The 144,179-nt window shown below is 42.0% G+C and overlaps 1 protein-coding gene, 1 non-coding gene and 1 pseudogene across 5 annotated transcripts; all 3 read right to left on the bottom strand.

Moving 5' to 3' along the window:
• Positions 1-21,815: 21,815 nt before the first annotated feature.
• On the bottom strand, positions 21,816-94,361 carry CNOT10 (CCR4-NOT transcription complex subunit 10). 4 transcript variants are annotated; one of them, XM_055321376.1, is made up of 19 exons: positions 94,060-94,361; positions 78,479-78,573; positions 77,215-77,376; positions 72,127-72,277; positions 69,872-70,014; positions 68,752-68,838; positions 67,125-67,208; positions 65,439-65,556; positions 60,577-60,726; positions 58,860-59,062; positions 50,926-51,047; positions 48,664-48,840; positions 47,407-47,484; positions 32,159-32,272; positions 29,200-29,330; positions 27,466-27,501; positions 27,131-27,258; positions 23,862-23,937; positions 21,816-22,333 (listed from the first exon to the last, which is right to left on the bottom strand). In XM_055321376.1, exons 1-19 carry the CDS (start codon positions 94,079-94,081, stop codon positions 22,182-22,184), a joined length of 2,229 nt encoding a protein of 742 aa, XP_055177351.1. In that variant the 5' UTR covers positions 94,082-94,361; the 3' UTR covers positions 21,816-22,181. The 4 variants fall into 4 exon arrangements, with proteins under 4 accessions (XP_055177351.1, XP_055177350.1, XP_055177353.1 ...); XM_055321375.1 differs by having other exon boundaries at positions 47,407-47,487; XM_055321378.1 differs by lacking the exon at positions 78,479-78,573 and having other exon boundaries at positions 47,407-47,487; positions 94,060-94,360.
• LOC129507435 (U6 spliceosomal RNA) lies at positions 85,355-85,463 on the bottom strand. The gene has a single exon (XR_008664004.1). It is a non-coding gene; the product is annotated as a U6 spliceosomal RNA (small nuclear RNA).
• A 16,820-nt stretch (positions 94,362-111,181) lies between the features above and the next one.
• On the bottom strand, positions 111,182-113,664 carry LOC129507161 (40S ribosomal protein S12-like; annotated as a pseudogene).
• Between the last annotated feature and the right edge of the window lie 30,515 nt (positions 113,665-144,179).

The raw sequence follows: 144,179 nt of genomic DNA on the forward strand, positions 1-144,179 counted from the left end.
GACAGAGACATAGGCAGAGGGAGAAGTAGGCTCCTTGCAGGAAGCCCAGTGTGCGACTTTATCCCAAGACTCTGGGATCAGGCCCTGAGAAGAAGGCAGAAGCCCAGCCGCTGAGCCACACAGGCGTCCCTCCTATTTTGTTTTCAAAGATGACACTGGATTGCTGCTCTCTCAGACCTGGGGTGGGTGGTAGGGAGTGGGGTGGCTAGACTACATTACCATCACCTGCTTTTTTTCTTTTCTTTTTTTTTTAAGATTTTATTTATTTATTCATGAGAGAGACAGAGAGAGGCAGAGACACAGGCAGAGGGAGAAGCAGGCTCCTCGGAGGGAGCCCAATATGGGACTTGATCCTGGGACTCCGGGATCATGCCCTGAGCCAAAGGCAGACTCTTAACCACTGAGCCACCCAAGCATCCCTATCATCTGCTTTTTTCATCTGGTCCTTTAATTAAATATTTGATGTATCCGCTTGTTATGTCAAAATCGCACCTTTCACCAGCATCCTGAGGGTGTATTTACATAATTTTAAGTACACAAATCAGAGTATTCTCTTTAAACATTAAACAAATATTACACAATTACTATTTTGAGCCATAAGGGTAGAGAGGTACCAGCTTAACAGACACTGTTGAATCATTGCCTGCATCCTGCCAGTTGCAGGGGTGCAGTGGAGTTCTACATACCTAGCCAACCTTGACTCTACCCTGACTCTGGCCTTGAAATCATTTGACAGAAGTGTGTCAGCTGCTTTCATCAACCCAGAGTTCAGAATAGCAGCACATCAGGACCATATAACATAAGCTCTAGTCACCTAGAAATTTATAGACTACAGTAGAGATATCTGAATTGTACATGTGAAAGGTAAAAAATCCATAAGCAGATGTGGCAGTTAAAAGTAGTGCAGAGCTCAGCTAGGCTTACATCCCAGCTCCACCACTCTTTACTGTGTGACCTTGAACTAGTTAGACTCCCTGCACCTCAGATTTCTCATGCTTTTAATGTAAATACTCAAGCACACATTTAAATATTAGCTTTTTATCATCATTATTCTGGAGTGTCCCTACCACTTAAATGTATCATGGCCTCATCACTGCCTTCCACTGGCCCTCTGCCTCTTACACAACCAATTGAGTTTTCCTTCCCTCCCTAACAGAGTTGCCATCTCCTGTCACTCTTCCTCAAGCCCCCAGTGTGGCTGCCTGTGGCCCACTATGTTGAAGCTAAGCTCCCAGCCTAGATTTTCTAAAATGAAATATCTACCTTTCATAAGGGGGCAAATAACAGTAAAGGTGGTTTTTAAGACAAACATAGCAGAAAATCAAAATATGTATAAATCATTATGTACTATATATCTGAGCAGTTTCTTATTCCAGATGCTCTCTGATTTTGTAGCTGAAAATCTCCATGCCATTTAAATTTCCCTGTTTCGGCCTAACCCAGGCCCTCACTCATTCCACCTGCTCCAGATTCCAAGGGCTCCCTCTTACCTAAATTTGACTCACACTTGGGACACCTGGGTGGCTCAGTGGTTAAGTATCCTTCCTTGGCCCAGGGCCTGATCCTGGAGCCCTGGGATTGAGTCCCACATCAGGCTCCCTGCATGAAGTCTGCTTCTCCCTCTGCCTCTTTCTCTGTGTCTCTCATGAATAAATAAATAAGATATTTATTTTTTTTCTCCCCCTCCCCTAAAATCTTTAAAAAAAAAAAATTAACTCAAACTGCTTAACCTGACGGCCAAGATCTCCATGCCTGATATCAAATCTCCCTTTCTGCCACTCTTCAACACAAGCCCTGCCCACCACCTGTCTACCTACACCCAAACTCAACTGCTTCAGACCCATTGTCTTTTGCCTGGCCCTGGCTATTCTGACTCCATGTCTCCCGGATTCCTTGCCTGTCCTATTTCGGTTGCTATCTCTGTCTCTCTCAAATAAATAAATAAAATCTTTAACATATAAAATAATTGCAAAATGCAAAGTAAACAAATATAAAAGTAAGTAAAACTAAGTAAGCTTAAGAGATAAAAGCTAAAAAGAGAGAGAAAGAAAAAGGGGTGGTATATAGGGAAATAAACAAATGCTTATGTCTGGGGGCAGCCTGGGTGGCTCAACGGTTTAAGCGCCTCCCTTTGGCCCAGGGCGTGATCCTGGAGACCCGGGATCAGGTCCCCCGTCGGGCTCCCTGCATGGAGCCTGCTTCTCCCTCTGCCTGTGTCTCTCTCTATGTGTCTATCATGAGTAAATAAATAAAATCTTAAAAAAAAATGCTTATGTCTGATGACAACATTTATTGGTTTCCTCCTACCTGATAACACCCTCAGGAGGTGCCAACAGTCTGCTCAGGAATTAGGAATCCCCTTAAGAGAGGCCTATGACCAGGCTGGGGAGACCTAAGGCACTGGCTTGTAGCCACTGAAAACCCATGGTCACCCATGCATCCAGCACCCATCATCCAATGAAGAGTCACTGAGGGCCATTGGTGTCCAGACCAGAGCTTGCAACTTAGCCCCCACCTCCAAGGAGCTGGCTGTTTTATATGGGAGACAAACACATGAAACTACTACAGTGTGGTTTGGCAGAAACCTACAGCAGCGGGAATGTGGGAGTTTGTGTCCAAATTTGGGGAGGGAACCTGCCAGAAACAAGAGAGAGGGAGAGGGAGAGGCAGAGACACAGGCAGAGGGAGAAGCAGGATCCATGCAGGGAGCCTGATGCAGGACTCGATCCCAGAACCCCGAGATCACAGCCTGAGCCGAAGGCAGATGGTCAACCACTGAGCTACCCAGGTGTCCCTCAAAATTTTTTTTTGTATTTTTTTAAGATTTTATTTATTTATTCATGAGAGACACACAGAGAGAGGCAGAGACACAGACAGAGAAGCAGGCTCCATGCAGGGAGCCTGATGTGGGACTCGATCCGGGGACTCCAGGATCATGCCCTGAACCAAAGGCAGATGCCCAACCACTGAGCCACCCGGGCGTCCCTCAAAGTTGGTTTTGAAGGCTGTGTAAAAGTTTTCCAGTAGAAGAGAGTAAGCAGTTATAGAGGGGACAGTCTAACAAGCACAGATGTCGGAGACAGTGCGCAACTCCCCAGCAATGTTTCAGCAAGTGCATGCAGAGCAAAGGCAACGGGCTGGGAGGCTGGACAGCTGAGTCACTGTCGAAAGGCCTAGAGGAGGTCAGGGTTTCTGAGTTGGGATTTTAAGAGGAGATTGCCACGGTTGTGTGAAAACTATTACACACAGACAGAGGGAGTGGCTGGTACAAAAGCACAGAGGTCAAGAACGAGCAAATCCCAAGGTGAGGGCTGGTAAACACCTGGAGCCCATGAGTCTGCACAGGTGGGGTTGTGCAAAGTGTTTGCTTCTCACCTGGGCCTGAGTGCTTTCACGTAAGTCCTTAGCCTGTCGCCCCACAGCTGAGGGCAACCAGGAAAACAACATGACTTCACAGATTTATAACAGAGGCAATTTAGGGGAAAGATTCTGTTGGACAGGTAATGGAACCCAGCGGTCAGTGAGAGCAGGAAGCTGCTGCCATTTTTTGCCAGAGGGTCAGAGCTCAGGGGTCACCTGCTGGAAGCTGAAACCACAACAGGCCTGAAGCTGGAGCCACGGAAGAGACGCAGCCACAGCTGGAGATAGGAGCTGCTACCCAGGACTGGGAGAGAGGAGGGCAGAGATACCCTGCTCTTTCCCTTCCTCCCGCTTTCCAATCCGCCAGCAGCCTCTTCTTAGCCAAACTGGGCCAGAGACCGACTGACTCAGGAACCTGGAGGGTGCAGATGCCAGGATCAGCATGTGCACGGTGGGACACAGAGCCAGGCAGGCAAGGGCAGGAGCAGGTCTGAGGGCACAGGGGTCCACAAGCAGCCTTGTCAGGATCTCTCCAGGAATTGTTTTGTTCTTCCTATAAATTGCACGATCTTTTTGGTACCAGTACCAGCGTAAATCTAATCAACCCCCAGGACCACCAGTATCCAGCTGCTCAGGCCAAACACTTTACAGTCACCCCCACCTCTACTTCTTCACTTTTGTCTTTCTCTCATCCAATCCCTTATGAAATCTACCCCCTTGATCCCTGGGTGGCTCAGTGGTTTAGTGCCCACCTTCAGCCCAGGGCGTGATCCTGGAAACCTGGGATGGAGTCCCACATCGGACTCCCTGCATGGAGCCTGCTTCTCCCTCTGCCTGTGTCTCTACCTCTCTCTCTCTCTCTCTCTCTCTCTCTCTCTCTCTCTCTCTTTCTCTTTCTCTCTGTCTCTCATGAATAAATTAATAAAATCTGAAAAAAAAAAGAAATCCACCCCCTTCACTCTCTGTTCCCTGAGCCAGTTTCAACTTAAACGGTGCTAATCATGAGAAGACAATACACTCCACATTCACTCATGTGCACACTCTCCTCTTTCAGGGTCCATTCCTTTTTTTTTTTTTTTAAAGATTTTATTTATTCATGAGAAATATATAGAGAGAGAAGCAGAGACACAGGCAGAGGGAGAAGCAGGCTCCATGCAGGGAGCCCGATGTGGGACTCGATCCCGGGACTCCAGGATCACACCCTGGGCCGAAGGCAGGCGCTAAACCACTGAGCCACCCAGGGATCCCCCAGGGTCCATTCCTAACGTCTGGCACATAGTAGGTGCTCGGTAAATAGCAGTAGTAGGAACTCATTAAGTGAGTTCACCTGTTGCTACATTCCCTCACTGTATTAACTTGGATAAGTCACTCCTCTGGTCAGTTGGGAGGTAGGCTGCAGGTTGACCATTCCTGCACAGCCTCCCCCACATGTCTGTTAGTAGGCTGGCCATCACAGGGCTAAAGGGGATATCTGGACATGTTTCTTGTCCCCCAACGACAGGTTGGCCTAGGTGGTCACAGGGGTTCAATAGCAGCAAGAGGGTTCAGTTTCCAAAGCTTAGATACTTACAGTTTTCCTCTTATGTCATATTTGCTACCCCTATTAATCAAAACAAATCAGATGACCAGTTTTTGTGAGAGGGCACTAGGAAAGACATGAATGCAGAGAGGCATGAACAACTTGAGGACCATGATTCCTACAATCCCCCCCAACAGGCAAACATGGTCAATTTCACAGCAGAGTTAACAGCTAAAGTGCAGTGAGTGGGAGGCGGCGGCGTATAGAAATTACTTCTGATCCAGGATTATGGAAAAGCAGTGTACTTTGAGTCAGCCTTTACAGGGTAGGTGGATGGAGGTGGAGGAGGTAGAGGGTAAGGACATTGCAGATGATACAGCATCAAAGTGCTTGCAGAGAAAAAGTATAATTAGTAATAATAATAATAGTATATATCACCATTTCTGGGCTTTTCTATGTACCAGGCCCTGAGCTAAAAAATTTTAAAGCGTTATCTTCTTTTTTTTTTTTTTTTTAAAAAGGCTTATCCAGGATCCCTGGGTGGCTCAGTGGTTTGGCATCTGCCTTCAGCCCAGGGCATGATCATGGAGTCCTGGGATGGAGTTCCACGCTGGGCTCCCTACATGGAGCCTGCTTCTCTCTCTGCCTGTGTCTCTACCTCTCTCTCTCTCTCTGTGTGTGTGTGTGTGTCTCTCTCATGAATAAATAATTAAAATCTTTAAAAAAAATTAAAAAGCATTTAATCCTTATAATCATCCAGAAAGCTAGGATCTATCTTTACCCCAATTTTATAGAAAAGGAAAACAAGGCCTAGAGAAAGATTTTTTAGATCACCAAAAGTACAATCCATGAAAGAATAAATTGATAAATTGAATAAATTGGACTTCAAAAAATTTCTTTATTTATTTTAAGATTTTATTTATTTATTCATGAGAGACAGAGAAACATAGGCAGAGGGAGAAAGAACCAGGCTCCCTTTGGGGAGCCTGATGTGGGACTCGATCCCAAGACCCCAGGATCACAATCCCAGCCAAAGGCAGACACTCCACCACTGAGCCACCGAGGCTCCCCTGGACTTCATAAAATTTAAAATCAACACAAAAGAGAATGAAAACAGAACAGATTGGAGAAAAATCTTTGCAAAGCATGTATCTGATAAAGGATTTATTTCCAAAATATATATAAAGCAGTTTCAAATAAAGGGAAAACAATTATAAAACAACTTTCCCCAAAAGAAGGCCAAAGTTTTAAACAGACACTTCATGATTTGCAAATGAACATATAAAAAGAAACATATGAAAAGAAACATCATTAGATGTTAGAGAAATGCAAATTAAAACTACAATGAGGGGCACCTGGGTGGCTTAGTTCATTAACAGACTCTTGATTTCCTCTCTGGTCATGATCCAGGGGTGGTGGGATCAAGTCCCTCATTGGGCTCCACACTCAGTATAAAGTCTGCTTGAGGGACACCTGGGTGGCTCAGTGGTTGCGCATCTGCCTTTGGCTCCGGACATAATCCAGGGACTGAGTCCCACATCTGGCTCCCCTGCATGGAGCCTGCTTCTCCTTCTTCTTCTTTTTTTTTTTTCCTGCTTCTCCTTCTGCCTATGTCTCTCTGTTTCTCTCTGTGTCTCTCATGAATAAATAAATAAAATCTTTAAAACAAAATGAATAAACAAAATCTTAAAAACACAATGAGGGCAGCCCAGGTGGCTCAGTGGTTTAGCGCCACCTTCGGCCCAGGGCGTAATCCTGGAGTCCCGGGATCAAGTCCCACGTCAGGCTCCCTGCATGGAGCCTGTTTCTCCCTCTGCCTGTGTCCCTGCCTCTCTCTCTGTGTGACTCTCATGAATAAATAAATAAATTAAATTAAAATTTAAAAACCCCACACACAAAAAAAATAAAAATAAAAAAATAAAAAAAATAAAAACCCCACACAATGAGAAATGACATGCGTCTATTACAACAGCTAAAATTAAATAAAGACACAAAACTGAGCATACAAAGCTTTGATGAGGACGTGGACAAAACGGAACTCTCATACCTCCCTGGTAGAAATGTAGAATGGTACATGTTTAAGCCATTTTGTAGTTCCTTGAAAAGTTAACAGCCATTCCACTCACAGGTATTTTTCCAAGAGGAAAGATACACTCATCCAAACAAAGACTTGTATATGAATGGTCATAGCACCCTATGTGTAATAGCCAAAACTTGAAAACAACCCATTGACCATTAGCAGATGAATAAATCAACAAATTATAGTATATCCACATGATAGAATATTACTCGCCAATAAAAAGAATGCATTACTGATTCATACAACTCGAATTAATCTCAAAGTCATGCTGAATGAAGGGAGTCAGACCCCCACCCCCGCCAAAGTACAAATTGTATAGAAGAATAGACATTTTGTGGTCCTACCTACGTAAAACTCCAGAAAATGCAAATTGACCTTTAATTTTTTTTTTAATTTTTATTTATTTATGATAGTCACACACAGAGAGAGAGAGAGTCAGAGACACAGGCAGAGGGAGAAGCAGGCTCTATGCACCGGGAGCCCGATGTGGGATTCGATCCCTGGTCTCCAGGATCGCGCCCTGGGCCAAAGGCAGGCGCCAAACCACTGCGCCACCCAGGGATCCCCCGCAAATTGACCTTTAGTGAAAGGCAGAACAGTGGTTGCCTCCTGGAGAGAGGTTCAATGGAGGGATTATTAAGGGGCTCAAGAAAACTTCTAGGGGTGAGATATACTCATCCTCATGGTGTGGTTATGGTTTTGCAGAAATACCCATATATCAACACTGGTCAAATTGTGTATTTAAGTGTGAACAGTTGATTCATTGTATATTAGTTATAACTCAACAAAGCTGTTTTAAAGATTTTATTCATTTATTCATGAAAGACTCAGAGAGAGAGAGGCAGAGACACAGGCAGAGGGAGCAGGAGTCTCTATGCAGGGAGCCCAATGTGGGACTCGATCCCGGGTCTCCAGGATCACACCTTGGGCTGAAGGTGGCGCTAAACGCTGAGCCACCCAGGCTGCTCTTTACCCTTTTATTTCTAATAACATCCTTGTGCATTTCCTAAAAATACAAACATTATCTTATAGAACCAAAGTACAGTTACCGAAACCAGGAAATTTTGCATTTATCGACTCCTATTACCTAATCCATCAGCTGTATTAACATTTTATCAGTTGTCCTAATAATGTCCTTTCTGGACATATATGTGTTCCCCTTCCCAGGCCATGTCGGGGCACATGCTGCCTTCTGTGCCCCTCCCTCTCCTGTCCCCGTTAAGCTGGGATGGACCCTCCACCCTCATTGTCTCTCAGGGCCCTGACACTGCAGAAGGTTCCAGGCCCATTGTTTTGTTTCCTCACAGGGTTCAAATGCCCCCCGAAGATCTCCCCTCTCACCATGCTGTTACCAAGCTCTTCTTGTCCAGACCAGGGGAGGGGCTCCTTTCAGAGCCTTGTAAAACCTTAAATAAACGACATGAACAAATTCCACTTTGACCACTATCTTGTTAAAATTCCTTAAAAAAGTTAACTCGTTGGGCCCAAAGCACCTTAACAAAAGCCAGGCTGTACTTCTCCTACTATTCACTGTTCCTCAAAAGGTTTTATGTGCTGTTTAATGATTTTTCACAAATAGTTTTCCTTGCCCTTAAAGTTGGATTAATTGAATTTTAATTCAGTAGGATCACCCTCTAAAAAAAGAAACACTGGTTATGCAGGTTGAGTTAAGGCCACTAGACTAATTGAGACCTTCTCCAAGCAGAGTAGGATTTTTTTTTTAAAGATTTTATTTATTTATTCATGAGAGACAGAGAGAGAGAGAGGCAGAGACACAGGCAGAGGGAGAAGCAGGGTCCTCAAGGGGACCCCAATGTGGGACTCGATCCCAGGACCCGGGATCATGTCCTGAGCCGAAGGCAGATGGTCAGCCGCTGAGCCACCTAGGAGTCCCGAAGCAGAGTAGGATTTTTTTTTTTTAAAGATTTTATTTATTTATTCATAGACACAGAGAGAGAGAGGCTGAGATACAGGGAGAAGGAGAAGCAGGCTCCATGCAGGGAGCCCGATGTGGGACTCGATCCAGGGTCTCCAGGATCACACCCCAGGCTGCAGGCAGCGCCAAACTGCTGCACCACCAGGGCTGCCCAAGAGTAGGATTTTGAAGGGTGGAAAATCCAGCCACACGGCACCCTGAACACACCTCTCCTTTGGACCATAAAGAAAACATCCCCTGTTCCTTCTCAGAAAGGAAACCTGCCATTGCAACCTTCTTGGGTTGCATCTACTCATCCTGTTAGTGGGTAGACCTAAACCACTCCTGTGATTGTCCACTTGTCCTGACCATTTCAGGAAGCCACTGTCATTTAAAACAAACAAACAAAGCATTTTTGTTTTGATTAAAATAAATCCTTGAACAGATAAAACATAGTTGGAATTCCCCAAACACAAAAGACTATACCTAGAAAAATCTAGACTTTCTCTCCTGAATCCCAGCCTCAAATTCACTATTCTCAGCTATTTCTGCTGGCTCAGGCAGCAGAATCTTTAAATGGAATCTTTAAAAAAAAGAAAAGAAAAGAAAAGAAAAAAGTAAAATCTTCACTTTTTATTTATACATTTATTTTTTTTAAGATTTATTTATTTAAAATATTTTATTTATTTATTCATGAGAGACACAGAGAGAGACAGAGACACAGGAGGAGGGAGAAGCAGGCTCCATGGAGGGAGCCCGATGCGGGACTCGATCCCGGGACTCCGGGATCACGCCCTGAGCCAAAGGCAGGTGCCAAACCACTGAGCCACCCAGGGATCCCCCTATTCATACATTTATTCACACAGAGAGGCAGAGACACAGGCACAGGGAGAAGCAAGGAGCCGGATGTGGGACTTGATCCTGGGACTCCCGGGATCATGCCCTGAACTGAAGGTAGGTGCACTCAACTGCTGAGCCACCCAGGTGTCCCATAGATGAAATCTTTAAAAATACATATAAGCTTTGTAACAGGCTTGTGAGTTTCATATTATTACAATCCCACTGTACAAATAAGGAAACTGTAGCACGAGAGGCGGAGTTGCCCAAGGTCACACAGGAAGGAGCGCTCCTGGGACCAGGACCCAGGTCACTGGGCTCTGGAGTCTGTTTCCTACCTTCTCCCAGCCAGCTCCAGGAAGAGAGTATACAAGGGGATGCTTCGCAAACAGATGAGAAAGAAAGCAAAGTGGGACGGGCCCCCAGAAGAAACCCGTCTCTTGCCCGGTTTGAGTGACTAGAGTCTCACTGGGAGTCATGCCTGGGCAGTGTCTTCACTGGGCCCTTTGCCAAGCCCGCTCTCCCCGGGGACCCCTTTCCCACGGGCACAGCAGGAATCCTGTCCCAGCAGGCTCCTTGGTCCTACTGCTGACTGTGGCAACAGGAGTCATGGGGTCCAAGGACTGGAAGGAGGCTCCTCTCTTTATGCCCCCTCCCATCCCTGCTCTCCCGCAGACTCATAAAGTCCTGATGTGGGGCCTGGGTGGCTCAGCAGGTTAGTCGTCTGCCTTCAGCTCAGCTCATGATCCCAGGGTCCTGGGATCCAGCCCCACCTGGGGCTTCCCACTCAGCAGGGGTGTCTGCCTCTCCCTCTCCCTCTGCTCCTCCCCTGGGCTTGTGAGCTCTCTCAACAATAAATAAAAACTTAAAAAAAAAAAAAAAAGCCCTAATGTGAGCTAGAGGTCCCCAAAGATTTGTCTCCACTCGTAGACGGGGTAATCCCAACTCAAGACTGCTGTCCACCAGCATTTGGCCAGATGAGGCTGAAGTATGGGCAGCCACGGCTGGTGGCTTCTTGTCGCATCGCCCTGGCACCCCCTGATCCCATCGGGGTTCCTCCCAACAGCCCTGTGGATTGCCCGGAGCCGCCTCTCCTGTCACCCACGCTGTTCCCTTGCCAGTGTTCAGGACTAATGAAAAACACCGTAATTAAATGGCAATTGAAGATGGAGTTTCTGGACCTGGAAAACGTGCTGTTTTAAGACAGGTAAATTTTTTTTTAAAGATTTTATTTATTTATTCATGAAAGACAGAGAGAGAGAGAGAGAGAGAGAGAGAGAAGCAGGCTCCATGCGGGGAGCCCGATGCGGGACTCGATCCTGGGACTCCAGGATCATGCCCTGGGCTGAAGGCAGGCGCTAAACCGCTGAGCCACCCAGGGATCCCCCTAGCAAGAGCAGAGAGCTTTGTAAGAAACCAGGGTCCTGGCTTCTGAACAGAGAGGTACTTTCGCCTGGGGGACGGGGCATCAGGAATTAAAACAGTAAGTACATCTTCAACTCATAAAAATGCATGCCTGACCATCAAGAAATAATCAGATAGATCAAGGTAGAAGAAACTTCTCCAAGAACGCTGGCCTGAAACCCTCAAACCTATAAATGTCCTGAGTGACCAAAAAGACTTGGGAGATGTTCTGAGTTCAAGAGGACCCGAGACAAGCAAACGCAGTGCATGATTGTGAAGTGGATTCAGGACCAAGGGGAAAATGATAGAGGGCATTGTGGGGGCAACTGAGACATTTTAAATATGGATTGTATGTGGGTTTTTTAAGATTTTACTTATTTATTGGACACAGAGGGAGACCCCAAGCAAAGGGAACAGCAGACAGAGGGAGAGGAAGAAGGCGGCTCCCCACCAAACAGGGAGACCATTGTGCGGCTTGATCCCAGGACCCCAAGATCATGACCAGAGTGGAAACCAAGAATCAGATGCTTAGCCCACTGAGCCACCCAGGCGCCCCAAATATGGATTGTGTGTTACTAAACAAAATTATTGTATCAATGTTAAACCTCCTGGGAGCTATAATTGTGTTTTGTTACATAGAGAATGGCCCTGTTCTTAGAGATAGAGGCTGAAGCATTCAGTGGTGAAGTATCATTGTGTCTCCAAAGTTCACTAGACAGTTCAGTAAATAACTGGAGGGGTGTGTGTGTGTGTGTGTGTGTGTGTGTGTGTGTGTGTGTGTGTGTTGAGAGTGGAAGCATGCTAGAGCAAATGCTAGCAAAGTGTTAATTGGTGGATCCAGGACATAAAGGTGTTCATTAAACCACTTATTTGGGGCACCTGGGTAGCTCAGTTGGTTGGGCATCTCTCTCTGACAAAGGTCATGATCCAGCCTCAGGTCAGGCTCCACAGGGAGTCTGCTTCTTCCTCTCCAGGATCATGCCCTGAGCCAAAGGCAGACACTTTCAACCACTGAGTCACCCAAGTGTCCCTAATCTTTCTGAAAATAAAAGAGGGGAAGGTGAAAATTTAGAAATGCAATTCATAGAGCCTTCTAGAGAACCAATAGCAAATAAATAGTGACTTAGTTTCCTCTTCTCCAAAAGAATACAGGTCTTTCAGGGGACTCAAGCACTAAGGCCCTCTATGGAACTTGGAGAATTACAGTGTCTGAGAACTGAGACTTCCCTGACAAAGGACCCCTCTACCTCATTGTATAAACCACCCTCCCTCTAGTACCTGACACTCTCTGCAGTGTGACAAGAGACCTTCTTTTTTTTTTTTTTTTAATTTTTATTTATTTATGATAGTCACACACAGAGAGAGAGAGAGGCAGAGACACAGGCAGAGGGAGAAGCAGGCTCCATGCACCGGGAGCCCGACATGGGATTCGATCCCGGGTCTCCAGGATCACGTCCTGGGCCAAAGGCAGGCGCCAAACCGCTGCGCCACCCAGGGATCCCGACAAGAGACCTTCTTAACTGGTTTTATTTATCTGGAATGTGCCCCTTATGGTTAAGTCACCTGCAGCAGTCTCCTGTCCCTCCCCATCTCCCCACCTGAAATGAGACTTTCTCCAAGAGGACTTTGTGTTTGAATTCTCTGGTCCTTGTCTACAATCTATTTGGCTTGGAGCCCTTGAGGCTAGGGCTATGTGCTCTGAACTTGACGTCTGCCCAGCGTACTTGCCAGTGTGCCTTGCCCAGAGCAGGTGCCTTGGAGTTTAGAAATCTGATTGAGAACCCACAATGAGGGCAGCCCGGTGCAGAGCGGTTTAGCGCCGCCTGCAGCCTGGGGCCTGATCCTGGAGACCCGGATCGAGTCCCACGTCGGGCTCCCTGCATGGAGCCTGCTTCTCCCTCTGCCTGTGTCTCTGCCTCTCTCTCTCTCTGTCTCTCATGAATGAATAAATAAAATCTTAAAAAAAAAAAAAGAGAGAACCCATAGTGAGTGTTTTACTCTGTGCCAAGGGAGAAATATTTATTAATGACTTTCAGCCAATGAACACATTTTCCAGGTCCAATTATGATATCAAACCTTGCCTCTGACTTTTAGATGTTTCAGATTTGGTTGTGAAGATGGGAAAAACACCCTGAGTAATAAGACAAGGTAGTATTTGTTTTTACTATTTTTCATTTATTTTTTATTTTTTTAATTTTTATTTATTTATGATAGAGAGAGAGGCAGAGACACAGGCAGAGGGAGAAGCAGGCTCCATGCCAGGAGCCCGACGTGGGATTCGATCCCGGGTCTCCAGGATCGCGCCCTGGGCCAAAGGCAGGCACCAAACTGCTGTGCCACCCAGAGATCCCTGTTTTTACTATTTTTCAAAACTCAGATGCAGTAGACTACATAAGTCTGAAAAAGAGGGTGAAAAAGGTATCCATCTTTTTCCTTCACCCACAAAGTAAAAGAAATGAAAAAAAAAAGATTAAATTAAATGCCATAAAATATATAAAATGAAGGAATGCCTGGGTGGCTCAGCAGTTGAGCATCTGCCTTAGGCTCAGGGCATGAAGCCCCAGTCCTGAGACTGAGTCCAGCATGGGGCTCCCGGTAGGGAGCCTGCTTCTCCCCCTGTCTCTGTCTCTGCCTCTGTGTCTCTCATGAATAAATAAATAAAATCTTTTAAAAAATGTATAAAATGAAATCAAAATTAAATTAAATGATGGACTAAAGAGAAAACAAATGAAATTAATTAATGAAATAAAATTAGTAAAATGAAATGAAGGTGAGTGGGATAAGAAAAAATAACGAAATGGATGGGCAGCCCGGGTGGCTCAGCGGTTTAGCGCCTCCTTCGGCCCAGGGCGTGATCCTGGGGACCCGGGATCGAGTCCCACGTCGGGCTCCCGGTGCATGGAGCCTGCTTCTCCCTCTGCCTGTGTCTCTGCCTCTCTCTCTCTGTGTGTGTGTCTCATGAATAAATTCTTTAAAAAAAAGTAACGAAATGGAATCAACGAAATAAAAGTGGCAAAATAAATAAGAGTAAAATAAAACTAAACGAAAAACCAAATAAATAGAAGTAAAAAGGAAATTAATCAGATCGACGCCGCAGTCCTCGCAGGAACCTGTTGGCAAGACCCCGCTCTGCCACCGCATCCCCCGGCTGCCGCGGCCACAGCTACCGCTCGGCTCCGGGGCGGGCGTCCTCGGGGCTCGCCGGCCGCGCTGACCTCGCCGCCAGCAGGGGGCGCCTTGCGGGACCGCGGGCCCCTCTGCGCCCCGTGGGCCCCGCCCCGCCCCCGCCCCCGCCCCCGCCCCCGCCGCGAGGGGGCTCCGGGCTGCGCCGCTCTGAGGAGGACGCGCGGCGGGAGGCCCTGCCCGGGGTCCCGCCGCCGCGACGCCGCGGACGTGGAAGGCTCATCCCGCGCCTTCATCCTTCTCGGCTGAATACGCTGTTTTACATGAAACACCTGACAGTGGCACATAAAATGGAAACTGGAGTAAAAAAGAGACATAAACCTGCCTGGTGCCGAGGGAAAGGATGTTGGTCCCGCAAGCCCCGCAGTAGGGACGCCCGGGGGGCCCGGCGGTGGAGCGTGCGCCTTCGGCTCGCTCGGGCGTGACCCCAGGGCCCTGGGATCGGGTCCCGCGTCGGCGCCCCGTGCCACCCCCTCCGCCTGCGTCTCTGCCTCCGTCTCCGTGTCCCTCATGAATAAATAAATGGAATCTCAAGAAAAAAACTACTGTCCAGGAAGGCGGCGGAGTCCTCTCACTTAATCCCAAAGCCCTGATTCTACGTGTCCCGCACCTTATTGCACAGCCAGGGCAGCCTGTTTCTTGATTCTTGAGAGACACGGGGAGAGGCAGAGACCCAGGCCGAGGGGGGAGCAGGCTCCCTGCGGGGACTCACCCCGGGTCACGCCCTGGGCCCAAGGCAGGCACCAAACCGCTGGGCCATCCCGGCGTCCCAGATAAATAAATTCCTTAAAAAAAAAAAAAAAAAAGAAAAAGAAAAAAGAAAAAAAGTTCTGGGACAGTTACCTGTGGGCCGACCCGGATCAGGGGCGAGCGAGCGCGGCCTTCCGCAGGCGGCGGTTCCCGCAGCTCCCAGGCCCGGGCCGCCCCGCGGGGGGCGGGGGCGGGACGGGGACGGGGGCGGGACGGGGACGGGGACGGGACGGGGACGGGGACGGGGGCGGGACGGGGACGGGGACGGGGACGGGGACGGGGACGGGCCGGGCCGCTCGCATGCAAATGCCGCGGGGACGATCCGGCCCGGCGCCTCCGCGCCTCGGCGCCTCCGGGAGGCCGGGAGGCCGGGGCGGGAACAAAGCCCGAGCCTTTTCTGTCAGTGAAAAGCCCGCATTCCTGGGCGGGAGGCCGCGGGGGCGCCGGCCCCCTCCCGTTCACACCCCGGACCACACAGAGAGCCTCTCGCGCCGAATGCTAGAAGGTTCGCTGCAGCTTTTCTTCTGACCCGGGCGATGCATACGAAATGTAGATATTTCCCTAAACGCCGGCTTTGACATTTAATGCGATCCTAAGTAGTCTGAAATGTGGACGGGATTAGGCGGGGGCGTGGGGCCTACGGGGACACTTGGCCAAATCCTCCTAAATCCTCCAGGACGATTGTTTGTCACCGCACGGATCCCCTTTGCCCCAAATGCGGGGGCTAATGAACTCCGCCGCCCCCCCCCCCGTGGCACCCCCACCCCTTCCCTAGAGCCGGTCTTCCTGCCCTGTTCTTCCCAGGGAGGAGGGAAGCTGAATGTGTCAGCTGCTTGCTGGTTCTGCTTACTTGAGGCCGGGCCCGCTGAGTCTGGCCGGTAACCCACCCATCCTGGGCCACTACTTAAACCTCACCTGGTGAGGCCTCACCTGTCAAGGATGCAGACACCCTGGGAACCTTGGGTTATGTGAATAGGCCGCCTCCACCTTGAAGGAAGTGGGTCCTGGGACACTGCCAGGCCCAGAAAGAAAAATCACCAAAAATTCTGTCCAGTGCCTTCTGTTCATCTGGAACAGTCCACACACTGTATCATGTACAGCCCTGCCTTCAAAGTACTCGCAGTCCTGGAGAGGGAAGAAAATACGTGACCAAGAACAACGGAGTGTGCCTGAAGGCTGGCTGGGCCACCATGGGGCTCAACACAAAGGCTCAGTAGCCCAGAACATATCCTTGGTAAGCATGGCTGGCATGAATGAAGACTTGAGGTTTAAGAGAAAAGAGTCTTTTTGGGGGTTCTGGCTGCAGACAGGCAGTGGGATGGCAAGGATGTGGACATGTCCAAACTGGAAAGGAGAAATTTCTGGGGAGTGGGAAGCAGTGATTCTTTTGGGGCAATGGCAGAGAATCCAGCTTGGCTGACAGCTGGGGTGGGAGGGAGAGGGGAGCAGGGAGCCTGAAGGGCCCTTGCAGGCCTTCCTGAAGGAATCTTGGGCAGGACCCAGCCCTGCCCTGTAGGCAGTCACAGGCTGGGCTGAGGAGGGCCCTGAGGCAGGGAGGCCCATGAGCTCTCACCACCTGAGGCCAAGGGCCTGGGCAACTTAGGTGAGGACAGATGAGAGCAAGGGAGGCCAGTATTTACCGAACAACTACTACTATGCCCCAATACTGGTAGTAAGACAAGACAACAGGCTCCGAATAGAGTCCCTTATGCTAAGCATCTCCCCACCAAACTGAGCCTCAACCAATTTACGCTTTTTGGGTCTCCCAAGAAATGGAATCTTAAACTAGTTAGTCAGGAATCACCTGACCAGCACTAGTTGAGTAATCTGCCTAATAGATCCCTTCTGTGCAATAACTTTTTTTCCCTATCATAACTTCCTTGCTCCCATTCCATTCTGCCATCTTTTTTTTTTTTTTTTTCCATCTTTCATTTCATAAAACATGTCAGGGCTCCTGTTAGACTGAATGATGCCCGATTCGAATCATTTTTGCTCAAATAAACTCTTCAAAAATTTTATTTATTTATTAAGGATTTAATTTATTTATTCATGAGAGACAGAGAGAGAGAGAGAGGCAGAGACACAGGCAGAGGGAGAAGCAAGCTCCATGCAGGGAGCCCGATGTGGGACTCAATCCTGGGTCTCCAGGATCACGCCCTGGACCCAAGGCAGGCGCTAAACCCCTGGGCCACCCGGGCTGCCCAGGAAACAGTTTCCGCTCTGATACCCTTCATGTCACAGAGTAAAAATCATGGAGCTCCCATTTGGAATTCATGGCACTTCCAGCAATAGCAAGGGCCAGGCCCTCACAGCTAGTTCCAACTCAATGAGAAGGTACTGTTACATCCTCATTTTACAGATGAAAGTGCTGAGGCACAAAGCCCCAAAACAACCTGTTCCCCATCAAACTTAGCCCTGTGAGAGAACCATGATGTGAAGCCCGTCAGAGTCTGGCTTTGGGTCCATGAAGTCATCATTCACTTTTCCCCAGAAGGTTTCCAAGAAGGGGCATAGAGCAGAGACTGAGAGTCGTAATACTCAGATGAAGGAAAGGTGCAGGATGCTGGGCTGAGCAGGTGGTAGACAACAGGAAGGGCAAAGGAACTCACTGACACTGTGAGTTCATCACCAGGAGCACTATGCAGTATCACCTCGTTTTAATCCTCACACTTGGGGCACCGTCATTTTATGAACTGATTAAAAACCTCAAGAGATGGGATACCTGCTGGCTCAGTGGTTGAGCATCTGGGTTTGGCTCAGGTCATGATCCCCGAGTCCTGAGACTGAGTCCTGCATCAGGCTTTCCACAGGGGGTCTGCTTCTCCCTTTGCCTATGTCTCTGCCTGTGTCTCTCATGAAAAAATAAAATCTTAAAAAAAAAAAACAAACTGAAGGAATTAACTCATTGGCTTGGTCATTTGGGTTGAGTAAAGGGCATAGCTCCAGCTAACAATCAGACAGTGGAGTGTGAGTGGAGGAGAGATCAGGGTAGGTTATGAAAGGGTGGCAGGATTACAAGCTGCTGGAGGGTGTGGAGTCCGTGCATAGGCAGGTGGAAGTGGGCCAGAGTGCCAGTCAAGGACTTGGTAGGGTGGAGCTCTGCAGGAGGCCAGGGGCATAATGCTCCAGCTCTTCTGAGAGTGAGTGCCTTAGTTTGGGGGCCATTTGCAATCACATTCTTTTTTTTTTTTTTTTAAGATTTTTATTTATTTATTTATTCATGAGAGACACAGAGAGAGAGGCAGAGACACAGGCAGAGGGAGAAGCAGGCTTCTTCCATGCAGGGAGCCTGACATGGGACTTGATCCCAGGCCTCCAGGATCACACCCCGACCCGAAGGCGGCGCTGAACTACTAAGCTACCTGGGCTGCCCTGCAATCACATTCTCATTGGGTCTGTGAATTTTGCCCCTTTTTGAAGCTGAATGCGTAGTGGGGATTAAACAGAAGCTAATGAGGCACTTCTCAAAATTTACCACCTTGGGGGGCCTGGCTGCCTCGCTGCATAGAACATGCAACTCTTTTCTTTAAACCTTTTTTTTTTTTTTTTTTTTACTTATGATAGTCAGAGAAAGAGAGGCAGAGACACAGGCAGAGGGAGAAGCAGGCTCCATGCACCGGGAGCCCGATGTGGGATTCGACCCCAGGCCTCCAGGATCGCGCCCTGGGCCAAAGGCAGGCGCCAAACCGCTGCGCCACCCAGGGATCCCAGAACATGCAACTCTTGATCTCAGGCTCGGGAGTTCAAACCCCATGATGGGTGTAGAGATTTCTTAAAAATATTAACAAACAAACAAACAAACACATACACCCCTAGCAAATAAGATTTAAGGTTGATGCCTACAACACCTACACCTGTTTACAGAAAACCATAGAATAAATTAAATCTTAAAGAAAAAAAAAAGAAATTGGAGACACCTAGGAAAAACTTCAGGCAAGTGGGATTTTATTTTTATTTATTTTTAAAAAGATTTTATTCATTCGTTCATGAGAGACACACAGAGAGAGAGAGGCAGAGATACAAGCAGAGGGAGAAGCAGGCTCCATGCAGGGAGCCCAACGTAGGACTGGATCCTGGGTCTCCAGGATCACGCCCTGGGCCGAAGGCGGCGCTAAACCGCTGAGTCGCCCGGGCTGAGTCACCCGGGCTGCCCACCAGCGGGATTTTAAATCTTTTAGTACATTAGGATTACCTCACTTTTATTTTTTTTTAAGAATTTATTTATTCATGAGACAGAGAGAGGCAGAGACACAGGCAGAGGAAGAAGCAGGCTCCATGCAGGGAGCCCAACGCGGGACTCGATCCCAAGTCTCCAGGATCACGCCCTGAGCTGAAGTTGGCTCTAAACCGCTGAGCCACAGGGGCTGCCCAAGGATTAATACATAACAAACGTGGCATTAACAAATTGGGGCAGGAGTAAGTGGGAAGGCAGCTTCCTGGCTGATGCCTGTCAGAACAGTCATGGGAATGAAGCGTATACATTGCATATGCTGGGGTCTGCGGAGGGCAGGCTGTGAGAGGCAGAGCTTAGCTGATGGAACTTTCATCTGACAACAAAGCATCAGAAAGAGTTCATAGGCTGGGAAAACACTTACCTGACCTCCCCTCTAGATGTGCAGGGCCACCCTAGCAACTTCAGCCAACACTGTTGGTGACTTCTTTTACAGCCTTCCCTGCAGCTAAGGATGGCTACCTGACAAAGGAGATGTGAAGCTGGGAATTTCTGGGAAAACTTTGTTCCTGATCATTTCCAAGGAGGATGGGCTGCTTTTACCCTCTTCTTGCCTTCAATGCACATGTAATGCTGGAACATCCTGTGATCAGGGACAAAAGCCCAAATGCTATCGACAGTGGCAAGGATAAAGGAAGCTGAGTCCCTGAGGGCATCACTGAACATTAGAACCAAGGCCAGCAACTGCCTATGTACCCACCTCTTAAGTGAGAGAAAAAATCATCTTCCTTGAAATCACGAACCCATTGTTTACTACTAGCAGACAAATGTAATTTTTTTTTAAAGATTTATTCATGAGAGACACAGAAAGAGAGAGAGAGAGGCAGAGACACAGGGTGAGGGAGAAGCAGGCTCCCTGTAGGGAGCCCGATGTGGGACTTGATTCAGGACTCCAGGATCACACCCTGAGCCTAAGGCAGATGCCCAACCGCTGAGCCACCCAGGCGTCCCACTATTCCCACTTTTCCATCAACCAACCAGCAAGCAAGGAAAGTTCTCATTTGCTGAGATTTCTCCAAAGATATATTGGCCTCAGGTACAATAAACAGGCCTTTATGACTTCACAATACCAAGACCTTGTGGGTCTGGTGACTCACTCTCCAGAAAACGCCCAGGACTGTAGCAATTCTGCTACCATCCTGCAGCACATGAGCGGGTCCCACAGTGCTGCTGCAAGTCTTGGACTTGGAAAAGCAGACTTGGACCACCACTAGGGAAGCTTAAGGATCATTCTCTCATCTGGAAACAGCTTTGAGAAGCCCACAGAAGCGAGGCCACTGCTTTTGATATCTACTTGGAAAGAATTTACTGTGTAAAAACAAATTGTGGCTCTTAAGAGCAATAGAACCCCTATGTGCCCACCCCTCCCATGTTTAACTGAAAAAAGAAACTTCCACCTACTCTGAGTCCTCTGTGGGCAATGTCTAGCTGCAACCAAATACCCTGTTATAGTAGATATCCCTATCTAAAGTGATTTCAGCAACAGAATAAGATCAAAGGTAAATTATGTGCTTTGTTATCCACTTTCCTCTCCAGGCAAGAAAGTGAGGAAGCACTGAGATTCAGCTGGTGTGTCATACTTCCCTATCTAAATGTGGTCTCTAAACTAGGGATATATATATATATAAACTAGGGAGACATAGACAACAAAGGATGCTCCTAAATAGCAAACTTTGATGGATCTACAAAACATGATCTCAACCAGGAGGTCACCCAATATTTCCTTCATTCTTTTCATTCATTCATTTTTTAAAAAGATTTATTTATTTATTTTTGAAAGAGAGAGGGATCCCTGGATGGCGCAGCGGTTTGGCGCCTGCCTTTGGCCCAGGGCGCGATCCTGGAGACCCGGGATCGAATCCCACATCGGGCTCGCGGTGCATAGAGCCTGCTTCTCCCTCTGCCTATGTCTCTGCCTCTCTCTCTCTCACTGTGTGCCTATCATAAATAATAAAAAAAAAAAAAAAGAGAGAGAGAGAGAGAGAGAGCTTCAATCAGATTGAGATCCCGGCATTCTGAGATCGAGTCCTGCATTGGGTCCCTGCTGCCTATGTCTTGCCACTCTCTGTCTCTCATGAATAAATAAATAAAATCTTAAAAAAAAAAAAAAAAGTCTCGCGGGGGTTAGCAATGAGCCCTGAACTCCTTGGTAGCAGACTCTAGAACCAGTGCCTCTGCCTAGGGGTACAGGAGGATGAACATGGCCAGTGCCCTGAACCTGGTTTGTCTTCATCTATAATCTGGAAGCAGTAATTCCTATCAGACCAGTCATCTCTTCTTAAGCCAATGTTACTGGCCCTATGGGTTCTACTATGCATTTTCTGGTCCTTTTAGTTATAAGTAGGCAGAAAACACATCCACCTCCCCTTCTCTCTGCCCCTAGACGAGGTTCTGGATTGGCTACTCAACTGCTGACAGGTCTCTCATATATATATATATTTTTTTAGGTCTCTCATATTTTAAGACTTTAACACTAAACCTCAGAGGTTAAAATAGTCCAACAGTTGCAAGAAAGACAAAAATGTACCATATGAGATTGTTCTGATAAGACCATGTTTTAATTGCCTATGACATGGATACAGCACATAATGGCTCAAAATGTAAGATTAAAGAAAAACATGAAAATGAGTTCATGAATCCTTAATTTTAAGTAAGCTTCCAGCAAAAAAAAAAAAAACCCAAAAACAGGACCTCCCCCCAAAAGAACCCCCCCCCAAAAAACAAAAAAGCAAAAACCAAACAAACAAAAAAAACCCACAGGGGTTAGAATAATTTTAAAATTGTGTCTTCAAAACTAGCACCTTTCATCATCTGTCTTTTATTCATTTTGCTGTGATACAACTAACAAGGCCCAAAAGTACTCCCCTCGGTCTCAAGTAACAGTTTTCTGAGAGCAAAAATGTCACTTTCTTTGTGCAGTGAAGGCTGGCATTTGGATGGGCTGGATCGGGTGGACAGGCTGGAACACTGGCTTCTTTCTCATTTCAGACAGTGTTTTCACTGCAGGGAGCAGCTGATTTCTTTTGATGATCTGTAAGGCCAGCTGGGTATTACCTATAAAAACAATTCCCATTAAAAAAAGGCATAAACAATACCACCACACACAAAGCAAGTCATCAGCATCATGAAACTAAGAGGCGGTAAGAGCAGTGGTCTGCAACCTTTGCTAGACACTGAAGCCACATCATGCCTCCATCCCATCCCCAGAAATTCTTACTTAAGAGACCTGGGGTGTGACCTGGGCATAGGCATTTTCCAAAGCCCTAAGGTTTTTCTTAGGTATAACCCAGCTTGTGAACTGGTCTCCAGGTAGACGGCATAGAAGAAGGGCGTGTGGGACCAATGCACTAACCCTAATCACACCTTTTAGGAGGACAAGGCCAGCTGGGTACCAGGCAGTTAACGCTATTAAAAAAACTATCAAAAGAGGGAACTATGTAAGGATCCCCATGATTCCAAAAGGAGGCATGATTTATTTTTTTTATTTTTTTAAAGATTTATTTATTTATCCATTCAGAGAGAGTGAGAGAGAGGCAGAGACACAGGCAGAGGGAGAAGCAGGCTCAATGCAGGAAGCCTGATGCGGGACTCGATCCCCAGTCTCCAGGATCACACCCCAGGCTGCAGGCGGCGCTAAACCGCTGCGCCACCAGGGCTGCCCAGGAAGCATGATTTAAAACTTTTTTTTTTTTTTAATTTAAAACTCTTAATATTTTAAAAGATTTCTTCCATTCGTGTCTCTTCTCTACTTCATGCTGTCTCTTACATAGGGCCCACAGTCTAATTTTCTCAGAAGCCACATCCTTTTTTTTTTTTTTTTAAATTTTTTAAATTTATTTATGATAGTCACACAGAATGAGAGAGAGGCAGAGACACAGGCAGAGGGAGAAGCAGGCTCCATGCACCAGGAGCCCGACGTGGGATTCGATCCTGGGTCTCCAGGATCGCGCCCTGGGCCAAAGGCAGGCACCAAACCATTGCGCCACCCAGGGATCCCAAGAAGCCACATCCTTAAAGGCTTTATGTGCCCCAAAGGTAGGACCTGGATGTAGGTCTGGATAACTGTCAGCAAGAACTGGTTTGCTGTAAAAGTCATTAATGACATTTCTTTTTCTTTTTTTTTTTAAAATATTTTATTTATTATTTATTCATGATAGACAGAGAGAGACAGAGACACACACACACACACACAGGCAGAAGGAGAAGCAGGCTCCATGCAGGGAGCCCGACGTGGGACTCGATCCCGGGACTCCAGGATTGTGCCCTGGGCCAAAGGCAGGTGCCAAACCGCTGAGCCACCCAGGGATCCCCCTGACATTTCTATTCAAAATAACTCTTAGCAACTCTTACAACTCTTAGTAACTGGCATTCGGACTCATGTTCTGTATTCAAGTCATCTGTCTGCCTAAGAGAAAGTTTAATTAGTAGGAATTAATTATAATTAGGTGTCAGAGTTAAGTAACCTCTACACCTAACATGGGGTTTGAACTCACAACCCTGAGATCAAGAGCTGCATGCTCCTCTAACTGAGCCAGCCATCTCTGAAGGAATACAGTCCTACCTAGAGAGAAGAATTACTTACCATTTTGCAGTTCAAGGTAGACTGCCAATAAGATGGCTTCAGGCGGCACCTCTTTAGGATGGATCATTGAAGCCGCCTTTGCTCAAAACAAAAAAAGACACCCATGAAAAACCATCAGCTTAAGACACAAACAGCAAGTAATGCTGGGAGGCTGGGGCGGGGGTGGGGTGGGGTGGGGAGTCTACCAATGACAAGTCAGCAGACTTATCTAAGTTCATTCCCACATGACCTCCTAGGACTATTACCATTCTGTTCTGATGTCCCTCAACTACCTTTGTCCTCATCCCTACTGATTAAACTAGACGTGTAATTTTTTGTTAAATGATTTCGTTATTTTTCTTTACCTAGTCCATGAGTTCTTAATAGGGGAAAGTTTTTCTTCCCTCTTGGTTTTCACCTACTTGGGACTCTGCTTCCATGTCTTGGCTCTATTTGGTTTTGAGAAGGGTGATCAGACACTCCTGATTCTAAACTCCAGTCATTGGTCCAGGTCTCTTCACCACATGGTTGCACTTATATTAAAACATGCATGTCCATTTGTTTCCCTAATAATGACTCAGTAGTGTGGGTCCCAAGTTCCCAATGTCAGCAATAAGAATTCAAACTTAAAAAAGAAAAAAAAAAAAAGCACCACTAGACATGTTCACTATCTCCATTCTTATGGACTGAAACAGTAAAAGTCTGTCAAATAAAATAATTTAATTGTTTAAGCAACATGCTGTTCTTTCCTGGATCTGAGAGTCACATCTCCAGCTAGCAGCTTCTGTCTGACCCAGTCCTGAGAAAAGCAGCCTGGCCTGCTCTGGTCAGCCATGCCAAGATCATAGGGTTATTTCCTCAGTCTGGGCTCTGGGCTGCAGCCTTTTCCTGCCACCTTACTATCCCCTTGTATTCCCCCACCCAGTTTCAGGAGCTCTGGCTTCCAGGCTGTTCTGCTTTTTCCCTTCATCTTATCAGAAAGTGTACTTGTAGAAACATTTATTAACCAGAGGTGGGTGTGTGGGTAAGACAGGGACTCATCCTGATCATAAACAGGAATGCAAACAACAATAATCCAAATTTACCCAAATGCTAGAGAGAGAAGAGAGTGAAAGTACTGTGAATATGAAGAGAGAAAAAGGTTTCTTTTGAATGGAGAGCTTCAGGGCAAAGGGCACCTGCCTTAGTCCTCTCAGGGAAGACACTGGGTAGGCAGAAAATGGGGGGAAAGGCCTTGTATGCCAAGCTGTGAAGATGGGAGATGTCTAGGGGACCAGACGCTTGCTGCAGGGTCAATTCCCTGCATCCTCAGAAGAGATTATGATGAGCGGGAACTCTTATCCAGGGCACACACTAAGTTCTTCATGCACGACGCAGGGAGGCTTTTTTCCTCTTACCACGTCACTGAGGTATAATGACTCAGTTTAGAAAATGAGAGTTTACACTTCTAGGCCAAGCTTTATACAGGCAAGGTCATCTGTACAGCACTTTGTGGGTATTAAAATCTCCGTTTTGCCTCCCAAGTGACTGGTTAACAGAGGTCATTTATTGTTCTTTGAGCTGACCAAAGTCTGCAGCTTTCCCTAAAATACAGGAATTCACAAGGGCAACTTTTTAAGACTTTTTTTTTTAATATTTTATTTATTTATTCATAGAGACAGAGAGAGAGAGGCAGAGACACAGGCAGAGACAGAAGCAGGCTCCATGCAGAGAGCCCGACGTGGGACTCGATCCAGGGTCTACAGGATCACACCCTGGGCTGCAGGCGGCGCTAAACCGCTGCGCCACCGGGGCTGCCCAACTTTTTAAGACTTAATGGTGCTCTGCTTACTGGCTGTTCAGAATGGCTACTGGCGGGCAGACAACCTTGGAAACATCTCCGCGGAGCCCTTTCAAACTCTTCACGTCACTGTCCTGCCCTCCCAGGCAGGGCGGCCTCCCAACTAACAAAGGTCCAGCCACTGGATTAACCTAAAAACCAAGGGACCAAACAAAACAAAACCTCCTTCAGACCCTGAGTCAGGTCTGACCTCGTTTGTCTCTCCCAGCGTGGCAGCTGCCAGGGCCACCTGCTGTATGAGAACCTTGAGCTAGACTGTGCATCCTGTAAATTTAGATCAAAAGTCCTGTCTGCTGCAGTCAACTCCTTCCCAATCAACTTGTATAACTCAACCATACAAGTGAGATAACAGCAAGTATGTTTCCCTGGATAGTCCATCACTTAACATTTCTGATTTTGGATCAGAATGCCGACCAGATGCCACTAAGTTAACTAAATATCACTTGTGGTTATTTCCCACATGGTAAGATTCTTCACGGCTATACACAAGGTGGTCTTCATAGGAAGAACATTTCCAGAAGCCACTATCTCTCTTGAGAATAGGTTTAATTTCAATTTCAACTACTGTAACAAGTGTACAGGGACACGGACTCTCTCCTGTGCTGCTGGTGAATCTATCATTTGGCACAAACTTTCCATATTAGAAGACTTAAACCTACAGATGCTCAGGAGACCTACTGATGATGTGCCATTTCAGTGGTAGAATTCAGAGGTGTATTTTATTTCTATGTTGCCAGTGGCTTTCTTTAGTGTATGTGGAGTTTCTTTGGCACCAACTTTCTTCTGAAGTCTCCCGTTTTAGTGCTCCAGCCACACAGTACTTATCCTGCTATCCCATAACCAATGTTGGTGGCTTCTAGCTTTTATACGCACATACACAATTTTAAAGGAAAGGTATTAAATCTTGGTCTTTTCGCTTAATATGTCTTGGATATCCTATTGTAATACAGAGATTACAGCTGCACTGTGTTAGGCTGTATGGATGCACCATTATTTAAGTGAGCTCTCATTTAGATGGTTTCCAATCTTCTGAAATTCTAATTATTTTTAAAAAAGATTTTATTTATTGACAGAGAGAAAGAGAGCACAAACAGGGGGAACAACAGAGGGAGAGGAGAAGCAGACTCTCTTCAAGCAGGGGCCCAATGTGGGGCTCGATCCCAGGACCTTGGGATCATGACCTAAGTCAAAGGCAGACACTTAACTGACTGAGCCACCCAGGCACCTCTAAAATTTTAATTATTAAAACCTTTGGGGAAAACCCTTCATTAAGTGTCTAGATTCATTTGTAATAGCTGATCAGTTGTCTACCTTACATGACTATTTTTAAGCTTGGAAAAGTAATACTCCAATTTTTAACAAACTGACCAGAGCCTCAAACAAAATAACAAAAGCTACCCTTTGCTGGCTGCTTAACAAGAGGGCCTGGCCCCGCCACCTCCAGCCTCACCTGGTGGAGACACTTTCGAGCTTTGTCATATTCACTCCTCAGGCAGTAGGCGCTGCCAAGATTAAACAGCATCACGGTTCTGGCAGAGGTGACCGAACTGGGGTAGCACTGAGGGGCCCGCTTCCCAGCTGGGGAAAAAGAGCATGGACCCTGGTGAAGAGGCCGGGTCAAGAGTAAGAGGGGAAACCCAATCCACCACCCCAGCAGCTGCTCAGAATAAAGCACAGTGCTACTTCTTAGGCTGCCAAACGAAGGACACATCACAGAAGGCTTGAGTCTACGTCTACGGGATGCAAGCCAGGCTACTTTAAGTATTTACAAAACTTCTTACTCACAGGATTCCATTGCTTCATTTTCACCTTTGTCTGATCCTATAAAAACATGAAAATAAACCTGAGGAAGAAGGACAACAGAGTATATTTTCTAGAAACCTAATTTTTTCTTTTTATTTTTTTTTTACAAAATGAAAATCTAGTATCAAAGCGATCTGTCACAGTGTTTACTATTCATGCAGTGGAAGTCCTATTAGAAGATATCAGAAGGTACCACCCACCACCTCCCCATGCCTTCATAATAATACTGAACAAGGTGAATGCCAGTCTCACTTCCTTAAAAACTGAACCATGATTTAAAACTGATTTCTGAATGCTTATTTCTACTTTCCTCTGACAGCAGATTCCCTTCAAGGAGAAATACACAGTACGAGAATCAAATTTTTCTAACATTATCACAACCTTTTAAAAGTGACAATCTATTATTTATTTAAAAGTCTTTCTTTGGGGATCCTTGGGTGGCTCAGCGGTTTAGCGCCTGCTTTTGCCCCAGGGTGTGATCCTGAAGTCCCGGGATGGAGTCCCACATTGGGCTCCCTGCATGGAGCCTGCTTCTCCCTCTGCCTGCGTCTCTGCCTCTCTCCCTCTCTCTCTGTCTCTCATGAATAAATAAATAAAATCTTTAAAAAAATAAAAAAAAAGAAGAAAAATAATTCTTTTTTCTTTCATTTTTTTAGGGAATCCCTGGGTGGCACAGCGGTTTAGCGCCTGCCTTTGGCCCAGGGCGCGATCCTGGAGACCCGGGATCGAATCCCACGTCGGGCTCCCGGTGCATGGAGCCTGCTTCTCCCTCTGCCTGTGTCTCTGCCCCACCCCTCTGTGTGACTGTCATAAATAAATAAAAATTAAAAAATATATATTTTAAAAAAAAAGATTTTATTTATTGAGGGCAGCCCGGGTGACTCAGCGGTTAGCACTGCCTTCAGCCCAGGGTGTGATCCTGGAGACCTGGGATCGAGTCCCACGTCGGGCTCCCTGCATGTAGCCTGCTTCTTCCTCTGCCTGTGTCTCTGCCTCTCTCTCTCTCTCTCTCTCTCTCTCTCTCTCTCTCATTGGGTGCCTGGGTGGCTCAGTGGTTGAGTGTCTGCCTTTGGCTCAGGTCATGATTCCAGGATCCTGGGATTGAGTTTCGCGTAGGGCTCCCCACAGGGAGCCTGCTTTTCCCTCTGCCTACCTCCCTGCCTCTCACTCTGTGTTTCTCATGAATAAATACATAAAATCTAAAAAAAAAAATTACGTATTTGAGAGAGAGAGAGAGAAAGCGAGAGACAGAGCACACCCGTGCCCACAGCAGGCAGAGGGAGACAAAGAAGCAGGGTCCCTGCTGAGCAAGGAGCAGGGCTCCATCCCAGGACCCCGGGATCATGACCTGAGCTGAAAGTAGACGTTTACCTGACTGAGCCAACCAGGTGTCCTTTTCTTTTTCTTTCTTTCTTTTTTCTTTTAGGTAAGTCATCTCTACACCAATGTGGGGCTTGAACTCATGACCCTGAGATCAGAGTTGCATGCTCTTCTGACTGAGCCAGCCAGGTGCCTCTCTAGAGTGAGCACTTAGACCATGTGATAATCAACTCTTACGTCTACTCAGAAAGCAAGTACTACAAATTATGTACAGCTAAAAATGTAGAAAGCCAACCTAAAACTTCTTTCTCTTGACAATTATGCCTTTAAATCTCTACACATCCAAGAAAGCAGTGGAAATGGTGACTTGTTCTGATCAAATGTATCCTCACTAACCTTGGTCCTGCTCATTTGAAGAGATCCCTAAGGAAACATCAGTGACATTCTCCGGGTTCAAGTGAGTAATGGCATCAGATATTCTGTCCAGAGAGATGAGGGCTTCTGCAGCATATAAATGGCCCAAAAACCTAAGATGATAAGAAAAGATTCCAAAACAGGTAGTAGGTTATCACAAAACACCCAATGTATAACAAGATTTGGTGTACACATGCTCACATATTTCATATATTTGAATTGAAATAAAAGTTTACAAATGGATCAATTAAAGGTCACTTAAAAAAATAAATAGGGCAGCCCCCATGGCGCAGCGGTTTAGCGCCGCCTGCAGCCTGGGGTGTGATCCTGGAGGCCTGGGATCGAGTCCCACGTCAGGCTCCCTGCATGGAGCCTGCTTCTCCCTCTGCCTCTGTCTCTGCCTCTCTCTCGCTCTCTCTCTCTCTGTGTGTCTCTATGAATAAATAAGTAAAATCATAAACAAACAAACAATAAATAAAAAAATAAAGGTCACTTGAATCTTATCTCTATAAAAATATCTTAAAATATAAAATAATTTTTATATAGCTAAGCTGGAACACGTATCAAGAAAAAAGTTCAAAATTGGCAAATTTATTGTTCTGTTTATGCAGACAATAACATTAACATAAGAAGGGAATGAAGTTCTAAAATAAGAGGCAGGTCCAAGGATGAATCCTCCAGTCTCTGCTGCTGGAAAAGTCAAAAGACACCAGAGTACCAGACTGGACTGGGAACAGATTTGGGTTAGATCAACTTTACTACTATCCCAAAGATTCCCTGCTTTTCAAATAATCTTTTTTATGCCCATTGATGTCTTAGGACAGATATGCATCCTCCTGGCTTATAATAGCCTGCTTCTTCAGGTCTTTTACTTACAGGCCATTTTTCTCTATGATCACTTGATAGATTTTTCAAAATTAAAACAGAATGAGATATATATACCTTTGCTGAAAATCTTAATGACTTTTCCTACCTGAGAACAAAACAAAACTTCTATTTACAGTTTTCCACATTTGGTCCCACTTTTCTATATCCAGTCAATATTCCTACCCCCTCAAAAATTGCTCTGATCCTACCAGACAGTGTCCCGGGCAGGGCACACCTGCTGCTCTCCTGGGGCCTGGCTTTCTGGAGCAAGCCTGGTTTCATCTCCACAAGTCAAAATCTACTCTCCTCCTTTTATTTTAGTTCTTTTAAGATTTTATTTTCAAGTAATCTCTATACTCCTTGGGGCATGGGAACCAGGGCAGCCTGGGTGGCTCAGCAGTTTAGTGCCTGCTTTTGGCACAGGGCGTGATCCTGGAGACCTGGGACTGAGTCCCACGTCAGGCTCCCTGCATGGAGCCTGCTTCTCTCTCTGCCTCTCTCTCTGCCTCTCTCTCTCTGCGCATCTCTAATGAATAAATAAAAAAAATAAAAAGAAAAAAGAAAATAACTGAGCCAGTTAGGCATCCTCTAGTCCTCCTTTTAAATGGCCCAGCTAGGTCTCACCTGCCCCAACTGAATCTGTCCCCATGAATCTCAAATCCTCAAATTTTAGGTTTTCTTTCTTCTTTCTTTCTTATTTATTTATTTATTTAAAAGATTTTATTTATTTATTCATGACAGACACAGAGAAAGAGAGAGGCAGAGACAGGCAGAGGGAGAAGCAGGCTCCACGCAGGAAGCCCGACATGGGACTCGATCCCAGGTCTCCAGGATCACACCCCAGGTTGAAGGTGGCACTACACTACTGGGGCCACCGGGCTCCCCTTTTGGCTCTTTTCAATATGACTTTTTAAGGGATTTACAAACACTCAAGGGCTCTTTAGTTCTTTTTTTTTTTTTTTTTTTAAGATTTTATTTATTTATTCATGAGAGACACACAGACTGAGAGAGGCAGAGACACAGGCAGAGGGAAAAGCAGGCTCCATGCAGGGAGCCCGACGTGGGACTCGATCCTGGGTCTCCAGGATCACACCCTGGGCTGAAGGGCAGGGCTAAACTGCTGAGCCACCTGGGGCTGCCCGGGCTCTTTAATTCTTAAGCAATTTCATTCATTCATTCATTCATTCATTTATTTATTTTTTAAGCAATTTCTTTTAACTACCAGGGGCTGCAATGATCTTTTATTTTGCTTGTCCACTAAATACCCTAACAGAAATGACAAGTTTTTAAAAAATCAGTAACTTTAATTATGAGAAAATATAATTTAAAAATTTAATTAAAGTAGTATCCACAAGCCAGTAACACATAAATTAAAAGCCAAACACATACATTCAAAGAACTACTTCAAAGACAGATCACTTAAAAGGCAAAAAAGTAATTTTACTTTGGAGATTATAGCTTATATACGCTTATATACTCACAGGATGAATGAAAAAACAACTGTCCTAACGTTATACAGAGTATTTGTAGTGTTGAATAAAATTTCTAGCATGGGCATCATACAAAGACTCAAAGAATGCTGCATCTCATTCAGTCTCCATAAAAGGAAAGACATGCTTTAGCAGATTGTAGAATGACAATGTCACTAATCTGAAGTTTGAATAAAATTCCTATAGTCAATTCTTATTTGTCTATTTAAATTGCATTCCTTGAAGCAGATCTATCATGCTGACTAAAGTCCTTTTTCTGTGGGTCTTCTTCCTGAGGACTGACCTTATTTTTGGGACTAATATGCGAAAACACACTCCAGTCTGGCCTAGTAGTGGACACTAGAGAGTGCAAAGTTGCTACCTCCTGATGCTCAGTAGAGTGAACACTATTTCCCTGAATCTCTGAGGTACAGCAAGGCTAAAGAGCCTAACAAAGACCTATTAAATTAATGTTTCAATCAGTTGTTGCTTTGTCTAGATAATATATTCCACTGGGGGAGTAAACAGCAGCAATATGCACCACAAACTAACTGAAAACCTCCAAACAAAACGAACCCGGGACACATAGGGCAAGTCACACTTACTTAAGCGATCCTGACAGCTTGGGCTGCTGAAGAAGTTTATCTGCATGATTCAAAGCCATAAGGTTATCACCCAAAGCCAGAGCCACGTAAGCACTACAGGCAAGTATGGAGCATCTGGAACACAAAAGGGAAGGGTTGAAAACTTGAATTATAAAATGGACAATGGTTGTATCTGCTACTAAATAGGAAAGAATGTCCTAATTATAGCTGTGACAATCTGGACACTGGAAAAGAAGAGAGGAAGCCACAATAGTAATGGTAAGAATTAGGATGACATAGAACTACCATTTGAGGCACAGTGTGGCTATTTGCCTAAACCATCTTTAGCTTCCATCCAACTCACCCCCATCTCCAACAAAACCAAAAGGAGTTACAATATATACTTAGCCCATAAAAAAAAAATAACAGAGTTAATGGCCTAGTGAGAATTTACTTCCCACAGAACATTTAACATCCTAGAAATAAAGCTACAGAGGCAGATATTTTTTCAAACTCATTTCACTAAGAAACACAATTTACTCATTAAAAAATCCATTTAGCTTACTGTAAAGTGTTCTTCTCTGAACCTGTTAAGTCTATACTTCTTAAGCAACAGTATCAAGAGTAACTAAAAGAATTTCATTCATATGGCTACTATCACCCTAAATGAATATTCAAGAAAGAAACAAGGCTGAATAAATACATGTGAAGGTAAAAAAAAAATTAAGTTATATTGACTTTGCTAAGGTGGGCTGGAAAGCTAAATTTCTGCTTGGTTTTCTACTTAACGGGTAGCTCATTTAAAACAGGCCCGTGGGATCCCTGGGTGGCGCAGCAGTTTGGCGCCTGCCTTTGGCCCAGGGCGCGATCCTGGAGACCCGGGATCGAGTCCCACGTCGGGCTCCCGGTGCATGGAGCCTGCTCCTTCCTCTGTCTGTGTCTCTGCCTCTCTCTCTGTCTGTGATAAATAAATAAACAAATCTTAAAAAAAAAAAAAAAAAAAAAAAAACAGGCCCGTGCCTACATCTTGGTGTCTTGGACTGTTTAGTGTAAGATGTTGAAAGACTTTTCTGTCGGATTGTCTCAGAGGTATAGCAGATCATTGGTTCAGAGGGAGGCAAGTCTGCTTCAAGGTTGTGAAGACTATTGACTGGCTTCTCTTGAATATTTTAAACTGAATTGGCATTTTCAGTAATAACTGCAATTTCTTTTCAAAGCATTTTATAGAGGGGCTCTTAATTTTCTACCATTAGTATATGTATCTTTTTATTAAAGGAAAAAGAATGTTCCAAGAATAATAAAGAATAAAGAAAAAAAAAAACAGGTCTTGCAAAAGACTTGACACTAATAGATCACCTGAATGTTAAACAACTGCTCCAAAAAGCAATCTTAAAATAAACCTCTGTCAAATAGAAATGAGGTCTGAATGGCCAACTGCAAATGACCCAACTTAGATACAGGGTTTTGAGTTATGTTTACAAATTACAGTACATATGTTTATCATTAAGTGCATTCGGGTTGTAATTTCAGTCTAAGGAAGAATGCAACTCCCATAGCACTGCAGTTTTCTAATAATCTGAAATTCTTATAGAAATGGCCCTTCTAAAAGCGCAGCTAGGCAAATCCAGAAGTTGCTTGCTGTATATTCTTCACTGGATGAGTTCTGGTTGTTGGGACCTTGGAAAATTGGATTGTTGGGATCTGGGTTGTTGTTGGGATCTACACAGAAAAGTAGACTGGCAAGGGAGGAGACACAAGGAAATTTAGATATATGGCCTCAGGCTATAATAGTAGGTGCTGAAAGGGTGCCTAATGTGGTCCCTTATTTTAGGAAGGTAGAGACTGAAACCCAAAGTTATTATATTCTGTAGCTTAGAGTATGTGATTAGAGTTAGGTCTAACATTTAACATCATGGACTCCGAATTCACTGCCCTTCCCATCCTATTACTTCACTATCAGTTCACAAGACTGCCTGAAAATAAAGTAGAAAGAAAAGATTGTTATAGTTTTTCTAATGCGTATGTAACTGTGTATACAACTGTAGGTCCTCAAGCTTGCCTCTTCATTTATTTATATTTTTTTATTAAGTTTTTTTTTATTTTTATTTATTTATGATAGTCACACACACAGAGAGAGAGAGAGGCAGAGACATAGGCAGAGGGAGAAGCAGGCTCCATGCACCGGGAGCCCGACGTGGGATTTGATCCCGGGTCTCCAGGATCGCACCCTGGGCCAAAGGCAGGCACTAAACTGCTGCGCCACCCAGGGATCCCTCTTCATTTATTTATTTATTATTATTTTTTTAAATTTATTTATGATAGTCACAGAGAGAGAGAGGGGCAGAGACACAGGCAGAGGGAGAAGCAGGCTCCCTGCACCGGGAGCCCGATGTGGGATTCGATCCCGGGTCTCCAAGATCGCGCCCTGGGCCAAAGGCAGGCGCCAAACCGCTGCGCCACCCAGGGATCCCTCTTCATTTATTTTTTAAAAAAGATTTTATTTATATATTCATGAGAGAGAGAGAGAGAGAGAGAGAGAGAGAGAGAGGGGCAGACACACAGGCAGAGGGAGAAGCAGGCTCCATGCAGGGAGCCTGATGTGGGACTCAATCCCGGGACTCCAGGACCACGCCCTGGGCCAAAGGCAGGCGCTAAACTGCTGAGCCACCCAGGGATCCCTTGTCTATTTTTATTTTTTTATTTTATTTTATTTTTTTAAATTTTTTGTTTATGATAGTTACAGAGAGAGAGAGAGAGAGAGAGAGAGAGAGGCAGAGACATAGGCAGAGGGAGAAGCAGGCTCCATGCACCGGGAGCCCGACGTGGGATTCGATCCCGGGTCTCCAGGATCGCGCCCCGGGCCAAAGGCAGGCGCCAAACCGCTGCGCCACCCAGGGATCCCTCCCTTGTCTATTTTTAAAAAAGATTTCACTTATTTGAGAGAGGGAGCATAAACAGAGAGAGCAGAGAGCAGGGAGAAGCAGACTCCTCTGAGTAGGGAGCCTGATGTGGGGCTCGATCCCAGGACCCTGAGATCATAGCCTGAGCTGAAGGCAGACGCTTAACTGACTGAGTCACCCAGGTGCCCCATGCTTGTTTCTTTAAAAGGGAAGAAAACAGAATGTAATCCAAAGTTTAAATTTTCTTACGAAGCGCAGAATTTAAAATCTGAACCCTGTTCACAGGAGTAAGCTGGCAAGCAATGTCCTTCTCAAAGGGATTTTTTGAGAAAAAAATCTGGGCTGCCCTGTGGCCACAACCTCTGGGGAGCATCTTCTCTCTCTGATGGAAGAAGCAAGGACCCAAAGATGGAAGGCACTGGCTAGTTAGCTCCTTTGTGCAGAAGCTCCTTTGTGCAGAAGCTCCTCAGGGCTTAGCTCTGTGTTGTGAGATTAGGATGACTTAATTTCCTCTTTTGGCTTATTTGTACTATGTTAAAATGGCCATGAACACCCATTCATCAGCCAGGTGTGTACTGCTTATGAAGAAAAGGACTTTTTTTTTTTTTTTTTTTAAAGAAAAGGACTTTTAGGCCTAGGTCTACAGAGGCCCAAGACCACTATCAGCTTGGGACCCATATGAATGAAACTCATAAAGTTTATTTATTTATTTATTTGGTAAAGATTTATTTATTCATGAGACACACACACACACAGAGAGAGAGAGAGAGAGAGAGAGAGAGAGAGAGGCAGAGACACAGGCAGAGAGAGAAGCAGGCTCCATGCAGGGAGCCCGATGTGGGACTCGATCCCAGGTCTCTGGGATCACACCCGTGGGCTGAAGGTGGCGCTAAACCGCTGGGCCACCGGCGCTGCTCGAAAATCATAAAGTTTAATATCTGTTTTCATCTGTGATGTGGCGAAAGGTCAGGGCAAAATATAAGCTCCTTAAAAGCAGAAGCTTTGTGTTTCCTACACAAAGACTAGAGCAATTCCTCAGCATTTGTGCAGTAGGTATTACACAGGTCATCACTGAAGACCACAGCTCTGGGTATCTTTTCACTTACTGCTCCAAGCACCCAGACCTCCACCTGTCTCAATGGTGAAGCTACCTCCTTCCCAGCTCCCACAGACAGGAGAGTCATCCTGCACGCTTTGGGGCCTATCATCTAGGACTGCCGCACAGTCAGGCAGGCTCGCTGGGAAAAGACTGCCCTGGCCTCTCCAGACAGTAGGGGGCTATTACTGCTCCAGCCCACTGTCAAGCCCACTTTGGGTCCAGAAATCAGTCATGTAAGATTGAAGCAGGTTCCTGTTATCCAGGAAGTCCAAACTACAGTTACATACCAGGTAAAAATTTGGTTTCTTCAGCTTTTACCTCTTTTCCCAGAAGATATCATATCAAATCACAACAGTATAGAAGATTCTAATAATAATCTTTCTTTGCAAAAATATTTAAGTATGTGAATGCAGAACTCTGTGGCTGGCATTCTTATCAAGACTGACAGGATTAACCAAGTTTCACTGCACAAAACTAAAACTAACATTTATGGCTCCTCTTCCCTTAGTGCCTCACAACCAACCCCAACCTCTCACCACACTCACCCATCTTTCCTCTAGGAAACAATACTCCATTTTGCATAATTCCTACTGAATGGTGACACCAGAAGCACATAGAGATCTCTCTAGTAAGCCCCTGGAGAAATTACTTTACTTTCAAGAGTTGCTACTTAAAATACTGAACAGTTCCCCCCCGCCCCCCATTTCTTCGAGTCACTGTCCAATCTGCTTTACCAACCACACAGTGGATCTGACAGTTCATTAGACTGGAAGAACCATACCTCAGGGAAGAGACACACTAGCTTCCTACCCCTCCCAGCCCCCCCACCATGGAGGATCTGACTCAACCCCACACTCCTCTCCAAGTGGGAGGAGCTTGCTCTAGATTCACAGAATGCCAACCCTTGGAAAAGAAAAAACAAAAAAGACAGGAAAAAAGAAAGGGAAGAAATGGGGGTGGGGACTTTCCTTAAAGCATCAAATTACAGCAACAAGGCATATAAAATTAGGCATTAAAATCTGTCAAGTCAGATATTCCGTGAGTTAAGTGAATCTAAACCAAATGTTTGAAATAGTTTAACTCTTAATAAAAGAGGCTAAAATGGGGGTAAATCTAGTCAATCACCATGTGTCAAAAGAAAATAAACACAATCTTATGGCAAACATGTTTGAAAAACTGGCCAAAAAATCCAATGAGGCATCTCTTCCAAGATGAATATCGTTACTATATTATATAATTAAAAAAAAAATCGGGCGCTTGGCTGCTTGGCTGGCTCAGTTGGTAGAGCACTCCACTTTTTTTTTTTTTTTTTTTTTTTAGCACTCCACTCTTGATCTCAGGGTCATGAGTTTGAGCTTTATAGTGCTATAAAGCAGAGTCTACTTTAAAATAAAGTCTGTCAACCTATTTCCATTTCTATAATAATCTCGAAAATGTTAAATTTGTCAACTTTCAAATCTTAAGAAAACTTAAATGTTTTTCACTTCATGTGTTTTGTAAACATTTTGCTTTCTAGTAACAGATCTGTGCAAAAACTCTAACACACCCCGAAATCCAAAACAAAGCCCAACACAAAGAAGCTGAAAAAAGGCTTTTTCAACTAAATTTAGGATCTCAAATGACCCAGTCCTAACCTAGGCAGCAAATAAAATTCATAAAGTCATAGACAGCATTTTATATACAAACAGGACCTGAAGATCACCCAACCCAATTCGCTTTCTTGACAGAAGAGAATTGCAGGCCTATAGGGGTTAAATGATTTGTCCAATGTCAGCACTGTCCAATAGAAATGTAACTGGAGCTGTAAAGTGTACTTTATATTTTCTAGTGGACACATTAAAGAAAGTAGAAGAAACAGGTGAATTAGTTTTAACATATTTATTTTTTATTTATTTATTTTTAAAAGATTTATTTATTTATTCAGAGAGAGAGAGAGAGGCAGAGACACAGGCAGAGGGAGAAGCAGGCTCCATGCAGGCAGCCTGATGTAGGACTTGATCTCGCGTCCCCAGGATCACACCCCAGGCTGCAGGCAGCGCTAAACCGCTGCGCCACCGGGGCTGCCCAGTTTTGACATATTTAAAATAATCTATCTAAAATATCATTTCAGGGCAGCCCGGGTGGCTCAGCGGTTTAGCGCTGCCTTCGGCCCAGGGTGTGATCCTGGAGACCTGGGATCAAGTCCCGTGTCGGGCTCCCTGCATGGAGCCTGCTTCTCTCTCCCTCTGCCTGTGTCTCTGCCTCTCTTTCTGTGTCTCTCATGAATAAATGAATAAAATCTTTAAAAAAAAATATCATTTCAACATATAATCAATATAAACATTACTGATACATTGTTTTTGGTAGTTTTGAAATCCCTTATTGTACCATACACTTAAACAGCGCACCTTTTTTTTTTAATATTTTATTTGTTTATTTATTCATGAGAGAGAGAGAGAGAGAGAGAGAGAGAGAGAGAGAGAGAGAGAGAGAGGGCAGAGACACAGGCAGGAGAAGTAGGCTCCGTGCAGGGAGCCCCAAGTGGGACTCGATCCCGGATCTCCAGGATCACACCCTGGGCTGAATGCGGCACCAAACCACTGAACCAACCAGGCTGCCCAATAGTGTAACTTTTATGTGCTAAGTAGTGATATGGTAAGTGGCTCTGGTACTGGACACTGCAATCTTAGGGTTTAAGGAATGCATGTTATTTTTTTTTAAGATTTTATTTATTCATGAGAGACACACAGAGAGAGAGAGAGAGAGGCAGAGACACAGGCAGAGGGAGAAGCAGGCTCTGTGCAGGGAGCCCGATGTGGGACTCGATCCCGGGTCTCCAGGATCACGCCCTGGGCCAAAGGCAGGTGCCAAACTGCTGAGCCACCCAGGGATCCCAGGAATACATGTTAAATACAAATAGGTTTTTTGCTGTTGTTAAGAAATTAAGTTTTTGGGACGCCCGGGTGGTTACTGGTTGAGTGTCTACTTTGGCTCAGGGCGTGACCCCAGGATGGAGTCCTACATCGGGCTCCCCACAGGAAGCCTGCTTCTCCCTCTGCCTTTGTCTCTGCCTCTCTGTGTGTTTCTCATGAATAAATAAAATACTAAAAAAACAAATCAGGTTTTCCTGTCCTGCCACCTTGTAAGTGATATGTAAGGGAAACTGACCATGTATCAGTCATTAGTGGTTAAATTATATTTCCCAAAAGAATATATTTAAAATTATATTAATTTTTGTAAAATTTAAAAATACTTCAAATTTTTTAGTAATCTCTACACCCAACATGGGACTCAAACTCACAACCTAAGATCCAAAGTCACATGCTCTACCAACTGAGCCACCCATGTACCCCAATATCTTAAACTTTTTTTTTTTTTTTTTAAATTTTTATTTATGATAGTCACATAGGGAGAGAGAGGCAGAGGGAGAAGCAGGCTCCATGCACCGGGAGCCCGACGTGGGACTCGATCCAGGGTCTCCAGGATCACGCCCTGGGCCAAGGACAGGCGCCAAACCGCTGCGCCACCCAGGGATCCCTTAAACTTTTTTTTTTAAAATACTTTCTTTTTATTTATTTATATGATAGTCACACACAGAGAGAGAAGCAGAGACACAGGCAGAGGGAGAAGCAGGCTCCATGCACCGGGAGCCTGATGTGGGATTTGATCCCGGGTCTCCAGGATCGCGCCCTGGGCCAAAGACAGGCGCCAAACCGCGGCGCCACCCAGGGATCCCTATCTTAAAATTTTAATGAGATAATTAATATATACTAAAGTGCATCACTTTAAGTGTACAGTTTGATGAGTTTGAATATATACATGTAACCACTAGCCCAATTAAGATACCGAACATTTCTATCACTGAAGAAAGATTCTCCCAGTCAATTCCTCCCAACCACTGCTGATTTTTTTTTAATTTTTATTTTTTATTTATGATAGTCACACACACACACACAGAGAGAGAGAGAGAGAGAGAGAGAGAGAGGCAGAGACACAGGCAGAGGGAGAAGTAGGCTCCATGCACCAGGAGCCCGACATGGGACTCGATCCTGGGTCTCCAGGATCGCGCCCTGGGCCAAAGGCAGGCGCTAAACTGCTGCGCCACCCAGGGAACCCTGATTTCTATCAACATAAATTAGTTTTGTATAGTTTAGCCTGTCCTATAAATGGCATAAATGGAATGATATAGTAGGTACCTTATGCTGCATAAAAGAAACACAAAATGTTTGTGTGCAACAATTTGTTGCTTTTTATGGCCAATAAGTACTCCAATGTATACAGTAGATTATTAGTTATCCATTCTCCTACTAATGGTTACTGGGGCTATTTCTAATTTTTCTATCATGAGTAAAGCTGCTGTGATTTCTTGTGTGGACAAGTTTTCTTTTCTTTTTTTTTTTTTTGACAAGTTTTCATTTATCTTGGTAAGCACCAAGGCTAGCCCAGGTGGTTCAGTGGTTTAGTGCCGCCTTCAGCCCAGGGTGTGATCCTGGAGACCTGGGATCGAGTCCCACATCAGGCTCCCTGCATGGAGTCTGCTTCTCCCTCTGCCTGTGTCTCTGCCTCTCTCTCTCTCTGTGTCTCTCATGAATAAATAAAATCTTAAAAAAAAAAAAAAGTTTTCATTTATCTTGGTAAGCACCCAGAAATAGAATCACCTTTTATTTTGAAAAATTTAAGTCATAGCACTTACTTAAGGCTGTAGAATGTGTATGTGTGTTTATCTGTGTTTGCTTTCCTAATTGAATGAAACCAATGGCTTTGCAGAGCTCTGAGTGATTCAGGAACTGAACAATATTCTAATAGTGTTCATCTGAGCCTCACAATTAAACTGCTTAGTTGATTTCTGAGATATTTTCTGATTTGGGGCAAATATGTTTTAATTTTGAGAATATTCTTCTGTAAAATGATTTGAATTCTAATACAGAATCTCACAATTGCTTTAGGTATCATCTGTCTTCAAAAATATACTTGAGGGATCCAATCCCACGTCGGGCTCCCGGTGCATGGAGCCTGCTTCTCCCTCTGCCTGTGTCTCTGCCTCTCTCTCTCTGTGACTATCATAAATAAATAAAAATTAAAAAAATATATACTTGAAACTTGGTTAGAATGAATATTTTTTGGAACCCATCTTCATTTATATACAAATGAAAAAAAAATCAAAGTATTCAAGAGGCTGTGAATCCATACCATAAGAAGTGGCCATTAGAACACACATGATAATTTACTGCATATTAGTTATGCTGGAAATAGAAAATGAGGTTTTACATTGATGTCTTGGATATTATAGGGCACAAAGGGTCAAATATAATAGTCCATAAAAGCTAAACTATACACTAGTCACAGACATTTCCAATCACATAAAAGAATTCAGGGCAGAAATGGATGGAATCTCTAAGAATTCCTGATCTTAACAGAAAACCAATCTACTCCGTCTTCTTCCTTCTACAGAAGACAGCTGGCTCCTGCCACAGAACTGCCCTTTAACACACCCAACTGCATTATGAGCTCTTATAGCTCTGAAAATTAGGACACAAATCTTTTACTACTCCTTTCCTGCACCATTTGTCTCCACATTACCATTACTACTGTCTTGCATAGCAGTTCTTTTTATAAATCTACCCTAAGGCTCCTTCCATCTTGTTCCATTTCCTTTCTCCCATCTGCTCCATAAGAAAAAAGGTTAATATATACCAGCAAACCCATCTTTACTTCACTTTATGATGATGGAATTCCCTAAGGAGACCCTTTGTCCCTGTCCACAAAAATAGGGAAGTAATTTTATTTTCTCTGAAAATCATCAATCCTCCTACTAGGGCATGTGGAAAGCAAAGAGTTGTGCCATGAAAGGTACAAAACTTAAAGAGGATGTATGCCACTCTGCACATACCCTTCTCTTTAATGCCATTTTCAGAAGGCAAAATTAATTTTCACAACTCTGCAGCTGTTCAACCATTACAGAATAATATACTTGTTAAATTGCATAAAGCCATCCTAAGATTAGTACTCAAATAAATTTGTAAAAATTAAACCAAATTTAAAATTGTTTAAAATACTTTATTCATTAAGGATTCTCCTTAAAAACTATGTACAATGATGTTCACTACAGCATTATTTGTAACATCAATGACCGAAAACATAAACAGCTAAATATAAAAGAATGATAAATTATGGCATATCTATATAATACAATTCTATGCACCTATCAGAAAGGATGAAAAGAGCTTTGTACCAATACAGAGCAATCTCTAAAGATACATTGTCAAATGGGAAATCTTTTTTAAAGATTTATTTCAGAGCGAGTGAGCAAGCAAGAGATTCTGTGTGTGTGCCAGTATGCACATGCCCATACAAATGAGATGGGGGCCAGAGGGAGAGGGAGATGGACAGAAGCAGACTCCACACTGAGCGCAGAGCCCAAAACAGGGCTCAATTCCACGACCCTGAGATCATGATGTGACCTGAAATCCAAAGATGGACACTTAACTGACTGAGCCACACAGGCACCTCTTCACTGGCAATGTGTTATACTATTTTTATTTCCTTGCTATCTTATGACTCATATGATAATTCAAGAAATTTTAATGAACTACAGATTACTGAATAAAACATTTAATTACCTTTGTCAGGCTTTAATAAAACAAAACTCTACTTTCAAAATCTTAAATGACCAATTCCTCATCTAACTAAACTTGAGATTTACGATTTTCCTCCATATAATCAGAGCATTAGTTCCTTCCCCTGATAAAACCCAGGACAGAGAAAGCATTAATGCAAGTGAAAATTTATGGTACACTCTGACAGAATTAAATAAATAAATAAAAAGTTGTTGTTTAGGTGAACATGGTGCATAAAGCCCTTTGCCCATGGACAGCAATGCCCTGTCATGAACACAATGATCTGACAGCATCAGAAAAAGGCCCATCTTTATTTAAATGAAAAGAAAGAGAGGGGGAAGAGAGAGAAGGGCATGACCAGCTGGCCAATCTTCCTCCAAAAACACTAGACATGCAAGAAGGGGCATCACTAACAAGAATGAAATATCTTCCTTTTTAAAGAGTTTTAAAAAACAGATATCCAAAAGAAAATAATCAGTTATTCCACCATGTAGGGATAATCATGAAGGTTTTGACAGATCCCTCTAACTTTTTTTTATGCAAATAAACATATACATGCTATTTTATAAAAATGTAATTTTAAATTGTTTAGACAAAATCTCAACATTTTAGTTTCATACTTTATTTTTTAAAAAATATTTTATTTGTTTGAGAGAGAGCATAAGCAAGAGGAGAGACAAAAAGAGAAAGAAGCAGGCAACCTACTGAGCAAAAGCCCTATAATCCCAGGATTCTGGGATCATGACCTGAGTGCAGGTCATGGCAGATGCCTAACTGATTGAGCCACTCAGGCACCCCTTTGTTTCTTTATTTGAAAATTAAATGAACAGATCTCTATCTTTTTTGCTTATATATAATAAATTCTATTTTTAAAAAGATTTTATTTATTTATTCATGAGAGAAACAGAGAGAGAGAGAGAGGCACAGACACAGGCAGAGGGAGAAGCAGGCTCCATGCAGGGAGCCTGATGTGGGACTTGATCCTGGGTCTCTAGGATCACACCCTGGGCCAATTGTGGCACTAAACCGCTGAGCCACCCGGGCTGCCCTATATGATAGATTCTAAATGAAAAATTTAGATTGGTGCTTGTGACAGTGTTAGAACACATGGGAGAATTATTTTCTAATCTTTGGAGGCAAGAAGGCCTTTCTACACATTAAATGAAATGAACAAAATGTAAAGAAGAGTGATAAATTTGATACTTAAAAAATGAAACTGTTTTACAACTAAATATCAAACAATCTCAGAAATGATAAAGGCCAATTTCTGTAATATATAAGAACTCTAATAAAAACAAAAAAGATGAAAAACCCAGTAAGAAAATGGTAAATTCTATCAAAAGGAGGTTCACAGAAAAACAGGTGCAAGTCATCAGTAAACCTTGTTATCAGATTGAGCACTCTGAGCAGATGGAAAGAAACAAAAAGGTCATATTTTCATTTCTCAGGGTACTAAAATATCACAAGAAAAAAAGAGACATCCCATATTTCACCACCTAATAACTAAGCTACTAAATAATATCATTTTAAAAGATCTTATTTATTTATGAGAGAGAGAGAGAACGAGAGAGAGAGAGAGAGAGAGAGAGAGAGAGAGAACATGAGTGGGGAGGAGGGGCAGAGGGAGAAGCAGGCTCCCCACAAGCAGGGAGCCCAATGTGGGGCTTGATCCCAGGACTCTAAGATCATGACCTGAGCTGAAGGCAGACGCTTAACAGACTGAGCCACCCAGGCATCCCTATATCATTTTCTCCTAAGTATTTCCCATTTGCTTTTTTTTTTTTTAAGACTTATTTATTAGAGAGAGAGTGAAAGCAAGCGAGCACGCCTATGAGCTCAGAGAGGGGAGGAGGAAGAGGAGAGGGAAGCAGACTCCCTACTGAGTGCTAAGCAAAGCTCAGGGTTTGATCCCATAGTCCTAAAATCATACCTGAGCTGAAATCAAGAGTCAGATACTCAACTGACTGAGATATCCAGGCACCCCTCACCATCTGCTTTTGAAGGCAGTGTTTTTTCCTTTACCTCTAATTCCCTTGTACCTTTCACAAGGCTAAGGCTAGCACTATTTGTTGGAGAAAATATGGTAATATATGAAATATTTTCCAAAAATAATCTATTAATTTACAATGCTACCAGCAATGAGTAACTAACTAAATATTTAAATGTACTTCTGTCACTCTTCTGCAGTAGGCAAGAATTTAAGAAATCATGGCTCTTAAAATAATGGTTCTTTGTTTCCATTTTAAGTTCTATTATTGAAATCACTCTTAAAAGTAATGCTATACCATTCAGCCTAGTTCCAAAAATAATATGAAGAAATTATGGTCAAGACATTTCAAAAGTATTTAAAGATAAATTTATAGAAAGTCAGCTAACTCCAAGGAAAGAGTAAAAATGAAGAAAATCATACTCATCATAGTCTAACTGCTGAAAAACAGAGACAATCTATAGATAGAAAAATACAATGACTATGAACTTCTCAGAAATAATAGAGGTTAGGGATGCCTGGGTGGCTCAGCGGTTGAAGTGTCTGTCTTTGGCTCAGGGTGTGATCCCGGGGTTCTGGGATCGAGTCCTACATCCAACTTCCTGCATGGAGCCTGCTTCTCCCTCAATGTCTCTGCCTCTCTCTCGGTCTCTCTCATGAATAAAGAAAAACTCTTTAAAAAAAATAACAGAGGTTGAAGATAATGCAGTGACCTTTAAAAAGAGCTGACTGAAAGGAAAAATACACTCTACCAACCGAGAGAGTTCTGTTCTCAGCGAAAATATCCTCCAAGAATAAAGATGAAATAAAGACAATTCTTGGGCAGCCCTGGTGGCCCAGCAATTTAGTGCCACCTTCAGCCTAGGGCGTGATCCTGGAGACCCAGAATCGAGTCCCACATCAGGCTCCCTGCATGTAGCCTGCTTCTCCCTCTGCCTGTGTCTCTGCCTCTCTCTCTGTGTGTGTGTCTCTCATGAATAAATAAATAACATCTTAAAAAAAGAAAAAAGACAATTCTAGATTTAAATAGTTTTTTTTTTTTTTAAAAAATACCCTAGGAAAATGAAGACCTGTATTATAAGAAATGTTGAAGGAAGATACTCAGAATGAAGGGAAATCGTATCTTATGGAAACTAGAATCAGCTGAAAGTGCTAAGTATGTGGCTAAATATAAAAGGCTACTTTTTTCTTTCAGGATTTTTAAGTAATCTCTACATCCAGCATGGGGCTCAAACTCACAACCCTGAGATCAAGAGTTGCATGCTCAGGATGCCTGAATGGCTCAGTCAGTTAAGCACCTGCCTTCAGCTCAGGTCATGATCTTGGGGTCCTGGGATATAGCCCTGCATTGGGCTTCCTGCCCAGTGCGGAGTCTGCTTCTACCTTTCCCTCTGCCCCTCCCCCTGCTCATGCTTGCTCTCTCTCAAATAAATAAAATCTTGAAAAAAAAAAAAAAAGAGTTGCATGTTCCACCAACTGAGCCCACCAGGCACCTCTAAAAGACTGCTTTAAATTAATTTATCTTTCTTTTCTTTTTTCTTTTCTTTCTTTCCCTCTCTTTTAAAGATTTTATTTATTTATTCATGAGAGACACAGAGAGAGGCAGAGACAAGGCAGGAGAGCAGGCTTCATGCAAGGAGCCCAATGCGGGACTCAATCCCCAGACCCAGCATCATGCCCTGAGCCAAAGGCAGATGCTCAACTGCTTGAGCCACCCAGGCATCCCTGATTTAAATTTCTTTTACATATGACTGTTTAAACCAATAAAGGGCTTATAGTGTACACAGACAAAAGTATATTTTACCCGAATTGACACAGATGAAATAGAAAATGTGAGGGGCATCCTGATGGCTCTCAGTTGTTAAGTATCCAGTTCACTGACTTCAGCCCAGGTCATGATCACAGAATCCTTGGATTGGAGTCCCACATTGGATTTCACAGTCAGCAGGGAGTCAGTTTGAGATTCTCTCTCCCCTTCCCTTTGCCTCCTTCCCTCTGCTAGCATTCCCATCTCCCCCCAATAAATATTTTTTTTAAAAAGGAAAGAAATCTGAATAGTTCTAATCTACTGAGGAATTTCAATTCAGTATCAAAAATTTCCCACAAAAAATTTTTAGGCCAGACTGCTTCCCTGGTGAATTCTATTAAACATTTGAGGAAGAAGTAATACCTATCTCACACAAACTCTTTCAGAAAATAGAAGAGGAAGAAGCCCTTCTGAACTCATTTATATGGTCAGCATAACCCTGAAACCAAAGCCTGACAAGAACATTACAAGGAAAGAAAAATATGGATCAACTTTTCTCATGAACCTAGAGCAAATTTTTAGTTTTTATTTATTTTTTTTTAGAAGCAAATTTTTAGGTAAACTCTACCTCCAACATGGGACTCACACTCACGACCCCAAGAGATTAAGAGTCCCATGCTCTACAGATTGAGCCAGCCAGAAGCAAATATTCTTAACAAAATATTAATAAATCAAACCCAACAATTTGTAAAAAAGATAATACATTCTAGTTAGTTAGATAATACATAGATAATAAACTAGTTAGTGGGGTTTATCTAAGATTGAAAGGTTGGTTTAACATTTGACCTTCCATAAATACAATTCATAATATTAACAAAATAAAGAAGATTAAAAATAACATATGCAATATATGCTATATTAATTTTGTTTAGATACTCACTTTAAGTTTTCTAATTCCTGTTTTCTCAATGGAGAAGAAGGTGGAGCTGGAATGAATTTGTCTCCATCATGGCTTTTACTGCTAAAATAAAGATAGCTTCTGAATTATGAAGAGCAAATAAACAATTAAATATAAAATTTTGTTTCCCTATTCCCACTCCCATGCAATTTTTTTAATGCCAAATGTATACATGAGCAAAAAACAATCAATGAAAAATGCTTAGTAACTTGGCATCACCAATGTGTTAAAGCTATACTGTATTTCAGTTTCTTTCCTTCAATACATAATACTGCTTTTAAAAATTTCTAATTGTAAACAATATCTCTACAAAGGAAACCACCCCTATATTTTCACACATTTCTCAGTCTTCTGATTGTTTATCACCTATAATAAAACTTAACCCCGGAGGATAAAACTAAACCCCCCACAATTTTGTTTCAAATTTTCCTTAATAAATATATTTCTTAAAATATATATATATATTTCTACCATAATTTAAAACAATGCTACGATGAAAGACTTGAATTTAAAGGTGCCATGTGTAAAAAGAACTTTATATATAATGGAGCTTTATTATTATTAGAAGCTCTCATAATTTCTAGAGACTGGGATAATACTGAACTTATACTACAAAACTAGAAATTTAAAGAAATATTCTGGAGGTTAATGGTTTACAGTATGTTAAGAGAAAAGGCAGAGATTAAGAAGAAATGATAAGTTTTAGGATTTAAGTATTCATTTTATAATTTTTAAATAATTTTTTAAAAAGATTTTATTTATTCATGAGAGACAGAGAGAGAGAGAGAGAGAGAGGCAGACACATAGGCAGAAAGAGAAGCAGGCTCCATGCAGGGAGTCTGATGTGGGACTCATCCCAGAACCCCAAGATCATGCCCTGAGCCAAAGGCAGACACTCAACCGCTGAGCCACCCAGCAGTCCCTAAGTATTCATTTTAATGCAAGTAAAAACAAAGTGCGTCACTGAGTGCAACAAGATTTCTTTACACCTATTCATCTTGTCAATGAGAAGCTGTTTCTTTCCACTTCTCTTCCAGTGTTCTCTCCTCACTTAGTCTTTGTGTTCTCTCTTCCAGAAATACTCAACATTCATATTTTCCTTTCTTATTATTCAAAACAGGGGATTTAGGGAATTCTGACTGGAGATTTTAGGAATTCATCTAAAGGACAAAGAGGCTTACAATGAAGTCCTTCATTCCAGAGGGGCTGCACCAAAGGGGGCCAAAGGGATTAGAATACCTGCAAGTTTCACTGCTTTCACTGCTCTCCGTGTTCCCACCTAACTGATTACTATTTTTAGATCCATTTTCCTGCTTTGGATCTTGCTGTTCTTCGGGTAACAGCAACAAGGCGTTTCTGAGACAAATGGCTGCAAACTCCATACTGGCTACAGGAATGGCTGAAGATTGTCCATCACTTAAAAGAACAAAACCAAATTAGCTAAATAATTTAAAAATAAATAAGACTTTTCAATTATCAGGAATAAAACTGATATAATTCTAAATGAAAATTTGCCGATAGGTAGAAATTTGAAAATAAGCAATTATGAGAATCCTAAAGAAAGAACCTAAATCCTAAATATTACATATAAAATGTAAAATGTATGAATAATAGATTGCAAGTATATACATCATACAAGTTGTATCTCTAGGAATGGGACTAAGGACAGCAACCAACTTGAAGGTTATCTGCAATGTCGATGTTAATGTAACTGAAGAGTAATAGACCAGGAAAATTGTACTGAGGGCTGGGGCAAGGGCAGAAAGAACCGGAAAGAAAGGAAGTAGATTTTCACATCTGAGCCTTATTTTGGTTGATCCTTGCTTTCGAAAATGCTTTTTTTTTTAAGTTTTGTCTTATAATTTTTTTTGAGATTTTATGTAACTTTCTATTGGTTTGACACACACTAAACTTTATTAGGAAAAAAAGTGAAAAGTAGTAATATATACATTTTTAAAGATTTTATTTATTTATTTATTTATTCATTCATGAGAGAGAGAGAGAGAGAGAGAGAGAGAGAGAGAGAGAGAGAGAGAGAGAAAGGCAGAGACACAGGAGGCAAAAGCAGGCTCCCCAGAAGGAGCCTGATGTGGGACTCAATCCCAGATCCCAGGATCACACCCTGAGCCAACTGCTGAGCCACCCAGGCGTCCCGGAAAGTAGTAATAATTTTGAAATTGTAGGAAATGATTCTTTACCTTAAAGTCTTGAAAAAAAAGTCTGCATTATAAATTAAGACCAAAATATTGTGTGCCAGATACTATTTTAAAACTTTGGGGAAACTTTTATTATAACAATTTTATTTTTTGGAAAAGAAAAAAAATTCAGCAAATTTTTTACAAAGCCTACTACTTTAGAAATAATAGCAACTCTAAATTATAATCTTTATACAAGATGAAGATGTTCGTACTTAAGTTATTCATTTTTTTAAAAAATATTTTATTTATTTATTCATGAGAGACATAGGGAGAGACAGAGAGGCAGAGACAGAGGCAGAGGGAGAAGCAGGCTTCATGCAGGGAGCCCGACGTGGAAATCTATCCCAGGTCTCCAGGATCACACCCTGGGCTGAAGGCGGCGCTAAACCACTGAGCCACCAGGGCTGCCCCTTAAAAATTATTCAACTGAAAGTTTACATGTGACAGCTTTTTAATGCTTTGGTTACTTTTACGGATTAGTACCGTTCTCTCCAAATACTACGAATTAGCTTTAGGGACTATAAGAAAATACATAAATGAAGGACACCTGGGTGGCTCAGGGGTTGAGGGTCAGCCTTAGGCTTAGGGCATGATCCCAGGATCCAGGATGGAGTCCCACACTGGGTTCCCTGCAGGGAGCCTACTTCTCCCTCTGCCTATGTCTCTGCCTCTCATGAATAAATAAATCTTAAAAAAAAAAAAAAAGAAAGAAAATACCTAAATGAAAAGCATCAGTGATAAACTGCATACAAAGGAAACATCAAGATGCCCTCTTCTGGACATTTTGAATAATGGTACTGAATAGAGCTGGGTCTCTTAGGGCATCAACAGTTTCAGCACAGATGTAATAAACTGAAATCCTATGTCAGGTAATATTCACTGCGAACATATATATGGGCATCTATTTTTTTTTTTTATGGGCATCTATTTTTAGAAGCAGCAATAAAAGTCAGTTACAAAGTGGTTTCTCCTATAAAATGGTAAGTCTTAAGTATGTTCTTAAATTTCTTTTCTTTTTTTTTTAATTTTTATTTATTTATGATAGTCACAGAGAGAGAGAGAGAGAGAGAGAGAGAGAGAGAGAGAGAGAGAGAGGCAGACATAGGCAGAGGGAGAAGCAGGCTCCATGCACCGGGAGCCTGATGTGGGATTCGATCCCAGGTCTCCAGGATTGTGCCCTGGGCCAAAGGCAGGCGCTAAACCGCTGCGCCACCCAGGGATCCCTTAAGTATGTTCTCATACAAAAATAACATTATGTGAGACAATATGAAGTATCTATATTTTCTCTTTGCAAAATACTTACTTATATACAGTATTCTGTATGGACTGTGATGCCAAAACTATTTTACGATGATAGCCTTGACCAACAATAGACTGTACAATTCCTTTCTTACTTGGAAGGCCTTTAGTTTCTTGTTCAGCAGTCTACAAAATACAAATGATTTCCAATTAATTTAATGCAATTACAAGACAGGATGTGAAAAATGATCTAATATTTCTCCAGTTAAACCAAGGAAGTTTCTAAGATCCATCAATGTGGGGTTTTGGTGATAAAGGAAAATAGGTTCTGTATTGAAGAGGAGTAGTTAATTAGTACACAGAGCTGGATGTCTGTGATGCATGCTATATTGTATTATGAAGTTTGAGGTTATTTTTTTTTTTAAGATTGTATTTCTTTATTCATGAGACACAGAGAGAGGGCAGAGATACAGGCAGAGGGAGCAGAAGTAGACTCCATGCAGGAGCTTGATGCGGGATTCAATCCTGGAACTCCGGGATCACATCCTGAAGTGAAGGCAGACGCTCAACCGCTGAGCCACCCAGGTGTCACGTTTAAGGTTATGCTAAGGAAAAAAGGCAAATCAAGATTGACTCAAGCATTTATTTAGAATGATTTATTTAGAGTATTATACATGGGGCAGCCCCGGTGGCGCAGCAGTTTAGCGCTGCCTGCAGCCCAGGATGTGATCCTGGAGACCCTGGATCGAGTCCCATGTCAGGCCCTCTGCATGGAGCCTGCTTCTCCCTCTGCCTGTGTCTCTGCCTCTCTCTCTCTGTGTCTCTATGAATAAATAAATAATCTTAAAAAAAATAAAATCTTAAAAAAAAATATTCTACATCCAGGGACCATGCTGCATATTAAGGGCACTTTGACATCAGAGTAAGGAAACATAAGAGAGCCACAAAAACTCAGCGAAAAAGGGAAGCAACTCTGCCTTCTGAAACACATACCTTGTTCTTCTCCTTTTTTTATTTATTTGAGAGAGAGTGAGCTAGTGAGCAAACATGAGGTAGGTAGGGGCAGAGAAAGAAGCAGACTCCCTGCTGAGCAGGGAGGCCAACATGGGGCCGTGATCTCAGGACCCTGAGATCACGATCCAAACCAAAGGTAGACACCGTACTGAGCCACCCAGGCGCCCCAATCTTGTCCTTCTTATTGAAAACATTAAATGGTCAACAACTTATAAATTCAGACAAGCTATATGTTAAAATTAACATGGGCACAATTCTTGCCTTCTAGGAAATTAAAATCCTTAAAGCCCTGAAAACATTAAACTGAAAATATACATTTTATGGAATGTAAAGTTCCTTACATATATATAGTATTTTGGGATATTTCACTAAGATGCATCATCTTACTATGGGAACTTGATAGTATCCAAACTGCCTTTATCTTCCCTTTCACTCAAAGTCTTGGAATTGTCTGCAAGTGGATTCCCAACTGTCATTTTATAGTCAGGCAGATTCTCATAATGCAGGAATAAACTGGAGCCAATCCATACGAACTTGCAGAGCTAAACTCTGCCCTGCAAAAAAGTCCTCTAAGCACAATGTTTCTGTACTGTTACTTATTGCTCCTACTGTAAGTTTATTATGGTTATACTTCTGTTTATGACTTCTAATAAAACAAGGGTTCACTTGCATATTCATTTTAAACAGAAAATATTACATAATGTCTAAAAAATACAATATGCTTAAAAAATACAAAACTGCTCTGTTTGGAAGAATTTTAAAAATATTTTATTTATTTGAGAGAGAGGGAGAAGGAAAGAGAATCTGAAGCAGACTCCACACTGAGCACAAAGCACAACTCGGGGCTTGATCCTACCACTGTGAGATCACGACCTGAGGAGAAACCAAGAGCTGGACACTTAATCCACTGAGCCACCCAGGTGCCCCTCTGATTGGAAATTTTGTGCTGAGGAGGCAGCCAAGCAATATTAATGAAAAATTATAGAAAATGGATATTCTGAACCATTACTGGGAGGGACTTCCATTCTGACTTCTTTTCCTAGTGGTGGTAATAAATTTATAAGGATTCATCCATATATTCTTTCCTGATCCTTAAGGTAACACAAGCTGATCAGATGGCTAGATTTAAAGATGCGACAGATGAAAACAAAGATGGGATGGAACTAAAAATCCACAATAATAAAGTATACTTCCAATAATACACCAATAGGCAAAAAGTGTGTCAGATTAGTCATGATATAGAATTGTAATTAAAATATTACTTTACAGTACCATAACAAATAGCACTCAACATATCTGAATTTCAGTAGCCTTCCCTTAAATTGCTTAAATATGCTCCCTACAATTGTCTGTTTAATGATTAGCAGATCTTCTCTCATATATTAACTTAGCCAAAGAAGCATAAGCCCTACTTTTGCCAAAAGCAGTCTGAAGCAATGTGCCAGATAAACAGGACATAAATCATCTCCTTAGCATCACAAACTTAAAACTTAAGTTGGTTCTTTTTATTCAAAAATGTTATTTCTGAAGGTGCAAACTGCTTTGTTCAGTATTTCTTCTTTATTGACGATATACATTTTATGGAATTTTATTTGGAGTTTATAATATAATCTACAATATAATATCTGCAATTGGGATTTTGCTTTCTGGTTTTATTCAAGAGTGTTTTGGGGGTTGTTTTTTACTGTCTTTTAGGGCACTTCAGATCCTTTTTAGAAGGAGAAGCATAGACAAAAGCTGACAAAATTCCTTATTTGTGGCACAAATTGAATATTCTGAGATTCATCAAATTATGGCAATCAAGTCATCTTTACCATTTTTTTTAAAGATTTTATTCATGAGAGACAGAGAGAGAGAGGGAGGGAGGGAGGGAGGGAGGGAGAGAGAGAGAGAGAGAGAGAGAGAGAGAGAGAGAGAGAGGCACAGACACAGGCAGAGGGAGAAGCAGGCTCCATGCAGGGAGCCTGATGTAGGACTCGATCCTGGGTCTCCAGGATCATGCCCTGGACTGAAGGTGGCAGTAAACCGCTGAACCACCTGGGCTGCCCTACCATTTAAAAAAAAAATTTTTTTTTTATTTATTTGAGAGAGAGGGAGATTGCATGTGAGCAGGAGGACGGAGAATCCCAAGCAGACTCCCGGCTGAGTGCAGACCCCTTAGGCTGGGCTTGATCCCATGACCCTGATATGATGTAGGCAGAAACCAAGAGTTGGATATTCAACCAACTGAGCCATCCAGGGCACCCCTACCATTTTTAAAAAATTAGAAATTTAGAATTCTGGAGAAGAAAATGGGGCGGGGGGGGGGGGGTTCATAATAAAATCCACAGAATGAAGACAATCCTAAAAGTACTATTTCTAAAAATAAGTATTTTAAAAAGAAATATTAAAAACCTTACTGTATTTCTCTACTCTTTGGAAGATATAATAATCCCCTGGTTTCCAGTAACTATTCAAATGAGATGCCTCCAACACTTAAATTCATGAATGGATTAAAGAGAATAAGCGATTTCTAGAGTTCTTATTTTTATTCTTTTATTTTTTAAAGATTTTATTTATTTATTCATAGAGATGCAGAGAGAGAGGCAGAGACACAGGCAGAGGGAGAAGCAGGCTCCATGCAGGGAGCCTGACGTGGGACTCCATCCCGGGTCTCCAGATCACGCCCTGGGCTGCAGGTGGCGCTAAACCGCTGTGCCACCGGGGCTGCCCTAGAGTTCTTATTTTTAAAAAAAGTATAAATACTCCCTAGAACTGTCAGTTAATTTAAGAATTATCCAATAAGAAAGTTTTCTTTTACTTTTTAAAAAAGATTTTATTTATTATTCATGAGAGAGTCAGAGAGTGAGGCAGAGACATAGGCAGAAGAAGCAGGCCTCCTGGGGAGTCCGTCCGATGCAGAACTCGATCCAAGGACCTTGGGAACATGACCTGAGCGGAAGGCAGATGGTCAACCACTGAGCCACACAGGCACCCCAAGAAAGTTGTCTTTTAAAAGGCAAATTACAACTAAATAAATCATTAAAGCCCTTCAAAGATACCACTTATCTCTTTCCCTAGTGGTATACCCAAATCATAAACTACTTTTAAGTATCGTCTGAAAACTACCAGGCAAACATACTTCTCAATGGTAGTTTTTGCAGCTGTTTCTCAGGAAGTGCTGTTCAGCAGTAGGAGTGCATAAACATCTATATCATCTATGGCAGGCAAATCTTAGGTGCCATACCTCCCAATCTCTACATGGCCAAAGGTGCAGCAAGGGTGGGGGGTGGGCAGGAAACGGGGTAATACAGGCATCTGGTAATTCTGATACAACCTGTCTCCTACCCTTCACTGACCACTCCTCACTTGAGATTCCCAAGGCTTCCACCAACCATCACATGCAGATATCATATGCAAGGACACCCATGTAAACTGGCCTATTTCTCACAGTCATTGTGGACAAAGGTGTGAGAGAGACAGCCGGATAATCCTGAACCATTCACTGAATCAAAAGTAAAGTGCCTAGGCACTGAAGGAAATGCAGTGTCATACAGTTCTTTCCACATTCATGGTGTTAGTATCAGTCCTTCTCTAACTATCTGTGGCATGTACCACTCACACCAGCAGATAGATGATATGGCCCCTGCCCCAGGAGCCAATAGCAGCTAGCAGACCTCTATTCCAGCAGGCACAACCCTCTCATTGGCTTCACCTCTTTAATCTGACTGCTGATACAGGCTGCTATACTTTGAACCAGAACGTTAACAAATGACTTTAAGAAACTAAACCTTTGAGGAGGGAGGGGCAAGATGGCGGAAGAGCAGGGTCCCCAAATCGCCTGTCCCCACCAAATTACCTAGATAACCTTCAAACAATCCTGAAAATTTACGAATTCGGCCTGAGATGTAAAGAGAGACCAGCTGGAACGCTACAGTGAGAAGAGTTCGCGCTTCTATCAAGGTAGGAAGACGGGGAAAAAGAAATAAAGAAACAAAAGGCCTCCGAGGGGGAGGGGCCCCGCGAGGAGCCGGGCTAGGGCCGGGGCGAGTGTCCCCAGGACAGGAGAGCCCCGTCCCGGAGGAGCAGGAGCTGCACCAACCTTCCCGGGCGGGCGGAAAGGGGCCCGCAGGGAGGTGGAGCAGGACCCAGGAGGGCGGGGATGCCCTCGGGCTCCCGGGGACACTAACAGACACCTGCGCCCCGGGAGAGTGCGCCGAGCTCCCTAAGGGCTGCAGCGCGCACGGCGGGGCCGGAGCAGCTCGGAGGGGCTCGGGCGGCGGCTCGCGGAGGGGGCTGCGGGGCGGGAGCGCGAATCCCACAGCGCAGGCCCCGGAGCACAGGGCGCCGGGACACAGCCCAGGATCCGGCCTCCCCCGGGACAGGCAGAGGCCGGGAGGGCCCAGGACAGCAAGGACGCTCCTGCCCCGAGCTGAGCAGATCAGCGGCCCCGCCCCGGAGCCTCCAGGCCCTGCGGACGGAGAACCGAGAGCCCCGAGCCCCGTAGTTCCTGCGGAGGCTGAATCCAGGCTTCCAGAGTTGCCATAGCAACTGCGGCTGTTCCTCCTGGGGCCCCACGGGGGTAAACAACCCCCGCTGAGCCCGGCAGCAGGCAGGGGCAGAGCAGCTCCCCCAAGTGCTAACACCTGAAAATCAGCACAGCAGGCCCCTCCCCCAGAAGACCAGCTGGACGGACCAGTGATACTCCCCCGTGTTCCAATACAACTTGTTTTTGGCCACTCTGCACTGAGCAAAATGACTAGAAGGAAAACCTCACCTCAAAAGAAAGAATCAGAAACAGCCCTCTCTCCCACAGAGTTACAAAATCTGGATTACACTTCAATGTCAGAAAGCCAATTCAGAAGCACTATTCTACAGCTACTGGTGGCTCTAGAAAAAAGCATTAAAGACTCACGAGACTTCATGACTGCAGAATTTAGATCCAATCAGGCAGAAATTAAAAATCAATTGAATGAGATGCAATCCAAACTAGAAGTCCTAACGACGAGGGTTAACGAGGTGGAAGAACGAGTGAGTGACATAGAAGACAAGTTAATGGCAAAGAGGGAAACTGAGGAAAAAAGAGACAATCAATTAAGGGACCATGAAGACAGATTAAGGGAAATAAATGACACTCTAAGGAAGAAAAACCTACGTTTAATTGGGGTTCCCGAGGGCGCCGAAAGGGACAGAGGGCCAGAATATGTATTTGAACAAATCCTAGCTGAAAACTTTCCCAATCTGGGAAGGGAAACAGGCATTCAGATCCAGGAAATAGAGAGATCCCCCCCTAAAATCAATAAAAACCGTTCAACACCTCGACATTTAATAGTGAAGCTTGCAAATTCCAAAGATAAAGAGAAGATCCTTAAAGCAGCAAGAGACAAGAAATCCCTGACTTTTATGGGGAGGAGTATTAGGGTAACAGCAGACCTCTCCAAAGAGACCTGGCAGGCCAGAAAGGGCTGGCAGGATATATTCAGGGTCCTAAATGAGAAGAACATGCAACCAAGAATACTTTATCCAGCAAGGCTCTCATTCAAAATGGAAGGAGAGATAAAGAGCTTCCAAGACAGGCAGGAACTGAAAGAATATGTGACCTCCAAACCAGCTCTGCAAGAAATTTTAAGGGGGACTCTTAAAACTCCCCTTTAAGAAGAAGTTCAGTGGAACAATCCACAAAAACAAGGACTAAATAGATATCATGATGACACTAAACTCATATCTGTCAATAGTAACTCTGAACGTGAACGGGCTTAATGACCCCATCAAAAGGCGCAGGGTTTCAGACTGGATAAAAAAGCAGGACCCATCTATTTGCTGTCTACAAGAGACTCATTTTAGACAGAAGGACACCTACAACCTGAAAATAAAAGGTTGGAGAACCATTTACCATTCAAATGGGTCTCAAAATATACCCTAAAAACTATAGAACACTTCTGAAAGAAATTGAGGAAGACACAAAGAGATGGAAAAATATTCCATGCTCATGGATTGGCTGAATTAATATTGTGAAAATGTCAATGTTACCCAGGGCAATTTACACGTATAATGCAATCCCTATCAAAATACCATGGACTTTCTTCAGAGACTTAGAACAAATTATTTTAAGATTTGTGTGGAATCAGAAAAGACCCCAAACAGCCAGGGGAATTTTAAAAAAGAAAACCGTATCTGGGGGCATCACAATGCCAGATTTCAGGTTGTACTACAAAGCTGTGTTCATCAAGACAGTGTGGTACTGGCACAAAAACAGACACATAGATCAATGGAACAGAACAGAGAACCCAGAAGTGGACCCTGAACTTTATGGTCAACTAATATACGATAAAGGAGGAAAGACGATCCACTGGAAGAAAGACACTCTCTTCAATAAATGGTGCTGGGAAAATTGGACATCCACATGCAGAAGAATGAAACTGGACCACTCTCTTGCACCATACACAAAGATAAACTCAAAATAGATGAAAGATCTAAATGTGAGACAAGATTCCATCAAAATCCCAGAGGAGAACTCAGGCAACACCCTTTTTGAACTTGGCCATAGTAACCGGAGAAGGACAAACAGTGTATGTTCTCATTCATTTGGGGAATATGAATAATAGTGAAAGGGAATATAAGGGAAGGGAGAGGAAATGTGTGAGAAATATCAGAAAGGGAGACAGAACATAAAGACTTCTAACTCTGGGAAATGAACTAGGGGTGGTGGAGGGGGAGGAGGGCGGGGGGTGGGGGTGAATGGGTGACGGGCACTGAGGGGTACACTTGACGGGATGAGCACTGGGTGTTATTCTGTATGTTGGTAAATTGAACACCAATAAAAATTAATTTATAAAAAAAAAAAAAAAAAAAAGAAACTAAACCTTTGTCCAACCTTTAAAGAACGGTTTATAAATTCCCTGAATTAAAAAGGGAATGAAGTCTTGTATGTTTCCAAATATTTTTTGCTATGTAACAAGTTGGGGGCACAGTATAGGTTCAAAAAGATACCCAAGGAACACTCACCCCTTTATTTGCAGCAATGCAGCATTCAGCCAGCCTTAGCCAAAGGCGTGGATTTGCATGATAAACCTGAACAGCTTCAATCAGACACTCAAAGGCAGCAAGAGGTCTTCCAATGTGAAGAAGCTGAATGCCACAGTTATACAGCAACTCATACCTCTTGTTGGTTAGTAATGTACACATAGGTCGTCCTGAAAATTTTTTGCCTAATGATACAAATTAGGTAAGAAAGAAAATCATTAAAGTAACAGTTACACTGAAAACATTTATTCCACTAAATACTTAAATACTATCTTACTTAATACCAATGACCCCAGTGTGAAGTTGTAATAGCTCTTGACCAGTGAAGACCTTCATCCCCAACCTCACAAATATTCTCCAGAGTCATCTCAGTTGTCTGTGCTAGTGTGGCCAGAGATGTCTCTTCTCATTTGCTAGCTCCTCAGGCAGGCAACAATGGTCCAGAAAGGCAAAGAGAGAGAGGACCCACTGACTCCTATGAATCTTAAACCATCTTTCCACCTTTTTAGAAGACTGCACTTTTTTTAAACTTTATTTTCAGTTAACCATTTTATGTCATGTGCTTTTCTTAGCCAGAAGTATTTTTTTTAAAGATTTTTATTTATTTATTCATGAGAGAGAGAGAGAGAGAGAGAGGCAGAGACACAGGCAGAGGGAGAAGCAGGCTCCATGCAGGGAGCCCGACGTGGGACTCGATCCCAGGTCTCCAGGATCACACCTTGGGCTGAAGGCGGCACTAAACCGCTGGGCCATCTGGGCTGCCTTAGCCAGAAGTATTTAGCTAATGTTAGTGAGGGTTCAGGGAACTTTACTATGAAAATAAAAATTAATATACCAATACCCACAATGACTATGGTTCACTTGCTTATTCAAAGTTTCACAGTCTATAATAAAATAAGACTACTTATGATTCTGGATGCATTTTTCATCAGTTTGTTTTTTTTTTAATTTAAAAAAGCTAAATAATTGCTTTTAAGCATTCCAGGTCAAGAATCCATACCATATGAATAATAAATAAAGTTATAGACTTTAGGTATTTGCTCAAAGATTGTCAGGTGCAAAAAAAAGAAAAAAAAGATTGACAGGTGCTGCCTATAGTGAAACCTTGGAAAGAAGCTATAATAAAACTAGGGGTGCCCAGCTGGTTCAGTCTGTAGAGCATGCGAATTTCAGGGTCATGGTTCAAGCCCTAGGGTGGGCTTATAGTTTACTCAGAAAAAAGAAAACCAAAACAAAACAAAAAAAGTTTAGCACAGTCGAGAAATCTTAGCAACATATTTTGCTGTATAACATTACCATATGTGATTACTGATTTTCAAGTCCATGAAAAAGTGAATGTAATTTAAATTTCCTTAATATTTGAAGTAGCAATTATTTACTAAAAATCTCGAATAAACCTGTTTTTGTTTTTTTTTTCCCGAATAAATCTGTTGATCAGGGTCAATGTTAACTGTAGGTAGGCACATACGGATGCATTTTGACCGCACACTTGATCACTATCTACCTATTTATTCTTTTAGAAAAAATTACTTTTTAAATTCTAGTATAATTTATGTACCATATTATATTAGTTTTAGGTATACAATACAATACAGTGATTCAACAATTTTATATATCACTCAGTGCTCGGTTGCTTGCTCTTTAATATCGTGCTCTCCTCTAGTAGAAAAATATGACTATCCCCCAGCAATGGGCTCACCTGGATCAGTGCTGCCTGCACTGAGCTGTGCACAAACATTGTCATTCTCCTGTAAAGCCTTTTTAAAGTAGAAAATTCCCAGATTGTGCTTGCTCATGGCAAAATGAATGCAACCAAGATTATTCCAGAACATGCATCTCAAGCATTCACCTGAAAAAAAAAAAAAACACAAACAAATCTATCCTAAAATCTTACTGTTGATACATGCCACACAAGAACTGGCAATGAAACAGCAATTCCACCTAATCCTTATAGAAAAGTTTACAAGGCACCTGAAATTTGGGACATGCGAAAATTCTGTAAGCTCCTTTACTTTTAAAATCCTTTGTTTTAGGTGATAAACCAAGCCTACCCATTGATTTGGTTACCCTGCTTAATCCTTTTTCTGATTTAATTTTTTTTAAATATTTTTTTAATTTTTATTTATTTATGATAGTCACAGAGAGAGAGAGAGAGAGGCAGAGACATAGGCAGAGGGAGAAGCAGGCTCCATGCGCTGGGAGCCCGACATGGGATTTGATCCCGAGTCTCCAGGATAGCGCCCTGGGCCAAAGGCAGGCGCCAAACCGCTGCGCCACCCAGGGATCCCTGATTTAATTTTTAATAATAGGCAAATGATACAATAGTGCAAAGGACAAAAAATACTTCTTAGTAACATTATATGTATTTTGTCCACAAAAAGTATTATGTAGAAACTGGACAGAATAAGTATATATGGACACATTTACTATGGCAACATATTAATGAGTAGCAGGAATGCATAAAACAGAATACATAAATTCCTGCTTTTGCTTGTTAAAGTCTCCACTGCTCTTTCAGTTCACACTTCTTTCTTTATTTTTTAACCCTTTTTTTTTTAAGATTTTATTTATTTATTCATAGAGACACACAGAGAGAGGCAGAGACACAGGAAGAGGGAGAAGCAGGCATCATACAGAGAGCCTGATGTGGGACTCGATCCAGGGTCTCCAGGATCATGCCCTGGGCTGCAGGCGGCGTTAAACTGCTGCGCCACCGGGGCTGCCCAGTTCACACTTCTTTATTTTATTTATTTATTATTTTTTTTCACACTTTTTAAAATACTACTATGGGGCAGCCCAGGTGGCTCAGCGGTTTAGCGCCACCTTCAGCCTGGGGTGTGATCCTGGAGACCCGGGATCGAGTCCCATGTCAGGTTCCCTGCATGGAGCCTGCTTCTCCCTCGGCCTGTGTCTCTGCCTCTCTCTCTCTGCCATGAATAAATAAATAAAATCTTTAAAAAAATAAATACTACTATGGCTGAGCAGCTATCTTCTCATGCTTATTGGGCATTTGTACTTCTTATCCTGTAATGTACACACTGCTTCTTTCTTCTCTTTATCTATTTTTTAATTTGGTTACAGATGTTTTTCCTATTGGTTACCTGTTAGTATGTTACAGAAATCTTCTGTCACATCTGTTTCAAATATTTCCAATGCCAGCGTGTGATCTGTCTTGTGACCTGCTTCAGTGTGTGTGTGTTTAATGATAAAAAAAATTTTACATGATTATGTGGTTTAGTCATCTTTTCTAAACTCTATGGTTCTTGCATTTTGAATAATATTTAATCAATCCCCCAAAATTAAAATATTCAAGTTTCCTTTAGCTGCTTTTATGATTGTATATTTCAACACTTCGTTTCTCTGGGCTTTCTTATGGAATAATGAAAACAATCCAAGCTTTAGTTTTCTTCTTCTAAACTGCTTCTCAAATACTCCAAAAGAACCTAATGAGAGTCCATCTTTTCCTCAATGATATAAAATGCTGGACTAGACTGACAAAATTAAGACTCAGGTTATCCAGGATGTCTGGGTGGCTCAGTGGTTGAGCAACTGCCTCTGGCTCAAGGCATGGTCCCGGGATGGGGTCCCACATCAGGCTCCCTGTATGGAGCTTGCTTCTCCCTCTGCCTACGTCTCTGCCTTGCTGTCTCTCTCATGAATAAATAAATAAAGTCGTAAAAAAAACCTCAGGATATCCAAAGCTTAATACTAAAATCTAATTTTCTTCTTATGTGCTTTAAAATTGAGCAATGATTTTTAAAAAAGACCAAAACTAGGCTTCAGGGCAAGATAGTAAGAAATATACTAACATAAAGGAGGCTGCCTCTGGTTGTGGCACTGTCAACAATTTAAGAAACATTCTATTCCCAGAGCTTCTCTAATAAGTGTATTTTATCAACAGCAAAAACTAAATTTTACATATGAGAACAAATATTTTAAAATTAATAACTATAAAAATATCAATATATAAAATATATAACTACTGTATAAAAATCTCCCGTTAGATCATTTTTTTTTAAATTTTTATTTATTTTTGACAGTCACACACAGAGAGAGAGAGAGAGAGAGGCAGAGACACAGGCAGAGGGAGAAGCAGGCTCCATGCACTGGGAGCCCAACGTGGGATTAGATCCCGGGTCTCCAGGATTGCGCCCTGGGCCAAAGGCAAGCGCTAAACCGCTGCGCCACCCAGGGATCCCCCGTTAGATCATCTTAACTGGTGACTAGTCAACTGCATGTCCTGCTCCTCACTCCACTGTAGAGCTTGACAATATTGATTCTGAAAACTGCATCAAGACAGTCCTAAGCAAAATTTTCTCAAGGATACTGAATTTTTAGCATGGAAGATCATTTCAGTGTTTGGGTATTATGGGCCTCTGAGGGGAAATTATGACAATAAAAACAGCAAAAATGAAAATTCAGCAGGATTAAAAATGGGTACTCAGACAGAATATCCAAGTTAACTATAGTGGAACAAACTGCTTTTCTCCATTTTTACAACCCCAGTGAACAGAACAGGCAAAGGGGCTGGGGGCAGTGGGTATGTCTGCAAGTGTGTTCTTTGTATCTGAATAGAATCTAAAATAAAAATTACCCAAAAAATTATTCATTCTTTGTATTTTAAGAGTTTATTTATTTATTTATTTATTAATGAATGAATGAAAGAGAGAGGGCAGGCACATAAGCGGGGGAGGAGAGGTGAAAAGAAGTCTAAGCAGACTCCTTTCTGAGCACAGAGTACCACATGGGGCTCAAACTCACGACACTGATACCATTACCTGAGCCAAAACCAAGAGTCAGACGCATAGCCAACTGAACCACCCAGGCACTTCCATCCTTTGCATTTTAAACTTGGTGTAAAGCATTTTCAATAGTTTTACTTCATTTCTTGAATAAATGGATTTTCCTCCTTTCTCTCCAAAAAATAGCAATGATATGAACTTAAAGCCCCAAATTTTACCTTTTGTTTTTCCAACAGTATTAAGCAATTTTTTTTTAAAATATTTTATTTATTTATTCATGGGAGACAGAGAGAGAGAGAGAGAGAGAGAGAGGCACAGGCAGAAGCAGGCTCCATGAAGGGAGCCTGATGTAGGACTCGATCCCGGAACTCCAGGATTACGCCCTGGACCAAAGGCAGGCACTCAACTGCCAGGCCACCCAGGTGTCCCAGTATTAAGCAATCCATTAAAACTCTCTTTCTTGGGACGCCTGGTGGTTGTGGGATTGAGTCCCGCATTGGGCTCCCCACAGGGAGCCTATTTCTCCCTCTGGCCTGTGTCTCAGCCTCTCTTTGTATCTCTCATGAATTTTTATTTTTAAAAACCTTCTTTCTTATTAAAAATAAATAAATAAAAACCTTCTTTCTTTTTTATTAATTTTTATTTATTTATTTTTAAAGATTTTATTTATTTATTCATGAGAGACACACAGAGAGAGAGGGAAAGGCAGACACACAGTGGCAGAGGGAGAAGCAGACTCCATGCAGGGAGCCTGACGTGGGACTCGATCCTGGGTCTCTAGGATTAGGCCCTGGGGCTAAAGGCAGCGGTAACTGCTGAGCCACCAGGGCTGCCCCGAGGAGAAAGAATCTTAAGCAGGCTCCACACCCAGTGTGGAGCCCAATGGAGGCCTCCATCCAACTATCTTGAGATCATGATCTGAGCCAAAATCAAGATTCAGGTGCTTAACTGACTGAGCCATCCTGGTGTCCCTCATTAAAACTTTCTAATTAGAAAATAAATAATAATTATTTTCCTAACTTTATAGAAATATTTTTTTTGAAATATTTTTGACATAGTTAATAGTCTAAAAAATCATCATATGCAAAAAAAATCATCAGATGCTCACAGCTTTATGGGAGAAAAGGGATAAGTATAAACATTATCAACTCATTTTCTTAAAATGTCTCATTTCACAAAGTAAAAGCCCAAGTACCTTACGTCTTGGATCTAATTTGTAAGCTAGTATTAAAAAATAAAATGAGGGGTGCCTGGCTGGCTCAGTTGGTTAAGAATCTGCCTTCGGCTCAGGTCATGATCCCAGAGTCCTGTGACTGGGTCCCATGTTGGGCTCCCTGCTCAGTGTGGAGTCTGCTTCTCCCTCCTCACTGCTCATGCTCCCTCTCTCTCAAATAAAATCTTAAAGAATGAAAGAAGAAAATGAATACAATGAGGGGAAAGAAAAGTAAAAGAAGTGAGGCTTCTTATAAAATGGAAAACAAATATGGGCACCTGGGTGACTCAGTTAAGCATCCAACTCTTGGCTTAGCTCAGGTCATAGCATAGGATGGGCTGAGCCCCAGGTTCTGTGCTCAGTAGGAAGTTTGCTACTCTCCCCCTCTCCCCTTCTGCCCCCTTACCCCTGTTCACACACACTAAATAAATAAATCTATAAAATAAATAAAATGGAAATAATAGAATAAATTTCAAGATTTTTCTGCAGCAGAATAAAACATTACATGTAAAAAATTAGCAAAAATCACACTGAAGAGCACTGTAGGAAACAACAAAAGACAGAAGAGACAGGAAGAAAATACCAGAATTTCACGTTTTCTTTTACCTGTTTTCATGAATCCTGGATGCTCAGCAATGTTTGAACTATTTAATAGCTTCACAGCTTTTCGATAATTGCCTCTTAAGTACTCAAAATTGCTTTTAAGAAACAGAGAGGGTGCAGACTGTAAAGAAAAGGAAAGTTGCTTATATTTTGTTTTCAGATGCCTAATGAGAGATCATAATCATATTGCTATACTGGCATGTCCTGAAGAGCATAAATGAATCATTTAAGTCGTGATCGCAAAAAACTATAGTCTCAAAATTTTTCCTTGCTTTCACAATCTAAAAAAATTAAACTTATCAGAGAGTCTGCCTAAAAAAATACATACAGTATATAAGAACACAAGACTGTCTTCACCTATTATACTACTAACTGAAAACCAATTTAACTAGGCCCTTTATTTCAATGACTATGAGAGACTGGAAGTCTCCCATATTTTTTAGGGTACAAATGCACCTTCATTAGAACCTAAAGGGATACAAACAATCATTCAAAGCTTTCCCAAATAGGAAAAAAAAAAAAAAAAAAGGTGTCATTCTATGGATAGAAGTATTGCCTAACAGAATGCCTTATTTTTGAGAGCTAATCTTCCTGTGACAAAAATCAGATTTTGGATGGTAAATCATGTTTCACTTCCCCTAAGCATCCTCCTAGTGGAGGATCACCTGTATAGTTCCTATTTAGAATGCATTTGCCTACATAGATTTGCACACTGAACATCCAACCAGGAGGACATGAGGAATCCTGGTCTCATCATTTATTCACTTTAGCTTAGCTACAGGCTTTTGCTTTGCTCTGTACCTCCTGATTTAGGTACTGCTACTACCCTGCATTACAATATTTATTTTCCTGTTTCTCTTTCCCGTGTGACTCTGGCTTCTGTTAAGGCAGGGATCATGTCTTTGTCTCAAAAAAGCTTTGATAATGGTTGGCTGGCTAGTTAGGCTTTTCCCTCTTAGCCTCAAGTCTACCCTCTCAGACCTTGCTTACAATTTGTTTTCATCAAAAATCACTTGAGTACTGACCCAGGGATTAATCTGGATCCTGTCTAGGATTTTGAGGGTCAATTTTCCTGAACTATTCCTATTACAAACTGTATCTCTTAATGCCTTCATACTTAAAGTTAACAGTTTTCCTAAAAGCATCAAGAATGTTCACAATTCTGTTTTTTCCTTTCACAGTCTTAAAAAATTACGTATCAGTGGAGGAGTGGGGTAAAGGGAGTGGAAAGAAGAAGTAAGCTTATCTCAAATAGTCTAACTTAGTCAAATTGAAGTTATTGTCAAGCCAAAGATCACTGGAAAGGGGCAGGTTTGGGCTACAGCTGAACTGTTCATCTTTACTAAATATTGTGAGTATAAACTAAAAAAATCCTGAAGTGTCTAATAGTAAATGTTTACATGAATTATGATAAACTACTCCCAGAATACTAAGTATTTAAAATGGTGGTTTTGAGGACTATACGCCAAGGAGAAATGCTTGGTTTAATTTTAAGTGAGGAAAGTATTAAATTATAGACACAGTATGATCACCACTTCACAACTCAATGTCAAGGTTTGTATCTAGTGGTAAATATACGCTATAAGAGACTAAAATAATTTAAAACTGACAAACACTTATTGTACAAATAAGATAGTTTTAGGACATAAAAATTACAAATTGAAAAAAAAAATTCAAAAATAAACTTACATTTCCAGCTGTGTTCATCACTGACTTGATTTCCCTTTTGCATGCTTTCAGGGACTTCATTTGGATATAAGCTCTCACTTTATACTATCAAAGGAAAATGTGAGTATGTGAGAACTATGATGGATTTTTTTTTTAAGATTTTATTTATTCATAGAGACACAGAGAGAGAGAGAGGCAGAGGCACAGGCAGAGGGAGAAGCAGACTCCATGCAGGGAGCCTGACGTGGGACTTGATCCAGGGTCCCCAGGATCACACCCAGGGCTGCAGGCGGCGTTAAACTGCTGCGCCACTGGGGCTGCCCTATGATGGATTTTTTAAAAGATTTTATTTATTTATTCATGAGAGCCAGAGAGAGAGAGGCAGAGACATAGGAAGAAGGAGAAGCAAGCTCCCTGTGGGAAGCCCAATGTGGGACTCCGAACCCAGGATCCCAGGATCATGACTGAAGATAATTTACAACCTGCTTTTGCCAGTACCTGGTATAACCATGTTGTAAATTATCTTAATCTATTTTTATTATACTCTTAGAATACATCTAAAAAACAAAAAAAAAAAATGAGGTAGAATAAAATTTATATTTAAGCTCCACACAAAAATCCTAACAACTTTAAGCTTTAAAAAATTTATTTATTTATTTTTTAAATATTTATTTATACATGAGAGACACAGAGAGAGAGAGAGGCAGAGACACAGGCAGAGGGAGAAGCAGGCTCCATGCAGGGAGCCCGACGCGGGACTTGATCCCGGGTCTCCAGGATCATACCCTGGGCTGAAGGCAGGTGCTAAACCGCTGAGCCACCCAGGGACGAACCCCCAAATTCACTTATTTTTAATTCAAGTATAATTAATGTACAGTATTAGTTTTATTTATTTTTTCAGTATTAGTTTTAAATGCACAATATAGTGATTCAGTAATTCTATAATTCCTATTAATATTTATCTGCACATGGCTAATTAAGAATGAATTTTGGGACCCCTGGATGGCTCAGCGGTTTAGTGCCTGCCTTCAGCCCAGGGCATGATCCTGGAGTCCTGGGATTGAATCCCACAACAGGCTCCCTGCATGGAGCCTGCTTCTCCCTCTGCCTGTGCCTCTCTCTGTGTATCTCACATGAATAAATAAGTAAAATCTTAAAAAAAAAAAAAAAGAATTTTAATAGTCTACAAACTGATTTTATCATCCAATACATTCCCAAGACCATTTCTCTGAATCTCTTTTTTTTATTTTTATTTTTATTTATTTATGAAAGTCACAGAGAGAGAGAGAGAGAGGCAGAGACACAGGCAGAGGGAGAAGCAGGCTCCATGCAGGGAGCCCGACGTGGGATTCGATCCCGGGTCTCCAGGATCGTGCCCTGGGCCAAAGGCAGGCGCCAAACTGCTGCGCCACCCAGGGATCCCCATTTCTCTGAATCTCTTATCAAGAAATTGAAAGATACTGCATTATCATTTTAGGCAAATATAGTCAGAAGAATAAATGTGCTTTTAAATTACAATACTTCAAAGCTAAACAAACATACATGCCTCGAATTATTTACTTCTTTCAACGATTTATCACATTCTTTATCATTCATAACTATTAGTAAATATACATGATAATAAAATCTCTCTTAGAGTGTATGCTACCTGATGTATCTTTGATTTTGCAGCTTCTATTAGGGCTCCACTTTCAGCTTTATGATTAAATCCATCTTTGTTGGTGTTATTACCAGTCTGTAGTGGTAAAACAAAGTTAACCAAAATTAAATATATATATTTTTTACCATTATATATATATATATATTTTTTTTTTTTTTTTACCATAATTTAAATCAGTAATTTCCAAGGGAGCTAATCTGAATCATCTAGAAAGCATTTTCGAACTACAGAATCCCAGGTCTCACTCTCAGAGATTCAGGTATAATAGTCTGGAATGGGTAACAGGAAACTTAATTTGTTTTGTTTTGTTTGGAGGAAACTACTTTTGAGAAGCTCCCATTGAATATAATGATACGCCAGGTTTAAAAAGCATGGATCGTACTCAGGCAAAACTCAAGATTATCTTTCTGAAACCCAGAACGGATCATGTTCCCTTTTTTGTCTTTTTTAACCTTTTGAAGTCCACATTTTTCTTTTTTAAAGATTTGTATTTATGTATTTGAGAGAGAGAGAGAGAGAGAAAAGAGTGGGCTAGGGTCAGAGGGAGAGGAAGAAGCAGATTCTCCGCTGAGCAGGGACCCTGACGCAGGCGAGGCTCAACCCAGGACCCTGGGATCATGACCTGAGCTGAAGGCAGACACTTAACTGAGCCACCCAGGTGCCCCCATGTCAGTGCCTTCTTAAAAACTTTCTCTGGTATAAACACTACCAACATCATATGCTACATTCCTAGTTATCCTTCGCAATGTCTCTTAGCCACTTTCAAGTATGTAATCCTATGGTATTTTTTTTTTAATTATTTTTTTTTTAATTTTTATTTATTTATGATAGTCACAGAGAGAGAGAGGCAGAGACACAGGCAGAGGGAGAAGCAGGCTCCATGCACCGGAAGCCCGACGTGGGATTCGATCCCGGGTCTCCAGGATCGCGCCCTGGGCCAAAGGCAGGCGCCAAACCGCTGCGCCACCCAGGGATCCCTAATCCTATGGTATTATTAACAATATTGACCATTTTGTATAGTGAACTATATTTCAATAAAGCTGTTAAAATATTTAATAACCCCAAATATTAACCATAAACTTTAATCTGATCACCTCAGAACACTTACCTCATTCTTCCCATTTTTGTTATTGTTACCCTGTGATATCATTTTTTCTAGGACAGCAAGAAGATGCAAAGCTTTCTCAGCTTGATAGGTTAATATATAAAGGTCTACAAGCAAAAAACACACCGCCTGGGCAAATTTTTCTTCTGGGGGAAAAGAAACAGGAAAAGAAAAGTTATAATCCAAAGTGAAGCAAACATACCAGACCACTCCTCCCCAAAAAGTTCTAAAGAGCAAAGACTAAGTTTTATGTTTTTTAAGATTTTACTTATTTATTAGAGAGACAGAGAGAGAGGGAGAGCATAAGCTGGGGAAGAGGTAGATGGAGAGAGGCAGACTCCCCACTGAACAGGAGGCCGGTGTGGTACGGTGCTCTATCCCAGGGCCCTGGGATCATGACCTGTGCCAAAGGCTTAACTCACTGAGCCACTCAGGCGCCCCCTAAGAAAAATGGATTTGAATTCTAGGGGATCCCTGGGTGGCGCAGCAGTTTAGCGCCTGCCTTTGGCCCAGGGTGCGATCCTGGAGACCCGGGATCGAATCCCACGTCGGGCTCTCGGTGCATGGAGCCTGCTTCTCCCTCTGCCTATGTCTCTGCCTCTCTCTCTGTGTGACTATCATAAAAAAAAAAAAATTGAATTCTATTTAGTTGGTTGCTATATTCTATACTCAGCCACAATATAGATTAATAGGATTTGATGAACTGTTTCAGAAATCCTAAAGACCAGCTTTGTAGGGGGACCCAGCTGGCTGAGTTGGTAGAGTATGTGACTTTGATCTCGGGGTCATAAATTCAAACCCCACTTAGGTGTAGAGATTACTTTAAAAACAAAAAAACTAACAAATACCCCAGCTTTTTTTTTTTTTAAACCCCCAGCTTTATAGAAAAACACATCTGTGTCATCCTAGAAGTAGAATTCTGATTTCTAGCTTTATAGTGAAAGGTCACAATTTATACCATCTTCACCACTGGTATTTCTCCTGCCCAATCTGCCCAGCCACCACACCCACAGTACCGAAGAGGAGTATCTTAAAAATGCCTCCCTAGATCCATAGTAAGCAGCTGTTCAACCAGTTGACAGCAAAGGCAATCCTGTAACTCTTCTAAAGCCCCACAGAGGTGCCATCACACTCTACCTCTTGTCCTGTGGGGACTAATCAGCAATCAGGTATTTATAAATCAGGAACTGGCATTAGTGTTTTAAATTCAAAAGAAAGTAATGTAAGAAAAAGACAAAAATGTGAATCACAACTGAAATCTGACTGATTGTGAGTTGGAAACAAACAGCCCTAACAACCATTTCCTGAGTCAGGCTTTGCTACTTTATTTGCTCCCTCTTTGTTCCTTTGCCTTCACCTTTCTTACTATACTTACTCAAGGCTAGTAACTGCAAGCTAATTAAGGTATAAAAAAATGCTAAGATAGTCTGTACTATCTATTCTATAATTCTATAATTACCCACAAAAATGTCAGTGAGGCAATGGCCAAAAAAAAAAAAAAAAAAAATTGTCCCTTAACATCCCCGAATACTCCTTAATACATTGCCCAAGTAACAAGATTGGGTACACTAGGTAGTGTAAAAAGAGCAGACAAAAATCACTAAATCTTTCCAATCAGAAACATCATTTTTTAAAAGATTTTATTTATTTATTTACAAGAGATAGAGAGAGAGGCAGAGACATAGGCAGAGGAAGAAGTAGGCTCCATGCAGAGAGCCCGATGTGAGACTCGATCCTGGGACTCTGGGATCATGCCCTGAGCCAAAGGCAGTCACTCAACCACTGAGCCACCCAGGCATCCCAAGAAACATCATTTCTAACAGTTGTTTTTAAAAATAGAGTGAGGAGGAAATGCTGAAAGAAAACCTAGGTTCATCTAAAAGTAATGTAAAAATGACATCTTTTTCTGGCTATTAAGATCTTTTCTGGCTATTAAGAAAATCTGACATAGCTTTTTTCTTTTTTTATAAATAGTAACAAGTAATTCCCTGATTTAGGTTAATTAGGTAAAAGTACCAGAGGCCATTGCAAGTATGAGAAGATACAGAATTCTTTTTTCATAGTGGGAGAGGGGCAGAGGAAGAGATAGAATCCCAAGCAGGTTCCATGCCCACCCAACTTAGGTTTGATCTCACAACTCTGAGATCAAGACCTGGGCTGAGATCAAGAGTCAGGCTCAGTCAGACTTAACTGACTGAGCCACCCAGGTCCCCTGAAAATAGGGAAATTTTTGACAGAAAAATTTTGACAGAACATACCAAAAGGTTCTATGAACTGGTAAAGCTTTTCACCAACTGCTATTGCTTCTGTGTACTGCCGCAGATGATAAAGAATGACTGCCTGATTGTAATACAACATGCTGTTCTCTACATCATCTAATCCATCCATTTCTTCAACAGCCGAGTGGACCTATGAAACAATCAACAAAGAATATGTTCTCACAACAGTAAGAAAACAAAGAGCAAAAATGAAAGAATCTATATGAATAAATAGAAACAACTCTGAATTTTTCCACATTTTTAACAGGACCTCTAGATTTTATTCTCACATATTAAAAATTATTTTATTCATAATAAAATTCCATTAGGTAAGACATTTTCATGGACTTTATGTAGTGCCTAGCACAAGGCAAGATAAGTCTCTTCCTTGCCACTGTGAAGATATCATCAATGTTTTAACTGCCAACATGGCTTCCAAATTGGTTCCTCACCTTCTAGCCTCCCTGGGAATGGGTAAAACTCAAAAGACCTTTCCCATATGCATTGTTTTATGCACTATGTATACATTAGCTGGATTCCATTTTGTAAAAACTAAAGTAAAATTTAAATGTTAGAGGTCTGGTGGCTCAGTGGTTGAGCATCTGCCTTTGGCTCAGGTCATGATCCTGGGGTCCTGGGATCGAGTCCTGCATAGGGCTCCCTGCAGGGCATCTGCTTCTCCCTCTGTGTCTCTCATGAATAAATAAAAATTTTTTAAAAATATAAATATTAATAAACAATAGCTAACTACTTAGCTATGTGCCAGGCCTACTACATTAAACCTTTTATAAAAAATACCTCATTTAATCCTTATCATACTTCTAGGACATAGATATTATCATCGTTTGCATTTTATAAATAAGGAGACCAGCACAAAGGGCTTAATTATCTTGCTGAAGACTTTACAGCTAGGAAGTATATTTTCTGATTTTCTTCTTAAGCTCAGGTTTTTGTTCCCACTAACTAAAAAAATAAAATAAAAAAAAGGCTTTGCTAAAACTAACATTTACATCTAATCCCGGAAAAAAAATCACAATACTTTGCATTTTAATAAAATTTTGCAAACATTCTGTAATTTCATTTAACACTCAAAACTGGAATTCTATTTATATTAAAAGTAATCTTTCTTTGCCACTACTGTGATTAGAATAAATTATTTTCTTAAGGACTTACTTGAGAGTAAGAGACTGAAAGAAAGAGAAAGAGTAAGCAAGAAGGACCTCAGGGGGGAGGGGCAGAGGGCGAGGGAGAGAGTCCGAAGTAGGCAAGGCACTGAGCTCTGAGCCCCTGACCACAACCTGAGCCAAAACAAGAGTCGGATGCCCAACCGTTGTCACCCAGGGGCCACCGAAGATTGGGACAAATTATTGAGCAATATTAAGCAATCAACTCTAAGGCTGACACTTCCCTAAATTAAGCAGTGGGACTTAGATATAGATGACGAACTTAACAACCTTGGTTTGGCTTACAGCAAGGAACCGGAAGGTCCATGACAGGCTGATTTGTAATCAGACATCTGCAGACTTCAGTCGTCTACACAGTGAGCTTGACAGGAGTACTCAAGTATTAACAATTGGTCTTCTCAGACCACAAGCTCTTGCATCTCCTTGAGTTTACACATTCTGTATAATCTTCATTTACCAAGTCACTAAAAACAGTCTCTTTAGAGAAAACTCAATTTCCAAAGAAAGACAATACTTCTTCATAGTAATGTAACAGAAAAAAAATGAGCTAAGAAAGGGTTAATTATTAGCCAGAAAGGGGACAAATTAAGGAATTTTGGTTTAAAAAAATGGTTGAGCTTATAACATAAATAACAACCACATTTTCTTTTCCTTTTTTAAAAAAGATTTATTTATTTATTTATTCATGAGAGACACACACAGAGAGAGTGAGAGAAGAGAGAGAGAGAGAGAGAGAAAGGCAGAGGGAGAAGCAAGCTCCATGCAGGGAGCCCGATGCGGGACTCGATCCTGGTACCCTGGGATCATGCCCTGAGCCAAAAGCAGACAGTCAACTGCTGAGTCACCCAGGGGTCCCAACAACCACAATTTCTACAACTTACCAAAAACATCTAGTAAGTACTCCAGCCAGAACAAAAACTACTCGTTAAATGAGATAAAACATCAAGAAAAATGGAATAGATTATAAAGCTATGTAACTATGCCAAGGATATGACTCTGAACAGAAGTGTGATTTAAAGAAAGCTAGGGGAAAAAAAATAAAGAAAGCTAGGGAACACAGGTACAAACACTTCTAGGAAATATAGGGATTTGGGTGGTATGAGGGGAATTACTGAACCAGCCTTATTAAGAATAAAAGAAAAAAAAAGACTAAAGGCTGGTTAAAGCATTTCAAAAAGCAGTTTTCTTTGCTTAACAGGAAGTTTGCAGGAATCTCTTACTCTAGAAAAGTTTTTTTTTTTTTCCTAGAAAAGGTTTTTAAGGATGAACTTGTACTCAAAGACCAAATAAATGTTCCCTGGAAGGCACAGTATATGGGGTCATAGGACATGTGTACTAGATATCCACAAACATCATCTTTCCTTTGATTCTGGAGCTCCAGATAAAGTCACGGTTAATAAGACTAGAGAAATAATGAAATGTGAAGTCATATAAATTTGTGAAGACTGGGGTAGTTACAAAAACAGGCTCACAGGTCAGAAGGTCTGAGGGTGCCTGGGAGGCTCAGTCTGTAGAGCATGCAACTCTTGATCTTGGGATCATGAGTTCGAATCCTACATGTAGAGTTTACTTAAAAAAAAAAAAAAGAGTCAGAAAGTCTGGTTCAAATCTTGTTCCTCCTCTTCCAGCCTATGTAATTAAAATTATTAGGCTCCCTAAACCTCAGTTTTACAACTGAGATAACAAGCACCTATCTCAGGATTTGAATGTGAGGATTATGAGATAAAACATAAAAAGCAGTTAATATGGAATTTGGAATCACATTAAGTATTTGATAAACATTGAGTATTATTCTCATTTTCTCTTTAATAAGTCTCTACACCTAACTTGGGGCTTTAACTCACAACCCAGAGATCAGGAGTTGCATGCTCTACTAACTAAACCAGCCAAGCACTCCTCTTATTCTCATTTTCATTGAAGAATTGTTTTTTGTTTTAAAGATTTTATTTTTTTTATGAGAGATACACAGAGAGAGGCATAGACACAGGCAGAAACGGAAGCAGGCTCCTTGCAGGGAGCCCGAAGTGAGACTCGATCCTGGGACTGGGATCATGCCCTGAGCCAAAGGTAGATGCTCAACCTCTGAGCTACCCAGGAATCCCCTCATTGAAGAATTGTAATAGGGTTGAAAAAGTATTCCTGTAGGGATGCCTGGGTGGCTCAGTGGTTGAGCGCCTGCCTTTGGCTCAGGTCATGATCCCGGGATCTAGAATCGAGTTCCACATCAGGCTCCCTGCCAGGAGCCTGCTTCTCCCTCTGCCTGTAGCTCTGCCTCTCTCTCTATGTCTGTCATGAATAAATAAATAAATCTTACAAAAGAAAAAAAAAAGTATTCCTGTAAAGAATTAGGAAGAGCCTGAACAGGTTACCTATTTCTAACTACACCATGTTTAGGGTGATACTGTAGAGTAGCTTTATTCTTATAAAAAATTACAAAGAGCCTGAAGGGGTGAGTTATTTTTTTTTTTTTTTTTAAGATTTTATCTATTTACTCATGAGAGACACATACAGAGAGAGAGAGAGGGGTAGAGACACAGGCAGAGAGAGAAGCAGGCTCCATGCAGGAAGCCCAACGTGGGACCCGATCCCAGAACTCCAGGATCATGCCCTGGGCTGAAGGTGGTGCTAAACTGCAGAGCCACCCAGGCTTCCCGGGGTGACTTATTTCTAACTGTATCACTTATGAGGGAGATAATTTAAAACTGTCTACAGCATGACGCAGTAATCAGAAGAATAGGCCATAAAGTCAAACAGGACTGAGTTGATGGAGCTCTTTTCATTTAAGAGCTTTGTGTCTTTGGACAATTTATACAAGTTATGTGTACCTCAGTTTTCCCTCTGTAAAATGAGAAAAATTATAGTAGTTGTTTCATAGGATTACTGGGAAGAATACATGAGATGCTGCACACAAGGTTCTTAGCAGGATCTTGTTCCATCATAAGCAATAAATGTCTGCTATGTGATCCTAATCATCATCATCATAATTATTGTTATTAATTAACAATAATAACTCTCTGGACTATCCAAGCTCTAAATCTGTGATGTTGCTGTTATGACCAAGACAAGCTCCAAACCATACATAAATCAGAATATCTTCTATTTAATCAATTAATCATGTCCTGATCCAAAATGCTAGAACAATCTGATATTATAATCAGGTCTTTTAGAGTTATAAAAAAAAAGATAATCTCGGCAGCTAATAAGCCTTTTCATTTATTTCCACTTTAATATAATTTTTCTCAAAACTCCAAAGCTCACTGAAATTTGGTATATTAGTCTATTCCGTTCAAGTTAAAAATATAATAGAAGGGGTGCCTAGGTGGCTCAATCGGTTAAGTGTCTGCCTTCGGCTTAGGTCATGATCCAGGGTCCTGGGGTTGAGTCCCACATCAGGCTCTCTGCTCCAAGGGGACCTTGTTTCACCCTCTGCTAATTTTACCTCAAGCTAATTTTAAGGATTTTCTGTATAGATTATTCATGTCAGGCCAAGAATTTAAATTATTTTAAGAGAGGCATTTAATTCTAATAAACCAACTATTAGAAAAATTCTGAAATGATCTCCGTTTTTCCTGTCAGGAGATTTAAAAAACTGAAAAGGTATACCTCAGCCAGAAAATAAAAGTTTGGTTTAGTTTGCCACTCCCTCTGCTTGTGCTTTGTCAAATAAATAAAATCTAAAAAAAAAACCCCAAAAACCAATAGAAACTAAAGTTATACAACATACCTCTTATTTCCTGGAATAATAATTTCATACAAATAAAACTAATGCCAGGAGGTGCTTTAGATACATTAGAAACTGTGCTATCAATATCAGACATGTCACATTAATTTTCCTTAAGTATTTCTATTGCAAAATTGAGAAAATACCACCGTATTTTTACAGCTAAATTCATTTGTATATCACCTGATTCTTCAGCTGGTTAAGTGTTTGTCTCAAACTATCTGTTGTAGTTTGGTTATTTTTAAAAAACTCAGCCACTGCTGTATTCAAAATTATTTTATAATCATCTTTGTTTACATCTTGTAGGCAGGCAAGGTGCTGTAGACAGGCATCGTAACTTCCAGCCTAAAACAAAAAAGATAAAATTACATATCAGCTTTAAAACCATATATTCATTTCCAAATATATTTCACTCTTCATTTGAAAAACCCTTTCAAAAGACCTACAACAACAAAAGTAAAACAAAAGATTTACAGCTCTCCTAAATATACTAATTGAAGTCACTAGATGAATATTCTTATCAATTAAGCAGTTGAGATATGTCAATCTCATCTTAATAAAGCTAGAAAAAAATTGTAGATATTTATATCCTAAGACTTAAACTCTACTATCAATATTTGTGTAAGACACCTAGACAAGGACGCCTGGGTGGCTCAGTGGTTGAGTGTCTGCCTTTGGCTCAAGGCATGATCCTGGAGTCCTGGGACTGGGTCCCACATTGAGCTTCCTGCATGGAGCCTGCTTGTCCCTCTGCCTATGTCTCTGCCTTTCTCTTTCTGCGTATCTCTCATGAATAAATAAATAAAATCTTAAAAACAACAACACAGACACAGATATATACCTATATATGTATAAAACAACATGATTTATATACACACATACATATGTATATAGGTATATAATGCTAGTAAGGTATAAAAGCTGAGACTAGTGAAGAAAGGTAATATGATTAATTATTCTAAATTTTAATTTCCAGTAAATACACTTTGAATATCCAAGTATCAAATTCTTCTGCTTACATGTACCTAACCTGATAATCAATTAAGGTTTTTTTTCCATATCATTTAATGTCAGAAAAGGTAGTTTTGACAAGAAATCTTTGGGGTTTCATTTTAAAGCATAGTCAAGATAAAAAAATTGAACAAAACAGTGAACTGAAAAGACTGACCCACATATTTACAAGTCTAAGTTTTTAAGACTTAAAAACAACACTGTAAGAGTTAAAACATGTTTATGAAAACACAAAAACTTGGTAATGGCTCAAAATACTCCCATTCCTTTTACCATATTTAAACTCTAATTTTTTAAATGTTAAAACTAAACCTACTATCTAAATTCTTGAATTATTACAGAATAAAAATTATAAATTTAAAAATTCATTGTGAAAACATTCATATTCGACAGATCCTAAATATGGAGCAGATGGAAAGAAGAAACTACTGCTTACTGTAAAAGCTTGGAAAGCACTGGTAGACAACTCTTTCTCTTGATCAGTGATCCCAGAGGACTGACTTGTCCCTTCATGTTTCTCTGCTCCCTGGTCTGCAAGCACACAAGTTTTACAGTTGTTTAGAAATAAAGCTAAAAGAAAAGAAAAAAGAAAAAAGAAAAAAGAAAGAAAAGAAAAGAGAAAAGAAAGAGAGAGAGAGAGAGAGAGAAAGAAAGAAAGAAAGAAAGACAGAAAGAAAAGAAAAGAAAAAGTAAGTTATACAGCGAACGTCCCCTAGTTTTCTTCTTGTCTTCTTCCTGATGAAGTTGCCACAGTTAGGGTTCTCTCAAATAATGGTATATTAGTGTTACACGTGAGTTAGAAGCCACTCCTTCAAAAACTTAAAAAAAATATGTTTCCCTTAGCTATGGTCAGGCACAATGAACACCCACATTTATGTAAAGATTTACATTTATGTAAAGATTACAACTCAGTCCATCAGGACATCTGGGCTCAGACTGTTGTGTTTGCTTAAAAATATTAGATCTGCTCCCCAGCAATATACTAATGTCCTACATATTCAAGAAACTATGCCAGGCTTTGGAGACAAAAGGAGATTATAAGTGTATATACAGTACTTTCAAAAAGTTTATAATCTAGTAACATTAAACAATTAGAAAACTACACAAGAACTCCTAGTTAATTTCTAGGCCAAGAATACTTTCATAGGCTTAGAAATCCAAAAGCCAAGGTTAACACATTTAAAAAGCTTCCTGAAGGGACACCTGGGTGGTTCAGTGGTTGAGAATCTGAGCCTTCAACTCAGGTTGTGATTTCGGGGTCCTGGAATCGAGTTCTGCATCTGGTTCCCCACAGGGAGACTAATTCTCCTTCTGCCTATTGTCTCTGCCTCTCTTCATTTCCCATGAATAAATAAATATCTTAAAAAAAAAAAGAATGTATATGGATACTTAATCATGTTAAGGAAGGACATTTATTTACTTTAAAAAATTTTTTTAAAGATTTTATTTATTCGTGAGAGACACACACAGAGAGAGAGGCAGAGACATAGGCAGAGGGAGAAGCAGGTTCCAGGCAGAGAGCCTGATGTGGAACTCGATCCCAGGACTGTGGGATCACGACCAGAGCTGAAGGCAGCTGCTCAACTGCTGAGCCACCCAGGCGTCCCTCCATATGCATTCTAAGATTAATGATTCCTGCCCTAGAATTTGGTATTTTCAAAATTAGGTATTTTTTATTTGAAAACCAAATTCCAAAATAAACATAAAAATCTCTGCTAAATCAAGTCTAAAACTACGTGGGTATAATACTTTTATTTATTTTTTAAAAGACTTTATTTATTTATTCATGAGAGACACACACAGAGAGAGAGGCAGAGACCCAGGCAGAGGGAGAAGCAGGCTCCATGCAGGGAGCCCAACGCGGGACTCAATCCGGGGACTCAAGGATCATGCCTGCCTGGGCTGAAGTCGGCACGAAACTGCTCAGCCACCCGGGCTGCCCTGTACAATACTTTTAACTGTTCTGACAAACGCTTCAAAAAAAAAAAAAAGTTTTCTGGAGCATCTGAATGGCTTGGTTGAACATCTGACTCTTGGATTTCAGCTCAGGTTACGATCTCCAAGTTGTGGGATCAAGCCCCTCATCCAGCTCCATGCTTAGTGGGGAGTCTGCGGGAGATTCCCTCCCTCTCTCTAAATGAATAAATAAATTAAAAAAAAGAAACCTTTCTCTTTCACAAAAGAAGAAACATCATCGATCCTAACATCTGGGAGCACAATTCAGTCAAATGATCTCATTTCTTCTGGTTTTTCTTTCTTAACTAAGCCTTCTTTACATACTGTGGTAGATAATTTATTGGGAGATGAGCTGACAGAAATCTTTCTTTTCCTTGGGATTTGGGGTCTCAATGTCAGGTAAGTGACAAGAACCTAAACCACGAAATAACTTTCTAGAGACAACAGGACACTTATCTAGTTTTCACAAACTTTGAAGTTTGCTCTGTAAAATTACATAGCAGTAGCCTTAAAACATAGTTCCCATTCTACAGTAAGAAACATACCTGAGTTTTTAATTCTTTTTTTAAAGGAAAGGAGAAAAAGTAAATTATAAAAGTAAGAATAAATACTTCCAGGTAACCACATGTACAAAGCCAATAAAAAAGCAGCATCTAGTGCATCAAATACCATAAAAAATTTTAAATCCTTTAAAATCTTTCACCCTTTTCACATTTATTCAATGCAGTAATAATAATAATTAAGACTTTGGGAATGGGAATAGCAGGGTGGGGAGGAAAGTGACAGCACCTTGAGAAGGTATAGACAGCTATAATGCTATAGATTATTTTAACTTCATTTAATCTCAAATTAATCATGTTATTTCTTGCTTTTCCCTGAGATACTGAACTCAAAATATAAATTGTACTTACTCTAGATCAGTCTTTAGGGGCACCTGGGTGGCTCAGTGGTTGAGCATCTGCCTTCGGCTCAGGCCGTGATCCTGGGGTCCTGGGATCCAGTCCCAGATCGGGCTCCCTGCAGGGAGCCTGCTTGTCCCTCTGCCTATTCTCTCTCTCTGTGTCTCTTATGAATAAATAAATAAATAAAATCTTTAAAAAGGGACACCTGGGTGGCTCAGCAGTTGAGCTCCTGCCTTTGGCCCAGGGTGTGATCCTGGAGTCCCGGGACCGAGTCCCACATCGGGCTCCCTGCACAGACCCTGCTTCTCTCAGTATGTCTCTGCCTCTCTCTGTGTGTGTCTCTCATGAATAAATAAATAAAATCTTAAAAAAAATATCAGTCTTTAGAAACTATCCTCTACAATTTATAAGTATTTCCCACTTAGAAAACCTTCTTTTGATTTAAAAAAACCACCAATCAGGGGTCCCTGGGTGGCTCAGCGGTTTAGCTCTTGCCTTTGGCCCAGGCCGTGGTCCTGGAGTCCTGGGATCGAGCCCCACATTGGGCTCCCTGCATGGAGCCTGCTTTTCCCTTTGTGTCTCTGCCTCTCTCTCTCTGTCTCTCTCATGATTAATAAATAAAATCTTTTTTTTTAATTTTTATTTATTTATGATAGTCACAGAGAGATAGAGAGAGAGAGGCAGAGACATAGGCAGAGGGAGAAGCAGGCTCCATGCACCGGGAGCCCGACGTGGGATTCGATCCCGGGTCTCCAGGATCGCGCCCTGGGCCAAAGGCAAGCGCCAAACCGCTGCGCCACCCAGGGATCCCCAATAAATAAAATCTTAAAAAAAAAATAAACCACCAATCAATTTCTCTATTAATTTTTTGGATCCTTTTATTTTCCAACCCCTGCCCCAATTTTCAATTTAGAAAACTGTCATACCTACAGAAAAGCTGAACGAATATGCAATGAACACCCAAGGGTGCGTGCTGGTGTAGTCAGTCAGCTGAATGTCCAACTCTGGGTTTTGGCTCAGATCGTGATCTAGGGTCATGATATTGAGCCCCACATCAGGCTCCCCAGAGTCTGCTTAAAATTCTCCCTCTCTCCCTCTGCCCCTCCTGCTCATGCTCTCTCAAATAAAATAAATCTTAAAAAAAAAAAAGAATATACAATGAACACCCATATTGTCTTCACCTAGATTGTTTTTTTATGTTAAGCTTTTTAAGATAACTGTCAATTCACATGCAGCTGTAAGAAATAATTTTGAGGGGCACCTGGGTGGTTCAGTCGGTTGAGCATTCCATTTTTTATTTCAGCTCAGATCATGATCTCAGGGGTCATGAGACTGAGCCCCATGCCAGATGGCTCCACACTAAGTGGGATATTGGCTTCTTTCCCTTTGCTCCTCCCCCTGCACTTGAATGTGCATTCTCTCTCTAAAATCAATAAAAAGTCTTCAAAAAAAATCAGGGAAAAAAATAATGTTGAGAGATTCTTTGTATCCTTTACCCAGTTTCCCCCAATAGTAACGTCCTCCAAAACCATAGTATGGTATCACAACCAGGATTCTAGCAACGATATGGCCAAGAAACACAAATTTCCATCAACGGAAGTATCCTTCCTTTTAATTTTTTAAAAAGATTTTTTAAAATTTATTCATGAGAGACACAAAGACATAGGCAGAGGCAGGAGAAGCATGCTCCATGTCGGAGCCCAACGGAGGACTAGATCCTGAACTCTGGGATCACGTCCTGAGCTGAAGGCAGATGCTCAACTACTGAGCCACCCAGGTGTCCCAGTATCCTTTCTTTTATACTTCATAGCCACACTCACTTCCTCTCTGCCTCTCTACCCCTAGCAACCACTGATTTGTTGCTCTCCGTTTAAACAGTCATTTCAAGAGCGTTATGTAAATGAAGATTCATAATTTCTAACATTTTGCCACATTACTCCTTACTTATTTCTTTCACTGAATCATTTGAAAGTAATATGACATTTAACTCCCCTACTTCAACATGCCTCTCCTATTATTTAAAGATAGTCTCCTACATAACCAAAATAAAATCAGACTAAGAAAGGTAATAATAATTCAATAGTATCATCTAACAAATTGTCCACTAATTTCCATTCAAATTTCCCTGATGGTTCTAAGACATGTCTTTTAACTTTATTTTTCCTTCCCAATCCAGGGACCAATCAAGGCTTACAAATTTCCTTAAATAGCTTTCATTTATTTTAGTCTAGAACACCATCTTTTTTTGCTTATCAAGTCACTAACGGTTTTATTTATTTTGTTCTTGGGTTTTTAAATTTTTTTAGATTTTATTTGACAGCAAGAGAGAGAGCACCAGCAGGGAAAGTGGGAGGCGGGGGGGGGGGGGGGGGGAGAGGGGAAGAGAAGAAGCAGGCTCCCCACTGACCAAGCAGCCAGCTCAATGCAGGCCCTGATTCCAGGACTCTGGGATCATGACCCTAGACCAAGGGAGATGCTCAGAAGGGAGATGCTTAATCCACTGAGCCACCCAGACACCCCTCTAATTGTTTTAAAAAGTCTAAGCTAGTTACCTCATAGAATGTTTCATATTCTAGGGCAGCCCGGGTGGCTCAGTGGTTTGGTGCCACCTTCAGCCCAGGGCCTGATCCTGGAGACCGGGGATCGAGTCCTATGTTAGGCTCCCTGCGTGGAGCCTGCTTCTTCCTCTGCCTTTGTCTCTGCCAATCTCTCTCTCTCTCTCGAATAAATAAATAAATAAATCTTAAAAAAATGTCTCATATTCTGGGTTTATCTGTTTCTTCATGCATAAAGTCTAACATTTATGGCAAGAATATTATGTAGGTGATATGAATATTAGTCTTTTTTTTAATATTAGTCATTTTTAATATTAATACTTTAAATTGGTTTAAAAATCTGCCTTTCATTTTAAAAAGGTGACTTTTATGTTTCAATATCTCCCAAAGAATATTCCGGGCTTTTTAAATTTTACTTACCAACAAAAGCTCCATGCATCCATCAATAATGGAATACCAATAAAAAAAAAATATGACCACTGCAAAGTATGATGCAATGGGCTGCAAACATAGGCATGCGAGGGTGATGCCACTATTTATGACTCAGAATAAAGAAGTCTTTAGACTATCAAAGTCTTGTGATATTTGAATTTCTTATTTATAACAGGGACTTTTTTTTTTTTTCCAGATAGAATTGTTACTTCCGCCTGGAATCCAAAGACCTCCAAAGCTCAAAGCCAGGTGCAAAATGGGGATAAGAATACATTTTTTAGAGTTATTGGGAGGCTTTATTAAGAATATATGTGAAGTGACTGAAATGTATCTGGCAGACTAAGTCCCCATATGTAGCATAGTAGTACAGAATTTATTATTTTCAACATGCAGATGGGACCAGGTAGCACAGTGAGATGAAGATAATACCTGGAATTGAAATAAGATGGCAAAAACTCTAGCGCCGCCTCTGAAATTAAAAGGATGATATAGAAGTGGAACTGGGGCAAATGTCAGTTTCCCTGTTTACTAAAATGAGCAGCTCTATTAGATGACTTCTAGAGTGCCCTCCAACTCAGAAATTCAGTAACCTCAAACAAGTTTATAGAAACAGCTATGTTTGTTCACAAAACAACACTTATATTCAACTAAGGTATCAATGGAAGACGAATTTCCACATGGGGGGAAAAGGCAGATAATCTCATCCTTCAAATTTACTATTCAATAATTCCTACAACCACTACCATTACCACCACCCCAAGTGTCTCAGAAGACATTGTTCACTCCTTAACTCTGGCCATGCAGAAACACACACTTGCCGGGAATTGTTTTGTTTTGTTTTAACTGTGATAGCTTGGCTTGTACATAATAAAACCAAGCCATGCATTCAATTAATAAATAACTCAGAGACCACTATGGGTCAAGCACTGTTCTAAGTGCTAGGGATGTAAACATGAACCACACAGACAAGATTCCAGCACTTGTGAAACTCAAAGACTCCTTGGGGAGATAGGATGCAAATATACAATTCCAGATGTGAATAATGCTATGACAATAACAAGGGTGTGTGAAAGAGGAGTGGGAATGGGAGGTGAGTTTGAACCTAAATCAGGAGTCAGGCATGGGAAGTCCTGAGGAAACAGGGTTCCAAATGTAAACTGCTTGCAGCTTTTAAACATCCATCATTCTTTCTAGCCCCTACTATGCCAGGTTCTAGCTTGAGAAACTGTTTCTCCATCTTACACTAACCTGCAATTCCTGCCTAACTGTAACAATAGCAGCTAACATTTATTGAGCACTCACTCTGTGTTAAGCATGTAAGCACTTCAAATAGGTTAACTCATTTAATCTTCAAATCGATCCTTCAGGGGCCTAGTGACTGCTTCTGGGTCTGTGAGGAGTCATTAAGCTCTATTTACATTCATGATGTGGGCTTTTGTTGTTGTTGTTAACGTTCCAAATATATATAAAAATATGGAACACTTCATGAATTTGCATATATCATCCTCACACAGGAATTGCGCTAATCTTCTCTATATCATTCCAATGTTAATACATGTGCTGCTGAAACAAGCATGACGTGAACATTTTTGATAACTATCTAGAAATCTATAGTCCAGGAGCATTTCAAAGAACCAGTCCTCCACAGAGCTGACTCTGGGAGTCCTGGATTGGCACATGGCAGTCAGTAAAGACTTGCAACTTCCCTCTCTCAAGAGGGAAACACGGTGCCATGAAAGCAGTACAAGCCTTGGAATCAGTCATATATTTGGTCTGGTCTCCCCTTGGCCACCTAACTCTCTGCCTGGAGATGGGAAATACATATTAGCTCCCTTCCCCTTTCCTTTTGACAGAACAATTAACGATTCTTACAGTTTCTTAAAAAATATATACTTATTTCTGCACTTTAAACATACAACTTGGGACTCCTGGGTGGCTCAGTGATTGAGCATCTGCCTTTGGCTCAGGGTGTGATCCCGGGGTCCTGGGATCGAGTTCTGCATTGGGCTCCCCATGGGGAGCCTGCTTCTCCCTCGGCCTATGTCTCTGCCTGTCTCTCATGAATGAATAAAATCTTTAAATAAAATAAAAATAAAATGTCTAAAAAAGAAAGTAAGAAAAAATATACAACTTAACAATGAAATTAGACTTAGTATGACTTGATTATGGAATAGCTCTTAGATTACTGTGAAATCCCTGGTAGACTACATGTTCTTTTGAGAAACCACTTAACACCAAGAACAAAATATAACTTGTGCTTAAGTGAACTTACCAAAAAGACTTAAATCCGCTCTACAAAAAAATGGTATTTTGGTATTAAAGTTAGTAGATAAGGAGTGCCTGGCTGGCTCAGTTAGAAGACCTTGCGACTCTTGATCTCAGGGTCATGAATTTGAGCCCCACACTGGGTGCAGAGATTACTTAAATATATAATACTTTAAAAACATAAAATAAATGAAAAAAGTTAGCAGATAAATTAGTATTTCATTTCCACTTCAGTATATAGATAAATAAGAATTGAGTCCTAATAGGGAGGAGGAAAACTAATAGTTTATTAGAGGAAGTTTAAAAGGACACTGTTAGGGGCAACTGGCTGGCCCAGGCAGTGGAACATACAACTCTTCATCTTGGGGTTGTAGGTTCAAGCCTCTCGTTGGGTATAGAGATTACTTAAAACATGAAAAAAAATTTTTTTAAAGGACACTCAAACAGCTTTTTCTTTAGAAAGCCAGGTGACATACATACATACATAATTTATTTTAAAAAATAAATAAAAATTTTTAAAAAGCCTGGTGATGAGTTATCATTAACCTATTTAAATACAACACATCTATTCTGCAAAACTTTCAGGTGTATAATAAGAGTAAGGACCAATTACTTTTATTTATTTATTTATTATTATTTTAAGATTTTATTTTGGGGGCACCTGGCTGGCTCAGTCGGTAAAGTATGTGCTTCTTGGTCTTGAGGTTGTGAGTTCAAGCCTCACAATGGGTATAGAAATTACTTAAAAATAAAATCTTTATTATTTTATTTTTTAATAGTAAAACTGTTTTTTTTTATTTTTATTTATTTATTTTTAAAAAGATTTTATTTATTTATTCATGAGAGACACACAGAGAGAGGCAGAGGGAGAAGCAGGCTCCATGCAAGGAGCCTGATGGAGGACTTGATTCTGGGACTCCAGGATAACACCCTGAGCTGAAGGCAGGTGCCCAATCGCTGAGCCACCCAGGCATCCCTATTTAATTATTTTAGATTCTATTTTCTTTTAAAAGATGTTATTTGAGAGAGAGGGAGAGGGAGAGGGAGAGAGAGAAAGAGAGAGAGAGCAAGCATGTGAGGAGGGGAAGAACAGAGGGAGATAGACAACCAGACCCTGCCCTGAGTGTGAAGTCCTATATGGGGCTCGATCCCATAACTCTGAGATTATGACCTGAACCAAAACTAACAGCTGGATGTTTAATAGACTGAGACATGCAGGTGCCCCAGATTTTATTTTTCAAGTAATCTCTACTTTTTTTTTTTTTTTAATTTTATTTATGATAGTCACAGAGAGAGAGAGAGAGAGAGGCAGAGACACAGGCAGAGGGAGAAGCAGGCTCCATGCACCGGGAGCCCGACGTGGGATTCGATCCCGGGTCTCCAGGATCGCGCCCTGGGCCAAAGGCAGGCGCCAAACCGCTGCGCCACCCAGGGATCCCCCTCAAGTAATCTCTACTTAACGTGGAGCTTGAATTCACGGCCCTGAGAGCAAGAGTTGCATGCTCTACTGACTGAGCCAGCCAGGTGCCCCAGAGCCAATTACCTGTAAATGTGTAAAAATGGGACATAGGATTTTGGGACCAGAAAGTGAAGAGTGCGTTCAGAGTGAAGCATAATCCTCAAACGCATGTACAACTGTCATACAATTTTAACAATGAATACACTTTAAAAATGTTTAGGAAACCCAAAATGTTTACTACATTTATCTTCCCTCATAAGGAAGTACATATACTAAATTTAAAGCAAATGTCAAAATTTCTTAGTTTGCCATCAAGCTACCTCCATACCTTCTTCTAAAATATACCCTCTCTAGGTTACAGTCTTTAATAGGACTTCTGGGCCCAACTGCCGAAGAGTGATTTATAAATACTTCAAAGCAACGGGAAATAACCCAATAATTCATCAACGCACTGAAGAGTTTAAGCTTCTACTTTCCATCATTATCCTCCAGGAATTGTAAAACTCCCCTACAATTTTCCTGGGAAAGAGAGAAGCCAACTTTAAGATAAATAAAGGGGGATCCCTGGGTGGCGCAGCGGTTTAGCGCCTGCCTTTGGCCCAGGGTGTGATCCTGGTGACCCGGGATCAAATCCCACATCGGGCTCCCGATGCATGGAGCCTGCTTCTGTCTCTGCCTCTCTCTCTCTCTCTGTGACTATCATAAACAAAAACAACAACAACAAAAAAAAGATAAATAAACCAGACTCTGAGGCTTACAAGAGACTCTGAAATTCCCATTTCTAGACATTTCAGAGAACTGAGCTCAAGAATTAGCCTTTTACAAGTTAATCAACCATTATTTTATCTGCATTTTTTACTTCAAGATAAAACTTTAAAACAAAAGCACTCCCATGGGATTACTATTTTCCTTGTTATCTTTCTGTACTTTTCGAGTTTTCTGTAAGGAATAAGTGTTATTTTCATAATCAGTTTCTAAAACATTATTTGTAACTTCTGAGTTCTTACCAGAAAGAGCCTTCACATAATTCCACAATGTGTCTTTATTTGTCCAAAAGTAGTCTCCATTGCCAATTGTAAGAGTGTATGGCCGTTCATCCATTAGCTTGACTTTCCTTCTACTCTGGCTTAACAAACATGGTTGACCTTCCAGGCATACAGAGCTCTTAGGCACACAAACCTTGACACCCTTTAAGCCAATAGGCTTCATTTTGAACCAAACAATTTCCTTTAGGTTTGAACTAAGTAGAAAAGAAATACGCTGCTTTTCCAAAACTGAAAGAAGTCAGTTAACTGAAAGCACAGACACATTCCAATACAGAATGTTAACAACTGAAATCTGATTAGAGGAGGGTCTTCCACACAAAGTACACTTTTCAAAATACAGCTCCAATGATGTTCAAGAAAGACATTTTTCCCCCAAAGGAATAACGAATGTTAAGGTCTAAGAAAACCTACCAGTAAGGTCACAAAGTAGTGTTGATGCCTTTGTGAAGGTAAGTTTAAAAAAAAAAAAAAAAAAAGCAGCATGCCGGAGCACCTGGGTGGCTCAGTGGCTGAGCATCTGCCTTTGGCTCAGGTCATGATCCTGGAGTCCTGGGATCGAGTCCCGCTCAGGCTCCCCATAGGGAGCTCACTTCTCCCTCTGCCTATGTCTCTGCCTCTCTCTGTGTGTCTCTCATGAATGAATAAAATAGAATTAAAAAAAAATAAAGGATGCCAGTTCAAAGAAAAATAATTCAGGTTTGCCGAAGTCACCATACAGCTGAAGTTCACAAATCTCACATGTGGTTTTCTATCACTTGGACAAGTGTCTCTGACTTATCAAAATCCTACATATAGGGATCCCTGGGTGGCGCAGCGGTTTGGCGCCTGCCTTTGGCCCAGGGCGTGATCCTGGGGACCCGGGATCGAATCCCACGTCGGGCTCCCAGTGCATGAAGCCTGCTTCTCCCTCTGCCTGTGTCTCTGCCTCTCTCTCTCTGTGACTATCATAAATAAATAAAAATTAATAAAAAAATCCTACATATACCAGCTGATTACTACAAAGCTTAGAGAAATATGTGACCAGCAATGCCTGACTTGAGTACCTTGTCCATGAAAAATAGTCAAATAAATCATCCTAAAACACTGTTGGTATTTCCTTGGTCAAAAACCAAAGTTTCAGGTTACTTTTATAGTTATATAGGGACACAGACCTTGTTAATCTCCCACTGCCCCTTTGATCTTTGTCATTGGTTGGTCTCCCATCAACCCCTCCTCTACAATTTGACTGAAATACAAATCAGGGTGTGAGAACTGCTGGTAGATCAGTCACTGAGAAGCCACACAATCCAGAAACACAGGTTACTTTGTTACTCATGGAGTCTTTACCAATTGGAAACAGGGAATGGGAGGAAACTGGACAGATAAATTATCCCTTTTTTCTCTCTCATATGGACTATTCTGAAGTAGTTTCTCCTTGAAACCCTTTCAGAAAAATCGCTTATGCAAGTGACCTGCTCTGCCTCTTGGCTCAAGGTGAAACAGGAGCCAGGTATGTAATATACTGCACCTTCCTTTCTTCTCTCTCTCACTTCTACTGTGCCTTTGTACCTTTCAAATAAAAAGCACTTTACCTGGGCTCTGCTTCTCAGAGGAGATGAGCTAAAACATACACTTTACCTCGGTTGATACACCCAAGCTACAACTCTATGAGGTAAATAAATTAAGATGCTACTGGGGGCACCTAAGTGGCCCAGCTGGTTGAACATCCAACTCTCAGTTTCAGCTCAGGTCATGATCTTGCAGTTGTAGGATTGAGCCCCATGTCATGCTCCATGCAGAGTCTGCTTCAGATTCTTTCTCCCTCTTTCTCTTAAATAAATAAAATCTTGAAAATAAAACTTTTTTTTTAAGGTTTTATTTGTTTATTCATCAGAGAGAGGCAGAGACACGGGCAGAGGGAGAAGCAGGCTCCATGCAGGGAGCCTGATGTGGGACTGGATCCTGGGACTCCAGGATCAGGCCCTGAGTTGAAGGCAGGCACTAAACCTCTGAGCCACCCAGGGATCCCCTTGAAAATAAAGCTTAAAAAAAAAGCTATTAGTAAATTAGGCTGGCCCAGATGGTAGTGCGTACAACTCTTGGTCTCGGGGTTGTTAAGTTTGAGCCCCACATCAGGTGTAGAGGTTACTTACAAATAAAATTAAAAAAAAAAAAAAAGTCAGAAAACTGTTAGGATGCCCATCTTACAAATGAAGAAACTGAGGTTCAACTAAGAACCTTTCCTAAGGAACAAGTTTTTCTGCTCACCTACTACACCCAGTCACAAATTCTGCCAGTTTCACTCCTTAAACATTTCTCCTATCTGCCTCTCCTCACCATCCTACCACTTATGCCAAAGTTAATATTATCCTACATTTAAAAAAAATTAGGGCCTGACATTATGTCATTTTAATCCTTTACTAATGCTGAGACATAGATACTGTTATCATTCTTGTTCTACACAGAGGAAAGCTGAGGCTTAAAAGGTCTTAAAATTTAACCAAGGGGCACCTGGCTGGCTCAGCTGGTTAAGCATCTCACTCATTTATATATTTATGAGAGAGAAAGAGAGAGAGAGAGAGTGTGTGTGTGTAGGAGAGAGGGGCAAAGGGAGAATCTCAAGGAGACGCCCTGCTGAGCATAGAACCCCACATGGGGCTTGATCTCACGACCCTGAAATCATGACCTGAGAGGAAATCAAGAAACCACTTAACCAACTGAGCCACCCAGGTGCCCCAAGTGTCTGACTCTTGATTTCAGCTCAGGTCTTGATCATAAGCGTCCCTGTTTGTTTGTTTGTTTTCAGAGATTTTATTTATTTATTCATGAGAGACAGAGAGAGGCAGAGACATAGGCAGAGGGAGAAGCAGGCTCCCTGCAGAAAGCCTGATGCAGGACTCAATCCCAAGACCCTGGGATCACGACCTGGGCCATCCAGGTACCCCCTGTTTACATGTTAATCTGTGTTTCATACCATAAGATTCATTACTAAAGAGATTGTTAGTGCCTGGCAAAGCAGGCCACGGGTAAATATTTACTGAATAAATTAATAGCACAACATGAGTGCTATTAACAACAAGTCCTGTTGCACTTAAATCTACCCCTCCCACACGGTGATCACTCACTTTCTTACCTAATTAAGAATAAGCACACAATACCCTCCATGACAGGGAACTGAGCCCAGGAGCTCAGAGATGAAGCAGCATATAAACAGACTTCGAGGAGAGTGTTTACCAGATAGAAAAGAGAAAGGAGAGCATTACTACTTAGCAGCTCAAAAGTACACAATGCTTTTGAAGAGAGTCATTTCTGGTGTGAAGAGCTAGGTGTGTCGATATAGAAACATCAGCCGGAAACAGACCAAGAAGTTTCACAAATAGCATTTAGGAGTGAGGATTTGAGGCACACAAGATGGTACAATCTTAGGAAGTTTATAGGCACGGGAATGGTATGTTCCAATTAGTGTTTTAGAAATAAAAAGACAGCAGTGAAAAAAAATGGGCTGGATAGGAAGAGAACCAAACAGCAGTCAGAAAGCTGCTTAATGTGAAACAGACCACATTAAGAGATAAAGGCTAGAGGGATCCCTGGGTGGCGCGGCGGTTTGGCGCCTGCCTTTGGCCCAGGGCGCGATCCTGGAGACCCGGGATCGAATCCCACGTCGGGCTCCCGGTGCATGGAGCCTGCTTCTCCCTCTGCCTGTGTCTCTGCCCCTCTCTCTCTCTGTGTAACTATCATAAATAAATAAAAATTAAAAAAAAAAAAAGAGATAAAGGCTAGAATCACAGCAGGTGAAATGGGGATGGACAGGAGAGATTCAAGGGAGCCACATTAAACAGTCATCTACTTAACACAAATGTAACATTACCTAGTTAAGAAGTTTCCTACAATATGGCCAATAAACTTCAACCAAAGACACAGCCCCAAATAACTCTGGACCTTGTTCCTCCACTACACGTATTAGATAGCTACGTTACATGGCAATATTACATATGTACTACCAATGGATGTGCCACGATGATAGGTCTGTCTCTCACAGACCGAGCAGTTGGTCCTCAAAGGCAGGGAGTGTGTCATATCCAATTCTTCCACATCCAAGGCAGTGCCTGGTACTCAATCTTTGAGTGAATCAACAGGTAGAAGAATGCTCTTGGACAGGTAGGACTTGAAAACTAGAAGGGCTTTCGGCCTAAAAAGGTTATTCCAGGCAAGTGCAATGATATGGTTAAGTAAACCTGGGGAAACAGAGACACTGCCTTGAGTTAGGAAGATGTGGGTCCCCTTGATCCAGCCTTGGACAAGTCATGCTTATTTCCTACCTGGAACATTCTCCTTATCCATTCCACCCCATTCCATACGGCTCACTCCTTCACTTCGTGCGGTATCTGCTCAGACAGCAGCACCTCAGCAGAGGCTTTCTGTGACCAGCCTACCTAAAATTCTGTAGCATACTCCATCATCATCGCTTTGTAAGCCTTTTCTCTATTGCTTTTCTTCTCGGATTACTGATGAGATCTTTCGACAATCTCATTCATCTGCACCTATCTTAGGACTAGCTCACTTTCATTTCAAACCAAGTCCATCTGTCAGTTATCGAGATCAAAATCTACAGAGTATTATTGAGACTCTCCTTTCTTTAAAATCTTACTGTAAAAAGTCTAAGTGTTGACCACTTGTAAGATCTGTCGGTTAAGTTCTCCCAACATCCCAGTCAATCCCAGTTAAGTTCTCCCAACTTGAGATGCCACCGAGAACATTAATTTCTTTACAGGACACCGTAGGCAGACCGTCCCCGAGGCAGGCAGGAAAGAACTGTACATCACGTAACGGAGAAGATTCTAGGAATGGGCCAGTAAGTAATCCGTGAAGGAAATAATCGAGATCAGATTAACTGACCGTGAGGAACTAGGAGGAAATGGGCTGTCAACGCAAGACATTCGAGAGCACGCAACGACGAGAGACGCGCTGATCTCAGGTCTACCGGAACAGTCAGGCAGTCTTCACAAAGCTGACTTCACAGGCCGTCGCTGACCACAGGCAGGGTCCCGTGCGGCCGAGGAGCCCGTGCGAGTCCCATCCTGGGTGCGAGCGAGTCCCACACAGGCAGCTGCGAGCTCGGGCCCCCCGTGAACCTCCCACGTTCCGCTCGCTTCCCCACTGGAGCGCCGGAAAGCCTGTGAAGCGGCTGGGTAAGTTTAAGTCAGACGTGCTGCAGACCGGGGCGGGCAAAGGCGATCGCTAGCGGCTTCATACTGCACTTAAGGAAAAGCCCCTCGGATCTGGGGTGAAAGGCTCACACCTGGACGGCTGGGCGAGGGCGCACCTCCAAACGAAAGTCGCCCTGGGGTCCCGCCGACTCCGCGCCAGGGCCAACCCACCCCGGGGGTCCCACCCGCATCAGCAGCCGGCCGCGGGCGCCTCACCTGCAGGCTTGTCTGCCGCCATCTTCCTACCCCAGTTCAGGTTCTTCCCCGCAGGTGGCGTGGCCTCGGATGCAGCTGCCCAGCTGGCTCCGGTCCTGGACTTCGGACAACCAGTCCACCCCGGCTCCGGACCCCCGGGTTCCGGCCGAGGCGCGGGCAGGCGGCGCGCCGAGGAAGTGACGCAGGCTAGTTCGCGTCGTCTAGCAACAAGGGGCGGCCACCCCGGCCGGGGAGGCCCACCGGATCCCGCCAGGCGCGCCTTCCGGGCCGCGGCATCCCGTACGCACCGCTTCCGGGGGCCGCCGCGGGTGTGGGAACGGAGCCCGGCCACGCCCCACGCCGGCGTCCCGGGGCGCCCCGCCCCCTACGGCGTGTGCGTGCAGGTGGCGTGCACGCGCGCCCGACCCGCTGGTCACGTGCCCGCTGGGGGCTGGGGGCGGGGGCGGGGAGGGGTCTGCACGCGGTTACCCCTCCCCCTGCTCAAAATTCCCCAGGGTCTGAGTTTGCCTCCTGCACTTTACCTAGAATTACGGTAATGCCGCCTGACACCTGCGTGCTAAGTACTGCGGCCCGCGCTTGGCCTGTACACTTTTCACTCATTTGTCACAGCTCTGAGAAGGCTCGGTTGCAGTTCCTGTTTGTTTTTTTATTTTTAAATATATTTTTAAAGATTTTACTTATTCATGAGAGACACGCAGTTCCTGCTTAAAAACAAAACATTTTACTTTAGGGGGATCCCTGGGTGGCGCAGCGGTTTGGCGCCTGCCTTTGGCCCGGGGCGCGATCCTGGAGACCCGGGATCGAGTCCCGCGTCGGGCTCCCGGTGCATGGGGCCTGCTTCTCCCTCTGCCTGTGTCTCTGCCCCTTCTGTGTGTCTATCATGAATAAATAAATCTTAAAAATTTTTTTTTGAATTTTATCTATTTATTCATGAGAGACCGACAGAGACACAGGCAGAGGGAGAAGCAGGCTCCACGCAGGGAGCCCGACGTGGGACTCGATCCCGATCCCGGGTCTCCAGGATCACACCCGAGGCTGCAGGCAGCGCCAAACTGCTGCGCCACCGGGACTGCCCTGTATTTTTTTATTTCACCAGTTTCCCCCAAGGCCCCTTTTCTGTTCCAGCATCCTGTCAAGGACGTTATGTCGCATTCACTCATTATGTCTTCTTAGGCTAATCTTGACTGTGATAGTTTCTCAGTTTTTTCTTGTCCTTGGTGATTTTGACAGTTTTAAGGAGTACCGGTCAGGTTTTTTGAAGAATGCACATTTAATTTGATTTGTTTCGTTCGTGGTTATGAAGCTGGCATCCAGACATCCATCTTGTCAGTTCAGAACTGAAGCAGTCACGTTGTGTCCAGTCACAGCTGGACCAAGCAGGAACACATAGGCCTAGCCTCCAGGGGTCGGAGTGCCTGCTGTATCGTGCTGAGTTAATCAGCACTACCGGAGAGACACTATTTCCAAATATACCTCATGAAATCGTTAACATAAAGAATAAAAGTATTTTTAAGATTCCAAGTCTCTTGAAATGAAAAAGACCTCTATGGAACAGGACAAAGTGGCACCACCCCTGCTAACATGACTTCACGGCCCTCAATCAATGGGGTCTACCTTCTCGGGACATCCCTGCCCTGTTAGCTAGGACGCGGCAGGGGAGTTACTTAGATCAGAGGGCAGAGAGCCTCTGTAGGAGGGAGAAGGCAGAAGGGACGAAAGCAGAGAAGGAATGGGTTTGTTTTGCAGAACCAGCAGTTCCAGCCAAGAAGACTACCCAGCTAGGTGTTCTACCTAATAGCCCCTTACCTGAACTAGTTTGAGCCACACTGGAACTGAGGATCTATGCAGAAGCCCTCCTGAGTTGTCTGGGGTTTTTTTTGTTTTTGTTTTTGTTTTTTAGGATTTCATTATTATTATTATTTTTTTTTTTTTAAGAGAGTGAGAGGGGGTGGGAGGGGCAGAAGGAGAGGGTAGCTCCACGGCCAGTGCAGAGCCTGACACAGGGCTCAGTCTCACAACCCCCTAGGATCATGACCTGAGCCAAAATCAAGAACTGGACACTTAACTGACTGAGCCACCTTGGCGCCCCCAAGAAGATTTAAAAAAAAGTTTTTTTTTTTTTTAAGCATTGCATTTATTCATGAGAGACAGAGAGAGAGAGACACAGAAACATAGGCAGAGTGGGGAGAAGCAGGCTCCATGCAAGGAGCCTGATGCAGGACTTGATCCCAGGAATCCGGGATCACGCCCTGAGCCAGAGGCAGACGCTCAACCACTGAGCTACGCAGATGTCCCAGAAGATTTTATTTTTAAGTAATCTCTACACTCAAACGGGGGTGGGGGTGGGGGTTGAACCATATGCTCTAGCAACTGAGCCAGCCAAGAGCCCTGTTATTTATTTATTTATTTATTTATTTATTATTTATTATTTATTTATTTATTTATTTATTTATTTATTTTCCCCCCTGAGTCGTCTTGAAGTTGCCTTTAGCCCATTATAATACTAAGATCCCCTCCCACAGTTGGGGCTTGCTGCCATTTTTTGGACATACCTATATGTGCTGGCATGTTAACATGTTAGGCAAGCACAGTTGAAGCAGAGCCTAAGTAATATGTATAAGTTGCTTAGTGTATATGTGAGCTGCCTGCCCTGCCCGCTAATACAATGAATAAAAGCATCCTGTGTGGGCAGCCCGGGTGGCTCAGGGTTTAGCGCCGCTTTCCGCCCAGGGCGTGTTCCTGGAGACTCAGGATCGAGTCCCACATCGAGTCCCACATCGGGCTCCCTGCATGGAGCCTGCTTCTCCCTCTGCTTGTGTTTCTGCCTCCCTCTCCCTCTCTGTGTCTCTCATGAATATATAAACTTAAAAAAAAGCATCCTGTGTTTTGAGAGCTGTCTCATTATATGTAACAAGTAATAAAAAGTTCTTTGCTTTCAACAACTTCTTTAGGTGATATTTAGTTTGATGCACCCAAAGCGCAGCACAACCTTGAGTTCAGTTCCAGTTATACTAGGACTGTGGGTTTTTAGGAGGAAAACCAGAAAACTGACTTGCCATTCTCATCACATCAAAAGAAGCGTACATGCTAGCAAACGATGATGTTAACTTTGCTCACCTGGCTCAGGTAGTGTCTGCCAGGCTTCTCCACTATAAAGTTACCTCCACACTACTCTTTGGAAGTGAGTCAGTAAGTGCAGTTCACACTCAGGTTGGAGAGTGGAGGATGTTTTAAACTCTATCTCCTGGGGCACCTGGGTGGCTCAGTGGTTGAGCATCTGCCTTTGGCTTAGGGTGTGATCCTGGGGTCCTGGGATGGAGTCCTGCGTCAGGCTTTGCGTGAGGAGCCTGCTTCTCCCCCTGCCTGTGTCTCTGCCTCTTTCTGTGTCTTTCATGAATAAATAAATAAAATATTAAAAAAAAAATAAACTCTACCTCCTGCTGTAAGGAATATGTGTGTAGATTATCTTCCCTAAGGGAGATTTGTCTCGTCCCCGATTTAGTTACTTGTTAAATCATAAATTTTATGAGTATAGACTCATGATTCTGTTGACAATCCAATATTAAGTTATTTTGTTGCTGAAATTGTTTAGAGCTTTGTTAATTGGGGGCTTTTTCAGGTAGGCTCCTAGGTCCCTTTAAAGTGGTTGCCCACTTTTCAAAAACCTTTTTTTAATTTTAATTTTTTTAAAGATTTTATTTATTTATTCATGAGACAGAGAGAGAGAGAGAGAGAGAGAGAGAGAGAGAGGCAGGTAGAGGGAGAAGCAGGCTCCGTGCAGGGAGCCTGATGTGGGACTCGATCCTGGGTCTCCAGGATCAAGCCCTGGACCTGAAGGTGGCGCTAAACCACTGAGCCACCCGGGCTGCCCTCAAAAACCTTTTTTTATTCACATTAACGTACACATAGAAAAGTGCACAAATTGTAAGTACAGTTTATTGAATTTTCAACGTAACCATAAAACTAGCACCCAGAGAAAGGACAACAAACCACCTGCATCCAATCCACAGGCGCCCCCCCATGCCTCCTCCCACTTCTTTACAAGGGTAATCACTGTGATGATGGCTAACACCATGGATTAGTTTCACTCGTTTCAAATTTAATATAAATGGATCATACAGCATATATTTATATATTTTAAAGATTTATTGATTTTAGAGTGAAAAAGCACATGGAAGTGTGGGGAAGGACAGAGGGAGAGGGAGAGAATCACAAGCCGACTCTCCACTGAGCATGAAGCTAATGCAGGGCTTGATCCCACAAACCAGAGCTGAGATCAAGAATTGGACACTTAACTGACTGAGCCACCCAGGTGCACCCATATAGTGTATTTTCTTTAGAGTCTAGCTTCTTTTGTTCAACATTATGAGATTCATCCATGATGTTGAGTTTGCAGTTCATTTCTCATTGTCATGTAATGTTCCATTATGTGAATTATGCTGTAATTTATGAGCTCATTTTCTTGTTGAGTATTGGGGTATTTTGTCTATATTGGTTAAGGCCAATATGAATATTCTAGGATGTCTTTTGATGATTATGTTTGTAGGGGCTCAAGGGTAAGCTCTCCCAAGATAGGTCACTTTGGCATGGGAAAAACTTGATTTTCGAAACATCTCTCAGCTTCCTAATGATTTTTTTTTCCTCTTTGTATCCTCAGATCCCTATCCTTTCCTTAGCTCATATAAGCCTCATGTTACTCACTGTTGTTGGAATTTCCATGTCTGTGTGGATTCCTCATATGGATGCTATTAAAGTTTATTTTTTCCCCACTAATGTGGCTCATCTCAGTTTGATTCTTAGTCCAGCTAGAAGATCTTTGAAGGACGGAGGAGATTCTTTCTTCTAAACATGTTGGAGCTCATATAAAAAGATGCCTGAAGTGCTTAATGATATTGCTTAAGGAAGGAGTCTCTCAATAAAAGGGAATTAGGAGGAACCTCTTAAATAATTTGGATTTATGCTAGATGATTTTTTTAAAAGATTTAATTTGCTGGGAAGCCTGGGTAGCTCAGTCCCTGAGTGTCTGCCTTTGGCTCAGTTCCTGGGATCGAGTCCCACAAGGGGCTCTGACTCTCTCCCTCTCTTTCTCTGTGTCTCTCATGAATAAACAAAATCTTTTTTTTTAATCTTTTTTAAAGTATCTTCTTTTTAAAGATTTTATAAAAATCTTTTTTAAAGTATCTTCTTTTTTATTTTTTTTAAGATTTTACTTGCAATTTAGAATTTGATTCACTCAGGAAATTGGCAATTTAGTGATTGTCTTAATTTTTATCTAGGAGACAGGAGGATTAAAGCAAGGCTCGAGTTGTCATTGGTCAAGGGGCAGCATCACTCATGTTAGAAGAAGGGGGTGTTCCCTCATTTTTATGGTTGTGGAGGTCTTCGTTTCTGTCTTATTCCAAACACAGTCATGATGTAAAGTTCTTTGAACATTGCTCATATTCTATGATTGTTGTTTGTGTCCATTTGGAAACATTCTGCTCTGAAGGATTGTTTTTATTTTCTTAGTAAGGCCTAGATGTCAGCATTTTTCACTTTCTCACATGTGGTCACTATTTTTGTTCTTTCTCCTTTCATAGATAAGAAAACTGAGGTATGGGGCAGCCCCGGTGGCACAGTGTTTAGCGCCGCCTGCAGCCCAGGGCGTGATCCTGGAGACCCTGGATCGAGTCCAACGTCGGGCTCCCTGCATGGAGCCTGCTTCTCCTTCTGCCTGTGTCTCTGCCTCTCTCTCTCTGTGTGTCTCTGTGAATAAATAAGTAAAATCTTTAAAAAAAAAAAAAAAAAAGAAAAAAAAAACTGAGGTATAGTTGTTAACTCACTTTCCCAAGTCACAAGATGAGTAAGAGACTATTATCTTAACCACTACGTTCAGCTTTAGAGTTTATAGAATTTGCCTACACTGAAGATATCTTGGGTCTCTTTTCTCACCTCTCAGTATTGACAGTTATCCCTTATTCACATATAGGATGACATCAATGATGGAAAGGAGTCAAATCAGAAGTGAGGGGCACCCAGCTGACTCAGACAGTAAAGCATGAGACTCCCGATCTTGAGGTTGTGGGTTTGTGCCCTGCGAGGAGCCTGATATGGGACTCAGTTCCAGGACCCCAGGATCATGACCTGAGCCGAAGGCAGACACTCAACCATTGAGCCACCCATGCATCCCAAAAAATAAAATCTTAAAAAGAAAAAAAAAAAAAAAAGAAGTAGGAGGTGGAAAATCTCAGTGGGACTTTGTTCTGTCACCAAACTTGGCTCTGCACTTTCCCTCCAGTCAGTGAACAGTGCCTTATACTGGATGTGGTCCTCATCACTTGTGTGAGACTATCTCCAAGGATAGTTGTCAGCAGTTACTCCTGTCCCAATATGCGTATGCTACTCTTCCTCTCCCTTTGAAATTGAGCTGTGACTTGCTCTGACCAACAGAACACAGAAGTGATGTTGAGCCAGTTTTGGGCCTAGTCCTTCAACTTTATGGCAACTTCCACTTTTCCTCTTTTGTTCTCAGCCACCGAGGTGTAAGGAAGCTCAGGCTGTCCTGCTGAAGAGAGACCATAAGAAGGAGACCCAAGATGCCCCAACTGATAGCCTGCACCAAGGTTCCAGACATAAAAATGAAGCCTTCTTCTTTTTGTTTTCAAGATTGAATTAATATATATTTGAGAAAGAGTGAGAGAGAGAGTGTGTGAGAGCATGTGCACAAGAGCCAGGAGAGGGCCAGAGAGGGAGGGAGGAAGAAATGGAGAGAATCCCAAGCAGATTCAGCACTGAGCTTGGAGCCTGACACCAGGCTCAATCCCAGGACGCTGAGATCATGACCTGAGCTGAAACCAAGAGTTGGATATTCAAATGACTGAGCCACCCAGGTGCCCCAAGAATGAAGCCGTCTTGAAACTTTCTTTTTTTTTTTTTTAAAGATTTTATTTATTTATTCATGAGAGACACAGAGAGAGAGGCAGAGACACAGGCAGAGGGAGAAGCCGGCTCCATGCAGGGAGCCTGATGTGGGACTCGATCCCGGATCCTGGGATCATGCTCTGAGCCAAAGGCAGACGCTCAACCGCTGAGCCACCCAGATGTCCAGCAGCTTCACTTTTCCTTCACTGTCTATTCAAATTAAGCTTCTATGGCACACACTTAACGTGTGACAAGAATCATTTGACCCAAATCTGGTGTATTTTATAGGACCCTAAAATGGATCCAAACAGTGCTGAACACTCACTTCAGGTGCAAAAATTTAAGGAAGTAAAAAAAAAAAAAAAAAAAAAAATTTAAGGAAGTGCCAAAAAATTCAGTAATCAAGACAAATCATATTTTAAGTCAATATTTTTAAAAATTAGGTATTAATGTATACATGATGAGCAGTATATCAATATTTTAAGTAAAGGCAGGATTGGTATTATTGATTTTTCTTTTTGCCTTGGGTTTCAATATGTCTCAACACAGCAATGTTAATGGTCCTCTCATACTAAAATTTTTGATATTTTGGTCTTGGTGAATTTTTTGTATTCATTTTTATTTAAAAATATTGTATCAAAAATTGTATCAATACATTATTTATTTTGATTGCTTACTAAGTTTTTTGGCATCCCATTAAATTTTGCTCCCAAGGTCAGTGCCTCACTTGCTTTACCCTATGTCTGGTGCCATAACCAAATGTTATGTCACCAGATTGTTTGGAACACAATGACATTATCCAATTTTGTGAAATAGTCTTTCCTGCTATCTTACAGATGTACAAATTAGGATAAGTTCTGTTTTTTGTACAGTTGGGTGTATAAGTTAGTTTTGTTTTTAAAACAAAAACAACGAAATAACTCCAAACTTCATTTGGAGTTATACTTGGTATATGGTATACAGTGTGTAAGATAAAATTTTAAGCACAGGACGCCCAGTTAAGTTTGAATTTCAGATAAATACTAAAAATTTTTTGTTATAAATATATTTCAAATATTGAATTGTTTATCTGAAATTCCTATTTAACTGTCATCCTGTGTCTCTCTCTCCTATTCCCTAAATCTGACAACTCTAGGTACATAGGAGTTGAGAACCATTTTAAAAATAAATATAAGAAACAAGAAAATTTAACTATAACTAATTAAGGTTACAACCAGTGGGATGGATCCTCTCTGTCCTCAGGTCTCATTTTTGCCCTTGCCCTGTTCTGCTCTGCTCTGTATCACTGGGCTGACTCCAACAGGTTGTTTCCCAGGCTCCCAGGTCAGATGACTTCTGGCTAAGTCCAGCCGTGGGAGGTATTATTGGAAATCAGAAGGCCAGAGGAAGGGGGAAACCAGAGTGTTTCTCCTCTTCCTTCTCTGCCTCAGGTAGTCTTTCTGGTGAAGACTTCATCCCTCAACAGGCTCAGGGTAGTTCTGATTTTGCTCAATGACCCCAGCCCTTGGGCTCCATGAACACCTCTGGCTTCCTTTCTTTCCTCCCTGTGCCCCCAAAGGAGGCAGTAGTGGTGTCCTGCTCTTGCTAAGGGCTGGGTTGCCTCAACTGCCTTGCCAGGTTCCTCAGCTCCTCCATCCAATTCCCTATAATAGGTTCCCTCTGGGGTTTTCTCCCGTTTTAAATGCCTAGAGTGGTTTCTATTTTCCTGGTTAGGCCCTGACCAATATAAATCCTTTGGCAAAAGATCTAGAAACAACATATCGAGCCAGGTAGTCTCTTCTTATCCCAAGCCCTCCTGAAGGAGATTCTTTATTCCTTCTGGAGGTGTCCAAAAAAGTTTGTTAGCATTTAGGTTTGTGTCTTTATCATTGTTTCTGAACCATTAATATGCAAATAAAAGATATTGTTGATAGAAGTCTTAACAGTATACATGGGATTTTCATAATTATATCTAGTATCCTTAAAGTAATTATTCTAGGGATGCCTGGGTGGCTCAGTGGTTGAGTGTCGACCTTTGGTTCAGGGCATGATTGTGGGGTCCTGGGATTGAGTCCCACATCGGGCTCCCTGCATGGAGCCTGTTTCTACCCTTGCTTATATCTCTGCTTCTCTCTCTGTGTCTCTCATGAATAAATAAATAAAATCTTAAAAAAAAAAAGAAAAAAATATTCTATCACATAGCCTAGTGTTTTTTGTGACTCTTTGGTACCATCTCCAGTGGACATTTCTAATTTAAAAGTGAAGAAAAAAATCTACTATATTATATATATTTTATTAGACTCTAAAATATGATTTTGAGATTATTTCAATTATAAATATGGGAAAATTAACTACAGTTCTATCATCATCATCATCATTGTAATTATGAGATATTTCAGAACACAAAAAATGAAGAATATGACAAATTTATTTACCACTCAGAATCAACAAAGTTAATATTGGCCACATTTGGTTTGGATAGTCTTTTGTAAAATATGCAAATCAGGGCAGCCCCAGTGGCGAAGTGATTTAGCGCTACCTTCAGCCCAGGGTGTGATCCTGGAGACCTGGAATCGAGTCCCACATCAGGCTCCCTGCATGGAGCCTGCTTCTGCCTCTGCCTGTGTCTCTGCCTCTCTCTCTCTCTCTGTATCTCTCATGAATAAATGAATAAAATCCTTAAAAAAAAGAAAAGAAAAATATGTAAATCATTATTGGTACAGATGAGTCCCGGTTTATATTACCTTCCTGATTGCATTTCCTTTACTCCCTTCCCAGTGATATCCACTATGCTAAAGATAGTATGTATCCTTCTAGCCCACGTTTAATACATTTAAACAACACATTCATTCAATTTTATGTAAGTATTGCACAGATGATATTATTCTGAAACTTGCCTTTTTTTAACCCAACTTTGTATTTTTGATATTGAAATATATACTTATAAAATACATAGTATTCATATAAATGTTTATATTTATATAAAACATGTTAAAATATATATTTATATTAAACTATATAGTGTATTTTAAAGGTTCAATATTCTCTTAAATGATTATCACTTCAGTATACTTTTGTAGCTTGATTCCTCAGTAAGTCTTTTCTTTTTTTTAAAGATTTTATTTATTTACTTATTTCAGAGAGAGATAGCATGAGTGGTGAGGAAGGGCAGAGAGAGAGGGAGAAGCAGACTCTTAGCTGAGAAGTGGGCGCAACATGGAGCTTGATCCCAGGACCCTGGGATTAAGACCTGAGATGAAGGCAGACACTTAACTGACCGAGCCACCCAGGCACTCCCTAAGTAAAAGTCTTATAAGTAATATAGACATTAATTATCACCTTGATGGAAATCTACAAGTAGGATGTTCCATTTTATTTTATTTTAGTTTAGTTTTAAAAATATTTTATTTACTTATTCATGAGAGACACAGAGAGAGACAGAGACACAGGCAGAGGGAGAAGCAGGCTCCATGCAGGGATCCCGATATGGGACTCGATCCCAGGTCTCCAGGATCGCGCCCTGGGCTGAAGGCGGCACTAAACCGCTGAGCCACCTGGGCTGCCCAGGATGTTCTATTTTATTTTATTTTATTTTATTTTATTTTATTTTATTTTATTTTATTTTATTATTTATTTATTTATTATTTTGTGGGGCAGAAGATCTGAGGACTTTATTTCCGGTCACCACCCCTTGGATGTTCTATTTTAGATTAGAGATTCCGTGATGTCAGGATTCAATTTGGCATTCCTGGGATCCTTTTGTCTTCTCCTGGTGGTCCCAAGATAACTGCCATAGCTGTGCCATTGCCTGACAGTATCCAAAGGAAAGGGAGGAAGGGGAGAAAAGAAAAACTTCCCTTTTCTAGCCTTTTTTCCTTACAGATAGGTGTCATATTCCATCAATTGTATAGCTCACATTTTTTTAACTACTAAAAACCCCAATTCCAACACTGAAACTGACACTTCCTTATCCCTTAGAATTTTTGTTTTACGCCCTTAAAAATAGCCCTTTTAAACTTAGACATAAAAGTTTTAAAATTACATATTATTCTTGAGTATACAAAATAGGAAAATAGAAATGAAATAAATTGGTTAAAGGTATTTTCAGAATGTCTTCTCACCTTAGTTCCACCCTAAATCACTTTTCAAATCGATGCCTTCCATGTCCATGTTTCCCCCCCAAATGTGCCACAAGGAACATTGGCAGTGCAGCATCTCCTCAAAGTGTGCCACTGTTTTCTCAAGAAGACCCATTCTGCATGTTGTAATTCTAGTACTTTCTGGATCTCACTAAAAGATAGTCACAAGGGGTGGGTTTTCAGATTATGTTTGTGTATACACAGGGTTGACAGACACACTACACCAGTAGTCCAACGACGCTGCTTGTGAGATGCCATCAATTGTGAGAAGCCTGCCAATTTCAGAAATGAAAGAAAGATTGTGTGCCTTGGAATCAAGGAAGTATGGTGGAACTCACTAGACTCTCACCAACATTTCCCTTGGTTCTCATTGGCAAACTTGTTGCCTGCCTGCCACTGCATCAATCACTGCTAAGAAATGAGATTCCAACACATGCCTTGGATTCATCACACTGCATTCACAAAATATTTCTATGGGGGAATAAATAAAATCAGGAGTTTGTTAACTAGGAGGAATGGGGTATGGCTGCTGATATATTTACCTCTATTTAGCTCTTCTTTTATTCACACAGCGACACAGAGACACACAGAGAAAGACATTGTCACACAGACATTGAACTCATCTCTGATTTTCATTTTACAAAGCACAACTCACTCTTGAACATGGTGCACAGTTATAAGAGTTTCTCTAAGATACATACTATACAGTGGGATGTAGCTGAATAATGGTGTACCCATATTTTTGGAATTCTTATTGTGAAACTTTCCAAATACGCCCCAAACCAGAAAGTATAACAAACCTCATGTGTCCATCCCCTAGCTTCATTTAACCCTAAACTTGTTTCATGTATCTCTTCCCCCTTGTTAGGTTTTTTGCTGGGTATTTTAAAGCAAATCCCAGACATTGTACCGTTCGCCTCTAAACACTTCAGTATGCAACTCAAAAAGGAACCTCCAAATATTTCCTTGCATGGCCGCAATGCCATTATCACATCTAACAAAATGCAAATAATTATTTAATATCATTCAATTACCAAGCCATACTCAAATTTCCTCGATTGTATAAAAAATTCTTTTTGTAATTTCTGTTTAGAATCAAGATCAAACAGGATCCGTTTTATTTGGTTGTTACGACTCTTGTGTTTCTTATAAGTCTTTTAAGTCTTAAGTTTCTCTTAATCTAGAACAGTCCCCTCCCCTTTTATTTTTCCTTTCATTGACTTGCTGATGAAATTAGAGTCTAATATAAAATCCCTCCTTTGAGATCTTGTATATTGCTTCCTTGTGGACTGCATCCTTCATGCTCAGTATTTCCTGTGGACTAGGGGTCAGTTTTAAAGGTTTGAGTGAATTATTATTATTATTTTTAAAATATTTTATTTTATTTTTTTAAAGATTTTATTTATTTATTCATGAGACACACACACACACACACACACACACACACACACACAGAGGCAGAGACACAGGCAGAGGGAGAAGCAGGCTCCATGCAGGGAGCCCGATGTGGGACTCCATCCCGGGTCTCCAGGATCAGGCCCTGGGCTGAAGGTGGCGCTAAACCGCCGAGCCACTCGAGCTGCCCAAAAAGATTTTATTTTTAAGTAATCTCTATACCCAATGTGGAGTTCGAACTCACATCCCCGAGATCGAGTCGCATGTTCCACTGACTGAGCCAGCCAGGTGCCTCGGTTTGATTGCATTATGATTCAAAATTTTTTCCTGAGGATCCTTACTAAGTGGTGCTACTATGTACTTTCTGTAACCACATCAGAAGGCATGTACTGTTGGCTGCCCCACTTTTTGTGACATTAAGATTGATCATTGGGGGCAGCCTGGGTGGCCCAGCGGTTTAGGGTCTGCCTTCAGCCCAGGGGCCTGATCCTGGAGACCCTGAATCAAGTCCCATGTCAGGCTCCCTGCATAGAGCCTGCTTCTCCTTCTACCTATGTCTCTGCCTCTCTCTGTGTGTTTCTCTTGAATAAATAAATAAAATAAAAAAAAAAAAAAGATTGATCATTGGGTTTGGATGGTGACAACCTGATTTTTATTCATTTCCTATCAGCTTTTCTTGTAGCTGTTTTGGCAGTATTAATGACTAGTGCCTGAATCAGTTACTTCACTAATGGTTGAAACAATTTCCTAATTTGGACACTCCTGCATTTAACTAGAATCAGGGCTAGGTGAGTGCCTCCTTGAATTTTTCACTCTAGGCAATTGACTCACCTTACCCTCATCCCAGCCCTAGCCAGAATTCTTCTGTACTGAAACTCTTTCCCTTATCCATGGGGATATTAGGCTATACTGAAATTCTATTTATATTAGAAAAGCAGGAATGTTTAGTTCTAATTAACAATTTTCAGAGGAATAAATTGATGGCCTGGCTATCTCTAGGACTATTTCCTTTCTAAAAAATTATTCTGAACTCATGACTTTTTATATATTCAATATGTTTTAATCAACTGCAGTCCTTAACCTTTTTGAAATTAAAATTATTCCATGTGTGCCTGTGGAAGCACACAACCCCAATGATTGTTTGCTATTATAATTCTACCATGCTTTAAATCCCTTACTTGGCTGTTGTTGTGTTTGTTTTTAGATACATCCTCATGTTCATCAATTTCTTTGTTTATCCTTGCTTCTTTTTTAAAAGAAATAGCTATTTGAGATATCATTCATATACCATTAAATTCACCCACTTAAAGTGTACAGTTTGGTGGGTTTTAGTATCTTAACAAGTTGTGCCACCATCACCACTACCTAATTCCAGAACATTTCATCTCTCCCCAAAGAAACCACCCATTGCTAGTTCTTTCTTACTCCTCCCATGACCCTGGCTCCTGGCAATCACTAATCTGTTTTCTGTCCCAGATCAACTATTTGAGGATGTGCCTATTCTGGACATCTTGCACAAAGAGAACCATACAATGCTTTCTGTGACTGGCTGTTTTCACCTAGCATAATGTTTTCAAGGTTCATCTGTGTTATAGAATCCATATAAAAGCACTCCATTCCTTTTCATGGCTGACAAATATTCCATTGTTTGTAAATACCACATTTCATTTATTAATTCATCAAGTAATGACCATTGGGGTTATTTCCACTTTAGGGCTATTATGACTAAAGCAACTTCGCCTGTTTTATCTTATCTTTTTTTTTTTCAAGCAATCTCCACACCCAACATGGGGTTCTTTTTTTTTAATATTTTATTTATTTATGCATGAGAGACACAGAGAGGCAGAGACATAGGCAGAGGGAGAAGCTGGCTCCCTGAGGGGAGCCCAATGCAGGACTCGATCCCAGGACCCTGGGATCATGACCTGAGCCAAAGGCAGACACACTCAACCACTGAGTGAGCCACCTGGGCATCCCAACCAACATGGGGTTCTAACATCAGGAGTCACATGTCCCACTAATTAAACCAGCGAGGTGCCCCTCTTTTCCCATTTTAATTTCTTTTTAAGTTTAAAAAAAAATTTAATATTTTATTTTTATTAATTTTATTTATTTTCCAATCTGGATGCCTTTTTTATCCTTGCCTAGTTTCCCTGACTAGAACTTCTATTACAACTTTGAACAGGAATAGCAAAGGTGGACATCCTTGTTTTATTCCTGATTTAAGGGGAAAAACATCAAGTATTTCACCATTAAATATGTTAGTTGTGAGTTTCTTATAGATGCTCTTTTGTCAGGTTCCCTTCTTGTTGAAGTTTGTTGAGTGTTTATGTTTTTTTTTTAATGACAAGGTGTTGAATTTTATTTTATTTTTAAAGAAGATTTTATTTATTTATTCATGAGGGACACAGAGACAGAGAGAGAGGCAGAGACACGGGCAGAGGGAGAAGCAGGCTCCATGCAGGGAGCCTGATGTGGGACTCGATCCTGGGACTCCAGGATCATGCCCTGGGCTGAAGGCGGCACTAAAACGCTGAGCCACCAAGGCTGCCAAAGGTGTTGAATTTATCAAATGCTTTTTTGTGTCTATTGAGATGATCATGGGATTCTTTTTTTTTGGGGGCGGGGATTCTTTTTTCACTTTAGTGATATGATGCATTAAAATAATTATTTTTCAGATGTTAAGCCAAACTTGCATTCCTAGGATAAATCTTTCTTGATCATGGTGCATCATTTTTGAGTTGCTGCATTTAGTTTGCTGGTATTTGAGTGGCCATGTTTTTCTCTTCACACACTTTAGTTTCTACTTTTATGTTTTAAATTCACCAATAAAGAGTGAACCTGGAAAACCTTAGGCAACCCTCCCCTGACCCCAGTAAAGGCAAAACCCCAGGCCTATGCTCTCTCTGTCTGTACCCGATCTCACTGTATGGCCCTGGATGTGCCACGTATCCTCTAGGACTTGTGAGTAATAAACCTTGGGTTTTTTTCAATGTTTCCTGATGGTTGTTGCCTAAGGTGCATCTTGCAATCAGAAGAACCACATGGGCTGGTCTGGCCTCAACACTGGAGAAATGGGGAGCGCCCCTAGGAATTTCTAGCCAATAACTTCACTATCTATAGGCTGGGCCAACATTAAACAAATGGCTACTTAGAACATTTTGTTGTTAAATCTGACATCTGGTTGCTCTCACTTGCAGTATCTATGGCCTGTTTTTGTTTTTGTTTTAATTTTTTTCAATATTCAATACTTTCTTTGCATGTCCCATAATTTTTTTTTTTTTTTTTTGGTCAGAAAGTGGACATTTTTGGGGCACCTGGGTAACTCGGTGGTTGAGGGTCTGCCTTCCACTCAGGGTGTGATCCTTGGGTCCCAGATCAAGTCCTGCATGGGGCTCCCTGCATGGCGCCTGCTTCTCCCTCTTCCTATATATCTGTCTCTGCCTCTCTCTCTGTATATCTCATGAATAAATAAATGAAATATTTTTTAAAAAAGATTTTACTTATTTGTGAAAGACAGAGAGAGAGAGAGAGGCAGAGGGAGAAGCAGGCTCCATGCAGGGAGCCCGATGTGGGACTTGATCCTAGGGCTCCAGGATCACGCCCTGAGCTGAAGGCAGGCACCTAACCGCTGAGCCACCAGGAGTCCCTAAATAAATAAAATCTTAAGAAAAAAAGGAAACTGGACATTTTAGATAATGTTGTAGTAACCCTTCCAATAGGGCTTGTTATTGTTATTTCCTTCTTTGTTTAGTGACTGGCCGGGTTTAGTCTAGTCTATTCTCTCTCCATCCTTCCCTTTCCCTATGGTAATTTTCTAATGTTGCCTGGGGCTGGGGGAAGCCTGATTGCCAGGCTTCCTTCCCAGGAAGTCACACTGGGACGTGCAGGTTTGGGTACCCCTCTCTTTGGTATCTCTTCCTTGGACCACACCACTGTTAGACTCCACTAATTGCCCACTGGCTATTCTATTGTTTTCAGCAAAGCCCAGGTGCAAAAATTGCTCCCCAAATTCAATCAATCCAATTCAGTCTCCTTTGACAAAATAGATTTCTTTTTAATGAATAGTGCATCGCTAATATTTTTTAAAGATTTTATTTATTTATTTATTATTTTTATTTTTTTTTAAATTTTATTTATTTATGATAGTCACACAGGGAGAGAGAGAGAGAGAGGCAGAGACACAGGCAGAGGGAGAAGCAGGCTCCATGCAGGGAGCCTGACGTGGGATTCGATCCCGGGCCTCCAGGATCACGCCCTGGGCCAAAGGCGGCGCTAAACCGCTGAACCATCCGGGCCGCCCCTAAGAGCTGTTTTTCATCCCTCTTCCCTTAGGCAAAATCTCTGAGCCGTTGCTCTGAAGAGTGGCGTAGCGTTGGCAGGCTTCTCTCTGAGTGACGTTCTTGCCCTAGGAATTGAGCACTCAGTAGAGAGGGCAGTAACGTCACATCTTCTGGGCTTGCCTCTTCCGTGGAACTACTGCTTGGGGAGCTGAGGCAAGGACAATCAGAGCCCAGGGGATTCTCAGTGGCGCCACCGCAGGGTAGAGCCTCAGTGCCGTAGGTGGGATCTGGGCAGAAGAAAGAGCCCTCATTTCTCAGCCACATTCATAGGAAGTGAGCCTCAGCCACAGATTGATGGGGACAAGATGAGAAATGCTAATGTCCTGCCCCTCATAGGAAATACCCCATGTAGGAAATAGCTGGGGGAGGAGAGGGTAGCTGGGGGAGGAGAGGGAGCCATCTGTTCTTTCTTGGCTGTACTGGTTTTGAGTGTTCATCTTGCTGAGTGTGAGTGGGGGAGGGAGGGAATGGGTCTCAGCTTAAATACCATAGACACTTAGTGTTTGCACTGAATTTTTGTTCGTTTTTGATTTGTTTTGTTTTGTTTAACTAAATGTTTCTTGGTAGGCTATATGTCCTCAGGACCATTTCTAGAGATTTTATTTTAAACATTTTATTTATTTATTTATGAGAGACACACAAAGAGGCAGAGACAGAGGCAAGAGGGAGAAGCCGGCTCCATGAAGGGATCCTGATGTAGGACTCAATCCTGGGACTGTGGGAGCCAAAGGCAGGTGCTCAACCACTGAGCCACCCAGGTGTCCCCATTTCTAGAGATTTTAAATGATTTTGTTGTTTTTTTCCTTTTCAGCAAGAATCAGCTTTTTTATTTGTTTATTTCTTGCATGTGAAGTATCCCTGGATGACATCCTTGGCCTGCTTTGCCTTAAATACCATGCAACTGCAACCAACCACTTTATGGAGTTTTCTCTCTGTTGACTTTACAGAGGCCTACCCATCCTCCTAGTTTCTTGTTGTCATCAGCTTTAATTTGGTGTTCAGCACAAAGGGCATCCATCCACCTGACATACATAGGTTCATCACTGTTGGATGCAAGCACACAGAGATGGGCTTGGAGCTTGTCTGAGACTTTGGCCACTTAGCAAATTCCATGAGCTAGGCCGCTGTGGATGAGGGAGGTATTCAGCATGTCTTGCAAAGCAGTGTGAACACCCATTACAGCTCCAGCAGCCATGCCTTCCTCAGCCATGGCAGTAGGTTCCTGGGGGAGCTGAATCTTGAGCGCACCTGAGCCTCTGTCTCAATGAGACTCAGTGTCAGTATCAGGGAAAAACAAAGACTGATTTTGTTAGTTTGTTTTAAAGAAAAATGTTCAACAGCTTCACTGAGAGGTCCACAGTATCTTTTTTTTTTTTTTTAAGATTTTATTTATTTATTCATGAGAGACATAGAGAGAGAGAGAGAGGCAGAGACACAGGCAGAGGGAGAAGCAGGCTCCATGCAGGGAGCCCGACATGGGACTCCATCTGGGTCTCCGGGATCACGGCCTGGGCCGAAGGTGGTGCTAAACCGCTGAGCCACGGGAGCTGCCCCACAATGTCTTTATGGTACTGTTGGGAGTCTTCCCCTCCACCCTGGTTTCTTGCATCACACCTTTGCTTTCTTAGTTTCTTTTCTAATCTAGAAGTCCAAGATATATTTGTTAGAACTTTGTTAAATTAACATTTGTTGAAGAAATGCAAGATGTGGATGTTGCTGTGGTTCAACTAAAGATTATGAGAGAAATAAAAATAGACAAGGATTTTTACTCACAAGACCTGGAGGAAGTACACAGTATGTGTCAAGGTGCCACTTGGGAAGGTCAAGGCAAGTGCAGGCAGAGAGTGACAGGACCTGGGACACACGACTTTATCACTCTCCTTGGGTGGGGTGGGCTTTGGGGTTCCTGAGTGAAGGCCAAATTGGTCAATTCAGACCCAAAACAGTGTGGTCTGGGGAAACTCCACGAGGATTCTTATCTCTAGGGCGTACAAGAGGAAGGTTCTGGGAGAGGACAGACAATTGGTCACCAGGGCTGTTGAGGAAGTCCTGTCAGAAATTTACATTTGCTTGTGACCCTGCAGACGGTTGCCTAGGACAACGGTTGCTTGGGGGGGGGGGGGGCAGCTAACGTGAGTTAAGCCCCCTGGTGGCTGCTTGGCTAAACAAAATAAAAGCCAAGGCAGCAATAGGCTACCTAGTTTAGCTAAACTCCTGACATATTTCTTTTAATGGCATATATATATATACACCATTATATTTAAAGACTTTATTTATTCATAGAGACACAGAGACACAGGCAGAGAGAAGCAGGCACCATGCAGAGAGCCTGACATGGGACTCCATCCAGGGTAAACCGCTGCGCCACAGGGGCTGCCCGCTCATGGCATATTTCTTACTAAAACAAGGTTGTTACAGGACTTCACTTAATTGCCCTCGGTTTTTGGTCACACCGCTTTGGAAGAATGAAGAGGTAGACCAGATAGAGTGGTGGGCAGCAAAGCAAAGTGGGCAGTAAAGCTCACTTTACTTTTGAGCAATAGTAAAGTGATAATACAAAGCTCCAGAAGAGGGAGGGGACCCGAGAGGGTTGCTAATTTGACATTTAAATCTAGGGGTTTTTATGGGCTTGTTGGTGGCTATTTTAATTTGATTAACCCTCATGCACTTGTCATCCAATCAAGTTTTATCACGTGGGAAAGGAGCTCCTTCCAGGGTGGTGTAAAAATACTTTTAAAGGTTTCCTCCTAGGGTGCAGCACCTTGTCTCTGCCTGCCTTTCTTCCAACTATCCTTCATCAAGGCAACAATTTTAAACTCCTTCTCTTTAAAGCAGTATGAAGTATATGTAACAACAGCTGTTAGATATAATAAAGTATTAACACCAAAACATATTTAACTTTTTTATATGACATCTGACATTTGCAGAACTACATATTGTATTGTATTTATTGTATTTTATAGGAAGATCTAGGCCCAACTTGGGGCTTGAGCTCATATCCCCAAAATCGAGTGGCATGCTCTATGGACTGAGTCAGCCAGGTACTCCACAAGAATACCTTTTTACATTTTTTATTTATTTATTTTATTTTATTTTTTTTTATTAATGAGAGACACACAGAGAGAGGCAGAGACATAGGCAGAGGGAGAAGCAGGCTCCCTGCAAGGAGCCCGATGCAGGACTCTATCCCAGACCCCAGGATCACTCCCTGAGCCAAAGGCAGACGCTCAAACGCTGAGCCACCCAGGCATCCCACCATACCTTTTTTTAAAAAAAGACTTTACTTTTAATCAATTTTAGAATTATAGAAAAGTTGCAAAAGTATTTCAGAAAATTCCCACATATTTGCACTTTGCTTCACCTAATTCTAGCATCTTACATGACCAAAGTACAGCGATTAAAACCAAGAAATTAACCTACTATTATCTAATATACTGAACTTATTAGAATGTCAGCAGTGTTTCACTGATGTCCTTTTCCTGTCTTGGGATTTTACAGAGCTTTGAGCTGTTATTTCTCTTTAGTGTCTTCTTTTTTTTTTATATCTTTTTATTTATTTATGATAGTCACAGAGAGAGAGAGAGAGAGAGGCAGAGACACAGGCAGAGGGAGAAGCAGGCTCCATGCACCAGGAGCCCGACGTGGGATTCGATCCCGGGTCTCCAGGATCGCGCCCTGGGCCAAAGGCAGGCGCCAAACCGCTGCGCCACCCAGGAATCCCTCTTTAGTGTCTTCTAATCTGACAATTTTGTAGTCTTTCCTTATCTTCCACGACCTTGACATTTTAAAGAGTATTGGTCAGGAATTTTGTAAGATATCCATCAATTTGGGCTTGTTTGATGTTTTCTCATGATTGGAATGAGGCTATGCATTTTGGGAAAATGATTTTTTGTCCTTCTCAGTGCACCGTATTACCGAGTTTATGACATTGTTATGTTATTACACCTTGGGGTACCTGGATGGCTCAGTGGGTTAAGCATCTGCCTTCAGCTCCAGGGGGGAAGCTGTTTTTCCCTCTCCCTGCTCTTGTGCTTTTGCTTACTCTCTGTCTCTCCTTCTCAAATAAATAAAATCTTTTAAAAAAATTGTCACAGGTTAACCTTGATGATTTGGTTAAGGTACAGCCTGTACAGTTTCTCCACTGTAATGTTACTATGTTCCCCTTTTGTTCATAAATATCTTGGATAATATCTAAGATTATCTGAATATCCTGTTTCTTTTTATTTTTAAGATTTTATTTATTTATTCATGAGAATACACAGAGAGGAGAGAGAAGCAGAGACACAGGCAGAGGGAGAAGCAGGCTCCATGCAGGGAGCCTGATGTGGGATTCCATCCTGGGTCTCCAGGATCACACCCTGGGCTGCAGGCGGCGCTAAACCGCTGAGACACCGGGGCTGCCCAATATCCTGTTTCTCCTCAAATTTTGCCTGCTGATTTTAGTATCCACGTTGTCTGCAAGAAATTAACACAGTGGTACTTATCTAATATTGATTTTTCTCTTTCCCTCCTTTCTACTTGTATTAGTTGGAATTCTGTAAGAATTCTTTCCCATTTATTTATTTATATCAGTATAGGTTTATAATTTTTATCTTATTCTATGGGTTATAATCCAACACCATAAATTTATTTTAATACTCAAATTGTTCTAACTCTGGCCATTCAGAACTTCTTCAGGTTTGGTTCCTCTTCCTTTTTTTCGGCATTTCCTTGCTTTCTGGTAGCACAAAATATTCTGTATTCATCTTATATTTTCCCTGCCACAGCCCTTGAATCAACCACTCTCCAAAGCATTCTGGTTCTTTTACTGAAGAATGGTATAGAGAAACCAATATCTGGGTGTTAAGTGTGCTCACTACTACTGAGATCTCGTTGCTTCTAGGCTCCTTCTGTGGAAAATGCTGGAAATACATGTATTCTACTAATCCACGCACATATGCATCTGTGTTTATTTTTTTAAGATTTTATTTATTTATTCATGAGAGACACACACACACACACAGAGAGAGAGAGAGAGAGAGAGAGAGAGAGAAAGAGAGGCAGAGACACAGGAAGAAGGAGAAGCAGGCTCCATGCAGAGAGCCTGGGTGGGACTCGATCCCAGGAGTCCGGGATCATGCCCTGGGCAGAAGGCAGACACTCAACTGCTGATCCACCCAGGCGTCCCTGCATCTGTATTTCTATATAACTCTATATAACTCCATATATTTTATAACCATGATTTTATGCAATATCTCTGATTCCAATCCAATACTATGGGGTTTCTTATTTGTAACTTTTTTTCAGTGGTGAGAAACCAGCCTCTCCGTTGTACACAATATTCTTATTTATTTATTCATAAAGTATACATAAAGTACCCATACTCCTTTGAAAAATACATTTCTATCTTAGATTACAGTGTTTATATAGCATTTATTTTCATCTTTAATTTTTTTCTATTTTTTAAAAAAGATTTTACTTATTTATTTGAGAGAGAGAGAGAAATATATAGAGAGAGATAGAGAGAGAGAAAGCATGAGCTGGGGGAGGAGCAGCGGGAGAGGGAGAAGCAGACTCCTTGCTGAGCAGGGAGCCCAATGTGAGGCCCAATGTGAGGCCTCAGGACCCTGAGATCATGACCTGGGCTGAAGGTAAATGCTTAACTGAGTCAACCAGGAGCCCCCGTCTTTAACCTTGTATTATGCAGATAAGATCCTGTTTTCTTTTCTTTTCTTTTTTTTTTTAAGATCCTGTTTTCTAAGATTACTTAGAGTAGTTCTTTTCTTCCTCATCTTTAGTGAAATTTTGTTATTTATTTATTAAAGATTTTATTTATTTATTCATGAGAGACACAGGCAGAGGCAGAGACACAGGCAGAGGGAGCAGCAGGCATTCCATGCAGGAGCCCAGTGTGGGACTCGATCCCAGAAATCTGGGACCATGCCCTGAGCCAAAGGCAGATGCTCAACCACTGAGCCACCCAGGTGTCCCTGTTTTTTATTTATAGTCCAGGTTCATGTGTTAACTATTTGTATTATATCTTGGATTCCCAACACATCTGGATAGGTCCTAGCTTCTAGGCTAGGACCTATAAACAATTACTTGTTTATTTTTGGGGGGAATGTGAAGGGCATGTAAAACATTACTATGGCTCTATAACAGAAAGGTATTCCCAAAGAGGTATAACTCTGTCCTCATCTGCATTACTCCATTCCCATTCTCCTCTTCTTTTTACCCCTTTCCAACCACTCCTTATAACCAATTTCTTAAATTTCTACGCATTCCCTCCCATTAAAAAGATAGTAATATGTGAGTCTGTCTGAAATAGACACCATTAGTCACCTATTTCAACTTGTCTTCATCTTCCAAAGTCATACAATCTCTGATTTTAGCTGGTCACATAATGACCTGGATCATATGGTTCCATTTTCCCAGTCTCCCATGAAGCTAGGTGTAACCACATGGTTAAATTCTTGCCAGTGAGATGCAAGGAGTTAAAATTCATTTGGCAGCTTTGGGAAAACTGCTTTAAAAGATTGATACATATCTTTTCTCTCTCTCTCTCTTTTCACCTAGTATTCTATCCTGCTGCTTAGAATGTAAATGTAATGGCCAGAACTCCAACAGCCATCTTAGACCATAAAGACAAGAGTTCTGGAAATGGAGAAGTGGAAAGCTTAAAGAGCTTATGTTCCTGATGATATTTTAGAGTGTCCATACCAAACTGGGTTTGTGTATCTATGTGTGATGATGAAAACTTATATGTAAGACATTCATTTTTTAAAGTTTATTTATCTTTTTTAGTAATTTGTATATAAAGTGTGGGACTCAAACTCACGACACTGAGATTCAGAGTTATGTGCTCTTCTGACTCAGCCAGCCAGGAACCACAAGACTTATTCATTTTTAATTTGTATTTTCTATTATATGCAGCTGATATTAATCCTAACTGTTCCATGTCTAAATCAAACTAAGCAAATAGATCTAGATCTGATTTGATTTTTGTGTTATTTTAAATTTATTATTTAATTATTTACAGTCCCATGTAAATCCTGTAACAGGTCAGAATGAAAGCAGTACGTTTATGTTAGAACCCATAGTATTGTGGGGGGCGCCTGGCTGGCTCAGTCAGAAGAGCATGCAACTCTTGATCTTGGTGTTGTGAGTTCAAGCCCCATATTGGGTGTAGAGATTACTTAAAAAAAAAAAAAACAAAACGCTTGGTATCATAATACAGTCAGGATTAATATATAGTTGGTGTTGACATGTACACTTATGCTGGTAATATATGGCTATCTCAAGTACTGAATGAGAAGTATCTGTATCATATTAGTTGGTAAGCATTTTGAAAATCACAAGTAAGAATTGCATTCGCTGATACACACATTTAACAAACAGTTATGGAATGTTTTGTGCTAGGTGTTGATGCAATAGAGAATGAAAATGAACACAGGCCCTGTCTACTTAGACACCAATGAGGCTAAAGACATTAATCAAAACAGTTGTATGTATCTATACACATGAATATATATTATGACAAATGAGAGGTTGAAGGATGAGAAAAATGCTGTTCTGAGAGTACATATTTGTAGGAGTGGAAAGCTTAAAGATTAGGGGTTCCTAGTCAGAAGAACAGGGAGAGCCTGAGGAGGCTGAGATCTGAAAGCTGGGTGGTAGTTAAAAACGTAAAGGGAAAGGATGCCTGGGTGACTCAGTGGTTGAGCGTCTGCCTCCAGCTCAGGGTGTGATCTCAGGAGTCTTGGGATCGAGTCCTGCATCGGGCTCCCTGCATGGAGCCCTCTTCTCCCTCTGCCTGTGTTTCTGCCTCTCTCTGTGCCTCTCATGAACAAATAAATAAATCTTTAAAAAAAAAAAAAGATAAAGGGAAGAGCACGTGCAAAGGCCCTGTTGTGAGAGGGATCCTGGTGTGAGGGATGAACACATGCTCAGTGCGGCTCGAGCAGAGAGAACAAAGCATAAGATGAGGTCCATGAAGCAGGGAGGAGTTAGACTGTGCCTGGCTATACAAGCCATATTATAGAGTCCCATAAGGATTACTGTCCTTTATTACCTGATGTCCAATATTTTGAAAACCATTTTTTAATGCATTTTTGTTCTTTTGTTGTTCTCTTTAATTTTTCCTTAAGGTTACCTAGGATTCCATGGTTTGGATGTGTCTTGATTTACATAGCCAATACTCCACAATAATCACTGAGGTATCTTCCGATTTTTTTTTACCATTTCAGTGTTACAATCAACATCTTGATATATCTATATCTATATCTTGATATATATATATCACTTTTTAAAAATGTTTATTTATTTGAGAGAGAGTGAGTGCACGAGCAGGATGGGGGGTAGAAGGAGAGGGAGAGAGAGAAACAGACTCTCCACTGAGCAGGGAGCCTGATGGGGGGCTCAATCCTAGGACCCTGGGATCACGCCTTGAGCCAAAGGCAGACACTCAACCACTGAGCCGCCTAGGTGCCCCTCATCATCTCTATTCTCAAGAAATGCCTCCCACAGTTTTTGCCCATTTCTACAGAAATTGCTAACACCTGCTAGCGCTCACATGGTCTTCAGTTCTCTATGTATTTGCCACGTATGTGGCTTGAGTAACAGATAAATTGGACAGTACCTGTCTGGACCTTTGACTTTGCTTATCTACCCTGAACTTGAAAACAAATTTACCATTGACCAACAGGTGGCACCATATCCCAAACTACAATACTACATTGAGGATAGGCATTCTTTTTTTTTTTTTTTTTTTTTTTTAAAGATTTTATTTATTCATTCATGAGAGACAGAGAGAAATGCCCAGGGTAGGCATTTTAAAACTGCTTTCTTTGGGAAGCCTGGGTGGCTCAGCGGTTGAGAGCCTGCCTTTGCCCCAGGGCATGATCCTGGAGTATCAGAATCAAGTCCCATGTCGAGCTCCCTGCATGGAGCCTCCTTCTCTTTCTGCCTATGTCTCTGCTGTGCTCTCTCTGTGTTTCTCATGAATAAATAAATAAAAATCTTTAAAATAAAAAAAATAAACCAGCTTTCTTTGAGAATGTCTCGTCTGACCTCCCTCTGGAGTGTCAAGTTTAAATATTGTGGATCAAGTCCCAATATGAATTTAAAGAACCTTATAACAAGTAACCAGATAGTGAAATTGGCTGTGGTCTCTAACTCTGTTCCTCCCCTGTTCATTCTGTATTTATTGAGTGTCTACTATGGATTAGCCACTGCCTCTCTGTAGAAATAAGTCTTATGACTTGCTTCCTTTTTTTCCCTTTTCTTATGATTTACTTCTAACTGGACTGCCAGATATCTCTGTCCATGACAATCTCATGTGTCTCCTCCTTAGTTCAACTGATTTAGTGTCAGAACTTGCCAACTGGGCATAACCTTCCACCTTTGCCCTTTCACTTATCAGTAATACAGAAGGAAGAACAATAGGACCACAAATCCTTTCTCTACGCAAGTACAAGGAAGCCAATGCCATATAATAGTATAGCAAGCAGGGCAAGAGGAAATAAATCAAGATACCTTCTCTTGTAGGTAACTTTGATTGTTCTGGTTCCTTGCTACTTTTTAACTTCCTTGGATGATTGTAGTCATATGTCATAAGCCCTTCAAGCAGCTGAACCTTGCTTAGTGCCACCAGACACTGGGAAATCTGACCCAATTGTCCCTCCATCTTATCCCATTGTACTTGCAAACTAACAAAACTAACTATCTGATTCCCTGTCTTGGCATTTTGCTTTATTTCATGTCTCTACCATTGTTGATTCAAAGCATTTTCAGCCCATAGTCCATATCAAGATCCCTTTTTGAACTATATAGTGGCCACTCTGTGAAGAACTTTGTCCCTGGGGATCCCTGGGTGGCGCAGTGGTTTAGCGCCGGTCTTTGGCCCAGGGCGCGATCCTGGAGACCCGAGATCGAATCCCACGTCAGGCTCCCGGTGCATGGAGCCTGCTTCTCCCTCTGCCTGTGTCTCTGCCTCTCTCTCTCTCCCTCTCTCTCTGTGACTGTCATAAAAAAAAAAAAAAAAAAGAACTTTGTCCCTGGCAAAGTATTAGAGGATGCAGAGAATTTTAAAGTAGGGAAAGTGGAGAAAGAGTTTGACAGTTTAGTTTCAGTGAAAGATCACAGCCCTGTTTACCGAGGTGGGAATCCCCTGCTGGTTTGTATTTTCCTTAAACTCTTTCGAGAGAAAACGGAAACTGAGAAACCAGCAATGTAGGGGTAACCTATTTTTGGTTTGTGAAATTCAAAGCAATTCTTTTCTTTTTTTTTTTAAGTTTTTTAAAAATTTTTATTTATTTATGATAGTCACACACACACAGAGAGAGAGAGAGAGAGAGAGAGAGAGAGGCAGAGACATAGGCAGAGGGAGAAGCAGGCTCCCTGCACAGGGAGCCCGACGTGGGATTTGATCCTGGGTCTCCAGGATCGCGCCCTGGGCCAAAGGCAGGCGCTAAACTGCTGTGCCACCCAGGGATCCCCAATTCTTGTTTTTTTGATCACAAACTTCACGTTTATCTGTGGATAGTAATTTGTGCACACAGTGTAGAAACAACATAAGGCTCTGACTTTATTCAAAGTTTGGCAAATAGGGGAACTTGGGTGGCCCAGTTGGTTAAGCATCTGCTTTTGGCTCAGGTCATGAGGCTCAGGTAATGATCTTGGGGTCCTGGGATTGAGCCTTGTGTCAGGTTTCCTGCTCAGCAAGGACTCTGCTTCTCCCTATCCCTCTGCTTCTCCCCCTGCTCATGCTTGCTCTCTCTCTCAAATAAATAGAAAATCTTAAAAAAAAAAAAAAGTACAGGTCCAGCACTGTCCTGGAGAAGCAAGTGGCTTGAACTTCAAATTTGAATTGCCCTTCTTTGTCACAAATATAAGACAATGGCTGCTATTTTCATTTAGGCCTTCTTTTATTTATCTATGAAATGAGAGGATTAAATAAAACAATGTAGGGAGAGATGTGAAAGATGCTGAAACAGAGCCAACTAATGACTGAGTGTGTGCAATGGAAAAACAAGTGGATCTATCTAACCAAACTCACTGGGTAATCCTTGTCCTCGAGCACTTTTGTAAGTCTATGAATTGTAGAGAGCAAAGCAAATGGCTCTTGCCCACAGACATGCAGATAAATTTCTATATGTGCAAATGCAATCAAATTCCCTATCTCCTCAAGTTCTTCTAGTTTTGTCCCAATTTGTAAATACATTTCAGCATTATTGACTGCTTATATATATGTGGATCTTTGAATAATTCTTTGAACCAGTTGTAATATCTTAGTTCTCTAACTTGTCAGTGAGTTAAGTAACATCTTTGACCTATACTTTATTTTATATTTGCACGAGAGTCAGGAATTTATTCTGTAAAACACTAGCTGTTAGCAACAATTGCTCAAAAGTCCAATGTGGGGGTGCCTTGGTGGCTCAGTTGTTAAGCCTCTGCCTTTGGCTCAGGTCATGATCCTAGGGTGCTGGGATTGAGCCCTGAGTTGGGCTCCCTGCTCAGTGGAGAGTCTGCTTCTCCCTCTCCCTCTGCCCCCTCCCTGCCGCTTATGCTTGCTTCTGCTCTATCTCAGATAAATAAATAAAATCTTAAGGAAAAAAAAGTCCAATGATCACAAATTATTTGGTCAAGAAACCATATATATATATTTTTTAGTAGAATACTATGGTAAAAGTGATAAATTGCTTCCCAAGTTGCTTAACTTAGTCCATGTTATAATTATAACCAGGAATATGGACAAAAGAGATCAAGTGCTAAAGAATAATGCGTTTATCAAATATTCCAGGTGTCTGCTTTGAGTTAAGTAGAACTTGTGGTTGAAGGTGCTTTCTGAACAGAAATTTTTTTTCTAGCTTTTTTTCTTTTTCCTTTTTAAGAATCTATTTATTTGAGAGAGAGAAGAAGGAGCAGAGGAAGGGGCAGAGGAAAAGCAGACTCCTTACTGAGCAGGGAGCCCAACTTGTGGCTGGATCTGGGGACTCCAGGATCATGACCTGAGCCGAAGGCCAATGCTTAACCAACTGAGCCACAGAAATTTTATTGGCTAGGTTTGTATCTGAGATTTTTTTTTTAATTTTTATTTATTTATGATAGTCACAGAGAGAGAGAGAGAGAGAGAGAGAGAGAGAGAGGCAGAGACATAGGCAGAGAGAGAAGCAGGCTCCATGCACCGGGAGCCCGATGTGGGATTCGATCCCGGGTCTCCAGGATCGCGCCCTGGGCCAAAGGCAGGCGCCAAACCGCTGCGCCACCCAGGGATCCCTGTATCTGAGATTATTCAGAGTGAAAAGATTTCCATAGTAGCAACTCTTTGCCCCCGCCATACATTAGTAATATGCCATCTGCGTCTACTTTGGGCTTTTTGCAGAGAGAAGTGGCTGTGACTTACTGCACTGGAGTGGTCTCACCTAAGACCACATTGCAAGAAGTGATGGTGGAATGGAATTTGGGGCGGGTGGCCTTGAGAGAAGGAGTACATATGGGAGGAAGGAATTCTTACATGAATCTTCACAAATCTGGAGTAAATCTTATTCCTTTCCTTTACTGTGTATCTTTGAAAAGCTGATTCTATAATATGAAAAAAAAAAAGAAATTTTAAGGATGGGGTAGTTGGGTGATAGACATTAAGGAGGGCACGTGATACATTGAGCACTGGATGTTACATACAACTGATGAATGATGAATCACTAAACTCCACCTCTGAAATTAATACTACACTACACATGAATTAACTTGAATTTAAATTTAAAAGTTTTAAAAAGAATTTTTATAGCCCGATCTCCCTGAAATCAGACCTTACCATTAAAACTTATATGCAAGTTGTTTATTTGGGGATGTGATCCTAGGCAACTTGAGTAAAAACAGGGATGGAGGAAAAGCCGATGCTTATGCTCATGTGTATATGTTAGGGTTTGGAACTAGGGCAGATGGGGCCACCCTGTACAAGGCCCCATCCCCTCCCAGCCCTGGCAATATACTTGAGATTTCTCTGGCTTTTCCTTCAGAAGGAATATGTGCCTTGTGTAGGTTATGGCTTGGAATTAGGCAGATGTGGGTACCCCCAATAGCTCACTCCCCAACCAGGCCTCTCCCTGTAGCTGCCCTGTTTCAGATGCTTGCCCACCCTGCCCCCCATGCAGAGACCATCTGCACTCTGTCTACCAGCCTTGCGCTCTCAGGGCCCTTCAGGCCTGTGGGGCTCAGACCAGTCCTTAAAACCCACGTAGCCTCTGGGGAAGAGGGTGCCCATGCCCAGAAAAATCTTTCTGAGGCATCAGGTTTAAGTGATAGTAGTTTGTTCCCATTTAGACTGGCTGCCTGAGGCATTCCCAAGCTTTCTCAACCATCAAGGCTCCCAGATATCTGTTACTAGAGGGTACTTGAGTATCCCCCTTGCCCAGCAGTGGGGGATAAACACATGTGTGTAGGTTAAGACTTGGAATTAGATAGATATCAGGTACTCCCAACAGCCCCCTCCACGAAACGGCCTCAAGATACATGGTCCTGTTCTAGGACCTTGGCCACCCTAACCTGTGCAGCTTGAACAAGCACAGTATGTAGCCCATCAGTCTGGTAAGGACACCGGGACCTCCAGACTGTGTGCCTGGTGTCAGTTGAGAATCACCTCCAGAGCAAAGAAAGCCCATTCCACAAAAATCCTTCTAGGGCAACATTCTTCAATTGGTGACACTGCCCATTTGGACTGGCTGCCTGATGAAGTCCCATGCTCTCCAGTGATCAAGGCTCCCAGGTGCTTCTTGTGGCAGACTATCTCTGCAGCCAGTCAGAACCCGCCTTGTCAAGACAGTCCAGATTCTCCAGCTTTATCATAAGGTGGAATAAGTATGTACATTGGTGTATATTAGACCTTGGAAATAAGCAGATGCCTTGTACCCCAACAGTTCATCCTTTGATCAGCCTATCTGGACTTTTGCCCAATTGCAGGTCCCCGGCTACTCTGACTTGTAATGCTCCTGAATGAGCACTATGAATTTTGATACTGTAGGTTGGATAGCCAAGACCCCACAGGCCTAAAGAGATTGTTTGGTCCTTAAACACCTGCACAGCGTTGAGCAGAGGGACCCTCCCCCACAAGGTTCCTTATTAGGCAGTAGGTTTAAAACTGGGGACCTACAGTCCCCAGGTGGACTAGCTGCCAGATGGTTCCCTGGCTCATCTGCCCTTCTTCTTGGGGGGCGGGGGGGATATACTTCACAAGGAACAGTCTCCTAGAAGGGCTATTCAGGGTGTTACAATATACATCTTGAGCTCCAAAAGCCTGAAAGGCACTTAGTACCATCAACCTTGAGGGACCAGGTTGCCTCAAATGAGCTGATAGGGTACCTTAATCTGTCTTCATGGTTCTTTAATTGTTTATCTCTTTTTTCCTCAGTTTCCCTCTTTGCCATTAACTTGTCTTCTATGTCACTCACTCGTTCTTCCACCTCGTTAACCCTCGTCGTTAGGACTTCTAGTTTGGATTGCATCTCATTCAATTGATTTTTAATTTCTGCCTGATTGGATCTAAATTCTGCAGTCATGAAGTCTCGTGAGGCCTTAATGCTTTTTTCTAGAGCCACCAGTAGCTGTAGAATAGTGCTTCTGAATTGGCTTTCTGACATTGAAGTGTAATCCAGATTTTGTAACTCTGTGGGAGAGAGGGCTGTTTCTGATTCTTTCTTTTGAAGTGAGGTTTTCCTTCTAGTCATTTTGCTCAGTGCAGAGTGGCCAAAAACAAGTTGTATTGGAACACGGGGGAGTATCACTGGTCCCTCTAGCTGGTCTTCTGGGGGAGGGGCCTGTTGCGCTGATTCTCAGGTGTTAGCACTTGGGGGAGCTGCTCTGCCCCTGCCTGCTGCAGGGCTCCGCGGGGGTTGTTTACCCCGTGAGGTCTCAGGAGGAACAGTTGCAGTTGCTATGGCAACTCTGGAAGCCTGGATTCAGCCTCCGCAGGAACTACGGGGCTCGGGGCTCTCGGCTCTCCGTCCGCAGGGCCTGGAGGCTCCGGGGCGGGGCCGCTGATCTGCTCAGCTCGGGGCAGGAGCGTCCTCGCTGTCCTGGGCCCTCCCGGCCTCTGCCTGTCCCGGGGGGAGGCCGGATCCTGGGCTGTGTCCCGGCGCCCTGTGCTCCGGGGCCTGTGATGTTGGATTTGCGCTCCCGCCCCGCAGCTCCCTCCCTGGAGCCGCTCCCGAGCCCCGCCGAGCTGCTCCGGCCCCGCCGTGCGCGCTGCAGCCCTTAGGGAGCTCGGCGCACTCTCCCGGGGCGCAGGTGTCTGTTAGTGTCCCCGGGAGCCCGAGGGCATCCCCGCCCTCCTGGGTCCTGCTCCAACTCCCTGCGAGCCCCTTTCCGCCCGCCCGGGAAGGTTGGTGCAGCTCCTGCTCCTCCGGGACGGGGCTCTCCTGTCCTGGGGACCCTCGCCCCGGCCTCAGCCCGGCTCCTCGCGGGGCCCCTCCCCCTCGGAGGCCTTTTGTTCCTTTATCTCTCTTTCCCCGTCTTCCTACCTTGATAGAAGCGCGGACTCTTCTCACTGCAGCATTCCAGCTGGTCTCTCTTTACATCTCAGGCCGAATTCGTAAATTTTCAGGATGGTTTGAAGGTTATCTAGGTAATTTGGTGGGGACAGGTGATTTGGGGACCCTGCTCTTCCGCCATCTTGCCCCTCCCCTTCCGCTGATAGGGTACATATTGTGCGTGTGCCAGCCAAGTCAATGAGGGTTACCAGTGACCCAACAGAACAAGTGTCTAAAGAGACCAGGTCACGAGAGCAGGCTGTTGAACGGACAAAACACTTATCTCCTTCCAAGCCCCTAAGCAATACAAATACACATGTAGATTCCTTCCACAAATAAAGCAGGAGGAGTCTGGACTACCTTGACAAGATGGGACTCCCTAACAGAGGTGGGGCTGAGCCCACTTGTCTGGACTGTCCTCTCAAAGGGAAACCACAAATGCTTGACAGCAAGGGGTCAGGAAGGACCATGCTTGAGCAGATTGTTGGAAGGGCACCCGGGTGGTCCAGTGGTTAAGCATCTGACTCAAGTCCAGTTCAGGTCATGCTCCGTGGGGAGTCTCCTTGACATTCTCTCTCTCCTTTTGCTTGTCTTGCACATACTGTCTTGCTAAAATTAAGTAAATTAAAAAAAGTGGGGGGGTGCTTGCACTTGGCAGTACAAGCATCCACCCCCTTCCAAGGTCTCACCTACACAAACTCACATACCTATTCCTTCGGAAGGTGAAGCTGGAGGAGCAGGGACCGCCTTGCGCAGGGGGTGTCTCAGGCAGCTGGGGCTCCTCCAATAGGGGACACCTGGGAGCGGTGGTCACCAGGGGGCCTGGGACCCCATCGGGTCAGTGCAGACAGGGACTGAGTGGGGGCGGTTCCAAGCTGCCACCTCAGAAAGATGGACTTCCTCATCTGCTGCCCAGAGCCCCAGCAGGTGGTTTGGGACCCAGGGAGCTGCTCAGGCTCTCAGGGTCTGGCTGCACCCAAAAAGCAGATGGGGTGCTTAGAGCACATGCAGGAGACAGGCAAGCACCCTGTGGCTAGAATCTGGGAAGAGGCCTAGTGGAACAGGACAGGCGGGTTGGGGCTGCTGCTGGTGTTTTCTGACAGCCGCTCATCCAAGCCCTGACCTACACAAATGTGTGTATTACCCCTAGCTGGACTGCCTTACCAGGCACTTGGCAGGCTGTTGGGCTACCTCCAACAGGAGACACCTTGGAGGCTGGATGGAGCTGGAGATTCTATCAGGCAGCTTGTCCACTTGGTATGCAGACTGGCACTGCCATTTAAAACTGCAGCCTCAGAAAGATTTTTTTTGTGGGAGTTCTCCCAGTCCCCTGAAGGTTATTCAGGTGGTTTGGGGTAGAGTGGATACTGTACTGGCCTGAAACCTGCCAGCTGCACCCTGCTGGCTTGGCGATGTGCCCACTGGACATGGATGAGCTGCTCGTGTCAGTGGGTCTATGGATCTGAGGCAGGGCAGCTGTAGGAGAGGCTGTGTCCTGTTAGTGGGCTATCCTAAGTATGTGGTATCCTCATAATTCCAAGGCACAACCCACACTGAAGTGCATATTCTGCCTGAAGGCAGATGTGTAAGAAAGAATCTGGACTGTCCTGAAGGGCAAGTGCCCTTTGGAAAGGTCAGGCTCCCCTCCAAAAAGAGAAACTGAGGAGGTTTGATTGCTGGAGAAGCCCAGAACCTGTCAGGTAGTCAGTCTTATTGGTGACTTTCTATCTCCATTTTTTTTTTAAAGATTTTATTTATTTATTCACAAGAAACACAAAGAGAGAGGCAGAGACACAGGCAGAAGCAGGCTCCATGCAGGGAGCCCAATGAGGGACTCGATCCTGGGACTCCAGGATCATGCCCTGGGCCAAAGGCAGATGCTCAGCCACTGAGCCACCCAAATGCCCACTGTTTCCATTTTCAATGTAGCTCAGAAATGGTTTCCTGGTATGGTCTCCCTTCCCCCCTGAGGCCGTTCAGGTGCCCTTGGTGGGCTGCCAAAGTGCACACGCGCCATCTGGGCAGGTGAATGTGTCAGGGACCTGGTACAAGGCGAAGTCTGCGAGTCTGTTCACAGGATTGGGCAGGTGGGGTGCGTGCCATCTGCCTGTTTCCAACCGCTAACCTACATGAACCTGTGTATACTCCCCGGAGGCAGAGGTGGGGGGAATCTGGAAGCTTGCAATGGCTGATTTGTACTTGCTGACTGGATTCCTCCGGCAGGCATTCAACTGCTGAGCCACCCAGGCATCCCTGACTGGTTTCCTCTGTAAGACACCTGGGAGCTTTGATTGCTGTGGAAGCCGGAGACTGCAGCACACAGTAACTACACACGGTGAATGGCTGGCACCCATTTCAGTGGCTGCCTCAAAGGGAATTTCAGGGGTAGGCCCCTTCTACACTCGAGGCAATACAGGTGATTAGGGACAGGCCCCAGTTCCAAGGCAGTTGACAGGCTGTGTACTGCTCATGTGTGAGCCTCACAGGGCAGAGTAGCCTGGGCCATGTTGGGAAGATTGGGTCACAGTAGCAGACTCTTGGGGGTACCTGCCTAAACACATCCCTAAACCCAAGCCCTAAAGTATACAAATGCACATGTTCCCCCTGATGTCTGCTTGTTTTTTTGGGGGGGGGCAAATAACGTGTTCACACTGATTTTATCATTGTCAATGGTGTCTTTTTTTTTTTTTTTTTTCCCCTAATGGTGTCACACTGGTTCCCCGTGCGGTTTCTCAAGCCAACAGCATACAGGATCATGTTTTTAAATCGACCATTAAATAGTTGGTTAAGTAACATAGTTCCATGTTAGATCACTTCCATTAATCACACTCTTGTCCAAGCAAGGAGAGAGGAAATGAATAAAATTCAAATTTAGTTGAGGTGTATTTTTATAACAGTTGGTAATTGGAGAGACATCTTAGTCAACAAGATCTCATCTCCAGCTGCCAGAGCAAGAGTAAAAGCTCAGGATTACTAGAGCACATTTCCAGGGAAGGAGGGTGATGGGGTTGGTGGGTGAGATATTTTTTGCTGAGAGGCCTTTGCATGGCTTTTACCACTGCTTGTAAGTGTCTCCTTTACTGCAGCAGGAGCTAATTGCTTCAAGATCTTTGGAAAGATACTTTGGATCAGCAAAGTGTAGCTTCGCCAGTCAGGCACTCTTGGATAGTTCTCACAGCTCCCAGGATTCATGCTTTAAATGTCTTCTTGTCTGTCTAGTGGCTTCTTCCTATGTTTCCATTAATAAGCCCACAGTAGGGGCAGCCCGGGTGGCTTAGGGGTTTAGTGCCGCCTTCAGCCCAGGGTGTGATCCTGGAGACCCGGGATTGAGTCCCACGTCAGGCTCCCTGCATGGAACCTGCTTCTCCCTCTGCCTCTCTATCACTCTCTCCCTCTCTGTGTCATGGATTAATAAATAAAATCTTAAAAAAAAAAAAGCCCACAGTGGGGTCCCTTTGCCATAGAGCTACTACTGAGTTCTTGAGGGTGAGAACAGAAGAGATGATGACATCCTGACACGACTCACTTTGTTCTTGCACCGAAACAACTTTACTACTAAAAACAACTTTTTTTTTGCCATAAATTGAGTGGGTTTAAAATAATATCAATCCACAAAAATTTATCCTGTGGTTTCAAGTCATTCACATACTAATGAATGCTAGGGCCTAATGCCCTAATCAATCCAAGTTCATAAAAATATTAGTCCATCCTCTGATTCTTTTTTTTAAAGATTTTATTTATTTATTCATGAGAGACACAGAAAGAAAGGCAGAGACAGAGGGAGAGGGAGAAGAAGCAGGTTCCATGCAAGGAGCCCAATGTGGGACTTGATTCCAGGAATGTGGAATCAGGCCCTGAGCCAAAGGCAGACACTCAACTGCTGAGCCACCTAGGCATCCCTCACCCTCTGAATCTATATCACTTGCAATCTTAATCAAACACAATCATATTTTGTGACTGTTTCTCCTTTGATGCACATTCTTTTTTTTAATAAATTAATTTTTTATTGGTATTCAATTTACCAACATACAGAATAACACCCAGTGCTCATCCCGTCAAGTGTCCCCCTCAGTGCCCGTCACCCATTCACCCCCACCCCCCGCCCTCCTCCCCTTCCACCACCCCTAGTTCGTTTCCCACAGTTAGGAGTCTTTATGTTCTGTCTCCCTTTCTGATATTTCCCACACATTTCTTCTCCCTTCCCTTATATTCCCTTTCACTATTATTCATATTCCCCAAATGAATGAGAACATACACTGTTTGTCCTTCTCCCATTGACTTACTTCACTCAGCATCATACCCTCCAGTTCCATCCACGTTGAAGCAAGTGGTGGGTGTTTGTCGTTTCTAATGGCTGAGGAATATTCCAGTGTATACATAGACCACAGCTTCTTTATCCATTCATCTTTCGATGGACACCGAGGCTCCTTCCACAGTTTGGCTATTGTGGACATGGCTGCTAGAAACATCGGGGTCCAGGTGTCCCGGCGTTTCATTGCATCTGAATCTTTGGTGTAAATCCCCAACAGTGCAATTGCTGGGTCGTAGGGCAGGTCTATTTTTAAATCTTTGAGGAACCTCCACAGTTTTCCAGAGTGGCTGCACCAGTTCACATTCCCACCAACAGTGCAAGAGTGCTCCCCTTTCTCCGCATCCTCTCCAACATTTGTGGTTTCCTGCCTTGTTCATTTTCCCCATTCTCACTGGTGTGAGGTGGTATCTCATTGTGGTTTTGATTTGTATTTCCCTGATGGCAAGTGATGCAGAGCATTTTCTCATGAGATGCACATTCTTTTACACCATATGTTAATCACCTGTATAAGCAGTCACATTCCTAATATTATCATTGTCAGCATGAAAAAGGAGGCTCTTCAACATGGGACCATGTGCAATCACCAACTCACCAGAAGTTAAGTGCCTTATACCACTCAGTGCAACTCCCTTGACAATTACTTTTCCAAGTAGAGCTTCCAGGATACAAGCTTACATAGCACTATCAAGCATGCATTCCTCTGCCAAAACATCAGAATCCAAGGTTTATCATTATTTTAGGGAATGCGTGTTTTTTTTCTCCTTTCAATTCCTGCAAAATTATTTTGACTTTATTAGTTCAAAATGTTCTTTTGTGTTCAGTTTTCCAATGTATAATTTACATTTACTACATTAACTTTCAAAAGTCCAATGTGAAATACATCTTTGGTTCCTTTATTTTCTTTAACCTCGAATGGCGTTTTTTCCTCCTACTGTCACACCCATTGTCTATTTTAGTTTTATATGCTTCATCGTCTGAGTTCCTTGGTTTTCCTTTGACTGCAATAGATTAGTGTGAGGCTGGTGGAGGGTGTACTTTCCTGGACCAGTTTTCCAACTTAGGTATGACTGGTTGAGGAAGTATCAAGGCCATGGTCAGAGGTTATATCAGAGGTGTAGGCACAGGTGTAACAGTAATAAAGGTATTTTGTTCCCCTCCACCAACATATCCTTAGGAACATGTTTTCCTTCTGTCATGAGAGGCTTGTAGGCTCCACTCTCTTTTTTGATATTGGGAACCACCGAAGTGTGGAAACTCAAGGTCGTGTTTCCTCAGTTGGTTTCAGTAATCCAATTCTAGAGCTGACTAAGGAATCATAGCCACTAGGATGTGTGGTATTTACTCTACTTCAGCTGTGTTGTCACCATAGATAGGTGATCATGATTGTCCCGAGAATACAGCTGTTCTAGGATGCGTGGGTAGTTCAGTGGTTGAGTGTCTGCCTTCAGCTCAGTTAATGATCCTAGGGTCCTGGGATCAAGTCCTGTATCAGGCTCCCTGCATGGAGCCTGCTTCTCCCTCTGCCTATGTCTCTGCCTCTCTGTGTTTCTCATGAATAAATAATTAAAATCTTAAAAACAAAAAATCAGAGTACTGGTTTCAGTAATAGCTCTAGCTTGGGAGTGGTCTTGACATAGGCCTTCTGTGTTTCAACAGTGACACCTTGTGGGGCAGAGATAGAAGACACTTGGGTCTCAGAACTAGAGCAGTTTTCTTTCATTACTTCGCTTCCAACTTGCTTTTATTTTTTATCCCTTGGACTTTATGGAGGTATAAGTGACAAAGTTGCGATCTCTTTAAATTGTGCAATGTGATATTTTGATATACATTGTGAAAGTATTCCCACCTTCCTTCACCTTTGTGTGTGAGAACCTTAAGTTCTCTTTAGCAGATTTCAATGCTTTCATTAGATCCTCTATTGTTCATCTTATGACTGAAAGTTTATGCCATTTACCAACCTTCCCTTATTTCCTGTCCCCAGCCTCTGGCAACGACTATCCTACCATGTTTCTGTGAGTTTGACTTTAATTTTTCCCCCTCTGAGTCCACATGTAAATGGTACAACACTGTATTCATTCCTCTGTCTGGCTTATTTCACTTAGCACAATGCCCTCCATGTTCATTCCTGTTGTTGCTGATGACAGGGTTAGCTTCCTTTTATGGCTGGACTTAGATACACATAAAATTGTGTATTTTCTGTCAGCAGACACTTGGGTTGTTTCCAAAACATGGCTATTTTGACTAGTGCTACAATGAACACTGGGGTACAGATACCTCTTTGAGATAATTACTTTGTTACCTTGGATATGTACCCAAAAGTAGGATTGTTGGATCATACGGTAGTTTTATTTTTGATTTCTTGACAAAACTTCATTCTCTTTTTCAGAGTGGCTGTACCAGTTTACATTCCCACCAAATGTGCAAGGGTTCCCTTTTCTCCACATCCTTGCTAGTGCTTCATATTTCTTGTCTTTTTGATAAGACACTTGTTCTAACAGGTGTGAGGTGATAGCTCATTGCAGTTTTTTTTTTTAAAGATGTTATTTATTTATGCATGAGAGACACAGAGAGACAGAGGCAGAGACACAGGCAGAGGGAGAAGCAGGCTCCATGCAGGGAGCCCATTGTGGGACTCGATCCTGGGTCTCCAGGATCAGGTCCCGGACTGAAGGTGGCGCTAAACCACTGAGCTACCGGGGCTGCCCTTACATAATGGTTTATAAATATTTTCTCCCATTCCATGGGTTGTCTTTCTGTTTTGTTGATGGTTCTTTCTTTCTTTCTTTCTTTCCTTTTTGCTGTGCTTTTTAATTTGATGTAGTCCCACTTCTTTATTTTTCTTCTTGTTGTTTTTGCTCTTGATGTCAAGCCCAAAAACTCATTGCCAAGACTAATGTCAAGGAGATTATCTCTTATGTTTTCTTCTAAGAGTTCTTCTTAAATTCAATTTTTTAAGCCATTTTGAGTTGATGTTTGGGTATAGTGTAAGATAGGAGTCCAGTTTCATTCTTTTGCAGATGGATATACAATTGTTGCAATACAATTTACTGAAGGGACTATCCTTTCCCTATTGTATATTCTTGGCTCCTTTGCCAAAAACTAATTGACCAAATACGCATGGATTTATTTCTGGGCTCTCTATCCTATTCCATCAATCTATGTATCTGTTTTTATGCCAATACCACAGTGGTTTGATTATTATAACTCTGTAATATACCTTGAAATCAGAAAGAGTATGCCTCCAGTTTTGTCCTTTCTCCAGATTTTTGGGGCTATTTGGGGTCTTTTGTAATTTCACAAGAATTTTAGAGTTTTTTTCTATTTCTGTAAAAAATGCCATTAGAATTTTAATAGGGATTGAATTAAATCTATAGATGGCTCTGCATAGTATGGACATTTTAACAATATAACTCTTCCAATCCATGAACACAGGCTAGCTTTACATTTTTGCGTATCTTCTTCAGTTTCTTTCACCAGTGTTTAATAGTTTTGAGCGTATAGATCTTTCATTTTCTTGGTTAAATTTATGCCAAAGTATTTTACTATTTTTGATACTATTATAAATGAGATTGTTTTATTAATTTTGCTCCAAAAGTTCATTGTCAGTGTGTAGGAATGAGGTTGAATTTTTTATATTTTTTATTTTTCAACTTTATTAAATTGTCCATCTTTCATTCTTAAAGCAAGGTTGATCCTTTGGATCATTGGATCCTTTGGATTCTCTTCCTGAGCCTACCATGGAAGGACACAAACATACAGTACATACAATGTATCATGTATACTTGCTAAATATATATATGTTGTGACGTATAATTTATATGTTTGTATATTATATATGCTTAGAATACCAAATATTCCCAGGTAGTCTCCTCTCCAAGTACTACCCAGACCCAACCCTGCTTATCTTTTGAAATCAGGTACATTCCAGGCAGTTTGGGCACAGACACACCTGTTTAAAGTGAATGTTAAAAATAGATACATACAAAAAAACAAGTGACAGAATGGTGATATAAAATATATGACAAAAGAATTTTTTTTTTCATAAACAAAGAGCACTTGTAAGTCAGTAAGGAAAGCAATGAACAATCCAATAGGAAAATGGTGAAAGGATAAAATAAGCAGCTACAGAAACAATACAAACAACTAACACTTAAAAATAGTTGTTAGGGGGATCCTTGGGTGGCGCAGCGGTTTGGCGCCTGCCTTTGGCCCAGGGCGCGATCCTGGAGACCCAGGATCGAATCCCACATCGGGCTCCCGGTGCATGGAGCCTGCTTCTCCCTCTGCCTGTGTCTCTGCCTCTCTCTCTCTCTCTCTATCATAAATAAATAAAAATTAAAAAAAAATTTTAGAAAAAAAATAGTTGTTAGGGATGCCTGGGTAATTCAGTTGGTTAAGTGTCTGACTCTTGATTTTGGCTCAAGTCATGATCTCATGGGTCATGGAATTGAGCCCCACATCAGACTCCACACTCAGCAAGGCATCTGCTAGAGATTCTCTCTCTCTCAAATAAATAAATAAGTCTTAACAAAAGAGTTCTTATTTTATTTATAATCAAGTTATTGAACATGAAGATTAAAAACATAATGAATGCTACTCTTCATCTAACAGGTTAATAAATATTAAAAATAAAATTAAAAATAAATATTAAAATCAAAAATAAAAAATATAATTTTTTAAAGTAAAAGATATTAAAAAGCAATAAGTAAAAAATAAAAAATTAAAATTAGTATGAGGGTGAGGTGTGAAGAAACTCTCACAAACTGATAATGGAAACAGTGCATAATTTTGGAAGGTAATTTAGTAATATAATACAAATTTAAAATGTACATAATTTATAATCAATAATTTCATTGTTAGGGATCCCTGGGTGGCTCAGTGGTTGAGCGTCTGCTTTTGGCTTAGGGCATGATCCCGGAATCCGGGATCAAGTCCCACATCAGGCTGCCTGCATGGAGCCTGCTTCTCCCTCTGGCTGTGTCTCTGCGCCTCTCTCTCTCTCTCTCTCTCATGAATAAATAAATAAAATCTAAAAAAAAAAATAATTCCATTGTTAAAAATTTATCAGTGTTTTACAATTATTTTTTGTTTATATACAATTCAAGATGAATTCATTTGTAAGTAATAGAAATCCAACTTAAACAGGTTCAAATAACAATAGGGTGGCGGACCTCCATCCCACAGACAGGGTGGGCTTTAGCTCTGGTTTGATTCAGCATCTCAGTGATACCATTAGTTTCTTTATAGCTTTCCATCTCTGACTCTCTGCATGTCAGTTTCATCCAAAGCCTAATACCCCATCAAGGTTGCAAGATAGTAAAAACTCCCAAGGCATAGTTGACATGTGCATTCTTTATGCCAAAGAACTTTAAAAACCCTTCCTATAGGGAGTTGTCTGTTGTATGAGTCCTTAATTCACTAATATGGAATCTAGAAATTCTGTTTTCCAGCTTGTTGCATGGTCAGTGCCCTTTCTGGGCATTCAGATGGAACTTGGTGACATGAAGGTACAAGAACCATGCAGAAGCCTTATGGCAAGGTACTATCTCCAGAGGCTACAGTTGTAGAGGTTCAGACAGAAGCCCCCTGGGCCCAGCACCCTTTGCCTGTGGAGTATTTGTGCTCAGTGGGCCAGCAGTGATATTTTCCCTAGAGCAATTATGCAATAGGATATATTCTGCTGTATGGCCCTGAAGCCTGATTTTCTGGCCTTCTCAGAAATTCTGTGAACTCCCTGATATCTGTCAATACATTTATTTTCTGTTTACACTATTCACAGTCCATTTCTATTGTGCAAAAGCAAGAACTCTGACATACAGAGAAATGTTTCTGCATCAGATCTAAAATAAGGAAGGTCATATTCACAAATTCTCCTAAAAGAACAAAAAGATCTTTCTTTCTCTGAGACCTCTGGCAAACCTTTTTTATCTCTCAAAAGCCAGAGTTGGGTCTTTTTTTCCCCCCCTGAATTACTGGGGCTTGAGGATGGGATTACACTAATGATCTAAGGCTCAAGCCACATCTTTATTCCTTAAAGCTTAAAATAAAGGACAGAGAGAGAAGTGAGGACAACCAGGTGAAGATTAGAATACTTAAAGAGGATGAATAAATGAAGGTATATGGGAGGTAGGAGGACCTTGACATTTACCAGATAAAGCAACTTATCTTAAACCCTTTAGTTGTACTTCGTACCCTGCCCTTGCACATGTAGTCCTCTTTGGTGCTCTCATTTCCATGTGAACACTTGTCATGTTGCTACTGGTCACCACCTGGAACTCCTAGACACAGTCACCAAGACAGTATGTAGCTCCTTCTTCCTGGGGTCAGCAGAGGTGTGAATGAGGGGCCAGTTCTTTGCTCCTTCGTTCTCCATTTAGTAAGAATTGGGGCAACAATACAACAAACATGACAATGCCTTTCTCCTAAGTTTTTGAATTTATTTTATTTGAAAAAATATTTTCATTTTTTTATTCACAAGAGACACAGAGAGAGGCAGAGACCCAGGCAGAGGGAGAAGCAGGCTTCATGCAGGGAGCCCGATGTGGGACTCAATCCCAGGATCATGCCCTGAAGCAAAGGCAGATGCTCAACCACTGAGCCACCCAGGAACCCCCCTTTCTCCTTAGTTTAATGGAAAAGTCCTGATGAAATTCAACCCTCATTGTTATACTCCACGTCCTGATTTTTCTCCCCTTTTCTTAGCCACCAGTCTCTTTAAACAATGCTTCTTTCTCACGTCTCAAAGTCTTCATTCATTCTTTGGAACAACCCACTCCTTCGAATGGATTGGACTATACTCCTAGCAGTACATTCCTCAAAATTTGGAGCCTGTTCTGAACAGTGTATTTCTCAAGAGTGAATCTCTCTTGTTACTGCTGATGTTTTGGGCTGGATAAGTTTTTGTTGTGGGGCACTGCATTGCGAATTGTAAGTAGCATCACTGGCTTCTACCGACTAGATGCCAGTAGCATCCCTCCCCCATCATTCTCTGCCCCCTCAAATTGTGAAAACCAAAAATATCCCCAGATATTGCAACATGTCCTCTGGGAGACAGAATTACCTCTCACTGAGAACCACTAGACCAATATCCTGGGGAGACTGTGATGGGTTAAAGCACTGAAGTCCACTCATAGTCCAAGTTTGAGTGGGGAACTTTGACTACCCAGACCACAAAAAGTAGGTAGATGAGTCACTTTGTTCTCTTACAAGTGCTGCATGTTACTGCTGAATCATCAACAGTAAGACAAATACTAATTTTGACAGAGTACAGCCTAACAACACAGTAAAATATATTTTTTTGTCTGCCCTATAATTTGTAAGGCAACATCTCTCATAATGAGGTTAGTATTACACATTATTAGTTTTAATCCACCTACGTTGCTTCCAAATGCATCTTCTTTGGATCATCCCTGAGCAATATTCCTTTTAAATCCTTTAGCTATTCATAGCTACTCATGATTTGTCAGCTTTAAATGACATTTGATGATATCATTTAAATATCTTTTGATTCTCATCACCTATTTATCAAATTATTTATTCTACTTTTCCTTTCTGATGTTTTCAATGTACCATGAAATATATCCAAAAAGTAAGATAGATTAATGGATAGATGGATAGAGGGAAGATTAGGTAGATGTGTGATAAAGATAGATACATGTGGTAATAAAATGTTAATATTAGAATCTAGGTGGTGGATATGGAGATGTTCACTTTAAAATTCTATACTGTGTTTGAAATTTTATTTTTTTCACTTTTTAAAGATTTAGTTATTTGAGAGATAAAGTGTGTGCGGGCAGGGGGAGGGGCAGAGGGAAAGAGAGAGAGAAGGGATAGAAGCAGAATCTCTGCTGAGCCCCACACAGGGCTAGATCCCACGACCCTGAAATCATGACCTGAGCCAAACCAAGACTGGGCACTCAACCAGCTGAGCCACCCATGCACCCCTGAAATTTTAAATTCACTTATTGGGGGTAAAAGAACATAGGAGCCAGACTGAAGGTGCTTCCATTGGTCAAATCTTAGATGAAATAGAGTATCAAAATACATCATGATAGGAAAAGATTATGATGTACTGAAAAAATAAAAATCCATGAGTCCATGATGATATAAACAAAAATATAACTGAATGAATAAATAAATGGGAGAAAAAGGAAAATTCTTCCTTGTTAAATAATGCCAACTAATAAATATAGGAGGAATGATGGATAAGAAAGTTTCCATTTTGCAATCATCATAGAAATAATAGGTCCAGGCAAGAATCATCAAAGCATGAAAAAAACAGTGGAAAAATTTGTAATGAGGAACAATATATTTGTACAGTTTCCCAGTATATTACAACAAATTAATTACAAAGACAAAATAGTAATTTTTTCAGGAAGAAAACTCATGGACATAACCTTAAAAATATCAGTGTTTAGGGGCACCTGGATGGTTCAGTCAGTAGAGCATGTGACTTTTGATCTCAGAGTTGTAAATTCAAGTTGGGGGTAGAGATTACTTAAAAATAAAACCTTTAAACAATTAGTATTTATTAAGACTGCAAATTTTGTTAATCGCATACTAGACTATGTGCTATGATTTATATCCTTACTTGCTCAGTCTTTTTTCTTAGAGTATCACTGTCAATTCTTTCCTTCTTCCTGATAATATATTTTTTCTTGAAACCTCTATCATATCAGGTAGTGTATCTAATCTCATCTATTTTTTCTTTTTTTCTCTTGGGGAGCTTCCTTCTGGAGCCCTTCATCCCTGGCTACTTGGTAGGTCTGTTGCACATCTGTTGTTTTAGGGCTTTCCTTAACTCCTAGACCTCTCCCTATGAATTAACTCCCAAACTATCCTCTGTGAGGATAGAATCAAGACCTCTGTACATATATACAATATATACAATAGATTGATAGGTTGGTTACAGAATTCTCTTGATTTAAATTTTGCTTGACATACAGTGGAATTCAGAGATATTTGCTGAATAACTTAGTACGGTCATCCTAATGTTATCGATGCTTTGTACCACAAGGCTTACAGGGTTCGTTTTTTAGTACAAGATCATAAATATTAAGTAACCAAAGATAACTGAGATTACACATACTCTGTGTATATGCATAATTTTCTTATGAAGAAACACAAGTATGTTTAATATGAAGAGACACTAATAACACTTAGTAACTGCTCCTTGAATCTGAAACAGAGCTAATGTATGTTTCAGGAAACAGACTAAAGACATATTCTTATATAGCTGTAAAAGCAAATTAACAACAAAAGTCAGGGTGAAAGGGTGGGCGTGCTCCTTTTTCAACTTGAAATACTTAAACAAATATTGGATTTTAGTGAAAATAGGAGTCTTGAAACATGCTCTCAGTGTTCAGATGCCCACAAGATAATTTTCAGCTCTCCAGAAATGTTTACTATTCCATAAAGCATTTAAAAAATAATTTGGATACTTTATTCTTAGAAGTTATCTTACTGAAGTGAAATGACTGTCATCTAGGACACACTCTGGTGGAAAGGAGCAGTAGTTATTTCAATGTGAATGGTATTAGAGAAGTGGCAACTGATGGAAATATGAGCAGTAGTATATAGGATGAGAGCAGGTTTACCTAGGGAGTCATTCTAGATAAAAGACTTAATGGTGTCCCTATTTATTTTTAAAAATCTTGGTGCCATAACAAAGAGATAGAAGAAAGGGAAATTAAGGAGTCGATTTCATTTACAATTGTACCAGAACCCATAGAATACCTAGGAAAAAACCTAACCAGGGCAGCCCGGGTGGCTCAGCAGTTTAGCGCCTGCCTTCGGCCCAGAGCCTGATCCTGGAGACCTGGGATGGAGTCCCACGTCAGGCTCCCTGCATGGAGCCTGCTTCTCCCTCTCCCTGTGTCTCTTCCTCTCTCTCACTCTCTCTCTCCCTCTCTCTCTCTCTCTCTCTCTGTGTGTCTCTCATGAATAAATAAATAAAATTTTATTTTATTTTTTAAAAATTTTTATTTATTTATGATAGTCACAGAGAGAGAGAGAGAGAGAGAGAGAGGCAGAGACACAGGCAGAGGGAGAAGCAGGCTCCATGCACCGGGAGCCCGACGTGGGATTCGATCCCAGGTCTCCAGGATCGCGCCCCGGGCCAAAGGCAGGCGCCAAACCGCTGTGCCACCCAGGGATCCCTAAATAAAATTGTAAAAAAAGAAAAATTTAAAACCTAACCAAGGGGCAAAGGATCTGTACTCTGAAAACTATAGAACACTCATGAAAGAAATTGAGGAAGACACAAATAAATGGAAAAATGTTCCATGGTCATGGATTGGGAGAAAAATATTGTTAAAATATCTATGCTCCCTAGAGCAATCTACATATTCAATGCAATCCCTATCACAATACCATCAACTTTTTTCACAGAGCTGGAGCAGATAATCCTAAAATTTGTATGGAACCAAAAAGACCCCGAATAACCAAAGGAATGTTGAAAAAGAAAAGCAGGGACACCTGGGTGGCTCACTGGTTAAGCGTCTGCCTTCAGCTCAGGACATGGTCCTGGAGTTTCATATTGAGCTCCCAGCATGGAGCCTGCTTCTCCCTCGGCCTGTGTCTCTGCCTCTCTCTCTGTGTCTCTCATGAATAAGTGAATAAAATCTTAAAAAAGAAAAGAAAAGAAAAGAAAAAAGCTGGAGGCATCACAATTCCGAACTTCAAGCTCTAATACAAAGCTGTAATCATCAAGACAGTGTGGTACTGGCACAAAAGTAGACAACACAGACCAATGGAACAGAATAGAGAACCCAGATATGGACCTTCAACTCTATGGTCAATTCATTTTCGACAAAGCAGGAAAGAATATGTAATGAAAAAAGACAGTCTCTTCAACAGATGGTGTTGGGAAAATTGGCAGCCACATGCAAAAGAATGTAACTGGACCATTCTCTTACACCACACACAAAAATAGACTCAAAATGGATGAAAGACCTATATGTGTGACAGGAATCCATCAAAATCCTAGAGGAGAACATAGGCAGCAACTTTTGTGACCTCAGCTGCAGCAACTTTTTTGCTAGACATGTCTCCAGAGGCAAGAGAAACAAAGGCAAAAATGAACTATTGTGACCTCATCAATATAAAAAGTTTTTGCACAGCAAAGGAAACAGTCAACAAAGCCAAAAGACAACCAACAGAATGGGAGAAGATATTTGCAAATGTCTTATCAGATAAAGGGCTAATATCTAAAATCTATAAAGAGCTTATCAAACACAACACCCAAAGAACAAAAATCCAATCAAAAACTGGGCAGAAGATATGAACAGACATTTCTCCAAAGAAGATATACAAATAGAAGATAAACAGACACATGAAAAGATGCTCAACATCATTCAGCATCAGGGAAATACAAATTGAAACCACAATGAAATACCACCTTAAATGTCAGAAAGGCTAAAATTAACAAGTCAGGAAACCACAGATGTTGGCAAGGATGCAGAGAAATGGGAACCCTCTTACACTGTTGGTAGGAAGGTAAGCTGGTGCAGCTACTCTGGAAAACAGTATAGAAGTTCCTCAAAAAGTGAAAATAGAGGTACCCTGACCCAGCAATTGCACTACTGGGTATTTACCCCAAAGATAGAAATGTGATTCGAAGGGGCACCTGAACCCCAATGTCTATAGCAGCAATGTCCACAGTAGCCAATTATGGAAAGAGCCCAGATGTCCACTGACAGATGGGCAAAGAAGATATAGTATATATACACAATGGAATATTACTTAGCAATCAAAAAATGAAATCTTGCCACTTGCAATGACATGGATGGAACTAGAGAGTATTATGTTAAGCAAAATAAATCAGAGAGAGACAAATATTAAATGATCTCACTCATATGTAGAATTTAAGAAACAAAACAGTGAATCATAGGGGTAGGGAGGGAAAAATAAAACAAGAAATCAGGGCAGTAGACAAACCATAAGAGAATCCTAATCATGGGAAACAAACTGAGGGTCGATGGAGGGGTTGGGAGTAGGGGGTTGGAGTAAGTCGGTGAGGGGCATTAAGGAAGGCAAGTGATGTAATGAGACTGGGTATTATATAAGACTCATGAATCACTGAACTCTATCTCTGAAACTAATAATACACTGTATGTTAATTAATTGAATTCATTTTTATTTATTTTTTAAAAGATTTTATTTATTTATTCATGAGAGACAGAGAGAGAGAGAAAGAGAGAGAGAGAGAGAGAGAGAGAGGCAGAGACACAGGTCCGAGGGAGAAGCAGGCTCCCCGCAAGGAGCCCGATGGGGACAGGACTCGATCCTGGATCCTGGGATCACACCCTGGGCCAAAGGCAGACACCCAACTGCTGAGCCACGCAGGCGTCCCAATTAATTGAATTTAAACTAAAAAATTTTGGTGCTACGTAGACAAAATTTACACTCCTGTATGTGGAAAAAATGACTTTTTTTTGCATACATTTTAAAAATTTTTTAGAAGTTAAATATGCAAATAGATTAAAGAGACAAATAATTCTTTATTACATATTGCAAAAAACCCAGTGCCTCTGCCCAGCACCATTCCCTGCTTTCCGTTCCTTACGCAGGATGTGTCTCTACAGGTGACACAGGGGTACCATTCTTGCTGTTCTTGATTTCATTGTCTGTTTCTACTCATCTCCTCCCCTGAGGCCGTCCCCTGTCCCCTGGCAACCCAACACTCTAGAGTGTGGAGTAAGGAAGTGGGGACACGGCATTAACCTTCTGCCCTTCACTCTTTTTCAGACCCTTCCTCTCAGCACCCAAAGGCCTTCTCTTTCTTACATTGTGGGAACTTTCCATCAAACCTATTTACTCTCTTATTCCTTTAAAAAGCTCTTTTTTGTGGCCTTCTGGGCTTGGCTACTATAAGCCTCTTTTTCCTCAACAAATCTTGATGCCAGGGGCACCTGGGTGGCCCATTGGTTAAGTGTCCCATTCTTGATTTCAGCTCAGGTCATCATCTCAGGTTCCTAGGTTTGAGCCCAGCAGGGAGTCTGCTTCTCTCCTTCTGCCCTTCCCCCTCCCTCTGTCACTCTCTCAAATAAATGAATAAATCTTAAACAACATCAGCAAAGCTTAACTCCTCTAGAAATCATAAGTGCTTAATTTCAGGCTATTGTCTCAATATGGACTTCAAAAACTGTTTTGAAACTTACCTGTTTTCAGTGGGGTTCTATCCTTCTAAAGAGGCGATTATTTCCATTGGTTCAATCAGTGGGGATAAAGATGGGCTTACCGGAACTACAGATTATCAGGGAGGAAAATCTACTGATTTAATATCCTCCCTCCCCAAACATTACACTGAGACTACTATACTGTATGAATGCATTTTATGGAGTTTCACTACACAGATGGAAAATCAATGTTACCATTAAGTTTGGAAGCAAGTGAAACTCATTCTTGGAATGGATCACTGTTGCTCCTTAATATCCAGCCTCCCCCTCCTTCATGGGCATGGAGAAGACTACCTTTCCCAGTCCCACTGCAGTTTGATGGGACCATGTGAGAGGTTCTAGCCAGTTAGATCTGAGTGGAAGTGAGGGCT

This window comes from Nyctereutes procyonoides, unplaced genomic scaffold, assembly GCF_905146905.1.
Source record: "Nyctereutes procyonoides isolate TBG_1078 unplaced genomic scaffold, NYPRO_anot_genome, whole genome shotgun sequence".
In the NCBI taxonomy this organism is placed as follows: Eukaryota; Metazoa; Chordata; class Mammalia; order Carnivora; family Canidae; genus Nyctereutes; species Nyctereutes procyonoides.

Coding starts and splice junctions, on each gene's coding strand:
- CNOT10 (XM_055321375.1), bottom strand. CDS start 94,081: ATGGCGGCAGACAAGCCTGCAG. Junction 59,063..60,576: donor TGCAGGCAGCACTGATCCAG/GTGAGCCCATTG, acceptor TTGTATCATTAG/GCAAAAAATTTTCAGGACGA. Junction 48,841..50,925: donor ATACAGAATACTGTATATAA/GTAAGTATTTTG, acceptor TGTTCTTTTAAG/TGATGGACAATCTTCAGCCA.